This window comes from Phacochoerus africanus, chromosome 3 (genome assembly GCF_016906955.1).
Source record: "Phacochoerus africanus isolate WHEZ1 chromosome 3, ROS_Pafr_v1, whole genome shotgun sequence".
Classification (NCBI taxonomy): domain Eukaryota; kingdom Metazoa; phylum Chordata; class Mammalia; order Artiodactyla; family Suidae; genus Phacochoerus; species Phacochoerus africanus.
In genome coordinates this window covers 143,579,538-143,723,716 of record NC_062546.1, presented here as the reverse complement: position 1 = coordinate 143,723,716, position 144,179 = coordinate 143,579,538, and the positions used below count along the sequence as shown (strand labels likewise).

Below are 144,179 nucleotides of genomic sequence, written 5' to 3'. Positions count from 1 at the left end.
AACACAGCGTTGAACCTCTCTTGTGTCTGCCCTGATACACACCTTCCCTGGCCACAAGGACTCGCACCCCTGCCCACCATTTGCCACACTCTTACATATTGGCTGAGTACCCATTCCTAGCTATAAGTTCTGGTTCCTGCCATAATTCCTACCAAATTTGGCGACCAGCCTCTGGACCAGCTCCTTAGGTCACATCCATGTTCAGTTAAAGGCTGACCCCGTGGATTTGGTGACCTAGACATTGGCCTCACCCAGGCACAAATCTGGCCTCCAAACACTAGTCCTGGTGTTACTCATAGATCACTACCTCCCAGGTAAGATGCACCTCTCACCAAAAGGGCACACACTTCACATGATCTCTACCCTATCTGAGCCAAGAAGGAAAACAGACTAATATTTAGGCTTTTTTTTTTTTTTTTGGTCTTTTTACCATTTCTTGGGCTGCCCCCGTGGCACATGGGGGTTCGCAGGCTAGGGGTCGAATCGGAGCTGTAGCCGCTGGCCTACACCAGAGCCACAGCAACGCAGGATCCGAGCCTCGTCTGCAACCTACACTGCAGCTCACAGCAACGCCAGATCCTTAACCCACTGAGCAAGGCCAGGGATCGAACCCGCAACCTCATGGTTCCTAGTCAGATTCGTTAACTACTGAGCCATGACGGGAACTCCATAGCCTCATTAATAAAGACGCACAAGTCAAAAATGTGGTATTAGCTAAGAAATCAGGATGGACTGTGAAGTCGCATACTGTGAAACCAGCTGAATGGGCAAAAGAAGATGCTCTCTCTCCTGTACTTAAAGCATTCACTCCTTGCTTCCTTCCTGTAAATCTCCCCTCTATTTAACCCCTCTCCTCACCCCTCATTCTCTTATCTCCTGTTGTGCTCGACCTCTCTCCTCTTTCAATATGTCTCTCATTGTCTTCCACGCTTCTTCCTTCTACCTTTTATCTAATCATATACAATATAAAACTGATTACAGGAGATCCCGTTGTGACTCAGGAGAAACGAATCTGACTAGTATCTATGAGGACACAGGTTCAATCCCTGGCCTTGCTTAGTGGGTTAAGGATCTGGCATTGCCATGAGCTGTGGTGTAGATTGCAGACACAGCTTGGATTTGGTGACCTAGCATTGCTATGGTGTAGGCCAGTGGCTACAGCTCTGATTGGACCCCTAGCCTGGGAATCTTCATAAGCAGCGGATACAGCCCTAAAAAGACAAAAAAAAAAAAAAAAACTTATTACAACAAATACTATAAATATTTCTTATATGTTGTATGTTTTCACTCGATTTGGAGTCCTAAGAAGAGCAGCTATAAGAATTTTCAGGAGTAATTGTCCATGAAATTGATGTTTTCATACTCCAGCTAAACAGTTCTTTTTAAAAATTTTTTAATTATAGTTGATTTTAAATACTTTCTTGAATGTTTAACTCCTGGTTATGGTGTCTATTATGAGTTGGATCGTATCCCCAAAAAAGATCCACTGAAGTCCTAATGTGGATTATTAAGTCACTGTGAAAGTGACCTAATTTGGTAATAGAGTCTCTGCAGGTATCACCAAGTTTTAAGAAGAGGTTACACTAGAGGAGAGCAGGTCTTTAATCCAATATGACTGATATTTTTATAAGAAAGAAGAGTTACGACAGCCATGTGACAGTGGAGGCAGAGATTGGAGTGATGTGTTTAGAAAGAAGCCAAAGAACATCAAAGATTTTGAACACCAAAAGCTAGAAGAAGCAGGCAGATTCTCCACTGCAGGTTTCAGAGGGCCCTGCCAACACCTTGATTTCAGACTCCTAGCCTCCAGAGCTGTAAGGCAATAAATTGATGTTATTTTAAGCCACTCAGTTGTGGTATTTTGTTACAGCATCCATAGGAAACTAAAATAGTTTCCCTCAAATACAGGGTACTCGAAGGTTTTTTTGCTTTTCAAAGGTTTTTTTAATGCTTAGGACTTCATCAAGACTTCTTATTACTGATCCTGGTCATTCATTCCTAATTTATCCAATTTCATTACCAGGGAAGTGAACTATTAATATAGCTCAGAAAATATATAACTAAAATTTGTCATAAGTTGATTTTATTTTAATGTGAATGTGCAATGGGCTTGGTGCTTGGGTCATGGCTTAAATGTCATTCTCCATAATAATCCTTTGATAAAATCCTGATTCCATAGGGAAAATAGAAGTGAGCCTGGGATATTTTGTTGAACCAGAAAGGAAGGAAGTGCTCAAAGACTAACCAGGACATGTCAAAAGCTTATAGATTACAAGAGGAAGCTTGAACAACCTTGTAAATCAACTGTACTTCAATAAAACTTAAAAAAATAAAATATAATAAAAAATAAAAATCAGAGGACAAAAAAAAGAGGCAGTTTGAAAGGATTCTTACTACCCAAATTTGGAGCAACTTGAACAGCAAATGGAAAAATGAAATAATGATAATAATGGATTATAACACAGTGAATTGTTTGTAAATAATAATAATAATAAACCTTGCTTCATGGAGATACTCAAAGAGAGAAAGAGAAAGAGAGATTTTCCTTATAGAAGAATGTCAACTAATAAATACAGAAGGAATTATAGGTTTAGAAAATGACCATTTTGTAATCTGTGATACTTACCAATTCAAAGTACAAAAAATATAGGGGAATATATTCTCATGGACTCAAAGTATCACTGCACAGAGGACTTAGTAAATATAAAGGGGGAAAGGTAGGAATATGAGGGACACCCCACTAATTAGTAGATCACTAACTGAATGACCACACTTAGCAACATGTTTATGTAACTTATGGTGTAATAAAAAAAGAGACACACAGAGTTCCCACTTTGGCTCAGCAGAAGCATATCTGACTAGCATCCATGAGGATGCAGGTTCTATCCCTGGCCTTGCTCAGTGGGTTAAGGATCCGGTATTGCCATGAGCTGTGGTGAAGGTCGCAGACGCAGTTTGGATTTGGCATTGCTGTGGCTGTGTTGTAGGCCAGTGGCTACAGCTCCAGCTCAACCCCTAGCCTGGGAACCTCCATGTGCCGCAGTTGCCGCCCTAGGAAAAAAAAGAAAGACACACACACACACACACACACACACACACACACACACACAAGCTCACCTATGTGATATTTTTGCCAAAAAATATTTCCCTAAAAGGAATCAAGAGAAAACAACCGGACCAGTGCAGAATGTAGTACATTCTACAAGGCACAGGTTTGCTCTCCTCAAAGAAAGAGAGTCATCCAAAAGAGGAGGGCAGTTATTCTATACTGAGTGAGACATCAGAACTAAACACAATTCATGAATCTTGACTGGATCCCAAATTGAAAAAATATTCATAAAAAGACATTTGGGGAGAAACTGAATACAAATTATATATCAGAATTATTCCTAATTCTCTCAGTGATCCTAGTATTATAGTTACATAGGGGAAATGTCATTATTCTCAAAAGATGCATGCTAAAGTAAAGTATCACAATATCGGCAACTTTCAAATGTTAACAATTGGTAAATCTAGGTGAAGGATGTATAGATGTTAATTCTATTATCCTTTCAACTTTACCGTGGATTTGAAATTTTTCAACTGAAATGTAGGGGTGGAGACTTGAACATGGTCTCAATGGTATGTGGTGTTTTTTTATTCTTTATGATCCTGAATGATAAAGCATTCCCCGTGTCTTTATAAATTATCTTTTGCTTCAAATGCCTTCAACTCTGACCCTCCTGAAACACTTGAAGCTGAACTCACACCTGTTCCAAGCAAAGCATAGTTCCTGCTGCCTGAAAGGGTGCAGGGTTTCCCTCTTCACGGCTGTATCAATGGGAGCATTTTTCGGCTTCAGCACCTCATATGTTTGTCATTTTCTCATGGATGTATGCAGCTTGGGGAATCTGTCATTGTCTCTTGTGACTTAAAGATGAATCCTTCTCCCAGTCTCTAGAAGAAAAGATACTATATACCTTCCTTGCGGCTATGTAGCAAGAGGGGGCCATGCCACAGTCTTCAGCTCAGGTCACTAGCGGATTCCAAAGTGGCTTCCAAAGTTTACAACAGATGCCAAGGTGTGCTGGGAACACAAATAGACTAAAAATTGGGAATCTCCTTAGGAAATCATTTCACCCCTCGGGGTCTCCGTTTCTTCATTAATTTAAGGGAATGACTGGAATGAATGTTTTTCAAGTTCTCCTCAAGCTCTCACAGTTTATCATTCAAATCCCTTCTTCCTGGAAAAGACAAATCTATCTTCTTGGCCCAGAAGGCAAAGATAAGGCTAAGTCCCCTCCTCGAGACCACTCTTCGAATTCCTGGATGCTGCCATGATGAAGTAGCTAGCACCTTCAGCTCTTCTCCAAATGGATAAAAAACATTTTTTAAAAAAAACCTAACCCACCTCCGCACCTGGACTATACTTACCTTCCTTCTGGAAATAAATGTGTCAGTTAGCAACTTGTAAGGCTTCAGAAAGAAATTAATTCCATATGTACTTAGCATACTAAATAAAGAGAGCATCAAAGGAAGACACTCTGTGCAGAATATGGTTACCCATTTCCTTTCTTCTCTGAAGCTGAACGTTGTCTGTTAGCTATAGGACCCCTTGGAAAATTCTGACAGGGCCAAAGGATAGAAGATGATGGAAGATCTGGGCAGAAATTGCAAAGGAAATCAGTAAACTTTCATCCAGGGCGCGACCAGGGTAGATTAAAGAAGATGAAAAGTATAAGAAATCCGTAATAAATGGAGAAGAAAAAAAGTTAGAAAATTCTGTTAGCAAGAGACTTTTTCCACGTTCAGTTCACTGCCCCGTGCTTCAGGGGAATTTTCTATCTTTCTCACTTTCATAAAAAATAATGATGTGAAAATATTTAAACAACATCCTTCCCTGGTTAACCATTTAAGCCGAGCTGCAGTGACAGTCTCCAGAGCAGAGAAGAAGCCACTCACTACACTTATATGATTAGCTAACTGAGTTCAGATTTGGCTACCATGAAACTCAGAAGTGGGCCTGCATGACCTCTTGAGGATACAGGCCAAATCAAGCCCTCCTTTCACATGACAATATGCAAGAATGCATTTAAGTGAAGTAAAAGGAAAAAGATTTCCTTTTAAAGGAAAGAACCCAGTACTCAGGAAGCTCTGGCCACCACAACTGAAAGCTGAGGTGATTAATGGTTCCCCTGTCTGCGTATTTTCTTAGTTAAATTAGATTTATCATTTGCTGTTTATTCATTAAATTTGCTATATTCAGTGACTTGCGGTTTTTTAAAAAAAAGTTTGGGGAGTTCCCGTCGTGGCGCAGTGGTTAACGAATCCAACTAGGAACCATGAGGTTGCGGGTTTGGTCCCTGCCCTTGCTCAGTGGGTTAACGATCCGGCGTTGCCGTGAGCTGTGGTGTAGGTTGCAGACGCGGCTCAGATCCCATGTTGCTGTGGCTCTGGCGTAGGCCGGTGGCTACAGCTCCGATTGGACCCCTAGCCTGGGAACTACCATATGCCGCGGGAGCAGCCCAAGAAATAGCAAAAAGACCAAAAAAAAAAAAAAAAGTTTGGATACTACAGCTTGCTAATAGGGGCTCTCACAGAAATCAAAGAGAAAGCCATGTCTCTCATCTCTCCTTATTGTGAGCTGTATTCATGTAAATCATGTTTTGTTTATTCTTTCATCAGCATCTCTTCCTTTCATATGTAAGTTCCATAAATGTATCTATTTTTCACCACTGTAGCCCCACCCCACAGCATACAGTGAAATGCAATAGAGAAGATATAAATGTAACATTTGTTATTAGGAAAAAATAGCTCTTATTCATATCATTCTTTATAATTCTCAGATTTTTTTTAGTTGCTATTTGTTTTGTTAGAAAATTCCACTTGAACACTTTTTTTATGATTTTTATTTTTTCCATTATAGTTGGTTTACAGTGTACTATCAATTCTCCACTGTACAGCAAGGTGACCCAGTCACACATACATGTATACATTCTTTTTTCTCACATTATCATGCTCCATCATAAGTGACTAGACATAGTCCCAGTGCTATACAGCAGGATCTCATTGCTGATCCTTTCCAAAGGCAATAGTTTGCATCTATTAACCCCAAATTCCCAGTCCATCCCACTCCCTCCCCCTCCCCCTTGGCAACCACAAGTCTGTTCTCCATGATTTTCTTTTCTGTGGAAAGGTTCATTTGTGCCATATATGAGTTTCCAGATATAAGTGATATCATATGGTATTTGTCTTTCTCTTTCTGACTTACTTCACTTAATATGAAAGTTTCTAGTTCTATCCATGTTGCTGTGAATGGCATTATTTTGTTTTCTTTTACGACTGAGTAGTATTCCATTGTATGTACACACACACACACACACACACACACACACACACACATCTTCTTAATCCAATCATTTGTTGATGGACGTGTTTGTTGTTGTTTCCAGCTCTTGGCTATTGTGAATAGAGCTGCAATGAACACGCAGGTGCATGTGTCCTTTCCAAGGAAAGTTTTGTCCGGATATATGCCCAAGAATGGGATTGCTGGGTCATATGGTAGTTCTGTGTATAGTTTTCTAAGATACCTCCATACTATTCTCCATAGTGGTTGTACCAATTTACATTCCCACCAACAGTGCAGGAGGGTTCCCTTTTTTCCACACCCTCTCCAGCATTTGTTATTTGTGGACTTATAAATGATGGCCATCCTGACTGGTGTGAGGTGGTATCTGTGGTAGGTTTGAGTTGCATTTTCTCTAATAATCAGTGATGTTGAGCATTTTTTCATGTACTTGTTGGCCATCTTTAGGTCTTCTTTGGAGAAATGTCTATTCAGGTCTTTTGCCCATTTTTCAATTGGGTTGTTGGCTTTTTTGCTGTTGAGTTGTATAACTTTGTAAATATACAAAGTTGTATAAATTTGTGTATTTTAGAGATTAAGCCCTTATCATTTACATCCTTTGAAACTATTTTCTCCCATTCTATAAGTTGTCTTTTTGTGTTTTTTTATGGTTTCCTTTGCTGTGCAAAAGCTTGTCAGTTTGATTAGGTCCCATTGGTTTATTTTTGCTTTTATTTCTGTTGCTTTGGGAGACTGACCTGAGAAAATATTTGTAAGGTAGATGTCAGAGAATATTTTGCCTATGTTCTCTTCTAGGAATTTGATGGTGTCTTGTCTTACATTTATGTGCTCAAGCCATTTTGAGTTTATTTTTGTGCATGGTGTGAGGGTGTGTTCCAGTTTCATTGATTTACATGCAGCTGTCCAGGTTTCCCAGCACCACTTACTGAAAAAACTGTCTTTTTCCCATTTTATGTTCTTGCCTCCTTTGTCAAAGATTAATTGACCATAGGTGTCTGGGTTTATTTCTGGGTTCTCTCTTCTGTTCCATTGGTCTATATGTCGGTTTTGATACCAGTACCACACTGTCTTAATGACTGTGGCTTTGTAATATTGCCTGAAGTCTGGGAGAGTTATGCCTCCTGTTTGGTTTTTGTTCCTCAGGATTGCTTTGGCAATTCTGGGTCTTTTGTGGTTCCACATAAATTTTTGGATTATTTGTTCTAGTTCTGTGTCTTTTTTTGTTTTTTGGTTTTTTGTCCGCCCCCATGGGCATGTGTAAGTTCCCAGGCCAGGGACTGAACCCAAGCCACAGCAGTGACAACACTGAATCCTTAACTGCTGGGCCACCAGGGAACTCCTTTAGTTTCCTTTATAAAGACCCCAGGACATATTTCTCATTAAACATATTCCTGGGTATTTTGTGATTTTGATTCGTTTTCAAAAGTGAGATCTCTGTCACTTTCTCTCATTATATTTTATTTTATTTTATTATTTTTTGTGTGTGTGTCTTTTTGCTATTTATTGGGCCGCTCCCTCAGCATATGGAGGTTCCCAGGCTAGGGGTCGAATCGGAGCTGTAGCTGCCGGCCTACACCAGAGCCACAGCAACACTGGATCCAAGCCGTGTCTGCAACCTACCCCACAGCTCACGGCAACACTGGATCGTTAACCCACTGAGCAAGGGCAGGGACCAAACCCGCAACCTCATGGTTCCTAGTCGGATTCATTAACCACTGCACCACAACAGGAACTCTTTTTTTTTTTTTTTTTTCATTATATTTTAAAGCTCTTCAACACAGGCATGTGGGAAAACTTTTGATTTGAGTATATCTATCCTGCTTGCAGCCAGCACACTAAACCCTCTTATTAAATCCAATAGCTGAGAGTACATTTTCCTTGATTCTCTTAGGTAGGTATAAAATCATATCATCTGCAAATAATAAAATTTTGTCTCTTCCTTTCCAATGACCTAAATCATGTTTCTGTTTCATCTTTAATTGCACTAGCTACAAACTGGGAAAGACATCAAATGATAATGGTAATGGTGAGTGTTCTATAATCCATTCATGGTTCTAATGAGAAGGCCTCTGGTGTTTCCTCATTCTGATTTTCACAACTGGAGCCCAGCAACCTCTCATCTGCTCACTTCCTTTCACTTTACTCTTATTACAGGCCACTTAAAGTAATTCTAATGTAATAATGTAAGTCTTAATAACACCGGAGTGGTTAGCTCTCAAAGAAGTTTCTTTTCTGTTCCTAAACCACAGAGAGCATCGTTTTGCTTCTGTTAAATACACATACACATACACACACACACACACACACACAGCAGATGTGACATGTCCAAGCTATGCCACCCCTGGGATTCTGCGGCTGTGGTGGGTGGTAGAGCAACACTGATGCCTCAAGGGCTCATCCACAGCACTTGTGGCTAAGGCAGTTCCTGCAGCTCTGAGAACATCAAGAGCTAGCACCTTTGGCATAAAAACACACATTCCCATGGTGAGTCCTGGCAGTGCCATCTGTATAAACAAAGAGCAACTGTATGTTTGTCCTAATCAGCACAAAAAGTGAAGAGCATATTGAAACAATATAAAAAGAATATTTCTGCTCCTGCCCCAAACAATAACTCTGGTGGACTCTGGCTCTTTTCCTTGGTCCACCACCCATCCGTGCTTGAACAAATTCAAAGCGGGTTGGAACCGGAAACCATTTTGGAGCTCATGGAGAGACTCTCCACCTTTCTATGGTCTCAAACATTCTCCTTCTCCTGTACACCTCTCCTCCTTTTAGCTGCCTCCAGGTGATAAAGACATAGTCACAAATACAGGGGAATACACTGTCAGGTACCATGGCATCAGGACCTAACTATATGGACTGGATGCATCACCTAGGCAGGGAGGTCTTCTCCAGGGAATCCCATCCTCCCCAGCCCACTATCCAAGCTTTGCTGCTTTTGGAGCAGCCACAGGTGAAGCTTGATGTCATCTCCACTGTCCTGGGCACTCAAGACTACTCCCAAGATTTCTCTTGGATTTTCCTAACTGTGGCAGCAAGAGAGACATTATGGGGAGGAGACCTGGGAGGCAGATGACAACAGCAGTTATATTTCCCCCTCAGCCAGCATTTGGCACTGGCTCTACTACCACCACCACTCTCAAGCTATGTTCAAAGAACTCAGGACCTTCCTTCCCCCATATTAACCTCCTGCAGGGCTACAGGCACCCTGGTCCAGTAGGGGAGGTAAGAGTATATAGGAGCGTCCATAGCAATGTTCATGGATTGAGGGTGGAAAGGAGGCTGCCTTTGTCCCCCACCCCCAGCTTCCTCCCTGCTCCTCTTACCCCTCAATGAAAGTCTACAGCAAATGTGCTGGACCAAGCTACATTCCAGAGCCAACCCTAATCCCAACTTTTCTAATATTTTCCCCCAGTGCTATGTTTCATTCCCTGGTTTAGCTTCATACCAATCCCCAGCCCTGACTAGTGCTCACCCCTAATGCCCAACCTAGCAATCCAAACCCTGGTATTATACTAATAATTAATAACTGGAACTAACACAAGCTAGCGCATACACACACACACACACACGCACACATATGTATATATTTAATCTTTACAGCAATCCTCTGAAGTAGATACTGTTATAACCCCCTTTTATAGATGAGAAAACTGAGACCCCAGGAGATTAGGCAACTTGCCCAAGATCACAGAGCTGATAAACAGCAGAGCTGAGATCTGAACCCAAGATCTGCAATCCAGCCTCTGAGTTCATGCCAACACTGAAAGTTTTACCCCCTGTTCCCAATCAACCTCAACCCTACCCTCAGATTCCCAACTGCCCTCCCTCTTGGAAAAAAGTGATCTCTCCCCCCCAGTGGCACCTTACAGGAACTGGGGGCACCAGGAACTCGGTGACACCAGCTTGGCCGCCCACCTTAGCAACACTTCCCTTCATTCCTGGGCCTCTGCCTAGTCCCTCAGATGGCAGTCTGAGCTCCTTGATAATGCAGCTGAGCCCCTCAGCCTGCCACCCAAAGTCAGATGACAGAATCTGCCCACCCTGCCCCATTGGGTGCTCTTTTGACATACCCTTTCCCCTCCCACGGACAACAGCAGAGCCCGAGGCAGTGAGAGGTCAATGCTGAGCCAAACCAAGGTGGCCAGCTCATGGAAGCCTTAGGGAGCTTCCCAGCTACTGATTAAAATGAGCTCCAGACATCCAGGATGCAGCCATGGCACCTCAGGCCTGCCTTCCAAGGCTGTGGAGGATGTTGCCCCATCAAAAGGATTCCTATGTCTGGAAATTGCTGTGAAATCCAAGCAGTGGGCAGCAGAAGAAGGCAGCTGTGGGAAGAACAGAAGGTCTGAGGGTGAAAGAATCCAGAGGAAAGAGGCCTGGACAGAGACCTTCACTTCCCCTACATGAAACAGCAATGGAAACCACACATTGCCATTCAAGTGGAATCCTGGGCATTGACTTCTTCTCTGAGCTGTATGCCAGCAACTCCAGGCTGCTGTTCTGCAACTCTCTGGACCAAATTGTGCCCTCCCACTTTTATGTGGCTTTCCCAGAAAACATGCCTAGATTTTTCTCAAATTGACTCAGCATCTCTCAGCTGCATCTGTCCCCATTCCCTTATCCTCACACTTCAAGCATTTCCTAAGGCATTCATCACTGTGAATTATTATTAATAATCAAGTATATAATTTTTTCAGAATTTACATGAACCAGGCTAATTCATTTGGTTTTTACATTCATCAGTCGTTTAGTGCTTTGAGATAGGTATTATGTCCATGTTACAGTTGGGGAAACTAAATCCCAAACTCAATTGTGTCATGACAAGCAATTGACTTAACACTTAAAGAGGGTCAGAATAAGACGAAAAATTGCACAATGCTTTCACTGAAATCAAGATAACACCTTGTATGAGATCAAAATAACTTTGCTTTGTTTTGCAGGCAAAACAAAACTTACCCACTGGTTTTTCTGGTCTTTGAGCCACCTGTTCAAGATCTCTGATTTAACTAACTCCAATCAGTCTGCCTTTGGAGACCCACACTCTTAACACCTAGGCTAACCCACTGCTCTATTATTCCCTTTGATCCCAGTCAGTCCACCAGACCTAAACAGAATTGTGTGAGAAAGGAGGCAGACAATCAGTATTGAAGAATCCCCACTATGGCTCAGAGGGGAATTCCTACCAACCTATATCACAATATAAATAACTCAGATATAAGACAAAACCTTATAATGCTAAATTTATGCATGGGGTAGGGGAAGAATTCTACCTAATTCTTTAAATACCAATATAGCATGTTTCCAAAGAGAAGCAAAACTTGCTTTAAAAACAAGAGAAAAAAGTAAAAGATGCCGTCAGTCATTTTGTCTATTTCATTAATCTCATTAAAATCAGTGGACAGGTCGGGAAGATGGGAGTACAACAGCAAAGAACAAATATTGAACATGATCTAGAGAAGTGAGCTCTAACCTGGGACTATGGAATCCTTAGCAGCCTACTGGGGGTCCAGAGACACCTTGGAAGCTCCTTCAAAAATTGGTGCATATGTGCCTTTTTCTGGAAAGAAAATTCACAGCTCTTATCAAGAGGCCCATTACTGGAGGGAAAAAAGCACTAAGTACCACTAACTTATAATAGAAATAAATATCTTCTATAACCCAGAAGTATTTTCTAAAACCCAACTGCCCTCCCTCTTGGAAAAAAGTGATCTCTCCCCCCTGCAGTGGCACCTTACAGGAACTGGGGGCACCAGGAACTCGGTGACACCAGCTTAGCCACCCACCTTAGCAACACTTCCCTTCATTCCTGGGCCTCTGCCTAGTCCCCTCTGCAACAGAAGACCAAGTGTGATCCCACAGCGCCCTAATTAAGCCAACCTGGGAACATTCAATAGAGTAAAAGGGACATAGCATGGAGAATAAACATCCAGTCCCCAAGAAAACACAGCTCAAGTAGCCTGCAGAATCACTTAGGGAAGCCTGGAAGACTGGAATCAGTCAGGGAAGCAGATGAGGTTTCTGAAGGTTAGGGAGGAAAAGCATATTACATAGGTTGGGCTTTCAGGTGTAACAAGCACAGATCAGAGGCAAGCACAGATTAAAGCAACAGAGATGCTAGGAAGGAACAGATGGTCTGGTCCAGGGCCAGGGAGAAAATGAAAGGCAAGATGAAGGCCATATCATTAAGCATCACTGAGAGATGAGGCTTGAACTTTTATACAGAAGATGTCAAAGACTGGGCAGATTTCAGTGGAGAAAGAGACTATGTGACTGTGCTCTAAAGAGGAAAAGACTGAGAAGTGGGGTTTAAATGAAGAGAAGAAAGAAGAAAAATGATTGCTGAGAAGATAAATCAGCCAGCACATGGAGTGTCAGGTATTAGTTTTGAAGGCACATGGTAAATGAATGGACAAGGAGGCAAGAGGCATATAAGACCAGATGCAGCTGTGGATAAATGGGGTGACTTAGGTCAAAGGAAATGGAGGGATCCTCCCTTCCACATGCCTGTAGCCCACCTTCATGGAGTTCTGCCCTCGGCTCTATTAACTATTAATACAGAATTATTGTAAGTACCTGTGATGGCCCTAACATCCATCTCTGCCCATACTTCATCTAAGCAATCTTCTTCCCAACTGAGTAACAAGAATTAAAGAAAAATATAAATTTCATCACAAGAAAGTCAGAAAATGACCAACAGCTTCCTAGTCAATTCTACAACCAGTCCCATGCCCTGAACCTGGTGTGCATTATTTTCCTTGACTTGTTATTGAAGGAAATTGTGACATTATCAACATCTTAATGACCATCAGTAAATGACTGGTTAAATAGATCAGGGTTTATCTATACTCTGGAATACCATGCAGCTACTTTAAAGAACAAATTGCACAGTTCCCACTGAGGCTCAGCAGGTGAAGAACCCAACTAGCATCCATCAGGATGTGGGTTTGATCCCTAGCCTCGCTCACTGGGTTAAGGCACTGTCGCAAGCATTAAGTCGCAGATGTGGCTCAGATTCAGTGTTACCATGGCTGTGGTGTAGGCCTCAGGTGCAGCTCCAATTCGACCCCTGCCTGGGAACTTCCATATGCCGCAGGTGTGGCCCTGAAAAGAAAAAAAGAAAACACAAAACAAATTGAATCAGATATACTAACACGGAAAAATATCCAAAATTCCTCGCTGGGTGAAAAAAATTCAAGTTAGAGGTTATATGTACAATATGATCCCACCCATTTAAAAATTATGCAAATAAATCTATACTATATAACTGTGCCTGATATTCATCTATTCGTTCATTCAGGAAATATTTATTAAGCATCTTCTCTATCAGACACCACACAACAATCTTTGCCTACATAGCATTTACATTCCCAGTGGGGAAGATGGATAACAAAATAAGAGAAATAAGCAAAAGGTATACGTGCCATGTACAAAGTGCTAAGGATAAAAATAAATCAGGAAAGGAGGACAGAAGTGTGGGGTAGTTGATACTACCACTGCCTGGTCTAGACCTCTAGGAGCTGTATCTGAGTAAAGAAGGGAAGCAAGTGAGGCAGGGAGTCAGGCAGCTGTTCCAAGGAAGAGTCTGGGAAACACTAAATGCAAAGGCTCTAAGGAAGGAACATGCCTGGAGGTTCCAGCCAGTGGAAAAGGAGGGACCAAGCAGGCAGGAGTAAATTAAGGGGAAATAGGGCCTGTAGACATTGTGAGAACACTGTGAGATGGATATACTTGCAAAGAAAAGCATCCAATTTAGGAAAAAATGTTAATAGTGGTTAATTCAGAAACTGGATTAGGAATAGGTGTAGAAAATCTTTTCAATTTTCATGCCATAGACTTTTTTTATGGAAGCATCCCCCCGTGGCATATGGAAGTTTCTGGGCCAGGGATTCAATCCTAGCCAGATCGTTTAACCCACTGCGCTAGGTCAGGGATAGAACCCAAGGCTCGGCAGCAATCCTAGCAAATGCAGCCAGATACTTAACCCACTATGCCACAGCAGATTGTATACTTTCATACAGGTTTTAAATTTCATTGAGTTTCTATGCTTTTTATTAATTTTATAACTAATTTAAACTCAAGATTTCTATTTTTAATGGTAAAATTCATTATTCTATTAAATACATAAATTCAATTAACTTGCTACTTTATAGGGGTCTGTGTTTTTTTGTTTGTTTGTTTTTTCTCTTTTTGCCTTTTCCAGGGCCGCTTCCCACAGCATATGGAGGTTCACAGGCTAGGGGTCTAATCGGAGCTGCAGCCACTGGCCTATACCACAGCTATAGCAACGTGGCATCTGAGCCGCGTCTGCAACCTACACCACAGCTCACAGCAATGCCGGGTCCTTAATAACCCACTGAGCAAGGCCAGGGATTGAACCTGCAACCTCATGTTTCCTAGTCAGATTCGTTAATCACTGTGCCACAACAGGAACTCCTAAGGGTCTGTGTTTTCTTGACTTCATATGTGTCTAGATGGCATCCATTCATCACAGAGCCAATTAAGTTAAGGATGTTTTTCTTTTCTTTCTTTTTTTTTTTTTAGGGCCACACCCAGGGCATATGGAGGTTCCCAGACTAGGGGTCAAATCGGAGCTACAGCTGCTGGCCTACACCACAGCCACAGCAACACAGGATCCAAGCCACATCTGCAACCTACACCACAGCTCACGGCAACACCAGATCCTTAACCCACAGAGCAAAGCCAGGGATCAAACCCGCAGCCTCACGGTTCCTACAGATTGGTTTCCACTGCACCATGACGGGAACTCCAAGGATATTTTTCTTACTTTCTGTATTCTTGAATGCTCTGGGGCCCTAACAGACCCAAAGAGAGACTGCCCCTCCCAGGGTCTGCTAACTCCTAAAGGAAATAACAGCTTGCCAAGGGCACACTTTTCATATGGAAACCAATCAATCTCCCAGTCTATACCCCCAACTATCTTTTTATCTAACTCTCACACAAACAAGCCAATATTTCCCCCAACCTTAATCAACCCCAGGGCCAGGTACCTGGCAACTAGGGATAGCTCCTATGCCCCAAGGCCCAATGCAATTATTCAAGCTAGCCAATTCTAAACTGGTCACTCTGCCCTATTTTCCTTTCCCCAATAAAGGCTCTGCTCTAATGATTCCTGCCCCTCCCCTACTTCTGCTTCCTGACCATCCTTCCCCTGGGGCCCTGTGTGATGCTGCAAAATCTTTATTCAACAGCACTGACATCTCCATCTCAATTACACCTCTATAAAATAAAATCCTGGGAATAATTTTAGAACATGTAGACATGTGTCTAAAAATTCCAAGGATATCCACGTAAAGAGGAAGAGCTGCCATTTTGTTTTGTTTCTCACTGCAACTATTGAATGAGTTTTTCCAGCTCTTTCAGGCCTCAGCCTATGTCCTCCAGATACAAGAAAAGATCACTGAGGGAGTTTCCATCCTAGCTCAACAGTAATGAACCCGACTAGTAACTGTGAGGTTGCAGGTTTGATCCCTGGCCTCACTCAGTGTGTTAAGGATCCAGCATTTCCGTGAGCTGTGGTGTAGGTCATAGATTTGGCTTGGATCCAGCGTTGCTGTGGCTGTGGCGTAGGATGGCAGCTGCAGCTCAGATTCGACCCCTAGCCTGGGAACTTCCATGTGCCGCAGGTGTATCCCCCCCAAAAAAAAAAAAATCACATCTTCTGCCTGCCACTCTCAACAATTGCTATAGGTAAGGAGGCCTTGGAAGTAAGAAGCTAAAGGGTGTAGGTGATATTGAATTTGAGGCAGTCTGTAGTAAAAAGCCAGGATGGGGGTTTCCGCTAGACCTGAGAAGGGGTGGATCACAGAACACCTGCTTCAGCCCTAAAATTTTTCTAGAACAGGGATTGAGATGGTTAACTAAAGGTGTCAGAGTGGTTTTTATATAAAAGATTTGAAGCAGAAGTCATTAGCAACCTAAGAGAATCTAAAAGTTGAACCAAATGTAAGAGAAGGCATGTGAATGGCGGATTTAGAAGGGTTTGTTGACTATGGTCAGCCTTTGAAAGAACAGCTATAAAATGCAAATTATAGGTTTGCATTAGGGCAGGGGTCTGAAAAATTCTGGAAAGGGCCAGATAGTAAACATTTGCAAGCCATACTATGTCACATCACCCCAATGCTGTCATTATAGTGCAGAAGCAGCCATAAACCACATAAATGAGTGAGTGTGACTCTGTCCAATAAAACTTAATGATGGGCGTTGAACTTTGAATTTTACATAATTTTCATGCGTCACAAAATAATATTCATCTTTTGATTTTTCAACCATTTGAAAGTGTAAAAACTATCCTCAATTTCCAGGCTATAATTTACTGATGCTTTCCTTAGGGAACAGAGTTTAGAAGCTTATAAAGATTTTAGGAGAAAAAAAATATTGGGCTTTGGTTCTTTTTCTGAGGTTACTGGTCGGTGTGGGAAATCTTGCAAAACTCCTTAACAAGGGACTCCTATACTTCATTACTCTTCCATTCTGAGTTTGTCGTGGTGTATTCAATCCTTGTTCTCCCTCTGACTCACCAAAAAGGGTCTTAGTACTCTTTTCTCAGGTTGCTGTGGGTTCTTCTGTTACATCCCCCAGCTAAAGGAAACACTGGATGGACTTATTTGTAAGCCAGAAGGGAATCTCTTAGATTTGGGACCCAGAAAAGGTCTTAGAATTATCTGATCTAACTCCTACATTTTATAGCTAAAGAAACAGAGGGTAAGCAAAAAAAAAAAAAAAATCAGGAATTCCCCTTGTGGCTCAGTGGTAACAAACCTGGCTAGTATCCATGAGGATGCAGGTTCCATCCCTGGCCTCGCTCCTTGGGTTAAGGATCCAGCATTGCCCATTGCCGTTAGCTGTGGTCGAGGTTGCAGACACAGCTTGGATCTTGCATTGCTGTGGCAATGGTGTAGGCTGGCAGGTGTGGCTCTGATTTGGCCCTTAGCCTGGGAACTTCCATATGCTGCAGGTGTGGCCCTAAAAAGCAAAAACAAATACAAAAAAATAAAATAAAGTAGGGAAACTCTATTGGACAAATGATGTCCAATTTAATGGCAAGAAAAGAAAGAGGGCAAGGAAAATAGAGAATGAGAGACTTAGAAGATATAGCAACCAAGTGCCATGTGTCTATCTCATTAGACCCTAATTCTAGCAAAGCAACCATAACAAAGCACTATGAGACAACTGGGGAAATTTGGATCCTGAGAAGATATTTGATGATATTAAAGAATTGCTACTTTTATTTAAGTGTAATAATGGTATTATGGCTGTGTTTTTAAAAAGAATACTTACCTTTTAGGGATACATGCTGAAGTATTTATGGATAATATCATTTGATGTGTTGGATTTCCTTCCAAATAATCCAGTGGGAAAAGAAGTCTGAGAGATGTAAACAAGATTGGTCATAAATTGATAACTGTCAAAGTTTGGAGGTAGATATATGAGATACTATTCTTTATACTTTCGTGTATGTTTAGAAAAGTCCACAATAATAAAAAAAAAAAATTTTAGTAGGTGTCATGCTAAAAAAAAAAAATGAGAAGCTACTTCCCTCATTCTTGACTTAGCCATTTGCAAATCAACAAAGCCATATAATTTGGGACAGGGAATTTAAATGAGGCCCTCCCTTGTAGTCCAAATATCAGGAGGTAAGAAAATACACTTAGAGCAAAAAGCATATCTCAGGAGGAATTAAAACTCTACAGATGCAGGTATAGAAAAGCTGCCCCCAAAGGGAATCTTGCTTTTGGTGAAACACAAGACCTATGAAAAGAACCTTTAGATTTTGCCCTACCTACCTACTCCAAAGATACCCACTTGGGTATCTACCAGTATCTTACCAATCTGCAAGTATACTAGTCTCCTCTGGAGAGCACCATGTTATCAGGGGTAACCAGAAGCGCCTGGAACAGGAACATTCATGAAGGTGGACCACTTCACTTGAGCCTAAGCTCGTCTACACTAATCTCTTAGAGCAGACCTTTTTCATTAACAAAATTTAACAGATGCTTACTGAAGAATGATTTATATTACCTTGTACTTTTCTATATTGACTGCATTTAAAAAAAAAATACATTGCACAGGGGAGTTCCCTGGTGGTTTAGGGGTTAGGATTCAGTGCTTTCATTGCTATGGCCTAGATTCAACCCCTGGTTTGGGAACTGAGATCCCACATCTCAGCCACTACATGCCATAGCCAAAAAAAAAAAAAAAAAGTTGCACAAATGCACACTACAACAACTCTGAAAAGTAGTTTGGAAATATTTACTAAAGTATAAAGTACACACACTCTATGATCCTTCTATCCACTTCTTGGTACTTAGCCAACAGACATACATACATACTTGCACCAAGAGACAAGTACAAGAGTATTCTTAACAGCAATGAAGTCACTCCAATATCCATCAACAATAGAATGGATAACAACCCAAATGTCCATCAACAGATGATTAGATTCAGAAGATGTGGTATATATACACAATGGAATACTACTCAGCCATCAAAAAGAATGACATAATGCCATTTGCAGCAACACGGATGGAACTAGAGAATCTCATACTGAGTGAAATGAGCCAGAAAGACAAAGACAATATACCATATGATATCACTTATAACTGGAATCTAATATCCAGCACAAATGAACATCTCCTCAGAAAAGAAAATCATGGACTTGGAGAAAAGACTTGCAGCTGCCTGATGGGAGGGGGAGGGAGAGGGAGAGATTGGGAGCTTGGGCTTATCAGACACAACTTAGAATAGATTTACAAGGAGATCCTACTGAGTAGCATTGGGAACTTTGTCTAAATATTCATGTTGCAACAGAACAAAGGGTGGGGAAAAAAATGTAATTGTAACGTACACATGTAAGTATAACTTGATCCCCTTGCTGTACAGTGGGAAAATTAAAAAAAAAAATAAAAAAAACAATAGAATGGATAAATTATATATTTACATACTGGAATGTTACATAGCAGTGAACAAGAGCGAACACCATCTATACCTACAACATGAATGAATCTTATAAAGTTGAGCAAAAAGGACATACAAAAGAAAACATTACGTAGCATTAAGAAAAAAGAGTAATTTAATCTATTGGTATTTTAATATCAAACACTGACTATTGACTAGAAAAAAGAGTCCTGTCAAACTGAAGAACCTGGGAGTTCTCTCACAGTGCATCAGGTTAAGGATCCAACATTGCCACTGCAGTGACTTGGGTTACTGCTGTGGCATGGGTTTGATCCCTGGCCCAGGAACTTTCATATGCCATGGGCACAACCAGAAAAAACAAAAACAAAAACAAAACACTGAGGAACCTAATCTAGCCCAGAGTCTAGGCTCTGGGAGATGAAAATGGGGGAAGAAGAAATTAGGTGGATTCATTTTAAGTCGAAAAGACTGAGACCTCTCTCAGACTAACAGTAGGAAAACAAAGCCTCATAGTGTTTCTAATTAGCTGTGGGGACTGTGCTTCCCAGCCAGGGTCACACAGATGTGGGCAGACTAGGTAGCTGAGTCAGTGTTTGTTAGTATTATTCCATCTGTGTATAGAGGTCAAAGCAGGCATAACTTTAAAGAAGCAAGAAAGCGGCCATAAAAGTCAGGACAGGAGTTCCTGATGTGGCATGGCAGGTTAAGGATCTGGTGCTGTCTCTGTGGTGGTTCAATCTCCAGGCCATCACAGTGGGTGAAGGGTCCAGGATTGTCAGAGCTGTGGTGTTGGTTGCAGCTGCAGCCCAGATTCAATCCCTGGCCCAGGAACTTCCATATGCCATGGGTGTAGCCAAAAAAAAGTCAGGATAACAGTTACCCTGGGGAAGGGAAGGTTGAGAAACAGGTGATCAGGATAGGACACATGGGAAGGGGTTCTGAGGGCGAGGACAATATTCTATTTCTTGATCTGGGTGATGTTTTTATGTTTTTTTCTACTTATTTTATAATTATTCATCATACTCTATGTTTCATGTACCTCTCTCTGTGCATTATCTCTCACAATAAAGGTTTGAAATGAACATATCAACTTCACTTTATTTATTTATTTTTTTTGGTCTTTTTTCCTTTTCTAGGGCTGCTCCCATGGCATATGGAGGTTCCCAGGCCAGGGGTCCAATTGGAGCTGCAGCTGCCGGCCATAGCCACAGCCACAGCAACTAGCGGGGTCTGAGCCACATCTGCAACCTACACCACAGCTCACAGCAACACCAGATCCCTAACCCACTGAGCAAGGCCAGGGATCGAACCCGCAACCTCATCGTTCCTAGTTGGATTCCTTAACCACTGAGCCACGACGGGAACTCCAACTTCACTTTATATAACTACAGAATTTCTGAAATTGTCAGACTTGTAATAACTGTATTAAGAGTTTCATTTTTGCCTGAAGATATCAACAGAAAATGAAGCCATCTATTTCTGACCTGATAAATTCTCATATGCTATTTTAAGTTCTCATACCTGTTGATTTAAATACTGATGAGCTATAGAGTATATCTAAAACATTATTCAAAAATATGACATTTGGGTTCTAAAAAAATCCCAAGGACATTCTAAAAATGACTTGGAAAAGTATTTTACTATAACTAATATAATAATTTAATTTGAAGCTTCTCCATTTTACTAACTTTTGTACCTACTGAGCTAACATTTCCAGGCCTTGAAAAATAATTTAAAAGAATTGCCACACTTGGAGTTCCCATTGTGGCTCAATGGTAATGAACCCAACTAGTATCCATGAGGATGCAGGTTCAATCCCTGGTCTCGCTCAGTGGGTTAAGGATCCAGAGTTGCCATGAGCTGTAGTATAGGTAGCAGATGCAGCTTGGATCCCTCGTTGTTGTGGCTGTGGCACAGGCTGGCAGCTACAGCTCCAATCCAACCCCTAGCCTGGGAACTTCCATATGCCACAGGTACAGCCCTAAAAAGACAAAAAAAAAGAAAAGAATTGTCACACACTCAGAACACTAGACTACCAGTGCTCTAGAGATCATACTCTATAAGTTGCTCAAGTAAATTTCAATATGCAAATATATGCTTTTAAATTAAGCTTCATTAACATGCACTTACCAGTTTAAGTGGAGGCTGATTTTATAACCACATTTGGAATTTAGATTCTTACTACTTTAAAACAAATGCTATGTAAACATGAAAATTAGATAATCAAATGATTCTTTGCCCTCCCTCTACAACTCTTTTCACTTAAACTGATGTACTTTAAAATACAAATCCTCAAAACACCCCAGGGAGGAAATGAAGTCCCTAGGCTTTGAAAATACACTTAAACCAAGTCGAAGGCAAACGGTCCTAACATCATGAAAACCACTGGTGCAGGGAGATCTTAGACAGGCCATCTGCAGCTCATCCCAGAAAGCCTTCCCAGAGCCAAACGAGTCCTTTGCATTCTCCTGTCCTTGCCTGCCAACTGCATTCTGAGACCTGCATTCCCAGAGCTGGCCTCCACTCCTCCTAACCCTTGAGGTCCACTCTCCCCAAGTTTGGCTACCAAAGGGCCCATGGTCTCCCTGACACCCCCTTCATTACTTCTTCCCTTTGGGAAAAGGAAAGAGTGTGGTAATAACACAGAACACAGAGACCTACAGCACTCATCTACCGTGTAATGCAATACACACCCCCTCAAAAATCTGCAATAAAACAAAAGCAAGTACAAGGCAAGATTGGTGGGCAAAAGTCACAGTTTGTCCTCCTCTGGAATAAAAGATTGGGGTAAATGAAACTGTTTGCTTACAAAAAAAAAATTTTTTTTCTTTTGTCTTTTTAGGGCTGTACCCATGGCATATGGAGGTTCCCAGGTTACGGATCAAAACAGAGCTGCAGCTGCCAGCCTACACCAGAGCCATAGCAATGCCAGATCTGAGCTGCATCTGCAACCTACACCACAGCTCATGGCAATGCCAAATCCTTAACCCACTGAGTAAGGCCAGGGATCAAACCTGCATACTCATGGATGCTAGTCAGATTCATTTCCACTGAACCACGATGGGAACTCCTGCTTACAAAATTTTTATATTTAACATTAAATGGAAAACCATAACCCTAAGTAGCCTCTACAAATTTAAGGATGTACATTGTAATCCCTAGAGCAACCATTCAAAACAAAAATGCAAAGAAAAATAACTAAAAAGCCAATACAGGAAACAAAATGGAATTCTAAAAATACCAAATTGACTTAAAATAGTGAAGGAGGAACCAAGAAACAACAACAACAACAAAAATAGAACCAATAGAAAATAAATAACGTAGTCCCCACTGTGGCACAGTGGGTTAAGAATCTGACTTTAGCGGCTCAGGTCACTGTGGAGGCATGGATTCAATCCCCAGCCCAGCACAGTGGGTTAAGGGATCTGGTTGCTGCTGCTGCAGCAGATGTTGCAGCTGCGGCTCAGATTCAATCCTTGGCCCAAGTATTTTATACCACAAATGCAGCCATAAAATTTTTTTTAAAAAAGAAAGAACAAAAAGAAATAGTAAAATGAGTTCACGTTGTGGTTCAGTGGAAACGAACCCGACTGGTATCCATGAGGATGCAAGTTCTATCCCTGGCCTCACTCAGTAGGTTAACAATCCATTGTTGCCATGAGCCACAGTGTGGGTCACAGACATGGCTAGAATCTGGCATTGCTGTTGCTTGGATGTAAGCCCACAGCTGTACCCCAATTCAACCCCTAGCCTGGAAACTTCCACATGCCACACGTATGGCCCTTAAAAAAAAAAAAAAAAAAAAAACTAAATCCAAATCTATCAATCAACGATTTATAGTAAATAAATAACCAAACACTCCAATTATAAGGCAGAGATTACAAGACTCAATAGAAGAGGAAAACCTGGAGTTCCTTGGTGGCTCAGCAGGTTAAGGATCTGGAACTGTCACTTCTGTGGTGCAGATTTGGTCTTTGACCCGGGAACTTCCACATGCTGCAGGTGCCAATTATCAGTTGCCTCTCAGCCCCAAATTCACCTTTCATTGAAAGCTCTGTAAAAATGGAGCTAGGCATTTTTCCCCTTGCCACCTGGCACAATAATTAAGTTCTGTCAGTGGTGAGCACTGGAGAAACATTGCAGGAAGAAAAGATTCCCTTGGCTGGTTTCAGAGAGCTCACCTGACACCTAGAGCTTCTCTAGTGCCCAGATCCTACAGTGCACAGTGGTCAGCAGCATCCACAACCAGCAGCTTCTTCAGAACTCCTTGGGCAGCTTCACTGCAGAAACTGCCTCTGAGTAAACAACTTTCCCCAACACCCTAGAGGCAAGTTTCTGGCAAGTTTTAGATGAGGATTTCTAGCAAAATCTGTTGATAAGGCACCATAGTGACTTCTCTGTCTTACTGTGAGCCACAGTACCACTGTTTCCAACAAGGTGGAGTTTTGCCTTAGCTTTGGCAAGAGGGAGGGGAGGGAGAGACTCTTCCTTGGGCACCCTTTCTCAGCCTTAGAAATGGTGGCTGCTACTTATATCTGCTCTTATTATATTCTTGAGAATTCTTTTTGCTTTTTGCTAAGCAATCCCTTATTATTCCAATTCCCTCTTTTACTCAATTCTTCATATTAAACTTTTCTGATTCAAATTACTATGTAGTTTCCATCCCTTGGTTAGACTCTAATATGGCACTTTTTTTTTTCTTGTCTTTTTAGGGCTGCACCCATGGCATATGGAGGTTCTCAGGCTAGGGGATGAATTGGAGCTGTAGCTGCCAGCCTACCCCACAGCCAAAGCAACGTGGGGTCCGAGCCACATCTGCAACCTACACCACAGCTCACAGCAATGCCGGATCATTAACCAGATGAGCAATGCCAGGGATTGAACCTGTGTCTTCATGGATACTAGTCGGGTTCATTAACCACTGAGCCACGATGGGAACTCCATAAAATGGCACTTTAAATATAAAGACGGGTAAGTTAAAAAGATGTCTTTTTAAAACCTGCAAGCAGTAAGCATTTAAAAAAAATGTGGATTAGCCATAGTATTATTAAATAAAGTAGTCTTAAAGATGCAGTATTAGGATTAAGAGGATGTGGTATATACACACAATGGAATACTACTCAGCCATAAAAAGAACAAAATAACGCCATTTGCAGCAACATGGATGGAACTAGAGACTCATACTAAGTGAAGTCAGAAAGAGAAAGACAAATACCATATGATATCACTTATATCTGGAATCTTATATACGGCACGAATGAACATTTCCACAGAAAAGAAAATCATGAACTTGGAGAACAGACTTGTGGTTGCCGAGGGGGGGCGGGGAGGGAGGGAGATGGACTGGGAGTTTGGGGTTAGTAGATGAAAACTATTGCATTTGGAGTGGATAAGCAACGAGATCCTGCTGTATAGCACAGGAAACTATATCTAGTCACTTGTGATGGAGCATCTTGGAGGATAATGTGAGAAAAATAACGTATATATATGTATGTGTGACTGGGTCACTTTGCTGTACAGTAGAAAATTGACAGAACACTGTAAACCAACTATAATGGAAAAAATAAAAATCATTTAAAAAAAAAGATGCAGTATTACCAGGGAAACAGTGGGACATTTCATGATTATAACATATCTAATCAGGAAGACATAAATCATAAATATGCATTTGCCTAATAATAAAATTTCAAGATACAGAAAGACAAAGTTGGTAGAATTAAAGGGGAAACCATCATTGAAGATTTTAATACCCCTCTCTTGGCAACCTCTAAAAGGAAACAAATTTTTTAAAAACCCAGTGAAAACAGAAATTCTCAATACTATCAACCACCTTGACTTAATTGACATTTTAGAATGTTATACCCAACGGCTATAGAATACACATTGTTTTCAAGAACATGTATTACAGTCACTGAAACAGACCCTATATGGGCCATAAAACAAGTCTCCATTACATTTCAAAAGATTACACAATCCGACAAAGTATGTTCTCTAACCATAATGAAATTAAAGTAGAAATGCATGTTGATTATATTTCAAACTTTTCTGGATACTCAAGCTTCATTATTCTAAATATTAATAATTTACCAGGTCCATCAGAACCTAATCAATGTATGTCAAGATATCCCCTCTATGCTAATTAGCCTCAAATTGCTGTATTTGGGGACTTTTAGTAGATTTGCTATCTCCATTCCTAACCATCAATTTCCTTTTATCTTGCTTTCCTTTTATCTCAAGAAACAATACTTTAAGCTCCTATTTCCATTTGCAAAATGGAAACAAATATTTTTTTTTTTTAGTAATTTGTGAGGATTAAAACTAAGTAGCTTTATGGCATCTGTCATTCAACTGCTCAATAAATATCAGATAATCACACACATACACACCCCAAATTTATCTCCAGACCAGACCTCGCTTATAAAAGTCCAATGTTACCTGACACCTCTGCTCAGAAACCTCGTAGGAATTATAGTAGACAATGCAAAAAAAAAAAAAGTCCTAATTCTTCATCCCTGTCTATAACTATGCTTTTGCAGTGTGACTCTATAGCTCTTCCCACAAAGAGGTAGAATCTGCTTAGAGTGACCAGCCATCCAAATTGCCTCAGGACTGGGACATAGGACTTAAAGGGCTTAAACCAGGAAAACATTGAGAAAACCAAGATGAGTTGGTCATCCTAAGCCTACTTCCCCTTTGATTCTGGGCTGGCCTTCTGATTTGCTTTGGACAATAGAATGCAGGGGACGCGACAGTGCAAAAAGTCTAAGCTTAGATCTCAAGAGACGTCATGCATGTTTCCTCTTTCTCAGAACCCTGCAAATGCCACGTGAACAACACAGTCTGCTAGATGATGAGAGATACCTGGCCTAGTCACCCTTGTTGCCCCAGCTGCCAGCCAACCAACTGCCAGCCATGTGAGTCAGGCCATTCCAAACAAGCTAGCTTCCAACTGACCACTCAGCCCACCATGGATGGACACATGAGCAAGCTTAGGCAAGATCAGCTGAGTCTGGCCCCAATTAGCTGACCCCAAAGACTTATAAACAATAATAAATGCTTATTTTTGAAGCTACTGAGTTTTAACACAGCAATAGCTAACTGATAGATATACCTCAAATTCAGTATGTCTAAAACTAAACTCAGAACTGATAATTATGTGATGTGAACAATGCTAACTATCACTACAATGGAATTATTTACAATATATAATGTATCAAATCAACATGTCGTACACCTTAATGTTATACAATGTTATATGTTAAATACATTCCAGTTTTTTAAAATGAGCAGGACTATAATCCAATAAAACTTTTAAAAAAACTAAACTCATAGTGTTTTCCCCAAGTCGGACCTCCTCCCATATCCTCTGTCTTGATAAAGAGCAATACCATCCACCCAGTTCTTCAGGTAAAAGACCGAGAAGTCAACCTTGATGTCTCCTCTTCTTTTCATTCACCAAATTCTATTCATTCTACTTTCTAAATATTTCCAGAATTCACTTCACTCACTTCTCAACGTTATTTTTTTTCTCTCTCTACCTAGTTGAAGCCACAATTACATAGCACCTAAACAACAGGGAAAAAAAAAACCACTTAATCGTTCTCCCCACATCCATTCCTGCCCCTTCTACAGTCCATTCTTCAGACACTAAAGTATTATTTAAAAATGAAAGAAAGAGGGAGTTCCCGTTGTGGTACAGCAGAAACGAATCTGACTAGGAACCATGAGGTTGCAGGTTCGATCCCTGGCCTTGCTCAGTGGGTTAAGGATCCGGCATTGCCGTGAGCTGTGGTGTAGGTTGCAGATGTGGCTCAGATCCTGCATTGCTGTGGCTGTGGTATAGGTTGGCAGCTGTAGCTCCAATTAGACCCCTAGCCTGGGAACCTCCATACGTCACAGGTGTGGCCCTAAAATGAAAAAAGCAAAAAGCAAAAAAAATTTTAAATTAAAAATAAAAATGAAAGAAAGAAAAGACAAGAAAATCTCTCCAACAGAGCCTTTTAAGAGGATGATAAGACAAGTTACAAGGTGGGAGAAAATATTTGCAAATAACATATCCAACAAAGACTGCAATACATAAACAACTCTCAAAACTCAGGAGTAAAAATGTAAACAATCCAATTGGGCACATCTTAAGAGCAAAAAACATGAAGAGATTTCATCAAAAAAGATATACATAAGCATATAAGCAAATGAAAAGATGCCTAGCATTATCAACTCTTAGAGGAATGGAAATTAAAACCACAAGAAGGAGTTCCCTGGTAGCCTAGCAGTTAAGGATCTGGTGTTGTCACTGCTGTGGTGTAAGTTTGATCCCTCGCCCAGGAACTTCTATATGCCATGGGTGTGGCCAATAAATTAATTAAATAAAACCGCAATGAGATACCACCTCACACCTTTCAGAATGGCTAAAATAAAAAAATAATGGCAGAGTTTCCAGAGTTTCCATCCTGACTCAATGGTTAACAAACCTGACTAGTATCCATGAGGACATGGGTTCTATCCCTGGCCTTGCTTAGTGGGTTAAGGATCCAGCGTTGCCGTGAGCTGTGGTATATGTCACAGATGCAGTTCAGATCCTGTGTTGCTGTGGCTATGGCGTAGGCCAGCAGCTACACCTCCAATTCAACCCCTAGCCTGGGAACCTCCACATGCCGCAGGTATGGTCCTAAAAAGACAAATAATAATAATAGTAATAATAATAATGGCAGAGTTCCTGCTGTGGTTCAATGGGATCAGTGGTGTCTTGGGAGCCCCAGGGCTCGGGATTAAGCCCTGGCGCTGCACAGTCAGTTGAGGATCCTGTGTTCCTGTACTGGCGGCTTAGGTGGAGACAGTGGCTTGGATCTGATGCCTGGCCAGGGAACTCCATATGCTTTGGGGCAGCCGAAAAGAGAAAAAAATAAATAAATAATGGCAACACCAAACACTGGTGAGGATATGGAGAGACTGGAGTCACACATTGCTGGTGAGAAAATGAAATAGTAAGGCCACTCTGGTAAACAACTTGGCAGTGTATTAATTTGCAAGGGCTGCCATCACAAGTACCACAGACTGGGTGGCTTAAACAAGTATTTATTTTCTTACAGTTCCAGAGGCTAGAGTCTGAAATCAAGGTATCAGTGGGATGGGTTGCTTCTTTCTTCCCCAAGTTTATTGAGATATATTTGACATATGACATCATGTAAGTTTAAGGCACTTAATGTGTTGGTTTGATATACTTGAATATTGTAAAATGATTACCACCATTGCTTTAGCTAATGTCTCCATCACAGGATTCGTTTCTTCTGAGGGCCATCATCTCCCTGTGTCTTCACATGGTCTTCCGTCTCTGTGTGTGTCTGTGTCCTAATTGCTTCTTTTTATAAGGACACAGTCATACTGGATTGGATTAGGGCCCATCTCGATTCCCTTATTTTAACTTAATTACCATTTTAAATACCCTATCTCCAAATATATTCACATTATCAGGTACTAGGGGTTAGGACTGCAACATATAAATGGCGGGGGGAGGAGAGATAGAATTCAGCCCATAACAGTTACTTTAAAAATTGAACATATAAGAATAGCCAAAGACATCCTGAAAAAGAAACATGGAGCTGGAGGAATCAGGCTCCCTGACTTCAGATGATACTACAAAGCAACAATCATCAAAACCGTATGGTACTGGCACAAAGACAGAAATATAGATCAGTGGAACAGGATAGAAAGCCCAGAATTAAACCCACACACCTACAGCCAACTCATCTATGACAAAGAAGGAAAGAATACACAATGGAGAAAAGACAGCTCCTTCAGTAAGTGGTGCTGGGAAAACTGCACAGCCACATGGAAAAGAATGAAATTAGAACACTCCCTAACACCAGACACAAAAATAAACTCCAAATGGATTAAAGACCTAGATCTAAGACCAGACACTATAAAACTCTTAGAGGAAAACATAGGCCAAACACTCTCCAACATAAACGACAGCAACATCTTCTCAGATCCACCTCTGAGAGGAATGACAGTAAAAACAAAAATAAACCAATGGGACCTAATCAAACTTCAAAGTTTCTGCACAGCAAAGGAAACCCTAAACAAAACAAAAAGACAACCCACAGAATGGGAGAACATCTTTGCAAGTGAATCAACTGACAAGGGATTCAGCTCCAAAATTTATAAACACCTTCTGGCAGCTCCATACCAAAACAACAAACAATCCCATCAAAAAATGGCAGAAGATCTAAACAGACAGTTCTCCAAAGAAGACATATAAATGGCCAAAAAACACATGAAAAGATGTTCAACATCACTCATCATTAGAGAAATGCAAATCAAAACCACTCTGAGGTACCACCTTACACCAGCCAGAATGGCCATCATCAAAAAGTCTACAAACAAGAAGTGCTGGAGAGGGGGTGGAGAAAAAGGAACCCTAGTACACTACTGGTGGAATTGTAAATTGGTGCAATCCCTGTGGAAAACAGCATGGAGATTCCTCAGAAAACTACAAATAGAACTACCATTTGACCCAGCAATCCCACCCCTAGGCATCTATCCAGAGAAAACCATGACTTGCAAAGACACATGTACTCCGATGTTCATTGCAGCACTCTTTTCAATAGCCAAAACATGGAAACAACCTAAATGGCCATTGACAGAGGAGTGGATCAAGAAGATATGGTACATATACACAATGGAATATTACTCAGCCATTAAAAGGAACAAAATACCAGCAGTTTTAGCAACATGAATGGACCTAGAAATTATCATGCTGAGTGAAGTCAGCCATACAATGAGACACCAACATCAAATGCTTTCACTGACATGTGGAATCTGAAAAAAGGACAGACTAACTTCTTTGCAGAACAGATGCTGACTCACAGACATTGAAAAACTTATGGTCTCCAGAGGAGACAGTTTGAGGGGTGGGGGGATGTGCTTGGGTTGTGGGATGGAAATCCTGTGAAACTGGATTGTGATGATCATTATACAACTACAGGTGTGATAAATTCATTTGAGTAATAAAAAAATTAAAAAAATAAAAATTGCTGCTTACAAAAAATAAAAAAATAGAAATAAAAACTAAACGTATAACTACCATATGACCCATCAATAGTAGTCCTGAGAAACAAAGGGACTTATGCAGAAACATATGCAGAAATACTCATAGCAGCTTCACTCATAATAACCAAAATCTGAAAACTCTGGTGTCCTTCAGGGGGCAAATGGTTAAATGGCAAAACTGTGGTACATACATACCATGGACTACCATCAATAGTAGTCCTGAGAAACAAAGGGACTTATGCAAAAACATATGCAGAAATACTCATAGCAGCTTCACTCATAATAACCAAAATCTGAAAACTCTGGTGTCCTTCAGGGGGCAAATGGTTAAATGGCAAAACTGTGGTACATACATACCATGGACTAGTACTAAACAATAAAAGAAGATAGACTTGATACACACAGCAATCTGGATGAATCTCTAGAGAATTATGCTGAGCAAAAAAAAAAAAAAAAAAAGCCGAATCCAAGAAGTTTCATACCATGTGACTCCATTTATATAACAGTATCGAAATGACAAAAATTACGGGAATGGAGAAGAGATTAGTCATTGCTGGGGTCAAGGAGCAGGTGGGGGAAGGATGGAAGTGGATGTGGCTTTAAAAGGGCAAAATGGTGATGGAAACGTTCTGCATCCTGACTACACCAATGTCAACCTCCTGGGCGCGTTTTACACTATGACTTTGTAAGACGCTGCCATTGGAAAACTGAGTAGAAAATACAAAAGACGTCTCTTCATTATTTCTTACAACTGCATAGAGAATCTATAATGATCAAAGTAAGGTGTTTAATTTTTCAAATGTTCTGAACCTTCAGATTTTTTCCATCAGTTCTTAGACCAAATACCTACTAGGTCCTACGTGACCCAGCTTCAGCCTACCTTTCCAGCCCCATCGTGTACACTCTTCTCACTCAGCTGACCTCCCAGGTCCTCGAATGTCCCTTTCAGACTCCCATAAAGTTATATTACACAAGCAAGTAGAACACTGCTGAGGACAGGAAAACAAGCAAAAATAAAGTCTTGAAATTGTCCAAAATGACATGTCAAAATCCTTCCACTCAAGTTTCTATACTCTCCTCAAAGGAAAGCCTTTTGGACTCTTTTAGTAGAAAGATTCCTGTTTTAAGTTATTTCACTATCAGTACTTCTTGCCATTGTATGTCTTTGCCTTGGCTCATCACATTAGCTTAGTACTGTGGATCCAAAAAAGACTGTGGTGAGAAGTGGCTTATCACCTCATGACAACAACTAAGGGTAATAAGCATGTGCTCAAGGCAAGAATGACAATGACATGAAGGGAAAGGCCACAGGTAGCAGGGTGACAAAACCTCTGCAACGTGTCACCTTTAAAAAGAAATCCATATGATTTTGGCTTGGACCTGCCAAAACCTCACTAATGATCATCTTAAGACTTATGCTCCTAATGAGAACAACCAGCTATGCTATTTCTATTCCTGGACTAAATGCACCTAGGAATCAAATGGCTTGAGTTCGACACTTGGCTCCCAACTCAATCTCTGGTTTTCACAGACAAAAGATGTTCTGGATTTTTTTTTTTTCGTGTAATTTACTGACAAAGTCATCACACTCTGACTCCAAGTCATATTAGTTATAGTTGCTAAGATGCTATGTATTTTATTTTAAATCCCAGAAGTCAGCAGCTTAAAATATGAGAAGTATATTTCTTGCTCAGGTAACCATTCAAGGCAAGTGTTGAAGATTCCTTTAGGAGTGATTCCCCTGGGTGATTCCCTGAGGGTCGTATAATCTGCATAGTTAACTCTGATTCCAGCCAGTGGAAGAACAGGGAGGAGACTCAACTGTCTTAAGTGTCCCATCCTAGGGGTGGCACACATGACTCCCATTCTGTTCCTTTCAATGCCTAGACTTTTTTTTTTTTTTTTTGATCTTTTTAGGGCTGCACCTGAGGCACATGGAAGTTCCCAGGGTAGGTGTCTAATTGGAGCTGTTGCTGCCGGCCTACACCAGAGCCACAGCAACACCAGATCCGAGCCTCATCTTTGATCTACACCACAGCTCACAGCAATGCTGGATCCTTAACCCACTGAGCAAGGCCAGGGATCAAACCCACAACCTCATGACTCCTAGTCAGATTCATTCCCACTGCACCACGACAGGAAATCCTAGTGCCTAGAATTGAATCACATCATTAACCTAACTGCAAGGACTGCTAGGAAATGGCGGTCTAGTTGTGCTCCCCTAAAAGATCACATAGATGCTGGGAGACAGCACTTGATCTATTCCACAATTATCCTGTACTAATCCAAATAATGAAATTTTGTTCTTTTTTTTTCTTTTTTTTTTTTTTTCTTTTTAGGGCCGCACTCGTGGTATATGGAGGTTCCCAGGCTACGGGTTGCATCAGAGCTACAGCTGCCGGCCCACACCACAGCCACGGCAACACCAGATCCTCAAACCACTGAGAGAGGCCGGGGATCGAACCCGCAACCTCATGGTTCCTAGTCGGATTCATTCCTTCTGTGCCATGATGGGAACTCCTAAAATTTTATTCTAATTCAACATTACATTGAGGCACAGAGAAATTAAGTAATTTTCCCAGGGTCACACAGCTAACAAATGGCCAAATTAGGAATTGAGCACAGTGTCTATACATTTAACCACTCCAATATATTTCTAATACTATCTGATTCTCTGCAATCACTTTGTAATTTTTTAAACAATGTTTCCATAATGACAATCACTTTCCTATGAATAATTTGCAGGGCTCCTCCCTATTCCCCTCTCTCTAGTTTCAGAGAGGTGCAGAAAGACCTGCGTATGCCGCGCAGGGAAACTACCTAAGGCTCCACACAGTGGGATTCTGCCCAGGAGACTGAATGAGAGTAGTGCCATGCCACATGGGTTAGGAGCAGCCTAAGAGCCTTTCCTAAATCCAGCACTGCAGGCAGCCCTGCACTGCCCGAATCCCAGCGCCTGACCTCCTTCTAACATACCTGGGCCTTGCACTGCCACCTGAGAGGCTGATGCTCATATTTGAAGCCTGCTCTGGTCCACTGAAGTTAGCAAAAGGCAGGCGGCAGGCCTCTTCTGCCCTCAGCTCCCCACCAAGAGAAGGCTTGATTCTGCACTGGAGAAGAAAGTGGGGCCACACCCTCTCCTTGGCCTCCTAGAACCTGCAGAGTCTAGGTCAGAGAATGCCCTGTTCTCCAGATAAACAGGGCAGCAGTCAAGAAATCATGTGATGATATGTTCCCAGGCAATAATCCCAGGAGGAAGATATTAGTTTTTGTTTGTTTGCTTGTTTTTGTTTTTTATTTAAGTATAGCTAGCCTAAAATACTACATTAGTTTCAGGTGTACAACATAGTGATTCCACGTTTTTGTAGATTATACTCCACATAAAGTTATAAAATTTGGCTCTATTCCCTGTGCTGTACATTACAACCTTGTGAATTATTTTATACCTAGTAGTTCATACCTCTTAATCCTCTTCACCTATTTTGTCCCTCGCCCCTGGAAGGTAGTACTTTTACTCACATTCCACAGATGCAAACAATGAAGCACAGAAAAATAAGGCTTTTCCCAAGGCCACACAGTGAGCAGTGATTCAACCCAGCAAAGTCTGGCTCCCAAGCCCAGGTGTCAGCAAATCCTCTTTGCATCCACAGCAAGTGGCACTCTTTAGCGTGTCTTGAGGAAGGAGTAGGGGTGGAGAGAAAGGAATCCGTGGTACCTGACAGGATACTCTGAGTTTCAAACATTCCTTCCAAGTTCTTTTCCCATTTGGTGCTGGGAAAGGGTTGAGGGAAGGGGGAAAGACAGGGCGGGGGTGGGGGGGGTGCTTTAACCATTAAATAATCTACAAAGTGAAATGCACCTGACTTGAGTCTAAGACCTGGAAGGCAGAAGGCAAACCTGACTCTGAAAATTCCAGAAAGTATGCTGTAACAGACAAAGCAGCACCGTGAGCTACAGGAGGTAACCACCGAGTTTGGGTGGCCAGCACAGAAGTTCACCTCTGCCCCTCTTATGAGAGGTGTCCTTTTAATCTGACAAGCAGCAGTCAGCCAATGCTGGGCACACAGAAGGTTCTAGAATGAAAACAGCTCTCCCAATCTGGCCCTGCACGCAGCGCTCCCTCCACTCAGTGGACGCAGCTGAGCTGGCCCTCCCTAAGTTCCCTGGTGTGTGTGTGTCCGGGTGGGGTGCGGGGCACGTCAAAGATTGTTTTCTTTCAGGTTCTGGGCATAAACTTTGAGCCTTTTGTTTGCACACTTCCTATCACACCACGTGGGTGCAGCTCCATAGTGCAAGGCGAAGGTGCCAGTGTTCTGAGCTGGGGGCGCGGGGAGTGGGGGGTAACTTACTCCACCAGCGTTCACGGCCAACTTGACCCGACTCTGAGATCTGAAGCCGCAGAAGCAGGAGGCATCCCTCTAGTCCACAGACGCTTGTCCGCCCCGCCTGAGCTCCGAGGGACGGTGAGGCCCCGACAGCACCTCAGAGCCTGGGGGACCCTTCACCCCGGACTGGGCGCCCTCGAGGGTCAGGAAACCTCGCTTTTGCTTTCTTTGCTTTGGCCGCTGAATAGGCAATAAAGCAAAATAGGCCTGGCTTGGGTCAGGAAGACCCAGAAGGTATTGGGGAAATGATCTCTCAAGGTTCTGGGAACAAGGTGAACTGACCACCCAGCGCCACGACCTTCCCGGGCTGTAAACGCCGAGGGTCCGCTCGCTGTCGCCAAGCCCTTGGGTTTACTCACTAGAGCAGGGAGCGGTGGCAACCTCGGCAGGAACTCACGGGGAACAGAACCCCGGCGCGGCGCTGAGGTGCGCGTGTGGCCGGGGAGAGGCGCGCCCGCCTCCCTCCTGCTACAACAGCGCCCCTCGAGTCTGTTGCTGGATCTTCCGGTCGCCGAGCCCCTCCGGGCTGTGCCTGCGCGGGCAGCTCGCTAGTCTCCCGCGGAAACCGCTCCTCCCAGTCCGATCATGGGGCTGCAGGGCGCCCTCGAAGCTCGAATTCGGGGCCGTCAGCGCCCCTTCCTAGCGGTCCTGCTGCGTCGGAGCCCCTGGCCCAGGAAAGGTGGGTGGGTCGCGGCCTTCCGGCGCATCCTCAGGCACCAGCGGCTTTGCCTCTGTGGCCCGGACCTGCGTTCAAGTCCTGACGCTGCTGCGTGTCCTTAAGCAAAACATTCAGTTTCTCTAAGCCTTGGTTTTCTCAATGTGGATAACTGTGTACCCATCACGTAGGATGGTTCCCGGGGGGTCAGTGCTCGGCAGAACTCCTGGTGTTCAAGGAACGCTCAAAAAATAAATGCTGGCCATTATCACAACAATGTAAACCAACTAAAATTGATTGTAATTTAATTGTAATCAGTTTAAAAATGAAAATAAAATCTGGCCATCACGATTGGTTATCTCAGTATATCAGCTTTTCCCCCGACACTGTAAGGTCCTGGAGGACAGAAACTCCCAGCACCTGACACAGTATCTGGCAAGGTGGGGGAGACTGCCTGACTGAAACCCTCAAGCTCATGAGGAAGGTGGGGGAGGGAACGCCAAGGTGCAAACATCCCAGACAGTCTCTGAGCTGAAGGCAAAAAGAGAGGTGAGGATATGCTGGCAGCTGCGGGGCAGCAGAGGGCAGAGGACCCAAAGGCCATTTACTCTCTGCACGAACCCTGGGCCCGACTCCCAGTCCCGGAAGAGTTTTCTGGAGGGTTTTTTCCCTTCCAGTGGATGTGTTTCCATTAGGTCTTTTCCTCGAGTCTGTGCAAGAAAGGGGAAAAAAAAAAAAGAGTAGACTTCAAGAACACTGACCCCATAGTCAGGGATCCTGTCTGCCTATGGGGCAGAGGGGCTGGGAGGACCTGTCCACAGCATGAGTTCCTCAAGGCCTCATTAGGGGCTGGTGGGGAAAACCAGGTTAAGGACTCTAGCAACTCGGAGTTCCTGTCCTGGAGCAGCAGAAACGAATCTGGAAACGAATCCGACTAGGAACCATGAGGTTGTGGGTTCGATCCCTGGCCTGGCTCAGTGGGTTAAGGATCTGGCAATGTGGTGAGCTGTGGTGTAGGTCGCAGATGCGGCTCGGATCCTGCATTGCTGTGGCTGTGGTGTAGGCCATCGGCTACAGCTCCGATCAGACCCCAAGTCTGGGAACCTCCATATGCCACAAGTGGGAAAAAAAAAAAAAAAAAAAGACTCTAGCAATGCGAAAGGATTGGGCTTGGATTATACCCAAGAAGATGCAATGGCCAGTGAAGAAGGGATGAGAGCACGGCTGGCCTGGTCCTGGAAAGGTGGAGACGGAAGACTCCCATAACCCAAACCCCTACCCTCTCCAACGTCTGTGATTTCTAGGACCAAGCCCCCAAAAGTTCAAAAGCGCAGGGGACGAAAACACGAAAGAATGCCACTCAGACCCATGGCCCAGAAACCTGTGTCCCTGGGACCCTGGACGACAGAGTGCAGAGTGGGGACAGGGGGCAGTCTAGCAGCAGCGTGTGTGACCCTGAATAGGGTAGGGGAGTGAGAATCAGCCTGTCCCCACTGTGCGCAAATGGCACTCTGGCCCTCAGCCTATGCTCCCTGCCGGCAGGGGGCATCTTCTCTCCCACCGCACCCCCTCCCCAGGCGGCTTTCTGTGAGGTGGGGGGCTCCAACCGTCCAGCAGAGGCTCTCTCCATGGAGCCAAGGAAAGTCTCCCAGATGGCAGGGGCCTGAAAGGAAGACACAGCAGACCTGTTCTCCAGACTTGCTTGCTGTCTGCAGGAGACTGGCAGCTGCTCAACCAAGGCTTGCAGTAAATACCTTGTGGTTTGCACTATATCAACAGAGATAGGAAGGGTACCTAACTCAAAGGAAGCCATTTCTACCCTGGAGCCTCAGTGTCCATCTTTACAATGGGAACAATAATTCCGTCCTTGCCTGCAAGGGTTCTCACAAGGTTCCCAAGGGAGGCAGGCGATGGTAAGATTCCTTGACCAAAGTGCCTTCCCGACAACCTGGTGGGCATGGGATCCAAAGTGGAAAGGTCTCAGCGATAGTGTTGGATCATATATGATTAGAGCAGAGACACTGAGCCCCTCCCTCTTCTCCCATCCTTCTTCAGGTCGCTTATTTATTTGTTAAATAAACAAATAATAAGCAAGCCAGCCCAGGCAGAGAGAGAAAACCCAAAAGGAGAGCAGAAAAGGAGAGTGCCCTGAGGCGGAACAGGAATTTTGGCTGCAGGGATCCATCTCCATTCCCCCAAACGCTGTCTGAGCCCCGCTAAACCCCTCTCTGATCACTATGGAGAGAAGCATAACTGCTCTGAACTGCGGACAAGAGTGTAGATTCTCTACTGCTGTCTCCCTGACTTTAGACCAAAGTGAAGAAATCATGTGAATATTGTGATGCAATGATCAGATAATTTAGGCAAACCCAGATTTGTGTCCAGATTATCAGAATTAATGTCTCAAGACTTTTCTTGATTCTTCAAGAGCAGTTGTAAATTCTGCCTCTCTCTCTCTTTGCTCATTGCCTCTGGTCTTTTCTCCCACATGCACACAGTTCCTTGTTGTCCAGTTAGTGGGGGCCTGAGGTCATAGTTCCTTCAAGGAAGGGGCTATTTTCCAGATCTCCGCTGACCTGGACTTTAGGCTATTAATGCAGGTTGTCATAGATAATAAAACAACACACTTGCCACCATGAATAGATCTGGAAGGCATGTCTGGGGTGGGAAGAGAGGAACAGAGGAAAGAGAGAAGACAAGACTACAGAAATTAGATCTTTTATATTTCACTTTCACGGGGAAAACAAGTTTCAAACTCAGGTCAAAACAGCTACCACTGTGGTGACAGAAAAACTTGGAATTTGGTGTCAAGACACCAAAAGGCAATCCTGATTAAATATCAAGAGGTTAACTTTGTGACAGGAGCCCAAAAGCAGCAGGCTATATGTCCCATGGCGGTGAGCCCCATCTCCCAAAGCTTTCTATCTAGCTCAGCCCTCTTCATCCAGGGGCATTTTGAAACCAAAAGGAAGGCTAAGAACTAAATCTGGAAGATTTGAAGGTGGATTACCACCTCACTATTCTGCAGAGAGTGTTCTGTGTGGATGCTGGAGTTTTAATTACACACTTGCTTTTTCTGGGGAAGAAAACCAAAGATGATATTTTTCAAAGTATCAACTTGTTTTCCATTAGGCAGTTGTTGTAACAAGTTCTTTCAGCAAAATGTTATGTCTTTAGAAAGGGGTGCTTCAGATGGTGCGCACTAGCACAATTTTGTGGCTTTTAATTACTATTTTGTTCTTTTGGGGTGTTTCAAAGACTGGCGCCTAGGCGTGATTAAACCGTCTACTGGTCCCGCCGCAACCACAAACACCTCCACCAGGTGGCGCCACAAGGCAGGAACTGCGGAGTTCAGTAAAGTCAAGAGTTCTTCCACTCTGGGCCATGATTCCCAATCACCAGGTAATAGAGATAGAGAGGAGGTCGACACTTGAGACTTAAAAGAAGAAATTGCGATGATAGGGCAAAACATGGTCCTAAAGTGAAAAAATTGTAAAAATAGGGTTAAGTGCGAGAGATAAAACTTTTCTATTTGTTTCTGTAAACGTATCAAGTTTTGTAGCATCAAGATGACTCTCTCACTGAAAAATTATCCCATTTCCTTTTTCGTAAAAACGTGGAATTATAAAGTTAGAATGTACTTTGAAGGCCATCTGGTCAGTTTAGTCTAGCTTTCCTATAGAGGAAATCCTCAGGATCGTTTTTTCAGTTGTCAATTAGCCACCAGATACACGTAATTACTCCGAGTCTCTGCATGTCAGAAAAGTACAAGGGAAAACGGTTTCAAATATATCATTAGCAATAACCTTAATAATAAGAGCAACCTTTGAATTTATATAGCTTTTCTCTCAAACGACAAGGAAAATAGTTTAAATAGTATCGAATTAATTGTCCTAATATCTCTGTGGGTCGGTTGGGAAGCAGGTATTATCCGTAGTTTATGGATAATTTAAATCAAATCAATTGGCTGGAGTGCAGAGTGGCTGAAAATAGTAAACACCAGACCCTTTGAGGAAAAGCGGAGTTAGAGCTGGCTGGGCTTTCGACACTGCTTTCCTTTAATTAATGTTGGAAAGCTGACCTCGGACATGAAGGTACGAATCACTGGAATTGGTTGGCACTTGTACACAGAATGGAATGGGAGACCCCCATTTCCTCTTCCTCTGAGGCGAAATGCCGGTCTCCATCTTCACGCCTTATGACCTCCTGAAGCTGGCCACCCTGACTCCCCACCGCCCCCACTCCACTCCTCGCCCAGTAAGTCATATTCAGCAGCCGCCAGTCTGCACCCAAGACCAAGGCAGCAGCAGCGCCCGCACAGTGACACTGCCCCCCCGTCGGGTGTTCCTGGGCGCCCTTAGATTCGCGGCCCGGCGCTTTCGATTGGCTGTTGCTAGGTGACGTCGCCTGAGCTCACGTGACGAGTGTTAAATGCCCACCCTGCAGGAGCCCGCCCCGCAGACAATCGTAAAGCAGCTCCCGGCAGCTCACCTGCTCCCACCTCCCGGAGCCCTGGCCAGGCCCCGCCACCCCTGCCCCCTCCACTGCCCGCCCCCTGCCCGAGCCCGCGCGGGGCAAAGAGCCGAGCGGCCCGAGAGGCGGAGAGAGGATGCGGCCCGCGGCAGCTGTCCAGAGCAGTGCACGGTGATCGCCTCCCCCGGAGGAGGAGTTGCCTAGACCATTGCTACATTTCTTGTTTTCCTCCCCCCTCCCCCACTGTAATTACATTGGCTGCTGGGGGGGACCGCGAGAGACGGAGGAGGCGCCTCACTACCCCCCTCGCGCCCGCCACCCCGGCTCTTTCCCGTCCCGGGCCAGGATGACTGGAGTCTTTGACAGTCTAGTGGCTGATATGCACTCGACCCAGATCACGGCCTCCAGCACGTACCACCAGCACCAGCAGCCCCCGAGCGGCGGCGGCGCTGGCCCCGGCGGCAGCAACGGCAGCAGCCTCCACAAGCCCCAGGAGTCGCCCACCCTCCCGGTGTCCACAGCTACCGACAGCAGCTATTACACCAACCAGCAACACCCAGCGGGCGGCGGAGGCGGCGGTGGGGGCTCACCCTACGCGCACATGGGTTCCTACCAGTACCACGCCAGCGGCCTCAACAACGTCCCTTATTCAGCCAAGAGCGGCTACGACCTGGGCTACACCGCCGCCTACACCTCCTACGCGCCCTACGGGACCAGTTCGTCCCCGGCCAACAACGAACCTGGTATGAGTGGTTGACGTCTAGGGTGCAAAGTCGGTCTGGTTACTGGGATGGGTGGGATAAAAATGATTGGGGCAGGGGTCCATCCGGAGCCCTCGCCTTTCACTCTGCCGGCTCCCCGCTCGCCCCTCGCCCTTTACCTCCTCAACTTCCAGTCGGCCGAGGATCACTGGGTATGTCCCTCGGTACTCAGTTTGTGGGACCAGGTCGCCTCGGCGGCCGAATGGGTGCACTGTGCATGCCTCGGTAACCTCATTTCCTTACCACCTGCTGCTCTTTCCTCCCGCTTTTGCTTCCGTCCTCCCCTTCCCTGGAGGAGCTAGCTCCCTGGTTTGGTGGCGGCATGGGTCCGCCCGTGGCGAAGTTGTGCCTGAGCGCCGCAGAGCGTCCCCAAGAACCCGCCTCCCAGCTTAGGCCAGGTTCCACGCTCCCCTCCCGGCGGGCGGGAACTCCTGGGCTCCCCTGATCGCGCGGTTCTCATGATTCCGCTTCACTGCAGAGAAAGAGGACCTCGAGCCTGAAATCCGGATAGTAAACGGGAAGCCAAAGAAAGTCCGGAAACCTCGAACCATCTACTCCAGTTTCCAGCTGGCAGCTCTTCAGCGGCGTTTCCAAAAGACTCAATACCTGGCACTGCCCGAGCGAGCCGAGCTGGCGGCGTCTCTGGGCCTCACCCAGACTCAGGTGAGGGCTCGCGGCCTGGGAGGCACGAGGAGGGCGCTGACCGGGGATGGCCGAGAAGCAGGCGGGTTCAAGACTATGTCTTTAAAATATTTTTAGAAGTGATTTTAAGGATTTCGAGGCCGCGCGTGCCTTGGGCGGCCTAAACTTCTACACCGGAAGCTGAAATCCCCCAGGGGGCCACTTCGTGTGAGAAAAGGAAAGAACGAGGGTGGGCAGAAATCTCGCACCAAGCTGTCTTTCAGCGCACTACTGATTAAGCGGGTAAAACAATTGGCTCTACTGACCCTCTCCCGCTGTCACCACCCCCTCAGGGCGCACACATCAGCCGTCTCGGGTTGTTTTTTTGTTTTGTTTTGTTTTTTGGAGTAGGAACCAACAGAGCCTCCGAGACGACGGCACGTGATCGGCTTACCTGCCTACAGTGGCCCCTCTCACCGGCCGTCTTCCCACGCCTTCTCCCCACCCCTGCCCTAGGCCGAAGTTCTCCCACTAATGCTCAGGTCCCTTTTCCACAAAGGTCAAAATCTGGTTCCAGAACCGCCGATCCAAGTTCAAGAAGATGTGGAAGAGCGGTGAGATCCCTTCGGAGCAGCACCCGGGGGCCAGCGCCTCGCCACCTTGTGCTTCGCCACCGGCCTCGGCACCCGCCTCCTGGGACTTCGGTGCGCCGCAGCGGATGGGAGGCGGCGGCGGCCCGGGCAGCGGTGGCAGCGGCGCGGGTAGCTCCGGCTCCAGCCCGAGCAGCGCGGCCTCGGCTTTCCTGGGCAACTACCCGTGGTACCACCAGGCCTCGAGCTCCGCCACGCACCTGCAGGCCGCGGCGCCGCTGCTGCACCCGACGCAGACCCCGCAGCCGCATCACCACCACCACCACCACCACCACGGCGGCGGGGGCGCCCCCGTGAGCGCGGGGACGATTTTCTAACCCCCAGAGACCGCGCCAGAGACTGAGAGAGCAGAGACCAGTTATTCTCAAAGCTCGCCCCCAGAGCCAGAGGGTCCCTCCGGCTGGCCTGATGATGCCGGAGGTGGCAGCCCGGGCAGGCCGACCCCAGACCCTGCTCCCTGGCGGGGCCACTGCGCAACCAGGGACTGGAAGGCGTCCTCTCGCCCCCATGGGCTCCTCTAGGAGAAACCTGGCATCCGCGTGGCGAAGGCTGCCTGTCACGGCTGCCTTTCCAACCTGAGCCCCGCCTCAGACTTGCCTCCCCGCCCCCCTCCACTCCCCGCCCGGCGAGGCAGTCCGGCGCCTTTTTCGCCGCGGGCCGCGAGCTGAGTCCCAGAGAGGGACACCTCCCCCGCCCGCGAGGCTGCCCGGGCCCTCTGAGGCTCCTTTCTCCTCGCCCGCCCCCGGGCTCAGCTCCTGTCCTCTAGGGTTATTGACCTCCCGGCTCCTGCCAGCCCGCCCTACCCCCCCCCACGCCCCCTTGACCTGGGCGGCCCGCCGCTTTTTTTCTGCCCTATGGTTTCCAGTCCTTGGAGCCCCCGTCCCTCCCCGCCTTAGGTCTTCTCCCAGGAACGCTTCCTTAACTTTCTCCTCATCCTTCACCGGTGGAGTTTTTTTATTTTTATTTTTTTAAAAGTTTAGGTGCCTTTGCGGATGACCTCATTTTGATGTCGGGGAAAAAATGATTTTTTAATATGTGGACACTGCAAAAAAATGTGTTTAAATTATCTTTTTTAAACTTATTCAGGATTATTAACCTGGACTTCGACATAGCGTTTGTAAATAAAGGTGTCTGTGCAGATTTTCCCACTGATTTATTTGTATAAAAACACCCATCTTTTCAGGCTTTTTTGTAAATCCCCACTTGTGAAAACTGCGGTTTAGCAGTGACCTCAGCAACCCCTCCGTTTTATTTTTCCCTTTGAAAAATTTTCTCAGTTTAACTAAGCTACTGATTTGGATTTGTTTTATCTTATCCTAAAGTCTTTGTTCTTGAAATGAAAGGTATTTTGGGGTTATTTATTATGAAAACAACATGCTCTTAATGTTGATTTTACAATATGAAGAGATTATTTAAATAAATTATTGTTTTCATTGGATGTGTGCCCTTTTTCCTTGGTGTCACGACCTGGAGGCTCAAGCCGCTGCCCAGGCAGGGAACTAGGTCAGCCAAGAGTGACATTTTACATCTTTTCGGAGGCTGCGAATTGCGGTGAAATGCGGCGAGGCGAGGACAGGTGCACTCAGGGCAGGGCCGCCGCGAGGGTTCACGCTCTGCCACATCCGAGTCCCGGCGCGAGGTTCGCCAGCTCTCAGCGCGGTGAGTCACTCAGCGCCGGGCGGCTCCAGCCTCCGCCTGCCTAGCCCCTCCGGCGCCGGCGCCAAAGCCCCGCGCCTGGGCGGTCTCAGCCGCCCCCGCGCCTGCGGTCCTGGCCCGGCAGTCCATTCAAGCCGCCGCGGGGAACCTGCCGAAGCCAGGGTCAGACCCCTTCTTTGGACCCTCCCCTCCGTTTTCCCTGAGGCCCTTGCGGGGAAGGCTGAGCTGAGAACTCAGTAAATCCTACGGGCCCTCGGGAGACTGGAATGCAGGGCCACCCCGAGCACACTGGGCTGCGCTAGCACATACACTGTGACTCTCACAGTCACATCCATACCATCACATACTGAATCACTCACATGCCTAACACTGATACAAATTCCTGCACATTCGCCTGGAGACCGATGTACATTGCTGTGGAAATGGCATTGTTCCACCTCACAGTCTTGATGGGGGGGAATATCCACCAATGATTCAACTCTGCTTTCCACCTTGGGTTCCACCCAGCTAGCTTCCATCTTTGGAGGTGACTCTAATTTCTGGTATATCCTGCAAAGGCCAGGGGTAGGTAGGTAATGCAGTCCTGAACCAAAAGTCCTTTCTTGAGAGCATTGGGGCCTACAATTGGAAGCTTCTTGGCCGTCAATGACAAACTGTGTGGCTTTAGGCTACGCACATAACCTTTCTGTGCTGCAATTTGCAGATCTATAAGACGACAGGGTAAATAACAGCTATCTCAGAGATCTGAGTATTTAACAAGGCAATGATGTAACACAGTGTGTGGCGCATAGTAAGCACTCAATAAATTTTGGCTTAGCAGTGTATAGTTTTCTCCCAGTGTCTCTAAATAGTGAGGCTTTACTTTTGCCTGCAATTGTGAGGCCCGGAGTTACCTAGAAGTGTTTCCAACTTCACCTCACGTGGAAAAGCATCATTCTAGGGGTGGAAGAGCTCTTGTCCCTTCCTTTATGAGAGCCAGAACCTTAGCCATCCCTTCTGAATCAACAAGCCTCTACCGAAGAGAAGGTTGGGGGCAAGCCAAAGAGCCCTACTTGCCAGATTTAGGCCTCCTCTCTTCTAGGATGGTTATTCAGTCCATCCTTGTTGTGCGTCTTCAACTAATCTCTGCCAAAAAAAAAAAAAAACCGTCGTAAGACAAGGGTGACTTTCTAGGCGTTACTGGGAGGAATCCTCACTTTTCTGGACAGATTGTTTTGGGGACTTCATGGAATTTGGCTTACAACAGAGGACGGTTCATGGAGTTGGGGCTCTGGGGAAGGGAGGGAGGTTACTCTGTCCAGTGTCCATTTGCATCCCTGCATTGCTTTCCCAGGCTAGGAAAGCCTGGGATGAAACTCATTGACTTGCTGATTCTGACTTCCCTAAGCAATTACTGCCTAACAGACCCCATTCCTGCCACCCGCTCTCCCCAGCTCCAAATTCTGTGGTTTTCTCTGAGTGCCAATAGCTGGTGCCAGCCTTCTTCCCGCGGTTGACTGTACCCTCCCCTCCTTTGCGCTCACTCCCCTCCCCCTCTTGAAACCAGCGAGGAGAGACGGGGCAGTAAATTGGCTGGTGTCGAGGATCTGCAGCAGACAAGATGATTAAGAGGCCTATGCCGGGAGCGCCCGGGGCAGGGAATGTCAGCCCAAGTTGGAATCACGCAACAGGCCTTGGCATGAGCGAGCCTGGGAGCCGGGAGGGCGGGCGGCCCAGGCTCGGGGGTGGGCTGAGGCCCCACAGACTCGCCGGAGTCACCGAACCTGGCACCCAGCGGCGGCGGGGTCGGGCCGGGCCTTGGCGCGCCTTTTCCCGGGAAGCCCTTGAAGCAGAGAGCAAAAGGGTGCAGGGGCCAGAGGAAGGGGGCGTTTCCGCAGACCTGGAGAAGGGCAAAGAGAGGGGAAAGCAAGGATGAACCCGGGTACCAGAAGTGAGAGGAGGGCGGGAGGAGGAGGGGTGAGCTAGGGGAGAAACAAAGCCAGGCTGGGGGAGGCGGGGGACGGCTCCAGCCCTGCCGGGGGCAACGCGCTGGCCAGCCATTCTCACAGTCTCGGGGCCCGTCGGGAGACTCGGAGCCCTGTGATCAGCCCGCCGCCTTGCAGACACTCTCCCCCCCGCGCTCGACAGCGCTCCCCAAAGCGCGAATGAAAAATGGAAATGGGAAGCAGCGATCTCGGCTCCCTACACTGGGAAACCAGCCGCTCTCAGAACACACATAAATCTTCTTTGTAATCCGCTTCCATTTGCTCGTGTGAAATATCAGGCCAGAGACAGGATATGACAAGCGCTGGGAAGCAGGGGGAGGGAAGCCGAAGAGTGAGGGGTGCCGGGTCCCCTCCGCTCCACCCCCTGGCAGGGTGGCTCGGAACTCCGGCGGAGCGCGGGCACTGAGTTCCAACTCCTGTTGCAGGCAGTTCGGGTGCACCCTCATCCCCTGCTCCTCGCAGTACCCCTTCAATACCCACCCCAGACCAGCCCCGCCTGGCGCGAGCTCTGCTGCAGACCACCCCGCCCCTAATGCTCCGCGGGTGTAGATTCATCCCCCTCCTGCTGCCCCGAATTCCCGCCGCCAGCCCCGCCGCTCCCGGGCTGGGGAGGGCAGGAAAGAAAGGGAATGGATCCCGGGCCTAATCAGCGCAGCTGCAATGTGGGACCGTTTAGGAGGCTTTCCCTCCGCCTTCTTTCAGGATTATTTGTGAAAATTTGTGAATATCCGTCCTGTGTGAGGATTTCCGAGACTGGTGGGGCGAGTTTGCGGGAAGTATCAGGTTTGATGGGGGCGGAGAGAGCGCTGGAAGACTGGAGCTTTGTTTACAAACAGTTCTTTGGCAAAAGGGGGGGAGGCGGGGAAGAGGGGTAAAGAGAGCAGTGCAGAAGTGCGCCAGTGGTCCCCTCCACTGTTAAAAAGCCCCGCGAATGAGAATGACGTCGGGGAGCAGAAAGTCCCCCGGCCTTTCAAACAAAGTCGTCCTCATCGACAGTAAACCCAGAAGCAACTCCAGCTCTCCCCAAAACACTACCCCCCCCCCCAAGCCCTTTCTCAAAAGTCACAAACCCGGCCTTTTCCCGCTAGGGAAGAGCGGCCACCAGTGCCTTAAACCTGTTTAGGGTCAGAGACCTCTTTGAAAATGAAACTACAGAGTCTGTCTTTCTCCTAAAATACTGGTCCCTTTGCCTTTGACTTCGGGGTCCCGGGAAGCGGGTAGGTGAGATGCGATCCTGCAGTCTTGATCACACGGGCCTCTAGTCGGCTCCCGGGGGACTGGCGAGCTCTCCCAGGCTTGTGATACAAAAAGCCGCCAGGAGGAAGCCTCCCCCCGCCGGGTTCTCCCTCTCCACCTGGGAGCTGCCCCTCAACTCTAACCTCCTGACCGGTTCCCCCCCCCCCCCGCCCAAACACAGTGGGGCTGGCGGATGCGGAGGCCCCACCACCCTTGGAGGCTCCCCTGGCGGGAGTGCCCCTCGCGGGGACGGGTTTGGCAGTGATTGCCACATTACAAGATGTTACATTCCGCCCTGGGGCCTGGGACCGGGCGGGGCGGGGGAGACGGTGTGTTTGACTAAAAGAGAGAGCAGGCAGGTTCTGATGGAGCAGCCACTCGGCCTCCACGTGAGATCCCTAGCAGTCTCTAGACAGACATTTTTTCCCTCCTGGCCGCCTCTGCTCCTCTCCGACCTCCGGCTACGGCCAGACCACAAACACTGCAGTGTCTTAGTAATTTGCGGGCTGCGCGGCGCTCCCAGGATTCGCCCAAGGCCCGTTTGGGGATTCTCAGGAGCACTGATGCCACCCGCTACGCCCCGGGTCGGGTCCAGCCAGCGCTAGGAGCAGGAGGGCGGAGGCAAGAGCCAGGGTTGGGCGCGGAGCCGGGGAAGGTGGAGAAAGGCTCCCTGTGGCGGGCCGGGGCTATGGGCCAGAGAATTAGAACTCCGGGGAAGGAGAAAAGGCGACGTGGAGGAAGGGACTGGACTTGGAGCGCTCCGGGGTAGTACCAGGGGGCCGTTTTGGGCCCGCACGAAACAAACATGGCGGGCTTTCCCCACGCCAGCTCCTGCCCTCCTTTTTGTGGTCCAGGAGGTTCAGAGATCCTATAGATGAAGTCATCGCTCACGGAACAATGGCAACTTCTGGCCCTGGAACCCGACAGAGCCCGGGCTGCTCCGAGCGGTGGCCGGGCTCCTGGTGGCTTCTCCCGCAATGATCCGCCGCAAGCCTCCCTTCCGGGGCAGCCCCCGCCCCGCCCCGTGTCTCTACTGCCCTAGCCTTGGCTTCTTAAAGTCGCAGGCTGTCTCAGTGCCGAGAGAAGCACCGCCCAAGTGGGGACTGAGTGTTTCTGGGGGGCGCTATCTCTTGGCAGAGGAGATCAAAGAAGAGCCTAGGAGGTCGCAGGACCCGCCCCGAGGATCCTCAGCTCCTGGCCTCCTTGTCCCGAAGCCCCCTAGAAAGCAGAATCTTATCCGCCGGCCCTGGGACATCACTCTGTCTTGGGGTGATGACCGCTTCACACCAACTCCTCAGCCAGCTACCCTTGAACCCCTCCTGCCTCCCCCTGGACCCGGCCGGCAGATTCCAAGGCCCTACTCGGCTGCACTTTGAAGGGTGTTTTTGAGAATCCGGGAAAGGGGCCGAAGGAAGGAGAGAACAAGAAAAAGAAAGCATAAAAGAGGTGTTGGAAGGGAGGGGGATCTGGCTCCAGCACTTTATGCTCAGTTGCTGCATTGAGGGTCGGGGCCAGGACCTCCTGGGCATCTAAGTTGGAGCCAGCAGACACTCTGGAAAACGGATTCTCTTCCCAATATGTTCAGGGGAGAACAGTGAAAATTTGCCTTGGGTGGCCAATTTTCTCATTTGCCCCTATTAAAAGGAAAAGCCCAAGAAATTCAATTAAAGCCACCCTGGCCAAGGCGCTATTTGAGGCATGAATGTCTCCCCTAAAGCTGCAGCAATCATGTGGCATTAGACACTTCCGGAATCCTATAGCCAACCTGAAAAATCCCAGACCCCCTTTTTCCCTAATTTTTGCTCTGATCTGTAATTTTATCCACATTTGCACTAGTTTGAGCATTCTGGCTCTCCCATCTGAAAGCCTGCAATTACTATATAATTCTTCGCAATTTCAGATGTCCTAATATGGACTGTAATTTTTGCGCAAGACAATTTCCTGCTATTTCAAGCATCAACATTGTCAAAGTTGTATGTACATAATAAATGGGAATATCAATGCATAGTTTTTAGCATAACATCTTGACTCCTCGATAATTATATCCGTTCGGAGCCTACGCAGAATTAGCCTGAATTGCATGGTAACTGCTGCTGCTTTAAAATTTTTAAAAATTACTCATAATTTTCCCAAAGATTACCAAGATCTCGAGTGCACAATGTCATCAGCGTAATGAAGAGTAAACATTTATGCTAATAATCTGCAATTTTTTTCATCAGCTATAAAGACAGAGGCTATATAGCCGAAATTTTCAGTCCTATTCTGCGAGCGCAGCGCTGCAAAAAGCCTGCGGCGCTGGGAAGCGCCTGGTCCTGGGGACCTCTTTCCACTCTTTACCTCAGGATAGGAGGATGGGGCTGGGGGATTCTTTTTGGTTTTCAGGTTTTGTTTTGCTCTGGTTTGATCGGTTTTGTATTTCCTATTTTTCCTTTTTTTTTTCTTTTTTGCCTTTTCTTTCCTGTCATGCTCCCAGCCAAAAGCTGCCTTCGACCCTTTTGATTTGATGTAGCAAAGATTGTGTCCAGAGTATCTGAAATTGACACTGAAGAAGGTAAGGGTGGAAACCGGTTTCATTTTTCAGAGGGTTGGAAGGCTGTACTGCGCTCGCCGCCGCAGCGGCTCCCGCTCCGGGAGTAGGAGGGTGGGGGAGTGATTATGTATGCACCAGCTAATTCTTCCATCAAAACTTCTTGTCAGCGATGTCAGGATTATTTTTTTTCCTTTTTATAAAAACACTTGATGTTTCAGGAAGTGTTAATCCCTGAAGGTTGGGGGATAAGGGCGGGGGTGTAGGAAAAGAGTGGGTGGGGGTGACAGTTTCTTGAGCCTGGGGAAGGCACCCTTTAGAGCCTTTTGCCAGTCTACACTGAAGTGGGGTTTGTTGTGGAGCTAGGACGGAAGGAGGGTTTCTTTGAGTCGTGAGAGGGAGAGACACTTACCCTCTGTACTGCATTTGATGGAGTTTCCTATGGCCATGAGGATTGAGAAGCAGAAAATTCGCTTTAGCCTTTGATTTTGGGACGTTTGACTCGGGGGGTGGGATTTTGAAATCGGTTTCTTAAAGATACATAATGGAAGACATGGGTAGCAGGATAAAAATATATCGCTGGTGGCCTGGCTTGCTTCTTTCCTCCCACCTTTTCTTGAGACCAAGTCTCTCAGGTTCTATATCTAGCACCCAGACCTACCTCCGCTCAGACGACAGAAATTGACAATTTCTTCAAGAGGAGAGATTTAGTTAATTTTTCATGAGATGACTCTAAGAATAAATTCATACCTCTGTGCATATGGCAGGGCAAATTCTGAAACTTTTTGTGGCTCTTAAAACTCGTGCAGAATAGGGAAGGCTGAAGAGCCATCTGACCAAGCCCGGTGAAGATATCAAAAAGAAAGAAAAATAAAGCATAATAATCAATGAAGGAAAGTTGTGTATTGTGAACATTTCCAATTTTATATTTAAAAATATTGCCTGGGTTTAGGAGTTTGAGTCTTCCACAATTAGACCACTGCTTGCAGGGCCACTCAGCCCCAGGGTTAAGAAACCCAAGACCAGTGAAGAGGGGGCTGGGGATTGTTGCTTCTGCCCTTCCACCCCCACCCCTACCCCTTTTAGAGCGAGTGTGCGAGAGAAGATATTAAAGAGGTATCTGTTGTTTGGCAATTTTGCTAAGTCTGTCTTCATTACTTCGACGCTGTGCATTTGCTAATTTGGAGGCTCGGCCATTGACAAGCTTGCTCCATACACCTGCAAGCAATTTGCCGGCTCCGGTACCGGAGAATTGCAGAGATGGCAGCTCGCACCTATTTGATTTTTTTTTTTTCCTTTTCTCAATGCACAGCAAATTTGGCTTTCAGTGCGTTATCTCTTTTGTTAATGCAAAAAGATTCCCTGGGCGAAAAAATTGCTCATAATTACCAGAGAGATGGGGAAACTGCATTAGAATAAATAAACCTGAAATTACTGTAATTATGTTGTGTTTGATGGGCCCGGCTTGTAATCAAGAAGAGAATACAGTGAAATGATGCTGACCCTCTTGGGTTTGCAGCTGTACGCGCACTTTGGGGTCTTTTTTTGCAGAAAAGAGTCATTTTGATAATCATTAAGCTGTGTGTAACCTATTTCAGAAGTGTTTTAAAATGAGGTTCACATTTTTTGAACAAGGGGAAAAAAATCCTAAAATTGCATTTTGCCATTACAGACTCATACATAAGGAAAGGTTGTGTTTTCTAAGTGACAATTGTTAAGACATAATATTCAAAATCAGTATTTAATCATTATAATGAGGTATTGTTTAAATATAACCACCTTTAGATTATTCATAGTTTAATTAATATACTCATTATGAAAATCTTTGAATCAGATATTTGATGAACTACTTGTCAGTAACAAGGAAGCATTAATTAGGTCTATATTGAGATTAACATTTTAAAAAAGTACAACCGCTTATAATTATAATAGAGCCTAACTAAAGACCGCCTTCGTTGAGCTAAAACTAATAATTTCTCTATTTGAACTGTTAGCAAGAGATTATTAAATTAGTATAAGCTAATACCTCAAAGTATTAAAATTCGCTTGACCAAACCGATTTTGCCTGTGGCTTTAGGCATTGGGCCCTGTCTGCCGTCTGAGGTCCCAGAGTTGGATGCGTGAGAGTAATCTGCCAAAACCTACCCACTAGCAAAGTCACATCTTGCGGGGGAAACCAAATCCAGGAAGGTCTCTGCCCTGGCGCCTGATGGAACCCAGCCCAGGAAAAGAGTTTGCTGTTTTTAGCTTCCACACCCTTCTGCCCCGCCGGCCTCCCCATCTCCGAGGTCTGCTCCCCCGCATTAGTTCTCCAGGTTCTGGGGGGGCTGTAGGAGAAGAAAAGCCCCAACCGTGGCTCGAGGTCCCCGTCTCCATTCCCCACTATCTCTCCTGCTCCCTCCATCACTCCCCTCCCCACCTCCCCTCCCTTCCCTAAAGGGCGTCGGAAAAGCCTGGCGTCTCTGATCTTTCACCAGCACCAATTGAAAAATGGGTGCTTGTCACAACACAGATCACTGCCTTCCCGGCTCTGCTCCCCGCCGCGCACTGCAAAGGGCCCCCCAAAGGCGGAGGGCTAGTCCCCGCGGGAAACAGTGTCAGAAGGCGAGTTCGAGGGATGCGGGAATCGCTCAAAGCAGCCTGTCGGGGCCCGCAGTTTTCCCAAGTTCCCGGCGCTCTGCTTTGGTGTCTGGGGTTGAGGTTGGGCTGAAGTGCGGGTGGAGAGAGTGAGGCAGATACTGGCAGGTCAGAGCCTACTAGTTTTTCTGGAGCGAAATGGTCAAATGTATCCACTGGAGTTGTCTCTTGATAGACTGGCCTTGGGAGTTTTGGACTAGGGAGGTGACAAGCTCTCAGGTTCCAGCGAGTCAGTGGAGCCCACCTGCCCCTCTCTGGGCACCTCTGTTTCTCGTAGCCGCTGAGAAAGCCTGGGGTCTTTAGGCGGGTATGGGCCTCTCCTTATGGAAGGGCTAGGTGGGTGGGAGGGGCTGTGGAGGGGGGCCTGGTGGCGCCTTGGGACTGTCCCCTGGAGCTCACTGATTGATTGGGGGTAGCATGACAGACGTGTCCTTCCGGGCCCTTTCCGGGCATCTGGCCCCGTCTTTTCCACATTGAGATCTAGCGCCCTGCGGGCAAGCAAGAGCCAAGAGGCCAGATCCTGGTGGAGGCAAGGGGCAAAGCCAGCTGTCTCTGCTTTCAGGCTTCCAGGCCTCCCGCGAGGTGACTGGGTGCAGGGGGCACTCATGTCTCACCGAGTGGCTGCTTGTGAGCTCTGCTTTCACCCCATCTCAGACGGCCTTCACTGTCCCTTTGATTCCTGAGCCCTGGCTCTGCCAGGCCACACCTGTTCCAGAACCCCCTTGCCCAGGGACCCTTGCCACCATTCCCTACTCCAGGCAGAGATCACACCCTTTGAGGAGCAGGAGTTAAGCTTGAGGATGGTCCCAGCAGGGGTTTCTCAGGCCTCCAGCCGTTGGAGTTGCTGTCCCTGACTTTTCTGTCCCCCAAGGTGGAAGCCTGATGCCCAGGCCCCAATACCCACTCACACAGCACACCAGACAGCAACTCTTTCTCGAAACCATAATTTTACTGTCTCAAAGAAACTTTATAACTTATTTACAAAGTTCTTTCCCCCCCAAGATACAAAGCAATAAGTTAACATTCTCAATATAAAACTAAACTTTGACATAGAGAACACAAAACACGGTTGATTTCAGTTGATCACATTTTCCAAATTTCACAAGTAAAATGTCAAGATTCTCATTTCACAAAGCATCAGGTTTTACAGCCACAGACAACAGAACGGAAAAAAAGCTAAGCTTGTGCAACATGTTTACAGAACAATAATCATAACAATAATAATTAATAACAATAATATGTACAGCAATTAGATCCTGCACTGAAGACTGTGCATTGGGTGATGACTGGCATTATTCTGTGGTCAAGCCTCTGGGGATTGATGTAAAGCTGCTTTCATCTAAATTTAAAGCCCCCTGGCATTAGGGCACTGGCACATGCCTGCCTGTTTTCTCTCTCTGGTCATTGGTTCTTTCTCTCCACAAGGAAAGAATTAGGATTTTCCTTCTTAGCCAGGCAGAGATCAAGCGTTCTTCCCGAGATGAGAAAATTGTGTTGGGTTCATTTCTTTCTCTTTTTCTTTTTTAAATAATATGGGACATGAAAAAACTGCAAATCATTCGGCTCCAACCTCTCCATACTAGCGAAGTACAAAAGTTACTGTATAAGTTAAAAAGCTCCAGATCCTCCCTATTCGTTTTTCTGGGTGCGTTTAAAGTAAGGGGTCCGTTTGGACCCTGCGCTCCTCCTCGCACGCCCCGCAGAACTGCTAATTGGCCGAACACTCAGCCTCAGGCAAGTCCATTTTTCAATAAATAAAACTCCCTCCCTCCAATTTTCCCCTATACCCAAAAGAGCCACACAGATGGTTAGGCAGGCCCAGGAAAAGATCCGAACGGACAAAATGTTCCAGTATCCGGAACTGGGCGGCCCAGTGGACCAAGCCTCCTTGAAGCCGGTGACTGTTTTTCAGAGGCGGAAGAACGAGGACAGCGGACGCGGACGGACGACGACCTCGACTTCGTCAGCGCACAGATACAGAGCGAAAGGAGACGAGAGATGGACAGGACAGAAAGAGCTTTTGCTTTGTCTACATTTTTTCTTTGTTTTTTTTTCCTGATAGTCCCATACAGCTGAGAGTTGACGGTCGGGTCCGGCGGGCTTGTCCTGCGCTCCGGCTGTCTTGCGCCGCTATGCCTGTCACCGCGGGGCCGAGGCCGGGGGTCTGGCAAAGGCGTGGGCACTAGGGAAGTCGCCCGGACAGACTGCGCGGGACTCCGAGGAGGCGACGGGCGTCCTGCCTTCACTGTTCTTTCTTCTTTCCCTCTGGGCCCTTCTCCTCTGGACCCAGGGCACGCGAACGGGGTGGATGTACCGGGAGGCGGGAGGGGCCCGAGCCGGGGGAGATGGGAAGGAGGCGGGCGGGTGCGGGCGAGCCTCACATGAGCTGGGGTTGCTGCATAGCTTCTTGGTGCGCCGAGGGGTACCATGACGTATAGCTGGGGATGTAGGAGCCCGCGCTGCCTCCCGAGCCCTTCGCGGAAGACGAGTTGGGGTTCCAACCCGGAGGCACCGGCGGAGAGCCGGCAGACAGAGCCCGGCCGTTGGCCAGCGCGCTACCCTCCAGGGCCGCCCCACCCTGCTTCATCAGCTTCTTGAACTTGGAGCGCTTGTTCTGGAACCAGATCTTGACCTGCAAGAGGGGACAACGACTTGACTCGGTTTAGATCCATTGTGCCTACCTTGGTCGTGGGGAGATAAGGGAGCCTTGAAATAGAGAGGATAACCCCCAGCCCGGCGTTACCCAGCAGCTCCCAGCTGGAGAAGCAGTACCCGCCCCCCTCCTCCCCTTTAGAACCAAAGGCTGGGAGGCCCCACTGCCCGCCGCCAGTGGCAGGTAGGGGCAGCTCTCTGAGAGCCAGGGGGCGTGGTGGTGAGCAGTGAGCCGGGATCTTGGCCTTTGCCTGCCCGGAACTTAGCCCGGGCCTGGCAACTGGGGAAGACGCAGCGCCTGCCTAATACTGAGCCTTCAGTTCTGATATGAACGTCAATAAAAATAATCCAGTGAAGAAAAGAACTGGAGGAAATTTATTTGCAATGCAACCCGTCTTTTTTTCCCCCTCTCAGGCATCATTTCTGGACTTGAGTGGGTTGCGGCCTGAGGAGGCCACAGGTTTTTGCTAAACTTTTCATTTGCACTTAAATCAACCTTTCCTTAGTTAGCCTGTTTGCTCTCCCATCTCTGCTCCAAATCATCCCCCCCCCCCACCTCAAGTTGGAAGCCTATGCCAGTCATGATCAGAACCCCTAGGGGTCCTGGGAATCTTAGAGAAACCAGGGAAGGAAGGTCCCATTTCTCCCCCAGGGTCTGGGATCTGGGATGTGAGAGGGCCGAGGAAAGGATTCCCCGCCCCGCCCCCCCAACCCCAGCCCAACACAGTGAGAAGGTGGAGGAGGAGAGAGACAGAGGCTACGGCCCAGGCCGCTAGTGCTTAGCCACACACTTTAAAGGCAAAGAAGGGATTAAGCCCCGAGTCTATTGTTCCAGTTGTTCGGGCACGTGTGACCTCAGAGTCCCCAAACAAAATGTCCAGGGAAATCCTTCCTGCGCCCTAATCAGATTGCTCAGGGCCGGGCTGCCGGCAGCACGGAGTAGAGTGCAGTGACTGAGCCAAGGCAGAGAGAACTATTGAGGAAGCAAAGGCGACGGGAGAGCCAGGGGTGGGACACACACACAGACACACACACACGGACACACACGCACGCACGCACGCACGCACACGGACCCCTGAGGCACATAGAGCAAGAAATGGAACTCTGGGCGCCGGTGGGCCAAGGGAAGCCTGCTTGGCGCCACGGTGGGGCAGCGGCGAGGTACCTGCGTCTGCGTGAGTCCCAGGGAGGCCGCGAGCTCCGCCCTCTCGGGCAGAGCTAGGTACTGAGTTTGCTGGAACCTCCGGTTCAAAGCCTGCAACTGCAAACTGGAATAAATCGTCCTGGGTTTACGGATCTTTTTCCCCTTGCCATTGAAGCGCACTTCACCGCCTTCCACCACAGTGCTCTTCTCGGAGTCAGCCCCTGAAGGAACAGCAGATGTGAGGGCCCGTTGTTAATGCAAAGGAGCAACTTTAGTGCGTGGAGCTGATAGCAAGTGACAGCAGAGGGATGGCAGAGGCTGGGCCAGAAGTGAGAACGCTCAAGAAACTCTGAAAGTCAGGGAAGGGTTCCGCCAAGTCCAAAGGGCAGGCCCCTGGCCGCTGCAAGCGAACTGGGGCAGTTCACAGGCGCGCAGCTCTCGCCTTTGCAGGAAAAGTTTGCAATTTTTGCAGGCGGTAGTTGAGGTTTAATTACCCTTAATTGCATACATTGTTTATAGCGCTACGCAATAAATAATTACCGAGACTAATACGTGCACATGTGGGTTTCTGTTTTCCAGCGGGGCATTGTGTTTTCCACGCATGGAGCCGCCCAGAGGCCCAGCCAGTGTCAGGGGACGCTCTCGGATTTATCCTTTGCTGGATAGTTGCAAGTTGGGTGGACATATTACATATTTTTAAAGTATCTTTGCTACGACAGGGATTGATACCCGAAACCTCCCTCTACTGCCTGTTGCCCTCCCCACCCCCATCCCATTTCTCTCTCTCCCCCTCTCTCTCTCTTTCTCTCTCTCTCTCTTCTCTCCCTCTTCCTCTCCCTCCCTCCCTTCCTGTCTCTTCCTCTCCCTGGCAGGCTCACGTACCTGGGTCCTCCAGGCGGCTCTGGGCGAGGCTGGCGCTGCCCGGGTAGGACTGCACCGAACTGATGTAGGGGCTGGACGCGTGGCTGCTGACCGAGTTGACGTAGGGGTAGCCCAGCGGTCGGGAGAAGGACGAGGCCGAGCTGTAGGCGCCGTCGGGCTGCGAATGGCCCGCCGAGTGTAAACAGTGCATGGAGTAGTGCCCGTGGGACATGGGAGAAGGAGACATTTGCTGGTTGGGCGGCCCAAACTCCATAAACACCGCCTTGCCCGACACGGGGCTGTTGAGACTTTCTGGCATGGTGGTCATGGTCATCTCTTCTCGCGGGGTCTAGGTGTGGGTCTCTCTCTCTCCTCTGCTTCCCTTTTTGGGGTCTCTGTGTTTCTCAGGACAGGAAGGAACCCAATTTAAGCGGAACAGGGGTTTTCACTTTCCATTCATAAGAAAATGGAGTTTGCCTCTTTGAAAAGTCTAAGCATGATGCTGCCGAGCTCCCCAAACTCGCTTCAAAGCTTTGACTCAGCCAAGGTCATAAATATTCATGAGCTGGCGGAGCTGATTGGTCCGCTGTCTTGCATAATCACCGGGGATTGGTCCGAGGCGCTCCGGCTCCGCTGGACTAGAGCGGGCGAGGCGGCTCGGCCTCGGGAGAGACGCATCCACACTTCCCGGCCGGGGCTCCTCTGCAACAGAGCGCGCCGCGTGGGGCGCACAATGGGCTGCTGCGCTCGCTCCGGGACCTACGCGGCCCGCGGCTCTTCAGCCTCCCACCTCCCCGGCGCCCCTTACTTCCCAGAAACCAAGCAGCGGCTCCGCTCTGCTGCCCTCCCCCTCCTACTGTCCCCACCCTTTGCCCGCCCCCACAACACCGGGGACCAGCGCACCGCTTCTCCTAGCCGCAGCTACCCGGTCCGGTGCTGAGCTAGGGCGGCTCTCGAGCCTTACTGCGGCCTCTGGAGCCCAGAGTCGCGCAATGGTTGCGCCGGAGGCGGTCAATAGAGCGCTGTCCTCCAGAGAGTCCTGTGCCTCGAGCAGCGCTCTCCTGGCGGCGCCTCCCCGACCTGGGTCCACTCTGCCACATCCCTGGGGGCGTGTTTGGGGCCCTCCGGGCGAACTCACTCACTCGGCCGCCGCGCCGCCGCCGCTCCCTGGGGCCCGCTCGCATTGCTCCAGGCCAAGCTGGCCACTCCAGCTCCAGGCTACACCGGTCTGATTAAAGCAGTGCGCGCGGAGCCAGGAACCCGCGCTTCTCCTCCCAGGAAAGACGGCCGTACCGCCCCCTCCCCCCAACCCACACCCCCCTCTTTCCCTCCCAACCTTCCTCCGCCTCCCCCTCCCTTCTCCACTCCCTCTGCGCCAAGCGCCCGGCTCACTCGCCCCAAAGGCGCGGCGCAGAGTAGAGCCCAGGAGTTGGCGGGCTCAATTCTGCTTGGGCTGAGGACGCCAGGTGGTCATTTTCCGGCCTCCTGGGGTCTGGCGAGAGCACCCCGGGAGTAGGAGTCCTGGGGGACACCGAAACCCGCGGCAAAACCAGGCCAGTTTTAAGATCGAGTATCTGTGTGTAGACACGTCTCTCATTGTCGCCCAGGATCCTCCTCATCTCCAGGGGTCAAAGCGGGCGCCACTGGGCCTGGGGCAGGGCTGGTGAAGGCAAAAGCTGCCGCGGCGCCTTCTGTCTTCTGGGGCGCTAGGTACAGAAAAGCACACAAAAGCCCCCGCAGCCACCACCACACAACCACCCCCGTGAGGCGTGGCGCGCACCACGCTGGCTGTGAGGGGCTGTTGGTTCCCCATCCCGCCAGCCCCGCGGTGAATCCCAAATTACTTTGTTAGGTAATTAGAAAGTGTTGATAATTATTTCTTTCATAATTTAGCGTGTGACGAGAACGGGGAAATGATCTTGTGAAAGTTCACACGTGCAGATGTATTAGTTACTGATTCATTTGATTAAATGGTAGTCTCAAGTGCTCAGATCCGCAGCTGAAGGCGCCCCATTAGCATAACACTGATGTTTAATTTTCATACGCATAATTAGCCATATATTTAACACTAATAGCAACATGCAGCCTTTCAGCGTTAAACAGCCCCGGATTTGATCTGGCCTGAGCTGAACCTTCGCCGAGGCACCTTCCCCTGTCTAGAGTGCGCAGTGATCACAGGACAAACCTCTGTAATCAAGCACATTTTGGCAGAGGGAACACCAATAAAAATGAACATTCAAAACAAATTACATCCGTGCTGTCGTTACAGATATCAACGGAAGGGGCTTCTCTTTTTTAACTTCTGTAGCAGCAGCTGCTGCCCGCGGAATTCCTCTCCTTTGGTTTAAGTGTACGATGTTGGGGGGTAGAAGTATTTCAGGCAGCAGTGGTTGGAGCAAAAAGAAAAACAAAAGCAAAGCAAATCAAAACAACCAATCCTCCAAACCAATAACGGGTTTGCCAACGTTTAAAAAGATTTTTCTTTCTTTTTCTTTCTTTCTTTCTTTTTTTTTTTTTTTTCCCTTAATCACCGAACCACACGGTGAGGCTTTGTAGCAACAACCAGCTAATGACTCCGCCACCAGACAACTCCCGGAGCCGTTCCACTCCTCTTGATTGCCGTGTTGCACTTGTGGTTTTAATTGCTCTTTCCTAGCGCCTGTTTTGGGGTACGGAGTGCGGTGCGCCCTGCACAGCAGCAGATGCCGCCGGGGCCCCTGGTCTCCTCGCGGGCCCTGCCCACGTAAGTGATCGCTGCGACTGGCGCGGGGTCGGGGTTGGGACGGATGGAAGTAGGGCTGGCGATTCTGGGTGCTCATGGCAACGCGTGAGGAAACCCGACGGCTAGGCTGTCCAGGGCCAGTTTATTCCAGAGAACTGCAGAGTGGGGAAAAGGGGAGAGGCGGCCTCGGGTCGCGACGGTCTCCAGGGCTCTCGGCCATCCACATCTGGAAGGGGGAATCCAAGTCTTTCTCAGAGCAGGGGACAGGGCTGGCTTCAGGGAACAAAGGACCTGCAAGGGAAAAGGTTTCAGAGCTTATTTTACAAATTAATTATATCTGGGCGAGGGGGTGTCTACTGCTGGAATTATTTCTTAGCCCCAGAGAAACAAGTCCGGGGAGGAGTGGCTGAGCCGCGGCCCTCAGGCGCCAAGATGCCCGCCCTTGACTATCTTCTCAATGTGTGATCTTATCTCTAAGAGCCCCGGGTGGATCCCTCCCTACTCCCATCGCTAAGGCGACACCTGTTCTGAAATGCCGGTTTGCTTAGATCCTCTCCTGTTCCAACTCTGAGAGGAAACAAAACTCTTCCATTTATCCTGAGAGCCCGGGATTCCAAGTAGAACCTGTTGGAGACATTACAGGACCGGTGCCTGCTGGTGGTAGCAGTAGCCGTGAGTGGCTGGAATCCCTGCAACCCAGGGTGAGGTCTGGGGCTAGTTCAGTTGGCAGGGTGGAGGTGGGGGCAGGGACAAAGTATTTTAAAATCTGCTTCCTAATTTCAACTTCAAAGCATGTTAAACCGAGTTTATTCTAATTCGAGTTTGTTTCCTGTGGAGCTGCTGACTCTTGGCTGGTGCTGGTGTATATACATACCTCTATATGTAAAAAATTTTAAACTTGATTAGTCATTTTAATAAAGAGAATTATAAACCTATACCATAAAATATCTCTACCTTGGAAAACGTTCTGCACAAGCAGCATGTTATCCCAGTGGTTGGTAAAATTCTGTGGTCCTAATGAAATTATTCTTGGGGAATCTCAGGGTAAATGGATCTGTAGACAAGAAACTGGCTAATCACTGCAATCTGACTGATCTAGGACAGAAATGAAGTTATTCTAAGGCCATCTGGACCTTATTCCTCTATAGAAAATCTGGGTTGTTCTGGGGCAGAAGCCTCAGTCTCTAGGCCTCTGCTTGGCCAACTGTCCAGCACCTGTAAAGTTTTTCTGTGGACTTTATAAACCTTCAACCCCTTCTTTTCTAGCTCTCAGATTCACTAGAATCAGAATCACCTCTGTCCAAATTTTGCATCCCTAGAGGTAGAGAAAAGAAGCTGGAAGGGTTAGAGGATGCCCAAAAGAATCCCAAGTTGAGGGAAAAAGCTCCAACTAGCCACTTTTCCAGGCGCGATCATTGGCCTCAGTTTCCCATGACTTTTCCCACCACTGAGTGTCACAAAAATGAGCTGGCTCTCCAGTCCTATCACGGCAATGGGCAATGACAGGTGCCCACATTTTCCTGGTGCTCTGGAGCTGAGCCCAATCTATGTTTAGCGAATGACAGCCTTGTAAAACCCGCTTCAGTAGAAACAAGAGTTAGTGCAACCACTGACTGGTGGGACACCCTAAAACCAGGCCCAAGGGGAGACTACTTTCTACATGGCCTGCTAGAAGCCCAGTCCCTCTCCACCTCTGAGCCCAGGTATGAACAGGTCCTGAGGAGCTCGCAAGGAAAGATTGGCTTCTCCCAGTGGGAATGAGCCTTGAGAGTCGAAGAATGTGGATCCTTGTATGTCTTACTTCCTAACCAGGTGGAACTGCAGGCCAGCTGAACCAGAGTTAAATCTGCCAGCTCCAATCCCATGCAACCTGGCCCGGGGCCCTCAAAGTTCCCGTGGTTCTTCTTGTAGGGATGCCCTGGTTGCCAGTGCACAAGGGTGGGTCTGAAGAGGGCCAGGATAGGGAGAGGTGAGTTTAGGGGCTAGATCAGCCAGACTCTGCTCACATCTGGGCAGGTGGGGTGATGTACCTATTCCTAGGGCTACAGATGGTCTAGCTTGTTGTGTCCCGGCAGCTGAGAGTCTCCAAAGGTAACCTTCAGGAAGGCGTGTGGGGCAGATTGAAAGCTGGGGAGAGCCCCAGAGGACCAGGAAAGACATGTTTTTGGATTGATGACCCCTGCAGAATTGCCAGGCCCAGGGTCCAGAGGCTAAGATATGTTTGTAACTAACCCCTCCATTCTCCAGCTAATCTTTTCATCAAAAAGCAGTTATGAAGGGGAAAGAAGTGGAAGGGCCGAGGGGGCAGTTGGCCCTGGTGGTGGTGAGTGCCCTCTGGGCCGGCCAATGTGGGATCCATAAGGGGGGAAAAAAGAGACTTTAAAAAAAATTTCTCACAGCTAGGATCGGGTTTTCCTTTCCATCCGCGCCTGTGAAAAAAGTTCAGAGACTTAAAAATGAACCACCTACCCTCTCCCCCTAGTAATCGTCAGAGAGGCAAGGAACACAAGACACAAGGGTTTTAAGAGGTGAAGGCTTTTTACTTGGGCAGGGTCAACGCAAGGCAAAGAGAAAACCATGCATTTCTAGGAATCCCTCGTCTTACAAGTGAGGGCATCCCCACTCCCTTCCAGACGCCTTTCCCGAGTTGGGAAGCCGAGCCGGGCGCCAGCATCTGTCTTTCCGAGGCCGCAGGGCCACATCGGGGCTTCAGATCCGAGTTCCCAACTGCTCCCACCCCCACCCTGTCCCCACCGCCTTTTCTCAAGGCGCTACTAGGTGCTAAGTAGGTTATTATTAGACCCGCCGTTAGCCGGTTTCCTCTCAAAGTTCTCCAGCTGGATTTCAGCAATCTAGGGGAAAAGGCGCCGGGCCTCTGCGACCTTCGGGCCGCTCCTCAGGCCTCGTGGGGCAGTTTGGTCAGTATCCGCACGCCCCTGGACGTAATGAGAACTGTGTGCTCGAACTGGGCAGACCTGAAAACACACACGCAGCGGTCAGCAAGCGCGCCACGGGCGGGGAGCAGCAGCTCGCCCGCGTCGACGGACGAGCCTTCCCTTCCCAAACCATTTAAATGCAACCGGGCAGAACGCGAGCACCTTTGATTGTCCAAGGAGACCACGGTCCATGCATCCTCCAGCACTTTAAATTCAGGGGATCCCTCGGTTATAATTGGCTCTGTAAGAGGGAAAATATTTACTGCAGTGATCTAATCAGATTCTTGTCAAACATTGTTTCCGCTGATTATCAAAAAAGAGAATAAGAAGGTTCTCCCCCCCCCTCCCTCCAGTGCTTCCCCCCACAGGCTCGTGTTGTCATCTCGCAAGGGCTGATAATTGACGTTGCTTACATAGTATACTACAAACTAAACAGTAGGAAGAGGAAACACGGTGGCATTCAAAAATGTATGAAGTTGCCTAGTTCGTCATTTTTTTAAAGAAAAAAGGGCATTTTAATCAAGCCTTAATTAGGACCCCGTGGATAATAACCACCCAAACACCAGTCCCTCTTATAAATACCAGTCAGTTTTTTAAAATATTTGAATTTTAAAAACATGCTCAAAATGTTCATTAATCAGCAAATAACAATTTTCTTATTTCACTCTAATTGCTTCTCCATTAAGTCCCACAGTCAGAAATATGATGCCTTCGGGGGTCTTAGGTGATTGGAATTTGGTGGCGACACTAATCACATGATCAGCCAGGAATGGGCCGCCAGAGAGAACAGGCCACTTGCTGACAGGGAGCAAGGGACATAATCGCCTTTAGTTACTGGGTGTTAATGAAAAAAACAAAAAACAAAAAACACCCCACAAAAACAAAACAAAAAACCAAACACCACATTATGCTGGTAACAGAATTAGAGGTTGGACGGCTGCCGTCTCCTAAATGTGTCGGTAAGTATCTGATTTAGGAAGATGGGGCTCGAGGATATTATTTAATCAGATTTACTATGCATCTGAATTATTTCATTATGCTGATTGGCTTTATTAGTCCTTCACAGGACTGCCTGGCCTAGGCCAGCGCCGCTGCTTCGTCCCTGTCCCCCGCCTGGGAGCCACTGCTCTCTGAAGAGGAGCACTGACCTATGGTGAACGCCATACCCTCCTCCATGAGCAGATCGCTGTCATTCGCTGTAAAACAAACACATAAACTATGGGTGGGGGACTGGGAATGAGAAATAGAAAGACAGAAACAAAATTAGATGGGTTAGGCTGCTCAAAATATGTACTTTTTTTTTAGGGTAGAAGTGGAGGTTTCTAAAATCCTACCACCCCAGAGGTTAGGCACAAGACTCCTGAGACTCAGCCTTTGCATTTTCTGAGCTTGAGGTCAAGGGTCCTGAGAAGGGTGCACCAAGGCTGAGCAGGGGCAGACTGGGTGCTTGGGAAAATTTGGGGCACCTCCCTCCCCAACTCCACTGTCCCTTGGCCACTTGATGTGACGTCTCCTGGCTTTACTGGGTGCTGGACCTGACCCGCCACCCTCCTCCTCTCCCAACCCAAAGAGAAAGACATTTTGAGAACCGACGCCAAAGGAAGGCAGATTGGTAGGAGGCAATATCAGGGGTGACTTGAAATATTTCCAAGTGTTGGCACTGGGTGGGACACATGCCTTTTTGCTCCAAACTGGACCTCTTATGAGCTTTGAGTGAGGCTACTTGGGCCAAAGGGCATTCTGACCGGCTGAGTCCCCTGGGACTATGCAGGGGATGGATTCCAGTCAGTAATTCCTGCAGGGGCTGCTCCCACCCTGTACACACAGGTCAAAGCTCCAGGATCAACTTTCTTTGGTCCCTGTCCAACCGTGCATGCCCTTTGGGGACACTCCATAGAACTGCTTCCTACTCTAACCCTCCACTCCTTCTAGCCAACCCTTGCCTTCTCACTGTAGGGTGCACGACCAGGCAGCAAAAAACAGGAGGTTCTGGGGGAAGGAACACAGGGTGGGTATAATCTAGAAATCACTAAAGAGTACATGCTGCTAAATACATCAGCTGTCAACACTGTGTAGGATGTAATGAAGTTTAACCACAACAGTCAGCGGTTAGAGAAGGGGGTAGAAAAAGAAAACAGAAAACAGTCATATGTGCATTCTCCTGGGACATCGATGCAGTGGTGTTTCGTTTTCAGTAACTTTTGCTAGACAAATATCCATTGTGCCTTCCAGCCACCACCCTTCAGGAGGAGACAAAAAGCAAAATAAACCTTATTTGCGGATTGAAACTGCTAGGCTCTAATCCAGTAACATGGTTAAGTAATATGCTGGATATGATTAGGTAGGAACACCTCCCCCCGCCCCACCATTCCCACCCACACACTCACACAAAAGGATGACAATGTGGACTCAAAGTTAGAGGAAGATATTCAGGAGCAAAACTGCTTTATCCTGATGCCATTTAATAGACAGCTCCCAAACTAACTTTCTTACCATGATGCCAGATTTCTGGATGTCCATGAAAGTAAGAGCCTATTCCATGTCCCACAAAATGTGGACAGACTTGCAAACCATTCTGGTGACTTATCTGGCTTTAAAAGTGACCATACAAAAATTATCTAATTAAATTAGATAGTGAAATGCAAACACAAAGTCATCTCAATATATTCTCTGAAAAAGAAAAAAATCAGTTATATTTGGATTCCAATGACAACAGTAATGTTTTCATTATTCTGGAACAATTTAAAATTTTGCTATTGCTTATAACAACTCCCTTTGGATAGATGAAGGAAAAAGATATGTATATAAATAACACAGCAGTTAGCTTCATTCACTTTAGTACAATATTCAAACAAGGCCACTTTTAGATGAAGCACATGTATGCACACGTATATAGATCAATATAACCAAGATACATGTGCAGGTAATTTAGGCCATAAAAACCTGCCTGATTTGTATGGGATTTCACAAAAAGATTGCAAATTACTACCGATTTGGGAACCAAACAGAAAAAAAATTATAATCTGAAATATGACTTCCAGCTTCCATAGTTCCCTTATTCTAATCTCAGAACATTAAACATTTTACCGACTCACTCACACAAAAGGTCACATCGGCTTTGTCAGTATTCTTGAAACACTCCAAAACTTTGTGACAATTTGGGATTTCTACTTAAGACACACTAGTATTGTGATTCTTAATTCTTTGTAAATTAAAAAAAAATTTTTTTGGCTTTAGTGTGCAGTGGCTTGATGTGGGATCTCAGTTCCCAGACCAGGGATTGAACCCAGCCTACAGCAGTGAAAGCGCCAAATCCTAACCACTAGACCACCAGGGAACTCCCATGTGATTCCTAATTCTTAATGCTCATTTGTTACTCTTATTACATGTAAATCTTTTGGGTCCCATCTATTCCATATAAGTGAAATCTGGCACGTAAAATCCAACCCCTAAAATCTTCACCTACATTGGTTTAGTTTAATATGAACCCAAGGCATTTAGCCATCCTCTTTATAAACATCCATTTCAATATACTTTTTTTTTTTTTTTTGCTTTTTAGGGCTGCACCCACAGCATATGGTGGTTCCCAGGCTAGGGTTCCAATTGGAGCTATAGCTGCCGGCCTACACCACAGCCACAGCAACGCCAGATCCTTAACCCACTGATCAAGGCTGGGGATCAAACCCACAACCTCATGGTTCTTAGTCAGATTCGTTTCCATTGTGCCATGACAGGAACTCCAGTATACTTCTCTCTAGACATTTTAAAAAATGTCTTCATTTAGGCCAGTATGTCACTATAAATAGTAGATGGGCAGTCTCTCATTCAGATTTAATTTCACTGTAACACTGCAGAAACAGGTGAGCTATGCATGTGTTGAGAAGAGGAATGATAAGCGAATGTTTTTAATCTCTTAAGTTGTTCTTTATGGTTATAGTTATTTCTGTGTGTCTTTTGCACTTTGGACAGGAGGTGTAACAACTTTTCCAAGATGTTTCTCTTTGTACCACACTATTTCTGAATAGAAACTGAGGATGGAGAGAGGACAGAGGGTGAAAGAGACATTATTTAATAAGATATACTGATCTAGATTTTTTAAAATGAGTTCTATCCAAACCTGTAAATTATGTTATTATGTCCCAACAAACCTCAATAATTCTTAGAGTATTCATTATAAACCGTTATTCTATTTTTTCTTAAAAAAAAAAAAAACCCAAACTAGGTTGTTTTTTTTTTTTTTTTTTAAGGCTCTAACTGATTGGCAGACATCACAGCTACATCGTAAATGTGTTACGATGGCAATCTTCATTTTAATTTCCGATGAGAGGAGAGGAAGAAAGCCCACTCTGAAAAAACACTTGGGGTCCCTCCCCCCTCATACCTCTCATTCCTCTTCATAAAAGAAGCTGTGCAATTACTAGGTGGCTAAAGATGTCTGAGTGCATTCTACAACAATTTACTGCCTGGATCCCGCTGGAACTTCTGGTTATAGGAGAATCATAGAATGTATGTGTCATGGATACAAAGGTCAGAGGATTCCACAGCCATGTGGAAAGAGGAAAAAGAACAGGACAAATTTCCCTTAGTTCCTCGGCTGAGCATCCATCTCAATGCTTGCTTCTTAGGAACTAAGTAAACACTCCTGCTTGCTTTTTAGGGTATTTTCCTTTGGGATTGGTAGTTAGCTTTTCAACACGTACTTCCTGGGAATGAATGGACTAAATAAAAATCTCATTAATGTTTCTAATTACTATGGAAAAGCATGCCCCTTCTACTATTTTACTATGGTTCTTCTATTTTGGAATACCCGGGAAGCACAAGATTATTCACCTGATTCTAGGGTTTAAATCCAACTTCGAAGAGACAGTCCAAGGGATTTGTAGTTGCAAATTTCACTCCAACACGAAATGGAGTACTAGGAACCCTAGTTGTGGCGGGGTAGGTGGAGCCCGCGTGCTTCTCCTGACTGGCGTGTTGGGGAAAATGGAAACAGCTGGGTGGCAGGGGTGCCCAAGAGGTGTGCAGCTGCTCCCCAACACCAGCCATTGAGGGCCGTGACCCATTTCTGAGCATGAGGATCTTCCTGCCTTGGCCATCTCACAGATGAAATCTGCCTTCTTTCTGTTGAAATCTACTGAAAATAACTCTCCTGGTATTAGCTCTTTCGTCCTGATTTCCTCTAAAAATCATCTAAGGCAGCAGGTCACTTACATGAGACTGAGCACATTTATGATTTGAAGCCCTTCATAGGGAATATCGGGGAGGAGAAGAGGGGAGGGGAGGAAGGTGTATAAAAGTAGTTTACAAACTTACTTTAAAATTATACTATATTGTTACAGGTCCTGCATCAGTTTATAGTTGAAAGAGAATTCTCTCTTGAGGAATTTATCTTGTGAGTGTTTTCTTAGTTTAATTCCCGTTCATGAGACGGTTTTCCTCAACTGAAGCTTTATCTAGATTAATTAAAATTCTTCATCCATAAAAACTGTATTTTACGACTAAGACTACATTCCCCAAGAGGGCAGAGGAGTATTATGTTTAAGTAATACTCTTCTAAAGAAATAAAAATGCATGTGGATATTGTTATTACCATTTTTACATGAATCCTAGACACAGTACTGATTTCCAAATGGCCACACCTCTAATTAAAGGCTCTCAAATGGCACCTGATTTTCTATGTTATGGAATTTTACTTTAATCTTCCCAGATTTTTATTTTAAGCAGTAGTCTCTGAATGCAGGAATGCATAGATTCGAGGATTCCCTCTAATGACAAGGAATGTTTAAGTACAATTAGTAATACTTTTGAAAGCCAACAACTGTTTTCCAAAAGAGTGGTACATTTTTTTGTTTCAGACTGGATCACAAATTACTGTATTTTTCTTACAATAGTGCTGAACTTTTATTTGAGGTTTTCTGTTACTGAAAAGCAGACATGATGGATTGAAATAAAAGATAATTTATTGCAATGCTTACTTTCTTGTGCAGAGAGAAGCAGTGTAATTGTAATTTACAGTAGCTGTCAAGAAAAATCCATCACAGATGACATTAAAATGACTTATTTTGCCTGAGCCACTTATTGTTTAAATGTGCATAATCTAATAGAAAGAGATTATTTTTTTAAAATCTGCTTTATATCTTCTAAATTAATATCAAAACATATACTTATGAATTAAACATTAAAAACCATTCATTGATACTTTCATCATGACATTTACAAGTTTAAATTATTTTTGCTTGAACTGTCACATATTTGTGATGCATGAATCTAGATCATATCTAGAGATATGACAAAAAGACAGACTTAGAAATATTTGAAAGCAAATGGAAGTACAGTGAGTTTAACACTGTAACCTAAAGATCCCTCGCGATCCCTCCTAAAGCAAAAGGGCACATAGATCTTGCTAAAAGGGCACAGGGAACTATACCCAATCACCTGTGTTAGAACATGATAGAAGATAATATGAGAAGAATGTTACGTGTGTGTGTGTACACACACACACACACACCTATGTATGTATAACTGGGGCACTTTTCCGTACAGCAGAAATGGACACAACACTGTAAATCAACTATAATACATTTTTCTTTTTTAAAAGGGCACACTGAGAGCTCTTTTCATTAAACTCTTTCAGGTACTACTTCTTCAGAGAGATCACCCTATTCTTCGGGTTTCAGAGAACTTCAAAATTTCCTGTAAAGATCACCACGTTCCTGGTGACATACTACTCCTAAAAGATGCCTGAATGCTCTGTTCATGGTGTATCAGGAGAGGGAGGCTAGATGGTGAATAGTTCAAAACAAACGAGGCTTGAGTTGGAAGATGTTTGTAAACCTTCGGTCTGTAATGCTTCCGAATACTTTGGGCTTTAAGGCGGAGACTGTTTGTTTATTTATTCCCTTGAGATTTTGCCTGAATAAGAAAAGGTGAAATAAAAGATGTCCAGAAACACTGCCTTTAACACATCAGAACAAACATTTGTTGGAATTGGGGCCAGTTTCCTCTCCGGTGGCAGACATAAACCATCTAAATAATGAAATGTATTAGAGTAAAGGAAAAAGTTCATTGTCTGCTATTTTCCACATAGTTTTGTAAGTGCAGTGGTTGGGACTGATCTGGTTTTCAAAGGAGCTTGTACATGCAAATTCATACCCTGCGAAAACTGACCTTTGCATCCAGATAGCTAAAATCCAATGTCACTTTCAATTTTACTCTTCTTCTTCCTTTTTTTTTTAATGTAGCTAGAATTAATGTAGTGAATATGTAATGAAATGCATTATCCTGCACGGAGATTTATCAGATTTTCCGACTGAATGCTATGCTTTGCTAGTACTAGCTGGAGTTCACCTGCATGTTGGTGTGGCGTGTGGCTCTTTTTTGTAAAGAGTTAAGTCGTACACAAAAAAAGGGAACAAAGGTCAGCACCCAGCCGCCACTTGAATGTGAGATTTTTCTTTTTATTCCCCTTGATGTATACTAGGCTCTGTGTTATTAGTCTTAATGATGGAAAATTGTAGTGTTGATACAAATCTTTTTTTCAAAGTAGTAGGCGGGAGCTCCATTTGTTAGTAAGTTTTTTTGTGACTAAAAGCCACGGACAGTACATTTATGTAGCAGTAAAAGGCCTAGATGCTCTTTCCATAGCAGAGCTAATTATTCCTACTGTGACCTTACTGATCCAGCCTGTTCCTAGTACATCTCATCTGCACGCCTGTTCCTCTGTGTAGATGGTGTCAGAGAATATGAAAAACCCTATAATGAAACCATTTTCATGATGGAGAAAGGCTACTGGAGTTGCACTTGCTACAAAGAGGCTCAATTATATGAGTAATTGTGATAATTTTCTACATTCATAGCCTTCAATGGGGAAAAAAGAATGAGAGCCACAAAGGAAAATTACTTTAACAAGAAAGTACAGAGAGTAAAAATGGAAGAAGAGACAAAAAGGGGAAAAAATAACCAGAAAAAAAGTTTAAAAAATAGATCTGGAGGGAGGAATAGCGAGACAGGGAGAACAACAGAAATGCTCAAAAGCCCATGTGCAGCTGTGTTGCACAATTAAATTGAATTTTTTTTTCCTGCAGTTGATGAATGTGACTACTGCAAATGTGCCTCTGTAGTTAGCTATCATTTGTTGTTCCGTGACAGGAAAAGGATAATTACCTCTCAGAGAGAATCAAAGGCTGACATGCCCTTTAGACACAGCCATGAATGCAGAGCTCGATAGAATGCTTGAATAAGAATCTAGTGTTCTCTGCCCCCTTCGACTGAAGAATAAATTTTGTTAAAATGCAAGAGCACCACCAGTAAATTTGTTGAACCCTAGGTGTTCAAAAATATGAGGTACATCTATCGACTCATCCCATTTGCAAAAATAAAACTGCATTTTGAATTCATTTCTATTATATTCATGGACAGTAAGATAGTGAGATATGCATTAAATTTCTTTTCCCAGTAGGGGTCTGATTCAACATTTCCTATGAAAGAACAGAGAGACACTATCCTTTTTTCCCAGGCTAGTTAGCCTATAATTTAAAACTGTCAAAAACACAATTTTGTTCAAAGTCTTCAATAAAAGCTTCTCAGATATAACCCAAAGAGATTTTACTAAAGTTTGATTCAGACACTGTTACAATATTTTTAAAGCCATAAATACATTTAACTGATATTTTACTGCCTTTTTTCTTAAAGTATTTGAAGGCTTAGGAAGAAAAAAGGCAGCATCTTTTCAAGGTGACTAAGCCTTCCATCCTTTAGACAAACGGGAAGTATTCAATGGTTCATATTAATGAGAGCAGTACTTTAAAAGGTATTGATGTGATCATCTTTAACAAAATATGTTACTTTTTAAATGAAAACACATATTCTGCATGTCTACTCCAAAACAGTTATGGGGGGAAAAAAGAGACCTAAAGTAGGTAACAGATTACAAAGAAAAGTCTTGCATTCGGACAATACACATACTTTCCAAAAGCGAGTATAGAACGCTGTGTGGAAAGTAAACAATGGTTTACAGGAAAAAAAATGAACCAGACCAAAAAAGGACAGAAGATCCAAAAAAGGACCCTTTCAGGCTGTCTTCTAACCCACTCATTTGAAAGGTAAGGCTTGCCTGAGCTAATGCTTTTTATCTATCATGGGAATACGTTTCACTTCATGCCCTGACGAAAACTAGCTTTGCTTCTGCCTCATTATCCAAGAGTTGGGAGACTTATCCCCTTCTTAGGCACTCTTCCATACAGGCCAGTATGTCAAGCTACAACTAAAGAAGTCATATAAATATTGCTCGCTGCTTCTGTAAGTTTCTTGATTGACCTGGTATAATTCACTTTTGAAAAAAACAAACTTTTTTTTTTAAACTTGGGGAACAACACTGCAGCGCAGCAGTTCACATACTGATATCAGACTGAAATGATGGTTCTGAATCATAAAACATGTCATCAACTTTCTACCAAGCTACCAACAACCTTTGTACCATATGCCAACCCTCCCTTTACTTGTCAGTGCAAGGCTTACCTGATTGTGTTTCCAATTACAGAGAAGGGAGCCCCTGCTCTGCAAGCAGCAATTGCTTCATCTCTACACCTCCTGGCAACCTCCACTAACTTTTTACCGCCTTCATCCACACTGCCCACCAAAAATGTTTCAGAGGTGTCTCCATGGTAGCCATTGTAGTAAACCTAAGCACAGGCAGAAATTTAAAAATGTGTCCTTGTTTAAAAATCTACTCCCCTAACATCTACACTGTATTCATTTCTAATTTCTTAGATTCATGTGTTTCCCCCTTCTGGCATTACTGTCAAGTTTACCTATGAAAAAAAAAAAAAAAGAAAGAAAAAAAAAAGGAGAACAAACAGGCTCATAGAAATTAAGAAGATGAAGACATGCAATGATATGGCAAAATTTCAAAACAGATACGTGACTAGTATGGCTAGGATAGCATTAGATTAGCAATGTTCTTGTAACATTTTGGGGACTCATTTTATTTCTGAAACAAAATTATATATGCTAAAATAGTGACCAAAGACAAGGACCCACAATTACTACCGTAGGTTTAGAGAATCCAGAGGTATTTAACATGGTGAAGTTTCTTCAGTGTCATAAAGGTACTTATCTTTTATTTACCAGTCTCACACTTGGAAGTGATAGATAATGGCAAGAAGAAATAAGATAGACATGTCAGTATTCTAACAGACAGAAGGAGAATTCAGTTCCAAGAACTGAAGTGGCTCAATATCAGAATGAAATATGTTATAGAAAAACCCTGACTGGAAGTGAAATCTTAATCAAATGTTCCAGAGGGAATGTTAACAGAAAACACTATACATGGATTTTTAAAGAGTCAGAATCTAACAAAACAGGCTTAAGAATAAAATTACAGAAAATAGCATTTTATCCGTCTTCAATGACTCAGAAGGCCCTGTAGGATCTTGAAGGACACCAGATTCATTATAAAAATCAATAATTACCAAACACTATCATAAATATAGAAGGCAGAAGAGACTGGCTGAATATTGATCCTTTGATATAGCATGGAATTTGCTATTTTGTATAAATCTGTCCTGTGTAATTATTTTTCACATTTCTCTTTCTCATGAGGTAGAATGCAGAAACTATTATAAAAAAGATATTTATCTAAGCTTTCTATTGTAATATTGAGTTAATCTGTATACTATTCTACATTAAAAAAATACTCTGGTATACTCTGAGGGAGGCAAAAGAAGTGTATTTTATCTTCACTTTATAAGTCAGTAAACTGAGGCACAGACAAGTAACTTGCCTAAGGTTAATGGCAAAATATAGAGGTAGATCCAGATTAATATGATAGATTATTGGCTTGTAATCGAGTGTGTTCACTGCTACATCAAATTACCTTAATTACCTTGCAATAAAGCAGTGTTTCATGTGTTTATTCCCATTTGCAATCCAAGGAAGTATAAGTTATTATTTTATACACACATATATAACATTTACTAATACAAGAGTAATTATTTAAAACAAAATTATGACCATGAATGTCTGCTATTTAACTAAAAACATATTTTTCAAAATCTTTGTCTTTCATATTACTTTTTGCTAACCTGCGAAACAACTAATTGAAAGAGTCATATACTTGGGAGTAATAATACTTAAGAAAGTCTCTTACCCATAATTATTGCTTATACCCACAAACTATTCTTGTTTCATAATTCATTTATTTAACAAATATTTATTGAGCCACTAGTAGGAGGTGTTACATTATCTTTTTTTATAAAAATTCAACTTCCAAGAGGGAAAGAAGTCTATTTTCTTGTGATACATACTAGACGTAAACAATTAGAAACTGCAATGACTATTTTCTGATAAAAGTACAGAATCTAATAATGGCGTTTTTCACTTAATAAAATATTTCATAAGAAATATAATTTAAGATACTGACCTACACGTTTCCTTAATTCCTTTCACATTTCTAGACACTTGAAATTTCACTTTGATCATCCGAACATTAAAAATGGAATTGTTTATTGAAAGTCTTCAGGAAACTTAGAAAAGGCAAGGACTATTCTCTTTGGACACGCTGGAAACAGGAGGAAAGAGTCTGCTGATTTCATTCAAAGCAGCAGTTTTTTATTAAGGAGTGATTAGGTGAGATAATAAGTGGAAAGCCCCCAAATCAGGTATAATCCAAAAGAAAAGTGCATCATGAAAAATACTTCATTTCAGGTACACTTTATAAAATACCTCCTTCCACATATTCTGAGTTGGAAAGATATCAACAGAATAAATGTGGAGCAAATGTTCAAGTACTCTAAGTAGGACAAAATGATATAGGAAAGAGTATTAGCAATAAAAGAATCTTTGGCTATATCCTCAAACAAATTTATATGCAGAAAAAAGGCTGAATTAATTTAAACAATGAAAAATCAGACTGCACTAAGCTGGTAGATGCCAATCTCCACCTCATTCCTATTCCCACCTAAGTTTCATGTCCTGGATATGGAATAGCTATTATTAAGAATATTTCCTCATTAATAGAAACTGTAATCCTTGAGTGCTGCTTGTCTATCTCACCTGGTTCTCAACAGATATTTCATTTGTATTTATTTAAAATGTATGTATTAATCATCAGATGTACAGAATTTATTTATAATCTCCCTGATCCAAAGGTACCTTACAAAGTTTTTTAGCAAAATGGGTGACCAAAGCACAAATCATCCAAGTCTGAGAATAGTGAGGGGCTAAGAAAATTAGAAAAGGTTAGAGCTTGTACGGTTTGAAGTTCCTGTGTTAAATTGGGGTTGTTATTTAAAAGAAAGGCTGTTAACCATTTGGTGGAAACTGAAGTTCTGAGAAAAAAGCACGCTGCTTGTACGTTTGGAGTTCAAGGCTCTCTACATCAGAAATGGAACACAATGTTACCTTCAGGGATTTTAATAAATCTAAGGAACACTGCTAGCAAAAGAGTTGCTGTCCAAATAGACTGACACACACAGGCCAATGTAGCCCCTAATGACAGAGTAAGATAATGACAGGCCCCACTCAAAATCAGCAGGAAGAGGAAGATCAATCTTGGCAGAGTGAAGGAAAAATGCTGGCTTTCTTCGCGTTAGCTCATCTCATACATATAGCTTCAGCAGCTGCCCAGTGCTGCGGTGCTCTGCATTAACTACACAGTGGATCAATAACAATTACACCTTCTCAAAAACATGACACATAGCAGGATTGGGTTGACATTTCACTTAGGCCAACATTGATCTCAGTGCATCTGATTCCAGCCCTAAATTCAAGTCAGGCCCGGGTTTACTTGGAATAAACACAGAGTTAAAGACAAAAAAGGAAACCAGCTGCTTGCGTCTGAGTCTAGAAGTAAACAGCACTTCCATCGGTGCAGTTCACATTTTCAATCCACTCTTCTTCCTGTTGCTACTGGCAATGCTGAAGTTGATCAAAGACTATTTTTTATATGATTTACTCACCGTGACATCAATGTTGATAATATCTCCATCCTGAAGAGGTCGACTGAAACATAAACAGGAAAAAAAAATGGTGACAGAGAGATCTCAATAAAAGGATATAAAAATAAATACCTAATGATTACTATCATAAACCCAATGAGTTGTGATGACAATCTAGAGTGGAGGAGGAATGAATGGAACAACTATATCTCATCTTTAACTTCTGTTAATCACATCAATTTTTACAAGAAATACATAATATGAACATGTATTGCCACTGTTTAAAATTCCATTCTTTTGTTCTTCTCTTTTCTGGCCGTGCCCACAGCATGTGGAAGTTCCCAGGCAAGGGTTTGAACCCAGGCCACATCAGCAACCCAAGCTGCTGCAGTGACAATGCCAGATCCTTAACCCACTGCACTACAGGAGAACTCCTAAAAGTCTACTATTCTTAACAAGATGTACTTATTAGTTACCCTAATTTTGCAAAAGGTGAAAACGATATTTGCCTCCATTTGGGTTTTGACCATTTAAATGGTTAAAATCGAAGACAGTAAAAGAAATACCTAATGTACCACTACTTTTTTTGGATCATATACTGATTTGGCAAATATTAAATGGTGGTGTTATGCCTGTGTAGAAGCAAAATACTTTAAAATTGTTGGTTTACCATAATCAGCTTCAAAAGTTGGGTTTGAATCAAACTGTAGTGTCTTTTGACATACATTATAGATCTTAGTTTCATGTTTTAGTTTCCAAAGGTACAATATGTTATTAAGCAATGAATACCTGTCAGGAATACCATGACAAAGCACATTGTTTACAGAGGTACAAACAGATTTTGGAAAACCTCCATAGCCTAGAGGTGAAGGATAGGCATCATGACTGATGATCTCCTGATGAACAAGAGCATCTATCTCTTCTGTTGTCATGCCAACCTAAAATATCAAACAAAGAAATTGTGAAGTGACAGCTGAAGACATTTCCTGTATTTATTTACTATGCCTATAACTACAGCACTTCCCCATGAGGTTGTATAAATGTATTGTAATAAATCTGTGGTACATTTTAATTAGTGATGATTGACATTAAAATCCTAAGTTGTGCCTCACTGAGAATCATCTGGGCATATGATGGTGTTATGGACTACTAGGGAATGGACACTTTAAACTCTAAGATCCTTTCAATCACTTGTGAGTGATTAAATGATGTGACTCCTTTTTAACTTGAAGATTTAAAAGAAGGTGTTCAGGAGTTCCCGTCGTGGCACAGTGGTTAACGAATCAGACTAGGAACCATGAGGTTGCGGGTTCGGTCCCTGCCCTTGCTCAGTGGGTTAACGATCCGGCGTTGCTGAGAGCTGTGGTGTAGGTTGCAGACGTGGCTCGGATCCCGCGTTGCTGTGGCTCTGGCGTAGGCCGGTGGCTACAGCTCCTATTCAGCCCCTAGCCTGGGAACCTCCATATGCCGCAGGAGAGGCCCAAGAAATAGCAACAACAACAACAAAGACAAAAGACAAAAAAAAAAAAAAAAAGGTGTTCTAAGGCAGTTCCTTCCTCTTCCGCAATGGTCAGTGCCCTGGGCTAACTGAAGGATATAAATTCTCAAAAGGCTCTTCAGTTTAGACGACAAAGCCTGAAATGTAGGTCAATCCATGCCTTTTTTTTTTTTTTGTCTTTTTGTTGTTGCTATTTCTTGGGCCGCTCCCGCGGCATATGGAGGTTCCCAGGCTAGGGGTTGAATCGGAGCTGGAGCCACCGGCCTACGCCAGAGCTGCAGCAACGCGGGATCCGAGCCGCGTCTGCAACCTACACCACAGCTCTCAGCAACGCCGGATCGTTAACCCACTGAGCAAGGGCAGGGACCGAACCTGCAACCTCATGGTTCCTAGTCGGATTCGTTAACCACTGCGCCACGACGGGAACTCCAATCCATGCCTTTTAATCTCAGCAAAACACTACATGGGTTTTGCAGTAACAGCATGGAGAGTATGGATTGTCATTTAAAAAAGTATCTGATACATTTTGTAGAGACTCAGTTTCACTAATCTTGATTTCCTTCATGCCTAAATAAACCAATGTGTTTAAAATAAAAAAAAACTTTTCCCTTATTAAAAGGTATCCAATTGCTCCCAAACTATAAGAAAACTAAGTTTTGTGAATACATGAAGACTATCTCTATAAATTCATAAAGCATCAGTAGAGGTTTTTAGTTGTTGCTTTTTAGCTGCACTCATGGCATGTGGAAGTTCCCAGGCCAGGGCTCGAACTCAGACCACAGCAGCAACTCAAGCTGCTGCAGTGACAATGCTGGATCCTTAACCCCCTGCACCACAAGGAACTCCCGTGAGTACAATTTTAAAACAAAATCTTTTATGAAAGATCAACTATCTTTTCAATAGTTTTTTTTTTTTATGCTATTTCACATTCACATTATGGTTAGTTGTACTGCTCAAACAAGTCTATTACACAGATGATATACTAAGTAATTTCATCTTTGAGTCTCACTTCCTAAATTCTGCCCACCTTTTGGAAACAACAGGCCTGTATTTTCTTCTATGATCCTTACATAGCAGGATTCAGATTTGGTCGCAGATTTTTTTGTTGCTATTGTTGTCTTTTTAGGGCTGCACCCGCAGCATATGGAGGTTCCCTGGCTAGGGGTACAATCGGAGCTACAGCTGCCAGTCACAGCTACAGCAACACCAGATCCGAGCCACGTCTGAGACCTACACCGCAGCTCACCACAATGCCAGATCCTTTAACCCACTGAGCGAGGCCAGGGATAGAACCCGCATCCTCATGGATACTAGCTGGGCTCTTTACCGCTGAGCCACAATGGGAACTTCCTCAGTTGCAGGTTATTCTGAAAGACCTAAATCTTGTAGTAAGATAGCTGTATATAATTACATAGCAGAATTACCTCTGGGTTAGGGTATCTGGTCTGATCTTTTTTTGAAGAGCTAATGCAAGAAAACAGGACACAAAGGATGAGGCAGAGCAACTCTTCAGGCACACGAAAATAAGGTGGGGAATAAAAGCAGAAACTATAGGCAGGAGTAAGGGGGCAAGTCAAAGCTGTCTGCCACGGATCAACTTAAATAGGCTGATTGAGCCCAAGGTAACGCCAGAATTCTGCTACTTAAAATCAAACTTGGATTTTAAATGATCTCTTGAATAAGCATAGAAAATAATACAATCCCTTTCCCCTCTTCCAGGAGGAAATTTTTAACAAATCAGATGAGTATGAAAGAAGAGTTGAAGGAAAAGGAGAAAAGGGGGAGGGTTTGTTGCCCTCATGTAAGTCTTCCGAGGCTTGGTGAGACGCCACCTTTAAACTCTTCCCGGCCAGGAGGAGGACATGACGGGCCAGCTGACAAGCCTGATGAAGCCCTTGAATCTGATCTTCAGTCTTAACTTCTATGCTGTCTCCCCAGTCGGGTACAATGCCTGTCGTCACATAGTCTGGCTTCTTTATGTGCTTGAGGAAAAAGGATTGAAAACGAAGATCAGAACCCAGCACATGACAATGGGATCATTTTTTGGGACACAGCCTCCTGCTTCATGGAGCTCTGCCCTTCCTGCCGGAGCACCGACCTCCGAAGCCAGCACAACAGACCCTCCAGGCTGCCCCCAGTTCCTTCCCCTGCCCTTTTGAACTTAACATTGCCTGTTAGTGCTGCCTCTGGATGGTCTATTAACCTTACTGTGCTTTGAGTCAAACTGGACTGAAGTAGACTTCTGGTCAAAACAAACAGGAGTTTTCTTTTCTTCCTCCCCCAACCCCGTTACAAGCCTATTGCCATTGATGATAAATAGCACCGAGCTTCCCAATTGCCAAATGGTTAATTAAGAGCACTTTCATCTCCTTGACACAAAGATAAAATTTATGCAAAGGATAGCTCACAACACCCTCGGTGAATGAATATATGTAAAAGGCTGACTGTCAAGTCCCCAGATGCCTGTTACATGTACACGTCTCTTATACTTTGCAACTGTACCCAAACTGAGAAGGAACCAGAGGACAAAACAAAACAGCTCTCTTTCCTTTTTTCTTTCTTTTCTGTCAAGTACATAAAAAATACTCTGAACACGTCCATCATTTGTCAAAAACAAACCACCCCCCCTTCCCCCCTTGAAGCCCCTCAAATGTTCAACTCTGATTGCCCTTGAAGAACATTCTCCACCACTAACCTAAATCCATGGGCAGTATTCAGAAAATAAATACTATCTTACACACAGAGCTTCTTTCAGTCCCAAGGTTTTACAGAGCTCTTGACAAACTATTTCTGGAAACTGCTACATAAGCTTTGTTGAAGAGTACCCAGTAAGGCTACACAGCAGTTGGGGACAGGAAGCTGAGGGAGATAACACTCTGCAATTGACATCACAGCACCTCTGGAAGGGCTGAGGCTAGGGCTCTGCTCTTGGTAAAGTGCCTCACACAGGATTTAAGGACCTTCACTGGTTCTTGCCTTCAGCTGGGCCTTTCTGGCTCAGGTACCGCCATGGCTTGGGCTGCTGCAGCCGAGCTCGGGGTGGGCACCTTCTCTCCACAGCTTTGCCTCCAGCACCCACAAAGCACACCGGGTCTCCCACAGCCCGGCCTCCTCTCTGCTTTGTGATCTGGCCAGGTTACAAAGGTTACAAAGGTTACCACAGGCAAAAGGGCTGTTGGCTTGTCACTGGAATTCTAAAACAATACATTCACCTCTCTGGAGACTTTTCTTTTCTAAGGAAATACCAGGAACATACTCTGTACTCTGGTGGCCTGTCTTGTCAGCCCTTGTCACAAAAATAAGCCACTCACTTTCAGGGAGTATGATATAGTAAATGTGAGTTTACTGCAAAAAAAAACAAAAAACAAAAAAAACAAAAAACGCATGTAAAGAGGGAAAGCAGGTGATTTTTTGTGACAAACCTTTCTTTCTTCCTATATGATTCCCCACAGAATTAAAAATCTCTGAAAAAAAATATCAAGAATGCCCTGAGACAAGATGTTTTATTTAATTTACTCTAAAGGACGGTTCAAAGAAAGCAGAATTAATAACATGAAAGCATAAAAGCAAAAGCTTTAGGAAAAAAACATCTAGAGTATTAGTTTTAAGGAATCTCTCTTGAAAGATTCCAATTGAATAGCCTATTTCTTTTTCTTTAAAAAAGTTAGGAAATTACACACATATAATTTTATCTTCATGATAGAAATTTAATATGGAAAATTTCATGATAGAAATTTAAATTCTAGATGAGTTAAGCAGTTATAAGCTCAGCACTTTATTTTTTAAAATGAACATTATAGAACCGCAGGATGTTAAAACTTCTCAAATCACAACTTTAAATCACAGACTAAGTTTAAAAATTATGATTCGAATGGCTCAGAAATCAAAGGTGCAAAGACATTTGATTGCTTCTGCAGTTAACCTTTATCTTGGCTGGAAAGAGCAGCAGATAATAGGCAATACAGTACCTTAGGGACTGGATGAGCTGAAGAAACTGCAGCCGGCAAAACTATACTGTGTGAAATCTCTCTTTGTCTCCGGAAAAAGAAATTTCTTCTTTGTTGACTGCTGGACTGCTTGTGTAAGTAGATATGATTGAGTGGTGAAGAGAAAATCCTATGACAACCTAGGAGCAGAAATAAACACATCTTAAAAAAGCCTACTTAGTGCTACATTTTAAGCGGTTGTGCTGTTGTCTACTAAATCATTATTATTGGCTCAAAAAGAAAGGTATTCTGCGTTCTAGTACAATAGTAGCACGGCGTATTTATTACCCAATACTATATTTACATAAATGTTTGACAAAGGAAAACTCTTTTAATGGGAAATAAACATATAGAAACATCTGCTAAACACTAGGTCTATAAAAAGAACAATTTCGGATGGGGTACCTTAAATGTAGCAATGTCCAGGATGACCCTAGATTCAGGGCACTGTTTGGGTGGCTTTATATTCCTTAAAGCCGTTTTCCTTTCATGAATGCTGGACAAATTGCCAGCTGCACTTTTTGCCCTCGATAGGATTACTACTCTGTGTTAAGTTCATGTGCAGCGAAGCATTATACTGTAATGAATGCTCAAGTCAGATAAAGACCAAATAACAAAAATGTAGGGTGTAACCCTGAAAGAAAACGAATGTAGGGACCTAAAGTACCCACAACAGGAATTTAGAAATATCTATTAAAATTTTAAATGCCCACATCCTTAGACTCAGCAATTCGTATAGGACTTGCCTGTATGCAATGATGGATGTGTGAAGATGAACTGCAGCACTGTTTGTGGTAGGAAAAAATGAGAAATAATCCAAATGCCCATCTGTAGGGCACTGGTGAAATATGTTATGTTAAATCCACACAACAAAAAAAAACTATAGAGGTATTAAAAAAGAGAAAAAGCTAAATCATTTCTACGTATTGATAGGGAAAGAGGTCATACTATATCGTTAGGAAAACAGCAAATGCTGAGCAATATATCTAAAAAGCTCAGGAATGTAAACACAGCTTATACATTTAACATAAGCTTGTATACGCCTATAAAATTTCTGAACACTGATATTTATCAACAATGATTATTTCTGGGGCATGTGATTGGGGTTGGGGGCAGGGAGGAAGACTTCCTGATACATTTTATTTTCTTTTATATGGATTTTTTTTGTTTTATTTTGGCTTCATCCATGACATGTGGAAGTTCCCAGGCCAGGGACTGAACCCATAGCAAGCAGTAACCAGAGCCACAGTAGTGACAATGCTGGATCCTTAACCCACTGAGCCACCAGGGAACTCCCCTGATAGACTTTTTAAAACATTCACTTGCATTACTTTTATAATTAAAACACCAGGTTAACAAATCCCCAACTTGCCATAATTACATGGCAGGTATTAGCAAACCACAGCCCAAAGGGCAAATCCGGCCTGCTGCCTATTTTTACATAGCCCACGAGCTAAAAATGATTTTTACATTTATAAATGGTTGAAAAAAACAGAAGAAAATAACATTTTGTAACATGTGAAATTTATACGAAATTTAAATTTCAGTGCCTATAAAAGGTTTATTAGAGCATAGCTGCTCTCATTCATCCATGGCTGCTTTTGAGCGACGGTGGCAGAGTTGAGTAGTTATGACAGAGAACATATGGCCCACAAAGCCTAAAACATTTACTATCTGCCCTTATAAAGATGTTTGTCAACTCCTGGTCCAAAGCACTGGTTTTCAAAATGTAGTACCCAGACCAGCATATTAGCATCACATGGGGAAGAGATGCAAATTCTTGGCCCCTCCTCAATTTACTGACTCAAACTCTGGGATGAAGCCAACAATCTGCCATATTCTTTCCTTTTTCTTTGTTACGGCATATGGAAGTTCCCCGGCTAGGGGTCGAATCAGAGCTGCAGCTGACAGCCTACACCACAGCCACAGCAATGCAAGATCTGAGCCGCATCTGTGACCTATGCCTCCAGTTTGTGGCAATGCCAGATCCTTAACCAACTGAGAGAGGCCAGGAATTGAACCTGTATCTTCATGGACCCTATGTTGGGTTCTTAACTCACTAAACCACAGCAGGAACTCCAGCAATCTGTGTTTTAATAACCCTCACCCCAAGTGACTCTAAAGTTTGAGAATTATCAGACTAGAGTCATCTTTCAGCTGTGAAATACAAATTGCCAGTGAGTATTGGCTCCAAACTCAAGAGCTGGTGTTGGGAACTAGAGGATGCAAACAAACAAACCCCAATGGTCATTGATGCAGTGTTTTAAGTTTTACTCAATGAGGTTCTTCCATAAAGTTGAATGCAATATTGTTGAATCAACCTTACAGAGGTGTTTCAGGTATTATTTTAAACAAGTCCAAATATCAGACAAAATGCTGCCAGTAATGTTACTTTTTTTTTTTTAAAGTTGCTTGATAAGAGGCAGGTACATATTCCCTAAAGCCTAGTACAATCTTTCCCTAAGGACAACACCCCAGCCCTAGGATTATTAACTGGTCTATGAGGGGCAGGGTGGTTTCTTAGTGAAAGCAGATGGCCAGAAAGTGGACGCCTGGGCTGTCATCTCAGTTCTACCACTTGTTAGCTGTGTGGCCCTGAGCAAGTGAGTCCCAGGTGAGAATTCATTAGAGTTGAGTATGTAAAAGTGCCTTGCATTTAGTAGATGCTCATAGAAATGGTAGTTCCTTCAAGAATACCTAAAAAAGTCAAACGAGAAAGAAAATGCGCTTCTCATACTGAGAATTTATTATGTGGCACTTACTATACGAGGCACTTTACATATATTAGTTCGTTAATCTTCATGAGAACCTGTGAGTTGCGGAACTGTTACCACTCCATTCCACAGTTAAAGATGCGGAGGCAAACACAGGTAAGTAACTCCTTCAGAGTGCCAGAGCTGAGGGAAAGCAGGTTAAGGTGCCTTCATAAAGTGTATGACCCACGTTCGCATGAGAAAAACACACACAGGGAAACACTCCCCAGATGTAAAAGACATCATAAAACTATTAAAAATTACAACTACTGGAGTTCCCGTCGTGGCTCAGCAGAAACGAATCTGACTAGCAACCATGAGGACGCAAGGTTCAATCCCTGGCCTCGATCAGTGGGTTAAGGATCTGGCATTGCTGTGAGCTGTGGTGTAAATGGAAGACGCAGCTCAGATCTGGTGTTGCTGTGGCTGTGGTGTAGGCCAGCAGCTGTAGCCTGATTTCACCCCTAGCCTGGGAACCTCCATATTCCGTGTGTACGGCCCTAAAAAAGACAAAATAAAATAAAATAAAAACTACTACTACTATTATCATTTTTCCAAAAGTAGTGAAGGGTCATCCATCTTCTTTCTCAAGCCGAACTCCCTTTGCTGACCAAATACATGCTTCAGTGAGGTGGCTCACAGAGGTTTTGGCTGGGGATTCTATGGGTATAGAATGGAAAATCTGGGTCCCAGGCAAAGCCAAGGAAAGGATCAGGTGGAATCAGGCTCCCTAACTGCATCCCTAGATAGGACCAAAGATAACTCCTACGTGTTTCCCTTCTGAAAAAATTCATGTATTATGATGACTATTAACAATGATAACACTAATAGAAATGGTAACAACAGTGGTTAACACGTAATGGTCACTTTCTTTAATCAAGCACAGTGCTAGATGCTCTACAGACAATTAACTCTTACCAGTTCTGTCAGGGAGGTAGGCAGCTGTGGATGTCATCATTTTATGGATGAGGAACTAATAAGGCTCAGATCTCTGGTGGCCCCAGTTGGAGTTCTTCAAGTCCAAAGTCCATGCCACTCTAAGCCGCTTTGCAGCAGTATGCATGGGCTCTAGTAGCTGACATGCTTTGCTAGAGAATGCATTTTTTCAGGGATGTGATTTAAAAGAAAGTTGTTGTTGTTTTTTTATCATGAAAAAAATAACTATCATGGGACCAGCCAACATTCAGAATGAAGGCACTTTTCATGAAAAGTCTTAGAACTGATCTAACTGGGAGGCATCGTGGTAGTGAATATAACACAAGCTCCAAGTCGTGACATGGATATGAGTTACCAACATTTCTGAGCTCTGCTTTCTTTGCCATGACAGGATCTCCTCTCCCCCTCACTGTCCTCCCCCTTTCACCACTAGGCTGGTGAGAACACTGGCTAAGATAACATGTATTTGTAAAGATCCTTAAAAAGCAGGTGCTCCATAAATGCTCGTCTTTTCCTTTCCCTTCTCAGCACTCAATATGTCTACCTGTGGGCCTTGAAATTTACTCATTCTTTTATTTGTCAGGCACTTACTGAGCTCCTTCTATATGCCATGCTTTGAACACGGGGTGAACTAAGTGACAAAGTCCCTGCCTCATGGAGCTTATATTCCGTGGTGAGACGCACACAAGAAGCAAACCAAAAAATACATTCTATTACATCAGATGGTGATAATCCTGATGACAAATGAACCAGAGTGACAGAGCACTGGGGCTAGAGGTTCTGCTCCTGGTCCTGTCAAGGGCTGTGTGACCTCAAGCAGTAATGACAGCAGTGAACCCTGGCTGAGAGTTTACTGCAGCCAGGCTGAGCACTTCACAGACACTACCTACTGCTACGGAAGGCTCAGTACAATGAGGGAGCCGAACTACCTAATCTTGGAGGTCTCTTTCAGCTCTGACATTGGTGCCTTTATTCAGCACTTCTGATTGTCCTTCTATGTCCCAGACAGTGCGATGATGTAGATTTTAGGACTCATGAAGAATTTTTTCAATGTGACTGCTAATATGAAAGGGAGATCATCTTTATCAGCATTATCAAGTTCAAGTACACAATCATTATGGGCGAATCTTTCCTATGTACTTAAATTCCAGGCCTGGACTAGGGTATCTGAACAAGGCTTTTGAGACATTCCCTTCTAAGATGAACACCGTTGCCAACATACCTGTCCTGCCAAATGATGGGCTTGCTGCCAAAAAGAGGCAGGCACCCCCACACATGACTTAAATAACCGGAACACAAGCTGAACATATCCAATCTGTTGACAATTACGGCTTTGCAGTGTACTCAGCAATTCCACTTTCATAAGATGTTTTTTTTTTTTTATAGGAAGCAAAATCTTTCCTTTCAATCTGGTAAAAGATACCCTACGAATGTTGTCACAAAGTAACAGGATAATAAGATACCATACCGTGTTTATTCCACTAACTATTCATTACAAACCAGAAAAAAAAAATTTAGTGTTTTCACAGGTAAAATAAATAAGTGCCTTTTTAGAAGATAATGGTCCTCCAATTAACATGACCGAAAAAATGAGGGGGAGAGGAGATCCTCAACTTTGTTTATCATAGTGTAATTAATAAATAGTAATTACAAAAAAGATTTTTGGTTGTGCCCATAGCATGTGGAAGTTCCAAGAATCGAACCTGAGCCACAACAGTGACCCAAGCCACAGCAGTGACAATGCTGAGTCCTTAACCTGCTGAGTCACCAGGGAACTCCAGCAAAATTTCTAAGGGCAGAGTGAGCAAAATTAAAACCCCACCATCACAATTACATTCATGATCACAAACTAAGGTATCTACTATAGATCATTCTAGAAAAGGTTTGCTGAATTTCCTATATATTTCCTTTCTTTATAAAAGGTCTGCTTTGTGCATCCAAAATGAATACAGTGTTACACATCAGTTCTATCTCAATTTGAAAAAAGTAAATAGAACTGCTGATACCTTCTTATAACCACATCCAACTTCCAACTTGCCACCGTCAACGCTACAGCTAACTTGATGCACGTTGTCCATCATCAGAGTCAGGGACACCAGCCAGGTTTCCATCAGTCACAGGACTGGTCTCTCAGTCTTCTGGCACCATCATTCACCCAGGACCCACAGCGAACCCTCTTTTGTTAAAGCTCTTTTCAGGAAGCAAGGGACAAGTTGACTAATCTGAAGTTTAGGAGTTGCCAGTAGGAAATCATCAGAAACCTCAGGAGAGGAGAGCCCCAGACCAGCAAGGAGCTGCTTTGGACTAATTTGATCTTACAAGACAGGATCGCCATGAGTGTTGTTACTGTCAATTATGTAACAGAAACTCATTATAGGGTTTCCTTAGGCAGTAAATCTATACATTATTTGCTACTAATACTGGAATATTTACTGTTCTCACAGGTAATAATAAGAATTTATTTTCAGTGTCATAAAAATTCTATCAGCTCCTGGTTTGAGCTGAACGTTGAAAATTATAGACAACTGCTTCTCTCCCTCCATGGAGGAGCACCCTGTGCGGTCTGAATGTCTCTTGAAATTGCTATATGTCCTTTGGGTCCTGCAGCCCATGTTTCATATTCTAAATGTGTATTTGCAATGTAAATCTAGGTTATGGTTTTACATATTTTCATATCCGGTAATAACATCGATCTCTAAAAGCTGTATTTTATTTCCCTTTACAGATTAAGTCTGAAAGGTGGGACTAGAGAATTCAAGTATGATGGGGTAGGAATGCATTTAAAATAACGAATGTTGCTGCACGCGGCATGCCATATATTCATTGGCCTCTTACTCAGGGTCCATTTTAATTGTTATCTGTGCGTGCCTGGTACACCACATAATGAAATGCTTCCATTTCACCCATCGAGCCCTGGGTTTTTATGTGCACCTTTACTAATGACCCTTAATTAAGTCGATTTTACCCTTGGAAATGCAAGTTTTCTTTTGGTCAACAAGTATTTTTAAGGGAGAGGTCTGAATGAACTTTCAAAGAGACATTTAAAATGCTTATTATCTTAAGCGGTTGTAAAACTGAACAAAGTACATTTGTACTCAAGCGTGGACTACCAACACCTCTCTGTTTCACCGTGTGTTTCCAGGGAGGCACTCTCACCCTGCAAGAGTGCCGTCAGTCCTCAGCTATGTTATCTTTCAGAGGCTTCATGTATCCGCTAGGAAAAAACCCAATAAAGTGGCCTGTATTACTTTATATTAGCCAACAATGTCAACCAGAGATAATGTGTAATTTAAAGACACCCTGTAAAATGTCTCGCTAAACGTATTTTTTCATAATGATCAGCAAATGCCAAAGTCAAGTAACTAAACTATTATTTATAGCATATCAACATCTAATTGATTTTACAAATGGAGGCAATTATTTTGGATAAAGGGAGGAATGCTTGCCAGATTTAAATGATTTATGATTACTAAGAGAGAAAACAACAATGTTTTGCTAATTCATTTTCAAATATGGCTCTTACACTCATTGATGATTTTAATTTTAAACCAAATGATTTGCTAAAATAATACAGTAGTGCTTTTTTAAAGCGACTTGGTGACAGCAATCGGAGATATTTTTAACCGTCTAGAAATATTGCTTCCTACAATAGGCTCAGGAGGGACCGTACCATAGAAATACATTTTCAAGGTGCTGATTTAGAACCACAAGAAAGATCACACTTCATGAACTCCAACCAATTACCCAGGGTAGAAGCGCAGGCTCTTATAACACTGTGTGCTTCAAATCCAAAAGAGAGCACCGTGAATGCAGCCATGTCTTACATTTCCTGACCTAAAACACTGACTGCCCGATTGATGGGTTTGATAACTTGCACAAACGTTGCAGGAGGAAAATTAAATAGTCTGCATTACTCGATGTGACTCCCATTGATTTTTTTATAATCTAGTACCATGGAGTACATGTTTCAAAAGTAAATGAGAAAGGCTGAAAGTTCCTTCCCATTTCAAGGAGACCGCAAAGCAGAAGAGAAGCTCGCATTTCACAAGAAATAACCTGTGCATCTGTTGAAGAAGAAGGGGAAAAAGAAAAAGAAAAAACCAGCTAGGGGAATGCCCCAGGCTGAAGCAGATACTGATTGGGCAAAGCTAAAGGACAAGAGCCCTTGGAACTAAACAAAAGCAAATTCATTCTGTTGACAGATGTTGATTACATCAAAGCAAAAAGGAACTTCCCCAACTCTCAATTTTTCTAAACAATTAATACTTCTCTACAACCTATACAATAAGGACAAAGCAAATTTTTAAACCAATTGTGATCAACATTATTAAACTTGTTTTTAAAAAGTTTCAGTTGAGTTCTGGTATGTTTTTAGCTATGGGCTCCTCCAAACAGTGCCTTATTCATTCCCATGGACACGTCTGGGGAACTAAGTTGGCCATGCCATCAGCCCCTTCCTTCCAGGGGTTAACTGCTCTGGCTGCCAAATAAAATACAGAGCAAGCCATGTAATTATGGAGACAGTCAAAGGGCAGGCTCTATTTTGAAATCTATTTGCACAGACAAGGTCTTCCAATTGAGCTTACAGGAAACAAGCTGGTAAAGAGCCTCCTTTTCCCCAGATGCTTTCCACACTTTTTCTCCAATTCAGGAAATCATGGATATGGACACCATACACCATTGCTTCCTGGATCTTCAGCTAAGATGCTATTACAGGGAGAAGAGTGGATCTGTTTCACCAACCTGTAAAAAAAAGCCCTTTTTTCTTTTTTCTTAATTAACAGCATTTGGCACCAGCCCTTGGATGATAAAGCTACAGTGTTTATTAAACAACATTTCTCAAGAGAATGCAGGCCCAGTTGTTATGCAGGTGTTGGAAAACAGATCATGTTCTTTAATGCTCAAAATAAAGCACACAGTCAAGTCTAAAGTATACAGGCATAAATGCTTGTCTGAAATAAAGATTCTACTTGACATCCAACAGTATCCTTGAAGTTATTTACAGCTAAGACTGCTAAAACAGTAACAAAGATTCCACAGAAATAAAAAAGAAATGAGTAAAGTATTTTAAGGAACCAAAAAAATCACAAGTCACTTTCATGCTGAAACATAAAAATTTGTCTTGGCTACGTAAAGCTCTAAGCGCGCAATTTCTATGAGACATCATAGAAATCATTCTCCTATTCAAATAAAATTGGGCCACTACTCCTAATAAAAGAAAGTAGTCAAATGAAGGTGAGATAGTAGAGTCTTCCCCACACATACCAGGCTATGGATGTCAGAACTCATCATCAAGCTCATAAACCAAAGCCTGAGAGTCATGGTTCTACAGACGATGAGCTGGAAAGCCAGCCACGGAGCACTTCTGGGAAGAGGAGGGTGGCAGCCTGAGGGGACCCTCTACCAATAATAACAACATTCAAGAATGATGCCCAGGTCGCGGCAAAACATGACCTTCCCCAAGGCTCCATCGGGAAGTTGGCTCCATGCTACATCCCTCTTCCTTTAAAAAAAAAAAAAAAAGTATCAATAGCAACTGATAGAGAATAATGTCAATGACAAGTTCAGACATGGGTTTAGGAAAAATACTTAATTTTGCTTCTTTACAAAAGCTAATTGGATAATTTATGTGATTATTCATTAATTTACACCACCAGCACCCAGGGAGCTGTGACTTAAACAAAAAGCATTCCCTTTTTCCTGAGAGACAAAACACCCCAAGCTATCCTTGGAAGACAGATCGATAAATACACCAATTTAATAAAGTAGACTCATGCTTGTGGGCCTAGAAAAAAGTTTCCTTTAGCCTGGCCCAACCACAGCTATGGGAGGGGTATCAAAAATTATAGTAAAGGGTAATAAGAACTCAAAATCTAAAACTAAAAGCAGATCATTTGATGGGTAAGTGGAAGTTATACAGAAATGATTAATCTGGAAAAGGAACTAGGGCTATTGTATGAAATTTCTCCATTTAAGATGAAACATGTTTAGTTCAAAATCTGAATTTAAATTCATCTTCATAATCGTAAAATACTGAGTCACACTGAAATAGTATATGCTTAGAAAATCCCACTGTCTCTCAGCTAAAGTTTAGAGAAAAGCAGCTTTTTAGCACTTCAACAATACATACAGTCAGGCAACTTCTTGGACAAAGAAATATTGTACCCTTCCATGGGAAATAAAGGAGCTATTTACTAGGGCTTTGGTTAAAATGTAATAATTCATTCTGGTTGAGCCCTGTGAAAAATGTCATCAAAATATCATTTTCTGTGCCAGATTTTCTGGATGCCGTAATATCACTGAAATACAGAATAAAAGACAAGCTGTGATCAGAGTAGAAGTACGACACCAAAATGAACCAAAAGCAAACATTCGTTCTGTCAAAGTACAGGAAAGCATTTCACACAGTCCTGATAGCCAGAGAATGCACACTTCCAGTTTAGCACAGAACATCTGGCAAACTTCAACTTTCCAAAGTCTCTCAAAAAAAAACATTCCTGTTACTTCACATAATTGGGTTAAAGAAGAAGAAAAAATAGGGAAAAAATGATATTAATGCACACAAATAAGCATCAGAGAGAGCAATTTCACAGAAATAACACATGGGATCCAATCTTAGAGAAAGTCCATCTAAAATTATCATGAGTTTTAAAAAAAAAACTGACATAGTAAGAAAGTCCTTCCTTGATTCTTCTAAAAAGACTGCTCTTAAATACTACTGTCATGTAAAATACCCCTCAAAATATTAGTTATCTGGATTAAAATATCCAGTAATAGAAGATGCTGGGTCTTATAATTTATGATCAAAGGCACAGCTTTTGTATGAATATTTTTCAACTGTATTAAAGCATTTGAAAAGAGTGCAATTTTAGTCTTCTTCTCACAACAGTGTTGAATGAATTCTATATGTAACATGCTGTAGTTATATTTTTGGATGTATTTCTTTTTCTCTCTTTCTCTTTTTGTCTGTCTTTTCAGCATATGGAGTTACCTAGGCTAGGGGTCAAATCGAAGCTGTAGCCTCTAGCCTACACCACAACCACAGCAATTGGGATCTGAGCCACACCTGTGACCTACACCGAAGCTCACATCAATGTCAGATCCTTAACCCAACCGAGCAAGGCCAGGGATCCAACCTGTATCTTCATGGATACTAGTCAGATTCATTTCCACTGACCCATGACAGGAACTCCCTTTCTTTCTTTTTATTAGAACTTTAAAGTTATTTATGCAAACAATTGGTATAAAATAGCTTGGAGCTTTGACTCAAACTGCAGTTTCATTATCAAAAAACCCCTCAAACCACATCTTAGTATCTTCCTGAGAATGTTTTCGCTGTACAACTCCAAGTGAAAGGCATGAAATAGAAAGAAACCATTTGAATATAAATCCTACAGTGGTATTTTAACAATTATAGGAGTTTTGCCTCTGCCCTATAACCAGGCAATAGAAGCGGTAGGCAGGCAAGTCGGTCAATAAGCACAACCTAAAATGAGAAAGCTAAACTCCAGGAAAACAACACATTTTCAAGCTTCTGCAGTTGAAATTACACAGATTCAAGACAATAGAAGCCAAGATCACTCATCAAGGAGTGATTTTCATAAAAAAACAAAGAGAAAACACACAGTAGCCTCTTCAACAGAAGAAAGAGTTCCAAATTACCTGAAGGCAGCTTTTGGAAGTGATGTAGTTATGTTGCCACAAATAACTTTACATTCAATTCAACTGTGTAGACTTAGTTAACCACGTGAATAAATAACTACTCCATAGCTTTAAGAATTAATGCAAAAGGTACACTGTATTAAAATGGTACAGGCTTAAAAGGGGAGTTCCATAGAAGGCTGCTTACAAACTGGCTTTTTTTTTTTTTTTCCCAGATGTGGATGCTCAGCTCTAAAACCATTCTTTTGTGCACTGAAGATTAAAAAAGAAAACCACCATCACTACCAAAATGTATACTCTATCTGTATAAAGCAGACTGCCTCTCATATCTGAAAACACAATATTACTTGAAAACCTCAGCTGACCGAGATCATTTACACTCAGTGGAATGACAAATTCGTCATCTCATTTTCAGACTGAAGTCTTCAATATAACCACAGTCCTGAAATATTTGATGTGTCCAATATTTGAAGCATGCTGTTGTCTAGTGTGAATGTTTTTTGAACTATACTTCTACCAGAGTGTTACAAAAAGAAAACCAATCCCCAAAGGCCTAAATAAAACCACTAATTTGGAGGTAAAAAGAAACAGTGCAATTTAAAACACTTTATATTTTGCTTATGAGTGCGCCATGAGATTTTTCTCCAAAAGATGTGCCTTCCCAATTACATTTTCTTGAGTGTTTAAATTGGTTTCCCTTCTGCAAAAATTAGTTGGTTTACTTGGACAAGTTGATTAAACTCACAAAGCCTCCATTTCCGCATCTGTTAGAAGTAATAATAATACCTTCCTCATAGGGTTGCTAGGATAACTGTATGACATAAGGTATGGAAAGTGGTACAAGATAAGCACTTGATAACTGGTAATTATGCTCACTGGTTGCCTGACTGTGGGAGAAGGTCACTCTAAAATGGACTAATCAGTAGGTAGGAGTTCCTGTTGTGGCGCAGCAGAAACGAATCTGACTAGGCACTGTGAGGTTTCGGGTTCGATCCCTGGCCTCACTCACTGGGTTAAGGATCCGGCATTGCCATGACCTATGGTGTAGGTCCCAGATAGGGCCCGAATCCAGGGTTGCTGTGGCTGTGGGGGAGGCCGGCAGCTGTAGCTCTGATTGGACCCCTAGCCTGGGAACTTCCATAAACCGAGGGTGCGGCCCTAAAAAGTAAAAATAAATAAATAAATAAAATGGACTAATCAGTAGCAGAAACCTGCCAGAACTCTAAAATGCATTTTGGATCATTCACAAGGTAAGTAATTCACAAAATATCCCTGAGATCCTAGGTTGGATCCTGGAACTGCTACTTAAAAACCATGCTATCCAAAGCACTGGTCCTCTCCTGCTTTATCACAGGACCGCCCTGGCCATCAAATGAGTTTGCAGAAGTATAAATACTTTACAAACTGGACAGCATCTCATGATTGTAGTGTACTGAGAGGAAGCTGAATTACGCACAAGCTAATTCTGACATTTTTCTGACAGTTCTTGGTAGGGCCTTGCTAGAAAGCTGATGGCTAATGGTAAAGTCTAATGAAAGTCTCTTCTTCCATTTAGAAGCATAAGAGATCCCAGCTTTTTTCAAGACTAACAGCTTTCCAAGCACTTTAGTATATAGAAAAGTTTTTTATATTTGTTCAAAGAGTGGGAGGAGAAAAATCACATTCTAGAAAGATTCCACTTGGCAGAGAAGACATTCCCTGTGAAGCTCACTATCAAAAATACTTTTGAGAGAGCAGAATGTTGCTATTTTTACTCTGTTACTAAAAGGTATTCCGTCAATGTTATGCTTATCCATAAACCACTATGTTGTCCTTGGTAACCCCAGTCATTTAAAGTTTGTAAGAATTTAAACATATTTGTTTCTGTGTGCAATTATTTAAGAGAAATATTCAAAAGCTCACCAAACTTTAATGTTTAAATGTACCAAGAAGTCTTCTCTGCGTAAAAATTCCTGTTTATTAAACAGTGATACGAGAAGAACTTATTTACATTTCAAGCATTGCCAACATACATCATTTATGACAAAAAAGGCAAGCACTCCATAAGAAATGCTCAATCACTGTCAATCACAAACACTAAAATATACATAAACCAAAGCAAGCCATGTGAACTGTATTAAACTCAGCTAAACACAGAATTACCAACAGAACAAACAAAAAAACAAATAATTATCAGTGAATCGGAGACCTATTTACACGATACACAAAATAACTTGGAAAGGTGTAACCATGGTTACCCAATAGCCTAAATTCAGTGCTTTTTAAATTTGCATTTATTTAAACATGTGCAAACGATGTCCTTACAAAATTTAAATGTCTCAAAAGTTGTCAAAGCTTATCTTTGTTATCTGATCATTGATCAAAACAGTTTCAACTATAAATTAGCTGTCTTTAAAATTATACAGGGACAAACTTAATGAAACCATGATAAAAATGTCAAACAATTTTTTCCGATTTTTCAGCAAACTGTTATTTTTCACCACCACTGATTAACAATTGAAAAAACTCAACTATACACAATAAATCCCATAACAGTTAAATAATATTAAAACATGCTTTGACATAAAGACTTTTCTTTGACTCACTCTGTTGCATGGAACTACCCTCACTTCTTCAAATTAGCTCCTAAAGCAGAAATGCTAAGAGCTATTTCAGTTTATAGGTGATTTTCACTGACAATTACCATTTGAATAGTTTAATTTTTAATGGTACAGTTAGTCCTAATATCTTCTATTTTGTTTCATGAGCTACAGGAATAAAACATTATTTTGTAGTTCACTGGCTCCCACACTTAAGATGTAATGTTCAGTGTGTATTTCATTATGTAGATGAGCAATGGATGTTGTTTGACATGATTTAAATGGGTCAACAGTATTTTCCTAGTCACATTAATCATTCAGACAGCTAGAATTTTTTTAAAAGGCCTCGAGAACTAAAACTAGAGAATCTATTCACACAAATGACACTCACCACTGGTGGGTTATCTAGGATGTGGTTAAGGAGAAGGAAGAGTTACAGACTTTGAACACATGTTTCATTATTTATTTGGAAACCACTTCAAGACCCTAGCTCTATTTTCAGAATCCAAGTGAACACCCACAGGGACAGATTTCTGAGATACCAAACTGTAATTTAAAAAAAAGAGAGAGAGAGAAAGCACTAGATGGAAATCTATGAAAACTTTTTCATTCGAGAATAAAGAATAAAATTTGGAGAGCCCAGTTGCAAATGAGAAGGGGCCCCAACAATATGACCAGGCACATAGTGTCTATAAAACAACAATACAACAATGGGAGAGGGAGGAATGGATTGGGAGTTGGGACTGGCACACACACACTCTTAGATGTGAAATGGATGGTCAATGAGGACCTGCTATACAGCACAGAGAACTCCACTCAATATTCTGTGATAACCTATGTGTGAAAAGAATCTGGAAAAGAATGGGTATGTGTATAAATAGATATCACTTTGCTGTACAGCAGAAATTAACATTGTTAAAAAGCTATACTCAATAAAATGTTTTAAAAATGTATTATGTAGGAACATACATGAGGGCATGGCACTCACTCTGGACAACCACCATGTCCTCACCTGCTGATGCTCCAAAGAAGTGAAGATGAGAAGGAGAAAAAGCAAAAGCGGACCAGGCCTTTAGAAACAGCTGCAAATCACCTCGCTCTAGCTCTGACTCAAAAGGAAGAATTTGATAAGGAACATGGAAAGTGACAGACATGAAGTGATGAAGAGCGTTTCCACAGGTTCCTCTTTTCACCATCATGACCTCTCCACGAAGTGTGATACGAGATGATTTGGTCTACATGGCCAGGCGATGTGCCTGGAGACTACCCTGGACAACCGTCCTACCACTTTGTTCCATAGATGGTTATGATGCTTTCTAGTAAAAATTAGATGCTTTCTAGTAAAAGTATGCAAGCAACATGCAGTCACTTCCCTCCCACTGGAAGCTCTTCAGTGGCTCTTTGACAGCTGTGAAGAAGACAGTGTCCAGCATTAACTTTTTCTTTCTGAACCCACTTCTCAAGGGTCATCCTCCCAAATGGATGTGCTCTGTCCTCTCCTGAAACCACACAGAATGAGTCACAGTTCATGGGACACCATGTTTCGTTTTGTTTTTTTCCTGATTATGAAACTGGTACATGGCTGGCATATAATATTTTTGTAACAACACTGAGAAAGCATAAACAGTATGAAGTAAAAAACAGTAAAAAGCTTCCTCAAATGATTGCTGTTAATACTCAGCAAACACACTTTTAGACATTTCTCTATGTACCCATTAATATATTGTCATTATAGTGTTTTTGTTTGTTTGTTTTTTGTTTTGTTTTGTTGTCTTTTAGGGCCACGCCCTTGGCATATGGAAGTTCCCAGACTAGGGGTCAAACTGGAGCTGTAGCCACAGCAATGTGGGATTGGAACTGCATCTGCGACCTAAACCACAGTTCACAGCAACGCCAGATCTTTAACTCCCTGAGCCAAGCAAAGGATCAAACTCGCATCCTCATGGATACTAGTCAGACTCATTACTGCTGAGCCACAACGGGAACACCATGTTTTTATAGTATATTAATCTATCACATTTTATAAATATCCTGTTTGTACATGTAGTTTTTTTTTTTTTTTTTTTTTTTGGCTACACCCTTGACATGTGGAAGTTCCCGGGCCAGGGATTGAACATGCACCATAGCTGTAACCAGAGCCACAGCAGTGACAATGATAGATCCTTAACCCACTGAGCCACCAGGGACCTCCTGTACATGTAGTTTTATTAACTATTATTTTGAAAGCAATTAATCTTGCTCCACATTATATGTGGAAGATACCTGTGTTTAACAAAAAATATAGATCTATATAGTATTTTTAACCTCCTGAGTTTTATTACTGGTTTCATTTTTTTTTTTTTTGGCCACACCCACAGTATGTGGAAGTTCCCAGGGATCAAACCCATACGACAGCAGTGACAATGCCAGATCCTTAACCTGCTGAGCCACCAAGGAACTCCCTGGATTTACTTTTTAAGATTGCTATTGTGAATTAAAAACAATTATACAGTTGTGTGCTACCTTGTTTCAATTTTTTCAGTTTTCCATTTGCATTTCAACCTTGTTTAAAGTGTTTTCTGCCATTCGGTTGGTCTTACATTGAATTTATGGATTAGTCTAGGGAGACTATGACTCTCTAAACTATTTAATTGTCTTATTTAAGAGGTCTTACATTCACTGAAGTCTTCTTTAATATATATTAGTAGACATCTAATATATTCACAGAGGTCCACATATTTATTGTGTATACTTGTATATTTTATATTCTGGTTGCTATTATAAATGGAATGTTTTCCATTACATTTTCTACCTAAATATAGGACAGTAATTTATTTTTGCATATTAAACTCGTTTCTCTTTAAAGAAACTTAAGTTTAAAAAGCTGAAGTATAATACTCCCATGTTGTATTTTTATGCTTCTTAATACATCAAAAAAAAAATCAAACATACATACAGACTCATAAACTTTTTCCATTGGAAAGAAGTGAGTTGGAACTAACTAGGATTACCTAGACTTTCCGTCCCTTTTTTTTTTTTCTTTTTTCTTTTGTCTTTTTAGAGCTGCACTGGCATGTGGAGGTTCCCAGGTCAGGAGTCTAATCGGAGCTGTTATTGCCGGCCACAGCCACAGCCACAGCCACACGGGATCCTTACCCCATTGAGCAAGGCCAGGGATCGACCTGCATCCTCATGGATGCTAGTCAGATTCCTCGTGGATACTAGTCAGATTCGTTTCTGCTGAGCCACAATGGGGAACTTAGACTTTCCTTTCTATCACTGCCAATTCACCCTGCTCTTACCTCATCTCTCTCCCCAGTGTTATCCTCCCTCTTTCCAAATGTGAAAGTCTGAACTAGGTGGCTAACAGGTGCTAGAAGTGCCAGCAAATTAAAGGCACCAAATAAGAAGTGCAGATTTTTTGGGAAAGGTTTGATATATAAAACACTTCCCCTCAAAGCAACCACCTAATCATGAGGGGTGTGGGGAGAGAATTAAAACTTTTAAACTTATAATTCTACATTTATTTATCTAATTTTACAGCTTGGTCTTGTCTTTGTATTGAGTTATGTGTCTGAGTTGGGCTGGGGCAACCATAACCTTTACAGTGCTGGGGTTCCCGTCTCAATTCAGCCCTTATGCAACTGTAACTATGCCTGCAGGCACAAGGCCTGAATGCACTGAGCAAACAGCACAATTATGAAACTCCCCCTCATCTCCTAACAGTGAAAGAGACCAAGAACTTTAAATAAATATAAATTTAAAAACGAATCTGCCACCTTTCTAAACAGGGTCTCTGTATAGCTCTAGGGTCCTCTCATATTCAGTGTGACTTCCCCCTGGGAAGAAAAAAATGTCTTAAAGTTATAGAAGGGGGGCCAGGGTGTGTGGGCGAAATCCTCTCTTTATTGTTTCCTTAGAGCAAATGCTCTTCTGATGTCTTTTCTTTCATGGGTTTTAGAATACTACTTCCAACTTCACCTGAAAGTGTGGAAAATCCCCTATGACATACAGTTGGCAGAAAAAAATGACTGATTTTTTTCCCATTAAAAATATCTGATTCACAGCTAATAGCATGGTGGATTATAAACCCTCTTCTCTACTTTTACCTACATTTGAAAATTTCAATAACAGAAAGTTTAAAGAGAATTTGATCTGGCACCAAAAAAAAAAAAAAAAAAAGGCTTTCCTAAAGAATTCTAAGATGTGTGGGAAATGGATGCTCTTGATACATGAAAAAGCAAAGCATTTAAAAAGAGCATTGACCTATAGTTCTTTATTTTTATTTATTTTTTTTATGGCCACACCTGTGCCATATGGAGGTCCCTGGGCCAGGGGCTAAATTGGAACTACAGCTGCGACCTATACCACAGCTGCAGCACTGCCAGATCCTTAACCCACAGAGCAGGCCAGGGATCGAACCCAGAACCTTACAGTTCCTAGTCAGATTCATTAACCACTGCGCCACGATGGGAACTCCTATTCACATATTTCTTTTTATTTATTTATTTATTTATTTATTTATTTTTGTCCTTTTGCTATTTCTTGGGCCACTCCCGCAGCATATGGAGGTTCCCGGGCTAGGGGTCGAATCGGAGCTGTAGCCACACGCCTACGCCAGAGCCACAACAATGCAGGATCCGAGCCTCGTCTGCAACCTACACCACAGCTCACGGCAACGCTGGATCATTAACCCATTGAGCAAGGGCAGGGACCGAACCCGCAACCTCATGGTTCCTAGTTGGATTCATTAACCACTGTGCCACGATGGAAACTCCCCTATTCACATATTTCTAATTTGCAATTCACAGCCTTGCATGCTTCTTGGCAGTAATGTTGGGGTTGAGTTTTAGCTGCTCATATACTATGCAAGTAAAACTCCTAAAGAACATTATAGCGACACAAGCAGGCACCAGTTTGCAGCTTGTTACTGAGTACAGTGTGATGTAAGGTGCTAGCTTGGATCTGGAAATTGTCTGAGGCCAGGCCATCATGATGAGGTACAGAGAGGCAAGAAGTCTTCATAGAAGTTGAACACTGGAAGTGTTGGAAATACCCTACAGTGAGGGAAGTTCCATTTCTACCTTTGTGTCATAGACCCTCAGGCAGCAAGATTTTTTGCACAATGGTTTGGGGCCTTTCAGGTATATTTCAGGGATAATATCAAATAGGAAGGCTATAAAGACTGTAAAGGAGCAGGGGACTGACTTGGACAGAGTTTATACTTACAACTAATGTTTCATCATTACCAAATCTGCTCTGCTCTCAACTCCATTGCCATGACTAGATGACGCTGACCTCACTGGATAATCTGAGAGACTGGCAATCTTTGGGTTTGGTGATTGCTCACTTCAGAGCTCATAAATATTATGTAACTCTAGTCTTTTTGCCTCTAGCCAACCATCCTGACTGCAATTTTCGGCCAAAAGTGGCAAACTGACATTGAGAATTTATGAGCTCTGCCATATTAGTAATGCACGTTTCCTTTTGAATTATTCTAGCCTGTAGCCTGCAGCAGATTATAATTATCATTCCTTTTGCCACACAAAGATCTACAAGTGGTTCAGGTAGCTACATCAATGTTTCAATGTTTTATGTAGGCAGGTAGATAAAAGCCCATATACCACAAATGAAAAGCAGATGGATTTTTATATTGCTAGAATGTTTAAATAGCTAATTAAAGCTTGGTCCCTGTTACAGTGTGTCTACAGAAAAAAATTCCTTATGAGAGATGCTTTTCATTTTATTCTCGGACAAATGCATGTTGTGGTTTGCTTGAAGCAGAGTATTCAAGTAGTCAGTGATCCATACCATGGATAAAGTTAGTTCTACACCAAGACAAATATGTGGTCTTAGCTATTTGGAATGCATTTTCCTACATAAACTATGTGGCTAAGTTCTACGCTAGTCCATTTGCCCATAACATAACTGAAACACTACACATTTTCAATGAAAACAAAAAGCTATGGAACATTTCTGCTGCAAACATCTAATATTTTAGCTACATTATGGGTTTTCTGAGCTAGCCTGGAAATGTTGCTGTCATTTATACTGTGGCTTCTGGTGGGAAACATGTTCCACATGGAAATGAGGAAAAGTGAAAAGTCCACTCTAGAGTCTCCTACCTGTCATTCTCAGCCTCTTCCTCTCCAGCTCTCAGTAGAAAGCAGGTGGAGGCCAATTGGCCTTGAAAGTGAGAGAGAGGCCAAGTCTCATTCCTTCTATAAAAGCTGTACCAGCACCCACGTTTGGATCCTCAGTCTGCTTCAGCTTCTTCCAACTTCTAGAGCAAGCGAAAGGAAGCAAATCTGTTTTGAAGTTCAAGAGACCCCCCTTCCCTGACCCTTAGCACCAGAATGAACATCTCAAGCCCCAATACAGCCTCCCTGAAAGGAAATATGGTGGTTCTGCAAGACTACTGTCACTATCTGGCGCTTACCAATATGGGCTGGAGGGCTGGTTAATAATTGTTCATAACTCGGAGTTCCTGTCGTGGCTCAGCAGAAACGAATCTGACTGGCATCCATGAGGATGCAGGTTTGATCCCTGGTCTTGCTCAGTGGGTTAAGGATCCAGTGCTGTTGTGAGCTGTGGTGTTGGTTGCAGACGCGGCTCGGATCTGGCCTTGCTGTGGCTATGGTGTGGGCCGGCAGCTATAGCTCCGATTCGACCCCTAGCCTGGGAACTTGCACATGCCATGGGTGCACCCCAAAACACACACACACACACACACACACACACAGAGTTCATAACTTAGATGGAGCCAGTGGAACTGGATGGTCTATCTCTAGTTACAGCTCTGAGATTTACTAGCTGCCAACCTTTAGCAAGTTATTTAATCATTCTGTGACTCAATTTCTTCATCTGTTGAAAAAAAAAAGGGGGAAATAAAAAAATTGTGATGATAAAATAAGTTCATATGTATTAAGTACTTATGTATGATGTATTAAGTACTTATCAGTACGGCACCTGGCACACAGCGATCAAGAAGTTGAGCTACCACTCATTATAGGTTTATATCAATATGAATGAAAAACATACATAAATGCTCTATTCTTTTTTAAAGCTATATTTTTTTTTTCTGGTCTCCAGAGAGTTGTGGTTAGGTAGGAAGGAAGAGGTAATTTAGCAAGTGGACATTAATGCTCAGAAACAGTTTCTATACCTCTAAAATGCTCCTACACTCAAAAGGATGGTTCAACATATGCAAATCAATCAAGGTGATACACCACATCAACAAAAGAAAAGACAAAAACCACGTGATCATCTCAATAGATGCAGAAAAAGCATTTGATAAAATTCAACATCCATTCATGATAAACACTCTCACCAAAGTGGGTATAGAAGGAATATCTCAACATGATAAAAGCTATTTACCACAAACCCACAGCTAGCATAACACTCAACAGTGAAAAACCAAAAGCCTTCCTGCTAAAATCTGGAACAAGACAAGGATGCCTACTCTCACTGCTTCTATTCAATATAGTATTGGAAGTCCTAGTCCTAACAATCAGATAAGAAAAAGAAATAAAAAGATATCCAAATTGAAAGGAAGAGGTAAACTGTCATTATATATAGATGATATGATACTCTATATAGAAAATCCTGAATACTCCACACAAAAACTATGAGAATTGATAAAAGAATTAAGCTAGGTAGCAAGATACAAGATTAACATACATACATTTGTTGCATTTCTTTATACTAACAATGAAATATCAGAAAGAGAATGTAAAAAAAAAAATCCTTTTTAAAATTGTGTCAGGGAGTTCCCTAGCAGTCTAGTGGTTAGGATTTGGCACTTTCATTTTTCCTAGCCTGGGAACTTCCATATGCCACAGATACGGCCCTAAAAAAAAAAAAAAAAAAAAAGATAAAATGAACTTAAAAAATAAAAAGATTATAAAATAAAATTGCATTAGAATAAAATACCTAGGCATAAACCTCACCAAGGAGGTGAATGACTTACATGCTAAGAACCATAAAATATTAATAAAGGAAATTAAAGAGGATGCAAAGAAATGAAAAGATGTAATTCCCATTGTTGCTCAGTAGTAACAAACCCAACTAGTATCCAGGGGGACTCAGGTTCAATCCCTGGCCCTGCTCAGTGAGTTAAGGATCCAGTGTTGCTGTGACTGTGGTGTAGTTTGAAGATACGGCTTAGATCTGGCATTGCTGTGGCTGTGGTGTAGGCCAGCAGCTGCAGCTCTTATTTGACCCCTAGTCTGAGAACTTCCATAGCCATGGGTGGAGTCCTAAAAAGACAAAAAAAAAAAAAAAGATAAAAGAAAGATATCCATGCACTTGGATTGGAAGAATATTGTTAAAATGGCAATACTACCCAAAGCAATGTACAGATTTAATGTGATCCCTATCAAATTATTCATGACATTTGACACAGAACTAGAACAAATAATCCTAAAATTGACATGGAACCAAAAGACCCTAGAATTGCCAAAGCAATCCTGAGGGAAAAGAACAAAGCTGGAGTTATAACCCTCCCAGACTTCAGATAATACTACAAAGATACAGTAATCAGAACAGTGTGGTATTGGCACAAAACTAGATATACAGATCAACAGAACAGAAGGGAGAGTCCAGAAATAAATCCACACACCTACAGTCAATTAATCTTGACAAAGGGGGGTAAGAATATACAATGGAGAAAAGACAGTCTCTTCAATAACTGGTGATGGGAAAGCTAGACTCACAGCACACACAAAAATAAACTCAAAATGGCTTAAAAATTTAAATATAAGACACCATAAAACTCCTAGAAGAGAACACAAGTAAAACATCATCTAACATAAATCACAGCAATACTTTCTTAGATCAGTCTCTCCTAAGGCAAAAGAAATAAATGTAAAATACTCCTACACACACACACCCCTCAAATAAAATCCAGATTTTGAAATTACAAGTACATATGAGTAACAGAAAACAGTAAACCTATTGATCCATGTTGTTTTATTAATAATACTTTAAAGAAAGCACTTTAAGATTTAATACAAGTATAGGTGAGGACGTGTGGCAACAAAAACACTCATATCCGGAGTGCCTGTCATGGCTCAGTGGTTAATGAATCTGACTACGAACCATGAGGTTTTGGGTTCGATTCCCCACCTTGCTCTGTGGGTTAAGGATCCGGTGTTTTCGTGAGCTGTGGTGTAGGTCACAGACCCAGCTGGGATCCCAAGTTGCTGTGGTGCTGGTATAGGCCATTGGCTACAGCTCCAATTAGACCCCTAGCCTGAGAACCTCCATATGCCATGGTGCAGCCCTAGAAAAGACAAAAAGCCAAGAACCACCCCCCAGCCCCCCCCAAAAAAACCCATTCATATCCTATTGGAGAGAGTGTCAACTGGTACAACCACACTGAAAAACTCTCAGTATGAAGTCACTAGTTCACTCCTAGGTATACACACAATAAAAGCGCATACAGAGGTACAGAGGTGCACCAAAAGACATATGCAAAAATGTCTGTAATAGAACAAGTGGAACTAACACGAATGCCCATCACCAATAGTATGGATAAAATATGATAAATTCATAAAATGAAAGACTATACAGCAACCAAAATAAATGAACTATAGCTATAGACAACGATATGGATGGCTCTTTAAAGCATAAAACCAAGTCAAAGAAGCCAGACACACAGAAAAAGAGAATCTATGATTCTATTTATATAAAGTTCAAAAGCAGGCAAAATTAAATCACACTCTCGAAGGAGTCTATGCATGGGGGTAAAACTATGAACAAAGGCATGAGAATGAATACTACGGAAGTCAGAATTGTGATTACATGGCAAATGGAAGAGATTTGGATTTGGAAAGGCTATCAGAGTTTTCCTGAGGTACAGGCAATGGTCTGATTTTGTTTTAAAACTGGCACAGTAATAATATAGCTATTTGCTTTATGATCACTCATTAAATTGCCCATTTATTTTACATATGTTTCTCTCTATATATTATACTTCACAATAAAGTGCTAGAAAGGAGGGAAGAAAGAAGGCAGGAAAAGAAAAAAGGAAGGAAGGTGGAAAGGAAAAAAAGAGGACAAGAGGAAAGGAGAGAGTGGCAGAACCAGGAAATAAACCCCCAAAAGATAAGAAAGCATTCTATCAGATTTCTGTATCCTTTTTTTTTTTTTCCCTTTTTACAGCTGCACCTGCGCCATGTGAAAGTTCCCGGGCTACGGCTGAATCTGAGCTGCCACTGCTGGCCTATGCCACAGCAACAACGGATCTGAGCCACATGTGCGACTACTCCACAGCTTGTGGCAATGCCAGATCCTTAACTCACTGAGCAAGGCCAGAGATTGAACCCACATCCTCACAGACACTAGATGGGTTCTTAACCCACTGGGCCACAATGGGAACTTTGGTTTCTGTACTGTATGAATTGCTTGTTGAATTCAAGCAATTTTTGGGGGGGGGTCTTTTTAGGGCCACACCTGAGTATATGGAAGTTCCCAGGCTAGGGGTTGAATCGGAGCTGCTTTCAGTCTATGCCATAACTACAGCAACAACGGATCCCAGCTGCATCTGCAACCTACACCACAGCTCAGGGCAAAACCAGATCCTTAACCCACTAAGCAAGGCCAAGGATCAAACCTGCATCTTCAAGGATACTAGTTGGGTTCGTTACCACTGAGCCACGACAGGAACTACTAAGCAATTTTTTAAAATCATGGAAAATAGAAAAACAGAAATAATTCACAATTCTTACTATACAGTGGAAATTAATAGCTGTCTATATTGTATTTAATTGACTAGGTTATGAGAAACTTATATTTGAAAAAATTTAAATGAAGTCCTGTAATTACTATATTATTACATACTACTTAATAAATATTCTAGATAGCCACGTAACTTTATTCTTATTCCAGAGCTTTTTAATTGATATATGGGACAACTAAACAGCTTGCTGAAGGAGAAAAAGCTACCAAATTTTCTTAGCAAGAAAACTGTATCCTTTCAGAAGCTTTATAAGAACAATACTAAAACAGCTGACATGTTTGTAGTAACTTACAAATAAGTTCATACATGTTACTTAATTTGGTCCAACAACCTGTGTAAGGTGAAGTGGGAAAATATTCCTGTATATTTTACAGGCAAAAAACCCTTGAGATCCAAGGAGGTTAAGGGATTCGCCCAAGATCATAAAAGTTCCAAGTGGCAGATCTGGGTTTCAAACCTAAGTTTTTTCTTTTTAATTAATAGAAAATTAGAAACATGCAAAGGTAGACAGATTACTATAACAAACTCCTATGTATCTCTCATTTAGCTTTAACAATTATCCATTTATGCTGATCTTGTTTAATCTCCAACCATCCTCCCTTCCCACTGAATTATTTGGAAGTCAATCCCAGATACCATATCATCTATAAATATTTCAGTATATATATATATATATAATAACTACTTTTAATGATTTAATCACATAATCTTATCACATCTAAAAAATGAATAGTAATTCCTTGATATCATTAAATATTTGTAGTCTTCAAATAATCTCCTTTTGTTATATATGACATATATATACAATTACACATGATTTAATTTTTTATTAAATACATGGTTTATTAAAATAATATCCAAATAAGGTCTACACATCGCATTTGACTGATATGTCTCTTATGCCTGTTTAACCAATTCCTCTTTTTTATTTTTTCTTCCATGTAATTTATTTGGTAAAGAAATGAATTTCTTTGTTCTTGGCATCTCCCTTCTTCTGGAATTCACGAGTTATATCTCAGTGGTGTCATTTAACCTATTTCTCTGTTCCTTATGTTTCCTATAGACTAATATTAAACCTAGGGACTTGTTTTGATTTAAATTCAGTTGTTTTTTTTCTTTTTCTTTTTCAGCTACACCCACACCATATGGAAGTTCCCGGGCCCAGGGACTGAATTTAAGCACTTACAGTCAGATCCTTAACCCAGTGCACCACAGCAGGAACTCCTCGTTTAGGGTTTTTTGTTTTTTGTTTTTTCTTTTTTTGGCAAGAATATTTAAGGAGTAGTGGTGCCCTGACAGCTGTCTCTCTTTTTGTGATGTAACAGCTACTGATGGTCAGTGCCAAGATCCGTTAATTCATTAGGGATTTACCAATGGTAATATTCACCAGTTCTTCTTCATTCATTAACAGGAATATTTCTATAAAGAAAATCTTTCTTTTTATAAACTATGTATTTGGTCAACCTGAGGTTCAGTTCATAGAGGGAATTCTTTCCCTCTACTTAACCAGTTTTCAGAATAGCTAGTTAAAAACCTAGAGCTTTGAACAACAAATTCAGTGGGTTTTTTTTTATCAGAAATTAGATAAAATTTCTATCTAAAAGATTCTAATCTAGAAATGCCACCTATTTCTATGTAAATTATTTCTACATGAAAGATTGTGAGACAGTGAAACTTAATTGCACTTTGCAGTAAAAATAGTGATCAAAGTCCAGTAAAATAGAAACCTTTTTATTAATTTTTATCATAAAGTAAAAATATTATTCACCCAGACTTAATAAATCACATATCTTCTCCATTCTTTTCTTCTCACGCTTTCATTTTGGGGGTGGAGTGGGGCTGGAAGATTAGAAGTAACAAGACTGCAATTTAAAGGGAGGGGACCCAACTCCAAATGGATTTTCCTTTAAGAAAGAAACCCAAAACCAAAAGAAAACAGGTAAAATTAGCTATTGGAAATTATGGCCATGTGAATCAACCCTTGCTCCCCACATCTGGCAGCACTTAGCTCCCCGAGGGCACACTTGGTGCCCTAGGGCACCGTTACACATGTTTGACCAGCCGGGCAACAACAAAGGACACAGAGGCTATAAAAAGAGGCAGCAGGTAACCATCAGGCCCGCCAAATGGCTGAGGCACTTTGACAAAACATACAATGAAGCAACTGGTTATTCCCATGGCTGAAAAGTCAGCGAGGGAGGGCTGTATTTTAGGATTCAAATTCCACAACGCGCCTCTTTAAGTCACTGGGTTACTTCCTTGTTTTAATCAGGTCCACAAATCCTCCCTTTTCTTTCAGGCACTCTGTGAAAAACATTGGAGAAAAGCTGTATAAAGCGACCTTGTGTGCCTGCCAAAAACCCATCTAAGAATTCAACTACACTGCTTTCTGGACTCAACCCCCAGACGGCGGAGGAAGTGAAGGTGCCAAGTTATTCTGCACACCCTGTGGCATTATGTCTCGAAAAGAGACAGGAGTGTTCATGAACGACATGGTCCATCTTATTATACCCATTCTACAACTTAGATGAGTGTAGTACAGTTGGTGTTAAATACGGCTCCCACCTCAGCAGTCATTCATAATTAGGTAGAAGGGGCTTTGCCTTTCCCACAGCTTAAACCCCTCTTCTGGGGCCCTGGATACTGCAGGGTCTCTCTTCTCTCCCACCAAGAGTGCCCCCCCCCTCGCTTCACTAAAACTATTAAAAATATACCAACTCATTCCTTCTGATCCAGCCTTAGCAAAACACAGGAAAGATAACTCCTATTAAGCAAAGGATTTATGTGGATAGTCCCTTAACCCAAAGGAATGATTCTAACAGTTGGGAATTTTAGGTTCAAACAGGCTTTAGAGTGGAGATATTTGGGGACCAGCACACACTGCCAACGTTTTAAGTTATGCCCTTGTTCATAACCTGTTTCATTAATATGAAGATCTAGGAGGAAAAACTATAAATGTCTTTAGTCTCCCCTTCCAGTGCAATATTTCTCAATTATGAATTTTTGAAAATGATAAGCACTTATAAAAATATTTCTAAATTATCTTTCAGTATTTACTCTTAAAAACAATTTCTTACAACTAAGCAACAGGAAGAATTCTTGATATATCATACAAGTATACTTACATGTGGGTGCATGTCTGTGGAATTAAGATACATTTTAACAAATGCATCACAATTACATTATTTGGAGATGTCAAATATATTTCCATTTGTAAGTAAGAATAAAGTTACATGAAAGATTTTTTTTTTTGGCCACGTCCAAAACATGCAGAAGTACTACAGCAGCAACCCGAGCCCTGGCAATGGCAATGATGGGTCCTTCATCCACTGAGCTGCCAGGAAGCTCCAAAAATGTTATTAAGAAACTGAATATTTTTCACTAACTGATGTTGCCCCAGCATCTCCAATTTACCATAAAAGGCAGAAAGGTAACTGACGGATGCATTAATATTGTTCATGACTTTATTAAAAATTAAAACAAACAAACAAACAAACAAACAAAACCAGAAGCACATCAAGGGTTTGAATTTGAAAGATACTTTTAACTGCTGAAGGCTGAGACCAGGGTTCATGGGTTAAGAAGGCAGGCAGGGGTTTTGTCTGGACTATCCCTCCTGTAATGTGATAGCAATGTTGTGTCACGGTTCCTCAGAGCCTCTTACTTCTTGCCTGCTTTAGTTCATTTCCACCTTTGCAATATGCTTTGGGTTTTTTAATGCATGCTTAAAAACTATCTGAGTCAGGGTGCATGAGTTTGAGGCAGTTATTTTTGTAGACTATATGGTCTTTTCAGTCACCTGCTATTTTGGAGAATGTCTGGCATAAGGCCCATACTAGGGGGCTCTGAGACCGGAAAACATAATCCCTATCTTTGCTTTACTGGGGTATAAACAATTTCTCCTATTCAGGCTTTTGCTTAGCTTTTACAAATAAACAAGAACTAAAAGATTCTGGAGATTTTACAGTTTAAAGGTTTTTAGGTCTATTTTTCACAAAAATTAATTATATTTTAAAAGCGAATAAATAAGTACCCTTATAACTACTGACAATAGTAAACTGTACTTAGACTAAACCTGGCCTATAAAGTTGCTTTAACAGTAAATACATGATTAAACTAACATACTGATCATGATGAGTTTAGGAGAAAATCAAGAATCAAGTTAGAATATGTTTTTAATGTTCTTAAATGACTGTAGTGACTTTATACCTATAGTGGACACTAAAAATAAGCACTGTCCTTCATTTTTTACCCCCTAAGAAACTGATTTTCAGCCATAGCTTCAAATTCTTTCATATCTATATCTATTATCAGGGAGTTCACAGCAAATCAAACTTACTTTTTTTTTTGTCTTTTTGCCATTTCTAGGGCTGCTTCCCACAGCATATGGAGGTTCCCAGGCTAGGGGTCCAATAGGAGCTGTAGCCACTGGCCTATGCCAGAGCCACAGCAATGTGGGATCCGAGCCTCATCTGCAACCTACACTAGAGCTCATGGCAACGCCAGATCCTTAACCCACTGAGCAAGGGCAGGGATCGAACCCGCCACCTCATGGTTCCTAGTCAGATTCGTTAACCACGGAGCCATGACGAGAACTCCAAACTTACATTTCTTTATACATCTTCACTCCATACCCATGATGTTACTGGTAAATGAAAAACCAAGTTGCAGATCATGTATTCCATGCTTCCTTTAAAAACACACATACATAGTGTTTTTGCACATGTGTAGAAAAAAAGCCTAGGTGAAGATAATTAGTAAGCTTTCCTGCTTAAAATTCTTCAGTGTTGATGTCAACAGCTTTTAGAATATAACTTAGCTTCTCAGAGTCAGTGAGGTCCTCTTGGCTCCTGCCCACCTCTCGTATCTCATACCCCACTCTCCTCCCTGCCACTCATGGCCAGCCAGCCCCAGGGCCCCCTTTCTGTTCCTCAGACACACTGAGTCCTTTCTGTCTCTGCATTTGCTCTTTCACCAGCTCCTCACGTCACTGGCTCATTCACATCCTACAGGCTCAAATGTCACTTCATCAGAGAGGCCTTCTGGGACCACTCTCTCTAAAGTGCGCCCCCCCCCTCCAGTTACTCACTCCCTCTTAACTTCATTTCCTTCCAAACACTTTCCCACTCCGGAGTTTACTGCATTTGTCTGACTATGTCTCCCCTCCCAGGATGCCAGCTCCACGAGGCCCATCCCCCAGCACCTACCACAGCCGCTGGGTCTGTCCTCTCCTGTTGGACGTCTCTTCGGCCTGAAAAAAATCTCTAGGATTTGCAGCTAGATTTTTTTCTCGGAGTCTAATTTTCACAATTCAGATTTCACTTTCTTGTCAAAAGAACTATGCACATGAGCAAACATCATAGTGGGTAAGAAGTAGAGCTAATTCACCTGCTACCTGAAAAACTGGAGCTGAGAAAACTTCATGCAAACATCAGTGCAGATACATTTGTAGATAAATTTCAAATGAAGAAAATGATTTTTGAAATTATAATGTAAGTCGGGGAGGAATCAAATAACACAAACATGTGCCTATACATATATATAAAATTGAATACACACATATATGTGCCTATGTATGAAATCATATACACATATATAATCAAATACAGACACACACATATATAAATGTACATATTTGATTACCTATAAGTACAGGATGCCACTCGATGGCTAATCGTAGACACAGAAGTATATGGTTTTATGTGTTAGGTTAGGAGTCCTCTAGTATTTATCATCTACCCCAGTGGGCTCAGTGTCTGGCATATACTCAACCATCTGTACATGTTTTGCTGAATGAAGGAGTGAGCCCATTCACTGCCAGTTCTTGGAATGATCTTGGCATATCCAATCTTATTCTTCTAGACCCCTTCGCGTTACTCTGAAAGAGCAAACTGGGGTATAGGGAACCAATGTGGTTACTGGTATAAGTAATAATTGAGTGACTTTGATTGAGAAACCTCACTCTTTCTTTTGGGACAAAATAAAGACATATAGATATTAAAAACGCATTACCTTCCTCTCAGGATGGGATGATGGTACAGAACTGGAGGCACTGAGTCACTTGTACTTATACCAGGTCACCTTGCCTGCAACTGTGGTTTCATTATAAGGCCCCCACATTTCTGTCCAATTGTGTGGTCATCCATTCATCTTAAGATACCTCAGAAACTAAAATAAACGTTGAGGGCACTAAGACAAATTTTAAAAGATTACTATATTGTGAAAATGAGACTAAGATGGGAAAGCAGGAAAGCCTTCTGCTTTCTGTAGCAAACACAGTGTCTAAATATGCAGCTATGGGTTAACTGTGAAAGCTTTAAAAGCCTAACTCAGAAAAGGAAAAAAATCCATGATCAGAGGGAGAAGGTTCTTCCATGAACTACTTACTAAGTCAAAATATAGGGCTCTCACTAGGTAAGAACAGATCTCAGGAACGATCATCAGTGGCTGCTAACACAACATAAAGAGAGATAACCAGACGTGTGCCTCTTGATGGGAGTACATGACACTACTGATGATGAATTTCAGTCCCCCAACTGAACTTTAATCTGATCAAACTTCAGGATGGACGGGACAGAATTTGCAGGAAAAACAGGGGAAAGAAAAATGATAAATGACATCACGGGGATCCAATCAGAAAATCTAGACTGAGAAAAATCTACAGAACAAATGACCTCGTTTCTTTTACAAATAAATCAAGAGGAAAGAAAGAAAAAAGGAAAGGGGACTCTCTAGATTAAAAGATGAAAGAGACATAAAGCAAATGCAACGTGTAGACTATTTCTGGTTCCTAATTCTAACAAATCAACTGTGGAAAAACAAGAAAGAGACAATCAAGGAAATCTAGACTTGGACATATTTGATACTAAGGATTTCTTCTCAAATTTCATAAGGTTTAATATGGCATTTTTTTTAGACCACTATCCGTTGGTATCTTTGAGTTGCCTACTAAAATACTTATGAATGTGGAGTTCCCATCGTGGCTCAGTGGTTAACGAATCCGACTAGGAACAATGAGGTTGGGGGTTCGATCCCTGACCTTGCTCAGTGGGTTAAGCATCCGGCGATGCCATGAGCTGTGGTGTAGGTTGCAGATGCCGCTCAGGTCTGACATTGCTGTGGCTGTGGTGTAGGCTGGCAGCTACAGCTCCGATTCGACCCCTAGCCTGGGAACCTCCATATGCCACGGGAGCAGCCCAAGAAATGGCAAAAAGACAATAAACAAACAAATAAATAAAATAAAATAAAATACTTATGAATGTAATGATACGTCCAAGATTTGTTTCCACAAATGGTCTGTGGAGGAGGGATCCAGGGAGTAGATGAGTACAGAAGGGAACCAAGGTTGCTAAAGCTGGGTGATGGTTCACTGCACTATTCTCTTTACTTTAGTGTATGTTTAAAATTTTCCCTAAGGAAAAGCTAAAATAATATAAAATTCTGTCAGTTAACATAGTACTCATCAAAACAGGTCTATGCTGGTTCACATGTGGTCCAATAATTACATCAGTACCACACCAGTGTTTATTAAAATGCAGATTTTTTTTTTTTGGCAGAACCTGCGGCATATGGAAGTTCCCAGGCTAGGGGTCAAATCAGAGCTGCAGCTGCTGGCCTACACCACAGCTACAGCAACGCTAGATCCAAGCTATGTCTGCGACCTGCGCCACAGCTCAAGGCAATGCCGGATCCTTAACCCACTGAGTGAGGCCAGGGATTGAACCCGCATCTTCATAGTTACTAGTTGGATTCATTTCCACTGCGCCACAACAAGAACTCAAAATGCAGATTTTTGAGCTCTACCCTAGACCTGCTGATTCAGAAAACCCAGGTGTCAGAAGCTAGAATCTCTACTTCAACAAACTAAATGATTTTCACACACAGTAAAGTTTCTTACATATATGATTCTTACAAACACTAACATTTGAGAGCTACTGAGTGGGCATTTTGTGTCAGGTTTCATTTCTCACTTTCCAAGTGAGAAAATCAAAGAATGGAGATACATTCCCTGGCCAGAGTTCACTTTGAGACCCTGAAATAATTGAGATATTTGAGTCTCTGAAATCTTGACTTTCTAGTTTACTGTTCAAGCACCAACTGAGCAACATGGCCTCATTTAAAAATATATTATCATTAGCTTTTAAAAGTTTGGTTCAAATTCCACCAGAACCAATTTAACCTTTTGACCCTTCAAGATTAAAACACACACAACATAAGTATCACAGGGGTCCCCTATAAGAGATCTTTAAAAAGAGGCCTCTATCAGGGTGTAAAAAATAGCTTGGCATCCTGATAAAAGAAGAGGTGTTCATGGCCAAAATCCTGGGATTTGGATGAAAACTGAAAGTCCACTTTCATTTGATAGGGCCTTAGTATAAGGTTTGTATAATTATAAGCAGAGGGTTTACCTGCTCACCACTGATAAAGACTGTATGTCAAGAGGCCATGTCCTTTTCCATGGTTACGGTTCTGGAGGCCAATTTTTATCTGCCCAGAGGGAACACTGGTAGGGGGGCATGGTGTGGGTTTCTCAGAGCTCTTCTTATTTGTAAAGACACTCTTGGCTTCCATGCTTGGTAATGGCTTTTCAAAAGGTAACTAGAGTAGGAGGTGGGTACATTTTTCTATTTATCTAAATGGCTTATATTCACACTCCTCCCTCTTTTAGTATTAATCCAAGTGGTTTAAATTAAGGGGGGGAAGAATTAAAAATAGAGGTACATAGGAGTTCCCACTGTGGTGCAGTGGGTTAAGAATCCAACGGCAATAAACTCAAAACGGATTAAAGATCTAAATATAAGACTGGATACTATCAAACTGTGGTGCAGTGGGTTAAGAATCCAATGGCAATAAACTCAAAACGGATTAAAGATCTAAATATAAGACTGGATACTATCAAACTCGTAGAGGAAAACATAGGCAGAACACTCTCTGACATAAACCACAGCAGTATCTTCTCAGATCCACCTCCTAGAGTAATGAAAATTAAAAAAATGAACAAATGGGACCTAATTAAACTTAAAAGTTTTTGCACAACGAAGGAAACCATAAACAAAATGAAAAGACGACCCAAAGAGAAAATATTTGCAAATGATGCAACCGACAAGGGATTAATCTCCAAAATATATCAACACCTCAGCTCAATATAAAAAAAAAAATTTTTTAAATTGGCAGATCTTTTTTTTTTTGGTCTTTCGTCTTTTTAGGGGCACACTCACAGTATGTGGAGGTTCCCAGGCTAGGGGTCTAATTGGAACTGTAGCTGTCAGCCTACACCACAGTCACAGCAATGCCAGATCTGAGCCATGTCTACAGGCTATACCACAGCTCATGGCAATGCCAGATTCTTAACCCACTGAGCAAGGCCAGGCATCGAACCTGCAACCTCATAGTTCCTAGTCGGATTCATTTCTGCTGCGCCAGGATGGGAACTCCAAAAATGGGCAGATCTAAATAGACATTTCTCCAAAGAAGACATGGGGATGGCAAAAAAGAAAAACCCCGAAACAAACAAAAAAAAAAAACAAAGAAAACAAACCACAAAAAGATGCTCAACATCCCTAATTATTAGAGAAATGCAAATCAAAATTATGAGGTACCACCTTATACCAGTCAGAATGGTCATCATCAAAAAGTCCACAAATAATAAATGCTAGAGAGGGTGTGGAGAAAAGGGAAACCTCTTACACTGCTGGTGGGAATGTACATTGGTGCAACCACAACGGGAAACAGTATAGAGGTTCCTCAAAAAACTAAAAACGGGACTACCACATGATCTAGCAATCCCACTCCTGGGCATCTATGAAGAGAAAACCATAATGCGAAAAGATAACATGCACCCCAGTATTCACTGCAGCATGATTTACAACAGCCGAGACATGGAAGCAACCTAAATGTCCATCAACGGAAGAATGGATAAAGAAGGTACAGTACATGTATACAATGGAATATTACTCAGCCATAAAAAGAATGAAATAATGCCATTTATAGCAACGTGGATGGACCTAGAGATTATCATACTAAGTTAGACAGTGAAAGACAAACATCATATGAGATCAATGAAATGTGGAATCTTAAAAAAGGATACAAATGAACTTATTTGCAGAAGAAACAGATTCACAGACTTTGAAAACAAACTTACCAAAGAGGGCAGGTGGCAGGAGTTGGGGGGGAAGGCTGGAGGGGGGATAAATGGACGGGGGTTTTGGAATTGGCATATGCATACATGGTATATGGAATGACTGGCCAACAGGGACCCACACAGGGAACTCTACCCAATATTCTGTGATGTCCTAAGGGAAGAGAATCTGAAAAAGAATGGATATATGTACACATATAACTGAATCACTTTGTTGCAAAGTAGAAATTATCACAACATTGTAAATCAACTATATTTCAATAAAACTTTAAAAACTAAGACAACTCGGTGATTATTTTGAATATTAAAAAAAAAAAAAGAATCCAACTGTAGTGGCCTGGGTCACTGCGGAGGCAGGGGTTTGATCCCTGGCCCAGTGCAGACAGTTAAAGGATCTGGCATTGCTGTAGCTGTGGTGTAGGTTGCAGCTGTGCCTCAGATTCAATCTCTGGCCCAGGAACTTCCATAAACTACAAGTGCAGCCATAAAAAATATCAATTAAAAAAAAATGAAGGCACACAAACTCTTTAATGAGCAAAAACCAGTACCTTCATTTTTTTTCCTCCCACATTTTCATGAAAAATTTCAAACATAACAAAAGCATTCAAAGAATTTTATGGTTTATGGAAAACACTCATACTACTTAGATTCTACAGTTAACACTTCACTGTATTTGCTCTTTATCCCATTTCTAAACAGTCCAGTGCCTATCTGTTAGTTTTCTTTTGGAGGCATTTCAAGGTAATTTTCAAAGACAGTAACCCTCTCCTCCACATTTTAACATGCATAACATTAACCAAACTTCGATACGTGGTGAGTTCCTTTTTTTTTTTGTATTTTGAGGTAAAATATACATATTATGATGGACACAAATCTGAAGTACATCATTTGCTAAGTTCTGACAAATGCATATACCTGTGTAACCCAATATCTATCAAGAAATAGTCTATTTCCAATCCTCCAGAGGTTCCTTCCCAGCAAATCCTACTCTCATCCATGGAAATATGTGATCCAACCCTTCTACATCATCAGGGACTGAAATTATTGTAATGTTTCCTACATAAGATAACTTAGGCCAAAGAGAGATTAATTATTTTTCTTAGATCACATGGAATAAGAACAAAAACTCCAGATCCTAAAGAGTTTTATGCTTTTCCCACTTAATGAAATCCCCAAATTTCATTTTAGAAATTCTAAATTAGGAGTTCCCCTCTGGCACAATGGGTTAAGGATCTGGCGTAGTCATTGCAGGGGCTTGGGTCACTGCTGCGGCATGGATTTGATCCCTGGCCCAGGTACTTCTGCATGCTGCTGGCATAGCCAGAAAAAAACAAATAAAAATAACATTTAAAAAATTCTAAATTAAATTAAAATCAATTTAATTTTGATTCTGACTATTTCCAAGCATAGACAATTTCTCTATAACCTTTTATCAGGCCAAACCTACAGGAATAACCAGTATAAAGGAAAAGAACCATAAAAGCATTTTAAAAAGAGACTAAAAATAATTCATAAAGGAAATGCAATTAAGTTTAATTACATTGAACATTAATACTCTCCCTGCAGTCATAAAAACAAATGTTTGAAATATATTCTAATGAAAGGAAAAGCCCCTAGTACATTACACAGCTAAAAATAATACATTTGCTCATTCTACTATTTTCTACTAATGCAAGCAAAGGCAGTAATCTTACAAGGATATTCTTAGGCTATCTGCAAACTACCAGTAAACAGCAGCTTTTTTCTCATTTGTTTAATAACTGCTGTCATTCTTTTTGTAAGCAGCAATCACAAGATGTCAAACAAATTCTGCCTTGACTGTGGGTACTGATAGATGTCTCTACTTGTTTTTATTAGGAACAAAAAAAAAATTCCCTGCATTAATTACCAACACTGGCGAAGTTGGGGCACGGCTAGGATGTTCACCAGCCTCTGGGCAAGTAGAGATGCAGCACAGAAAAACCACAGAGCAAACTCGAATACTCAAATACCGGAACACATTTTTCTTTAAGTCCCTTGGGGATCCAGGGACTCAAAGTCTTAGATTCCCTTAAAGGGAAAAGGCAAGAGCACACATGGGGGCAGGGTGGGATCATGTTTATCAGTCACAGCAGTTCATCTGGGCCTGGATCCAGGTAGTCTGCACGTCTAAATTTGATGAAATATAGGCGCCACCAGGTAACAGCAGTGGTCAGGGAGCTTGCCAGAAACCTGTAACTCAAAACTAAAAAATGAAATTAAAAGACTACTTTGGTCAGGCAATTTCTTTCCTCAGGATGCAATAACTGCAAACTACAAAGTTGAAAGGACAGACAATTCTTTGTATGTTTTAAAAATTTCTTCTTCCTAATGTGACACAACATCTGGGCCAGAAAAATAGACACAAATATTTTCAAGCTTGTATTTCAATACTGAACTGTAATGTTTCGGCAGAACTTTGACTGTTCCTCCTCCTTTCTTCTTTCCCTTCCCACATTCTGCAGGGGGGTTGGTTCATGGCCCAGAGCCCAGACAGGCCGAGGTCCTGGGTGTATCCGGAGGGCAGGTACGAGGGGCGACGGTGGCAGAGCAGACGCCTGACCCTGTCCTGTCAATAAACCTTAACCTCGACCTGCCAGGCCCCTGAGCCAAGCATTCTGTCTAGCCTCATTTCTAATTGCTCTAAAAATGATTCTTCATTTAAAAGTACCTTTGTGTAAACACCCCACAGGAACTGACAGTCATCAGAATTTACACACAGTGCAGTTTTTAAGGAGTGCAAGAAAAGTCATTTTCTACCTCAGTGTGGAAGGACTTTGAAAACAATTTCAACTGCTGAGCGAAACAATACTCATCACTCCTTTAGCTGACTCTGCAGATGACACTGGTTTGACTTTTAAGACTGCTGACAGTTTGATCTTTTGATTAAGTTATTTGAAAGTAAAGATGTTTAAGTGACTTCCTCCTCAGAACTTGCCTACTTCTTTTTTTTTTTTTTGTCTTTTTGTCTTTTCCAGGGCCGTACCCGCGGCACCACAGCATATGGAGGTTCCCAGGCTAGGGGTCGAATCGGAGCTGTAGCCCCCGGCCTACGTCACAGCCACAACAACACCAAATCCGAGCCACGTCTGCAACCTATACCACAGCTCATGGCAACGCCGGATCCTTAACCCACTGAGCAAGGCCAGGGATTGAACCCACCACCTCATGGTTCCTAGTCGGATTCATTAACCACTGAGCCATGATGGGAACTCCAGAACTTGCCTTCTTCTGAGCACCCCAGAAAGGTAAAGCTCAAGTCCTGTGCATCCATTCGATGAGGCTTCCCCATAAATTCTAAAAAGACCCGTTCTTTTCAACCTAAGCATGAAACCCAAACAAAAAATTAAAAGGGGGGAGTAAAGAGATAAGAAAGAGGCTTTGGAATAAAGTGGATTTTAAAAAATAATAATAATAAAATTAAATCAGTCTTGCAGATTAGCATAAAACATGAACTTTGTGGCTTAATTCTTTTTTCCTTACTCTTTACAGTAGAAAAAAAATGTGTATCACACAATTCACTTTGGACTTCTCAGGAGCAATTCCTTAAATTACTTCTCTCCTAGCGACACGTAATGACATAATAGGAAAGACAGTTATTGCCGATTTTAGAAAAGGAAATCAGATTTGAATTTTGCAAATCCTTAGCTCTCTTCTGATTGGATGCAGGTAAATTCTGCCTTTTGAGGTATGGCTCATTTAAGCAGCTCAAATTAAATAAATTTATTATCTCTAGTAATTTATTACTAAGTCCTGACAAAGTAAAAAAAATTCCTCTCTCCCTGTTCCATCTTCTCCACAGTACTTATCACCTTCTAAAATATTTTGTGAGGGAGTTCCCCTCGTGGCTCAGTGGTTAACAAATCTGACTAGCATCTATGAGGATGCAGGTTCAATCCCTGGCCTTGCTCAGTGGGTTAAGGCTCCAGCGTTGCTGTGAGCTATGATGTAAGTCACAGATGCAAGCGGCTTGTATCTGGCATTGCTGTGGCTGTGGCTATGGCCGGCAGCTGTAGTTGCAATTAGACCCCTAGCCGGGGAACCTACATATGCCATGGGTGTGGCCCTAAAAAAGCAAAAAAAAAAAAAAAATTAATTTAAAAAATAAAATAAGGAATTTAAAGAAGCCCTACAGAGAAGGTGGTGCTTGAAATAGCTCTTGAGGGAGTTCCTGTCGTGGCGCAGTGGTTAACGAATCCGACTAGAAACCATGAGGTTGCAGGTTCGATCCCTGGCCTTGCTCAGTGGGTTAACGATCCAGCGTTGCCATGAGCTTAGATCTGGCGTGGCTGTGGCTGTGGCGTAGGCTGGCAGCTACAGCTCCAATTAGACCCCTAGCCTGGGAACCTCCATATGCCACAGGTTTGGCCCAAAAAAGAGCAAAAAAAAAAGTTCTATGTGTCATGAAGGAGACGCCTAGATGACAATGCGAGTATACTGGTGGGTGGGCAGATTGAAAAGGTGGTTGAGAGGGTCAGGAAACCCCTTTGATGAAGCTAAAAAACCTAAAGAACAAGCAGGAATTAGCCAGGTAAGAGCTGGGGAAGAGCAGTTCATTTGGAAAGGTACTGAGGAGGAAAGGCCTGAGGGAATGAGAGCGCCTGAAAAGCAGGCCAGTAGACAGGAATGGAGGAACTGGTGAGGTGGGATGGGCCTTGGAGGTCAGAACTTTCCTGGTTAGTGCAATGGGAAGCCAAAGAAAGGTTTTAAAGGGGAGTGAAATGATCCAATGTGCTATTTAAAAGGCCACCTCAGAGTAGTGTGGAGATGAATTGGAAAAAGTTTAATGACCTTATAACTGTCTTTTTAATCTTATGGATATATCATAATTTAATCAATCCTCCATTTTACTGGACATTTAGGGAATGTCCAGTTACTTGCTAATTAAAGTAACACTGTAATAGACATCTTCGAAACAAAATCTTTGCCAGCATCTCTGGTTATTTTCTGAATATAGACATCTAGAAATAGTATTAAATATAGAGTTAAAAGGTGTGAAATTTTCTGGCTATTTAAAAAAAGCTGTTTATCAATATCTTTTTTTGGCTGTGCTTGAGGCATATAGAAGTTCCTAGCGCAGGGATCGAACCCAAGTCACAGCTGTGATCCGAGCCACAGCAGTGATAATGCTGGATCCTCAACCTGATGTGCGACCAGGGGTTTCCTAAAAGTTAATATTATTATTATTATTATTATTTGGTCTTTTTGCCATTTCTTGGGCCACTCTCACGGCATACGGAGGTTCCCAGGCTAGGGGTCCAATCGGAGCTGTAGCCACCGGCCTACGCCAGAGCCACAGCAACGCGGGATCCGAGCCGCGTCTGCGACCTACACCACAGCTCACAGCAATGCCAGATCCTTAACCCACTGAGCAAGGGCAGGGATGGAACCTGCAACCTCATGGTTCCTAGTCGGATTCGTTAACCACTGAGCCACGATGGGAACTCCCCTAAAAGTTATTTTTATTTATTTATTTATTTATTTTGTCTTTTTGCTATTTCTCTTTTTGCTATTTCTTGGGCCGCTCCCTCGGCATATGGAGGTTCCCAGGCTAGGGGTCCAATCGGAGCTGTAGCCACCGGCCTACACCAGAGCCACAGCAACGCAGGATCCGAGCCGCGTCTGCAACCTACACCACAGCTCACGGCAACACCGGATCGTTAACCCACTGAGCAAGGGCAGGGACTGAACCCGCAACCTCATGGTTCCTAGTCGGATTCGTCAACCACTGTGCCACGAGGGGAACTCCCTAAAAGTTATTTTTAAAGGATAAATATTTTGATCCCTAGGAGTTCCCATTGTGGCTCAGTGGTTAATGAACCTGACTAGTATCCATGAGGACGAGGGTTCGATCCCTGGCCTCGCTCAGTGGGTTAAGGATCCGGCGTTGCCGAGAGCTATGGTGTAGGTTGCAGCCTTGGCTTGGATCCAGCATTGCTGTGGTTGTGGTGTAGGCCAGTAGCTACAGCTCCGATTTGACCCCTAGCCTGGGAACCTCCATGTGATGTGGGAGTGGCCCTAAAAAGACAAAAAGACACACACACACACAAAGATTTAAGATGAAAAACTTCTATTTGTACATAAAAACTACTCAATTATCTGTATTTTCAAAATGGTAATAAGCACTTAACGTCATCAAAATTGACACTGTCAGAGTTCCCATTGTGGCTCAGTGGTTAACGAATCCAACTAGGAACCATGAGGATGCAGGTTCGATCCCTGGCCTTGCTCAGTAGGTTAAGGATCCGGCGTTGCCGTGAGCTGTGGTGTAGGTTGCAGACTCGGCTCGGATCCCGCGTTGCTGTGGCTCTGGCGTAAGCCGGCAGGTACAGCTCCGATTGGACCCCTAGCCTGGGAACCTCCATATGCCGTGGGAGCGGCCCAAGAAAATGGCAAAAAGACAAAAAAAAAAAATTGATACTGTCTGACCTCTTGCTGGGGATGAGCCACTTTTAAAATAATCAACAGGCCAGCAAGCATTTGGAGCATTCTATTATAACCTCAATGTGATGTAATCTTCTAAGGGTCTATTTGTGGTTTAACTTTTTTACATCAATACTTCTTTTGTTATAAATATATTCATAAATCTGAAAAATTGCTTCGTCAGACTGTGCATCCCTGGTTATGTTCTACCCGCAGAGCCGTTTTACTCTCTCCATTTTCTCTCACACGTGGCCTCTTTCACACGCAAATTTACCTCTTTGTTCTTCCTCTCAATGGGCTGGCCTCGCCCTACAGCAGCTCTTTCACCTCTTTACCTACTTCCCACTCATTCTGTCTCTTTGTATACATCCTTCCTCAATCTCAAGGTCTCACGAGTATTTATTTTCTCTTCAACTGGTGGGATCCTTTCTCCCTCTCTCCCCAACACTCCGTCACTCTCGCTTTCATCTTCTCTCAGACTTCTCAGCCCCTCGCTTCTCTCTCACACTCCAACAGCTCCTGCTGTGGGTCCTGGTTCGGGGAAGGGCGGTTGGTTAGAAAATCTGCCAAGGTGGCTGAGGGGATAATTGGGGCAAGGGTGGGGGTGCAGACGTATGGATGCTGGGCTTGAGGAGACCAGGTGGCTGGCCAGGGTTTCCCAGGCCTCTGTGTCAGGAGGGGGTGGGCCTGTACTAAAGGCTGGGGCCGCCAAAGCGGCGGACAAAGGCCTAGTCCTGCTGCTTGACAGCCGGAGCGCACACACTTCAGCCACCCAGAAACTCTGTGGCCTCGATGGGGTCTGAGAGTTGCCAGTTGGACATACTGACCTAGACAATCAATTAAGGCACGTTCAAGGTCTGCTGAACAGAACAGTCTTTTAACTAGGCTAAATCCCCTGCTAAGAGTGGCTTAAATTTTCCAGATTGAAAATCCTAGAAGGCACTGGAAGACAAATCATATAAGGGTACTGAAAAATCGGACCTAAACCAAACATTTGAGGTAATATGCTTTTGGAAACAAACCAGGTATCTGGTGCACACTGAGGGATCTAGTACGTGTGCTTGATGAGAATCTGTGCTGGGAAGGAATTTAACATCAAGGTCAGGAATGATTAATATGCATGCAGGAAGTCATCAACATTTAAGGACAAGCAATATGAATCTCATTAAATCTTCAATCGCTTCCTATTGCCCGAAGGAACTAGTGGTAGGCTAATGATTAAAGCAATAACATTAAAGTAGAAAGGAGTATTAGAAAATTAATCTGACCCTTATAAAAGGAGCCAGCACAATGTACCAATCCACCCATGTAGACTTTGCAAGACTCTCCCTGGCAACGGTGATTTTTTTCACTATTGGTAAAAGAGACTTCAGGGGGCTTTCTTTTTTTTTTTAATCTAGGTAACTCATATAATCTTTCACACGCTTCCCAAAGAGCCATCATACTGCTATCCAGCTGTTTGTCGTGCCTCCAACTTACTCACGGTGTCACCAGAATGCACCTCCCTCTGCCCCAGCCTCCTGCTGTGTCGCTCACTCGCACTTCTGAAGGCAGCACCCCTGCGCTCACTCGGCAATGCCCTGAACAGCTGCTATTCACAGAGCATAAAGTAGGGGAGAAATGACAGAAGACGACAGAGAGGAGCTGTCTTTTGTAACATCAATTCCTAGAGGGGCTGGTTTTCAGCTGCACCAGCCAGTTGGCAGGGAGTCCGGCAAGCCTGTTCTTTTCATTTGTGACCTACTTCTATTTGATCTTATAAGAAAATCATAATCTTACTGATGACAGAGACAGGGTATGTGATGCCCCAAATTCAGAATTATAACAATGCTGAACAGAAGGATAAACATGAGTATACTTCCATGACTCCAAATGTGAGAAATAAAAGGATCTCAAAAGCTAATTTTCCTACGTTAATTTTACAGTAATTAACAAGCTTTCTCTTCTGGATGTGGAAGAAATCTTTAGAAATAATGGTCATATTTACTATTAGCCCTTCTTAAGGAAAAAAATAATTCTAGAAATGCCAATTTTAACTGAATGGTGAGATAATGAGTGACTTTTACTTTCTTCTTTATACATTTGCATGATATCTTAATACTTCCACTATGAATGCAGTTGCCCACTGAACAACAACGTGGCAGTTAAGGGTGCTGACAAATATCTGCCTCTCAGGCAAATATCTGCATCTAAATAGTTGGCCCTCAGTATCTGTGGACTGAGCAGCACTGTAGTATTTATTATGGAAAAAACATCCATGTGTAAGAGGACCTGTGCAGTTCAAATCTGTGTGATCCAAGAGTCGACTGGAGTTATTAAGGGCTCATTATGTGTCACACATTGTGCTAAGAACTGTGGTAGCCAAGATGGTCCACAGTGACTCCTGGTATTCACACCCTGGTCTGCCACACTATGCTCATCTGTGTGACTGACAGCAAATGGCAGGAGGGATGGGATGTCATGCTGAGACTAGGTTATAAAAGACTGGCCTCTGCCACTCTAGGCAAGCAGGTATCCTCCTTGGAGCACTAGTTCTGGAAGAAGCAGGCTGCCATGTTGTAGACAGTAAGATGGAGAGACACAGGTAGCAAGAAAGCAAAGTCTCCACAAGAAACGGAGGCCCACCAAGAGCCATGTGTGTGAACCTGGAAGTGGGTCCCCTGGTCCCAGTCAAGAGGTGGAGTGACTGCAGCTCTCCAGCCACCAGCTCAAGTGCAACCTCAGGAGAGCTCCTGAGCCAGAGGTACCTGGCTAAGCCACACAGGGATTCCTGGCCCTCAAAAACTGTGGCATAAATGTTTGTTGTTTGGGGTAATTTATTACACAGTAGTAGGTAACTAATACAGCTGCACCACAGGCCTTACTACTTTAATCCTCCTAATAGCTTAGTAAAGTGAGTACTTATCTCAACCCCATTTTAAAAATGAATAAACTGAAGGAAGCATGGGTAGGTTAACTAACATGCTCAAGCTGCCATAACTAGTAAGCAGCAGCAACAGGATTTGAACCTGAGAAGCCTGACCTGAGAACCCACATTCTTTTTTTTTTTTTTTTTTCCTGTCTTTTTAGGGCCATATTCTTGGCATATGGATGTTCCCTGGCTACGGGTCAAATTGGAGCTGTGGTCACCAGCCTACACCAGAGCCACAGAAACTCGGGATCTGAGCCGTGTCTGCAACCTACACCACAGCTCACAGCAATGCTGGATCCCTAACCAATGCTGGATCCCTAACCCACTGGGCAAGGCCAGGGATCAAACTCTTGTCCTCATAGATACTAGTCGGTTTGTTACCACTGAGCCAAGGCAGGAAATCCAGAGAACCCACATTCTTAGCCTGTTTTTACAACCTTCCTCGTATGACTTTTATTATCAGAAAACATTTTCAGGAGTTCCCTTTGTGGCTCAGGGGTTAACGAACCCGACTAGGATCCATGAGGAGTGGGTTTGATCCCTGGCCTTACTCAGTGGGTTAAGGACATGGCATTGCCGTGAGCTGTGGTGTAGGTTCCAGACGTGGCTTGGATCCCACGTTGCTGTAGCTGTGGCCATAGGTCAGCGGCTACAGTTCCGATTTGACCCCTAGCCTGGGAACCTCCATATGCCAAGGGTGTGGCCCTAAAATAGCAAAATATATATTTTTCAAAGTGTTTCCTTTCTAGAAAAAGAAATTCCCACTATTTTTCACTCCTGTTGTAGAGGTAGAGACACTCTCCCCACTTCCAGGGAAATTCTCTCCTTTCTCTATCTTTCATTCCTTTCCACTTCTTTTGGCTCTGCTTTCTCTCCAGGAAGGCCCCTGCTCTCCAGAATATACAAAGGTCCTTATTCCTTACCAGTTGCTTTCCTTCCCTCTGCTTCTAAACATAGTCAGGGCCTCTACTGTCAGAAACAAACATATATCCACACAAAACTTGTACACAAATGTCCACAGCAGCATTATCAAAAAAGTGGATATACCTCAAAAGTCCAACAATTGGCAAATGGATAAACCACATATGACATCCTATTCAGCAGAATGTTACTTGGCAGTAAAAAGAGACAGAGTACTAACAGTGCTAAGTGAAGGAAGCCAGTCACAGAAAACAATATATTATATGATTCCCCTTATTTGAACTGTCTAGGATAGGAAATCTATAGTGCCAGAAAGCCTAGTGGTTACCCAGGGCTGTGGGGACAGGTGGATTGGGGAGAGACTGCAGGTGGGTAAGAGATTTGTTTGGAGGGTGATGAAAATGTAAAATTGATGGCGATGATGACTGCAGAACTCTGGGTACCCTAAATACCACTGAGTTGTACACTTTAAGTAGGTGAATTGTATGGTCTGTGAATTACGTCTCAATAAAGTTGCTATTGAAAAAAGAACCATGAACCTCCACACTTCGTTCTGGCTACCACCATAACTTTTGCTTCTGGCCTCACCCATGGTATGCGGGTTCCCGGGCCAAGGATTCAACTCAAGCCATTGTAGTAACTGCAGCAGTGACAATGCCAGATCCTTAACCCACCGAGCCATCAGGGAACTCCAACCAACATCACGTTTCATTTTTCCTTTCACTGCTAAAATTTTCGTCTAAATCACTATGACTTCCAAGTGGCCAGTTTCACTGACCCATACTGAGTCATTCTGAAATTTCCTCCTGAGTCTCTTTTCCTGACCAGGTTCTCCATTTTCTGCGAACTCTTTCTCCTCTGCTTTGACAGTCCTTCTCCTTCTTCAGGTCCTGATTCCTCCTCCTATGTAGCATTTCTCTTGCGTCTATCTCTCCCTGATTCAAGCCCCTATGACCTTGTTTCTACCATAACCTCCCAACTGATACCATAGCTTTCTCTCTCCAATACACCCAGAGCACCCCTGACAGCAGATTAAAATAGAGACACCATTTCACTTATTTGTCAAAAACCTTCATCAGTCTCTGCGGCTGTTAAGATAAACCTTAAGCTGGCTTTCAAGGTCCTCCACCACCTGGCCCTAACTTGTATGATTAATTTTCCTCTCCTAAAACTCTCCTACGCAAACTCTCAGCTCCAGCCAAGCCCTCCATTCCAGAACTCTCTGAACATGTCTGGACTTTTCCTGTATTCACATGATTTCCCACTGCTGCCTTACTCACTTAGGAATGCCCCTCCTCCACCCCTCCACCTCACTCATCCTTCAAGGACCAATTCTGTGAAGTGACCACTCTAGCCCCAATCATCTTTCCTTCCTTTCAGCCCCAGAGCACTATCGTACTGTTTTGCATTGTTATATGTATTTGGTTTTTCTCCAGTCAAACCAAAAACCATCTGATCCAGTTCAGAAGTCACTTTCAGCTTGAAACTCGGGACTACTACCCCCTAATGTTCCCTCACTCTTCATTCCCATTGTACCTGTTCTACGTGCTCGCTGGAAATTCTCATCATAGGACGATGCCTTTTCCCTCCAAACTATCAGCTTCTTCTCTTTCGACTTTTATACTCTAGATTATTCACTGCAATAATAATGAGCCCAGAAACAAACAAAATAGACAAGGTCCATGTCCTCTGGAAACTTCCAGATAGGCTAGACTCTAGAATTCACTGATTCAACCCCCTCTTGCTAACACCTACTCCCCCCCTCCTCTTACTCCCTGGTAGTTCCAGGGATCCATCTGGAAAATTCCAAGCAGTCCAACTATCTACCTTCACACCCATATACACCCAGGATGATGCCCATTTGGGGAAAATCACACAGTGACAATGAAGGGGCCACTACAAATACATGGTCTCTCACTTGGATCTCAACACTGCTGGGCAATCCATCTATTATCCCTTATCATTATTTTCCCCTCCTATTTCCCAACCCCCTACCTCATTTCATCTCTAATCTCTGCAAAAAAGTACAGAAAGAAATAGAAGTAACTGGGGGACGAGGAGCTTCTTCAATTTTCTGTCCCCTCTCCCAGCTGAAAAACTGTCTGCAAGCACATCTATCATTTCCTCCAACCCTAAGGGAGCAGGAGTCTGCTATCTGTACCCCTTCTCACACACATGCCTTAGCTGTCCCATTCAAGTGGTCCCCAAATTCTGTATTTCTACTGCCAAAAGTAGCATCACCACCCTCCCCTCTGGCTACTCCCTAGCTCTCACCTCTCACCAGCAAAGCTCCCAGAAGGCTACATGGGCTCTCACTGATCTCTATGCCTTTGGACAAGAGGCCTTCATTGTTTCCATACTCCTTCATCTGAGCAGGCCCTCCTTGCACAGGACTCAGGAGAGTCCTCTCCTCCGTGAAGGTGAAGGCTCCTCAGTCTCTACTGGATGATCCCAGGGCATCACTTGCTTACCCCTATCTGTGCATCTTACTCTGCTGCAAAATTGATTTACATGTCTGATTCCACCAAAGGACTGTGAACTCATGGAGGATTAGAACTGTATATTCCAAGTCCAGGACAGTGTAAATGGCACATCCCGCACTAGCTAGGTTCCTTCTGTGCTTCCACAACACCTGGATCAAATCTCTTCTCTCGCCCCATTAATTTGTGTATTATTGCTTTGTGATCAGAGAATGCAGTTTACACAGTTTTCCTTTCTAGAACTTATTGAGGTTTTTAGTGGCATAACTTACCAACTTTTATCCTATTACACATTTATTTTTAAAAATTCCTTGATCTAAGCTATCAAATTTAATATTAAATCAAATTTGCTAATTATAACATTCTGAAATCCAGTAACCTTATTATGCCTACTTAAAGTGCCAAATTAGAGGCATGCTAAAGTTTCCTGTTATGATTGTGGTTTTACCCATTTTTCCTTTTACTTTTAACAGCTCTACCTATATGATTTTAACATGCTATTTGACTTATAAAGATTCATTATTAATAACTTTATCATATCACCATCAACTAGCCACCTTTTATTCATTCATTTAAAAAATCTTTTAGAATGCTTATTATGTGCCAGGAATCATTACAGATGCTTGAGATACATCAAGTAACAAAACAAAAGTTCCTCTCTTTGCCAAACTTACATTCTAGTTAGGGAGTAAGCAAGAGAAAATACAACAAAAATCATACAGCGTGTTAGAAAGTGTTAAGTGCTATAAGCAGGGCCTTATAGAACATTATAAGGACTTTGGCTTTTACCCTGAGTGAAAGAGGTTTGAGCAAAAGAATGACATACGACTTAGCATTTTTTAAGGTTCAGTCTGGCTGCTGTGTTGAGAATCCAGTATAAGAGGGCAAGAGTAGAAGCAGGGAGACTGTTGGGTGGGGTTACTGCAGTCATCTAGGTAAGATATGAAAGCGACTCAACTCAGGGTGGTAACACCAGGGAGACAAAAATGTATTCTGGGTATACCTTAAAGGTAGATTCAGTGGGATTTCTTGACACACTGGATACAAAGTAAGAGAAAGAAAGGAATTGGGGTGATTCAAAGGGTTATAGTCTGAGAAACTGACAGGATAAAATTGCCAACAACAAAGTTAGGGAAGTCTTTGGAGTGGAGGAAATTTTCGGGAAGAGATTAGAGGTACCAGTTTTGGAGTTTTGGACATGTTGATTTTGACATGTCTATGAGACATCCATTTGGAAATGTTATGGAAGCAGAGTCTGGAATTTAAGAGAAATGTCTTGGTTGGGGGCATAAATACGGGGAGTCAACAGCTTAATAAGTTATTAGAGTCAAAGGACTGACGAGATCATTAAGGGGAGAGTGACTGTAGACAGGAAAAAGGTCCATAAATCTCTTTGCTCTGTTTGATGCTTTTTGCCCTAAATTCTATTCTGCCCCATATTAATATTCTTACTTTGCTTTTCTCAATGGATATATCTCTATTGATACATTTGACCTTGGGTTAACCTACTAGCTCCATCCTCCTTGGAAACCTGGTGAATGTGGAGAGCCAGCCATGATTATGAGTAATATCAGTTATGATAAAAGTGACTCCAGACTGATAAACTTCATCTAGACTATGAATAAATTACAAGTATATGGTGATAAGCCACATTTGTTATATGTGGTGACTCCACACCTATGTCATAAAGTTCTATGGGAGACATTTTGTGACTACCTGACTGCATATACTCCCTACAAGTGGTTCTTTAGGTTTTCCTCTGAAAATGAATTATTGCTGGCTCTTAGATATCCTATATGGTTCTAGTTACTATTATTGTGTAAAAACTTACCCAAAACTTAGCAGTGTTTTTTAAAAAACTAATAATTTTATTATGCTCATGGATTATTTGGGTCAGGAATTTGGAAATGAAGTCTGAGGTGGCATGATGTCTGAGGCCCTTAGTCAAGAAGACTTGGCTGGCCTAAATGTAAGACAGGATACTATAAAATTCCTAGAGGAAAACATAGGCAGAACACTCTTTTGACATAAGTTGAGCAATATCTTTTTGGATCCAACTCCTAGAGTAATGAAAATAAAAACAAAAAATAAACAAATGAGATCTAATTAAATTTAAAAGCTTTTGCATAGCAAAGGAAATCATAAACAAAATGAAAAGACAACCCACAGAATGGGAGAAAATATTTGCAAAAGAAGAGACCAACAAGGGATTAATCTCCAAAATATACAAACATTTCATGCAGCTCTATACATTTAAAAAAAAAAAAATCAAATAATGGCCAGAAGATCTAAACAGACATTTCGCCAAGAATATACGTAGATGGCCAAAAAGCAGATGAAAAGACATTACTAATTATTAGAGATGCAAATCTAAATTACAATGAGGTATCACCTCACACTGGTTGGAAAGGTCATTGTCAAAAGGTCTACAAACAATAAAGGGTGTAGAGAAAAGGGAACCCTCCCACACTGTTGGCAGGAATATAAATTGGTCCAACCACTATGGAGAACAGTATGGTGGCTCCTTAAAAAAACCTGAAAATAGAGGTACCATATGATCCAGAAATCCCACTCCTAGGCATCTACCTAAATAAAACAATAATTTGAAAAGACACATGCACTCCCATGTTCACTGCAGCACTATTTACAATAGCTAACACATAGAAGGAAGCAACCTAAATGTCCTTCAACAGAGAAATGGATAAAGAAGAGGCAGTACATGTATACAATGGAAAATTACTAAGCCATGAAAAAAGAATGAAATAAGTCATTTGCCACAACATGAATGGACCCAGAGATTATCATATTAAGTGAAGTAAGTCAAACAGAAAAGGCAATTATATGATATCACTTACAAATGGAATTAAAAAAATGATACAAATGAACTTATTTATAAAACAGCAACAGACTCACAGACTTTGAAAACAAACAAGGTTACTAAAGGGAAAGCCTGGTGGGGGGGGGATAAATTAGGAGTTTGGGATATACACACTACGACATACAAAACAGATAATTCACAAGGACTTGCTACATAGCACAGGGAACTCTACTCAGTATTCTGTAATAACCTACATGGGAAAAGAATCTGAAAAAGAATGGATATATGTATAACCAAATCACTTTGCTGTACACCTGAAACCAACACAACATTGTAAATCAACTATACTCCAATATAAAATTAAATTTAAACACATTTTTAAAAAAGAATACTTGGCTGGGGATGACTCTATGGCTGAGGCCTGGAATAATCTGAAGGCTCATTCACTCACATGTCTGGTGTCTGCACTGGGATGACTCAAAGATTAGGTCTCCTGATCGGATAAACTTCAAGGAACTTCTCCAAGTGGCTTGGCTTCCTCACAACATGGCAAGCCCCAGGGTAGATGGGTTTCTTACAAGGCACCCCAGGCTCCCAGCATGACTATTCCAGTGAACAAAGCAGAAGCTGCCTCTCCTTTCATGACAATCTTGAAAGTCAAACAGCATCACCTCCCCAATTCTCTTTCAATTAAAGGAGTCACAAGACATCTAGACCTAAGGCAAAGGGACACAGACACCAACTCTCAATAGGAGGAATATCAAAGAATAGTGATATTCCAAGAGAGGTTTGCTTTTTGTTTTTTTTTTCAAGTCACATCTTATTTCAAGAACTTAATGAAAGCAACTCATGTTTTCCTTCAGGAAAGAGCTCATATAAACGAAATTTTACATATATAGAGTTCATCCTCTGTCTTCCCACTGTATTTGAAAAGAATCTGAGAGAGAATGGATATGTGTATATGTATGACTGCGTCCCTTTGTTGTACAGCAGAAATTATCACAGCTTTGTAAAGGAACTATACTTCAATAAAACTTAAAAAAAAAAAAAAAAGAAACCACCTTAGATTGTCTTGATTCATTGACACTTATCTCACGAAGAGGGACTCTTATGTCCCCTCCCTTTTATCCTGGCTTCCTTGTAATTGCTTTTGTGCTAGATGCTGTCACAAGTTCTCTCACTTAATTTCTTAATCTTCATTTGATTTAGATAATTTTATACCTTCTTTTTTAAAAAACAGATGAAGAAAGTGAAATTCAAAAAGGTTGTTTTTTTTTTTTTAATAGACTTACTTTTTAGAGCAGCTTTAGGTTCATAACAAAGTTGAGTGGAAAATTAAGTTACTTTTTTTTTCCTTTTTTTTAGGGCCATAACCTAAAGTTCCCATGGCAGAGGTCAAGCAGGAGCTGTAGATACCAGCCTACACCGCATATGGAAGTTCCCAGGGTAGAGGTCGAATTGGAGCTGTAGTCACCAGCCTATGCTGCAGCCACAGCAACATTAGATCCAAGCCGCATCTGCAAACTACACCACAGCTCACGGCAATGCCAGATCCTTAACCCACTGAGCGAGGCCAGAGGTCAAATCCACATCCTCGTGGATACTAGTTTCCACTGAGCCACAATGGGAAACCCAAGTTACTTCTTAAATTCATGTGACAGTAAGTTGTAGAGACAGGATCCAAAATCAGATCTTTACCCAACTGCCTTTTCTGATACACAATCACTCTTTAGATGTTAAGAAGCACATTATTCTAAGGACAAGATCTGACATTTCACTAGATAAAAAACTGAAGCTCTTGTTGTAATGTGAATGGGTAATATCGTAAGGCTCAACTTGCAACAAACACTGGAAGACATTCAATCCTTTATTACTCCATAATCTTCCACTTTAACATGTTATTGGAAAAATTCCCTAAATTTATTTTTTTAACGCTATTTCTGTCCATTGTTTTAGCTCTTCTTTCTTGACTCTTACAATCTTGCTTTAGGATTATATTTCTTTTTTTTATATAATGATTTTTATCTTTTCCATTATAGCTGGTTTACAGTGTTCTATTTTCTACTGTACAGCAAACTGACCCATTCACACACATATACATTCTTTTTCTCACATTATCCTCCATCATGCTCCATCACAAGTGACTAGATATAGTTCCCAGTGCTACACAGCAGGATCTCATTGCTTATCCATTACAAAGGCAGTAGTTTGCACCTATTAACCCCAAATTCCCAGTCCATCCCACTCCCCTGGCAACCACAAGTCTATTCTCCAAGTCCATGATTTTCTTTTTGTGGAAAGGTTCATTTGTGCCATATATTAGATTCCAGATATAAGTGATATCATATGGTATTTGTCTTTCTCTTTCTAACTAACTTCACTGAGTATGAGAGTCTCCAGTTACATCCAGGTTGGTGCGAATGGCATTATTTTCTTCTCTTTTATGGCTGACTAGTATTCCATTGTGTATATATACACCACATCTTCCTAATCCAATCATTGGTTGATGGACATGTTTGTTGTTGTTTCCATGTCTTGGCTACTGTGAATAGTGCTGCAATGAACAAGTGGGTGCAAGTGTCTTTTTCAAGGAAAGTTTTGTCCAGATATATGCCCAAGAGTGGGATTGCTGGATCATATGGTAGTTCTATATTTAGTTTTCTAAGGCACCTCCATACTGTTTTCCATAGTGGTCGTACCATCTTACATTCCCAACTAACAGTGCAGGAGGGCCCCCTTTTCTCCACACCCTCTCCAGCATTTGCTATTTGTGGATTTATTAATGACGGTCATTTTGACTGGTGGGAGGTGGAACTTCATAATAGTTTTGTTTTGTTTTTGTTTTTTTTTTGTCTTTTTGCTATTTCTTCGGGCCGCTCCCTCGGCACATGGAGGTTCCCAGGCTAGGGGTCGAATCGGAGCTGTAGCCACTGGCCTACGCCAGAGCCACAGCAACTCGGGATCTGAGCCGAGTCTGCAACCTACACCACAGCTCACGGCAACGCCTGATCCTTAACCCACTGAGCAAGGGCAGGGATCGAACCCGCAACCTCATGGTTCCTAGTCGGATTCGTTAACCACTGCGCCACGACGGGAACTCCCCCCCCCCTTTTTTTTTTCATAGTAGTTTTGATTTGCATTTCTCTAATAATCAGGGATGTTGAGCATTTTTTCATGTGCTTGTTGGCCATTTGTAGATCTTCTTTGGATAAATGTCTATTCAGGTCTTTTGCCCATTTTTCAGTTGGGTTGTTGGCTTTTTTGCTGTTGAGTTGTATAAGTTGTATATTTTAGAGATTAAGCCCTTGTCATTTGCATCATTTGAAACTATTTTCTCCCATTCTGTAAGTTGTCTTTTTGTGCTTTTTAATGCTTTCCTTTGCTGTACAAAAGCATGTCAGTTTGATTAGGTCCCATTGGTTTATTCATTTATTTATTTATCCCCCCCCAACCCACTCTCCCCCCCCCCCCCCCCCTTGGTTTATTTTTGCTTTGATTTCTGGTGCCTTGGGAGACTGACCTGAGAAAACATTTGTAAGATTGATGTCAGAGAATGTTTTGCCTATGTTCTCTTCTAGGAGTTTTAGGGTGTCTTGTCTTACATTTAACTGTTCAAGCCATTTTGAGTTTATTTTTGTGCATGGTGTGAGGGTGCGTTCCAGTTTCATTGATTTACATGCAGCTGTCCAATTTCCCAGCACCGCTTGTTGAAAAGACTGTCTTTTTCCCATTTTATATTTTTGCCTCCTTTGTTGAAGGTTAAGTGACCGTAGGTGTCTGGGTTTATTTCTGGGTTCTCTATTCTGTTCCATTGGTCTGTCTGTCTGTTTTGGTACCAGTACCACACTGTCTCGATGAGTGTGGCTTTGTAATATTGCCTGAAGTCTGGGAGAGAGAAGCCTCCTGCTTGGTTTTTGTTCTTCAGGATTACTTTGTGAATTCTGGGTCTTTTATGGTTCCACATAAATTTTTGGATTGTTTGTTCTAGTTCTGTGAAAAATGTCCTGGGTAATTTGATAGGGATGGCACTGAATCTGTAGATTGCTTTGGATAGTAATGGCCATTTTTACAACATTAATTTTTCCAACCCAGGAGCATGGAATATCTTTCCATTTCTTTGCATCCTCTTTAATTTCCTTGTTTAATGTTTTATAGTTCTCAGCATGTAAGTCTTTCACCTCCTTGGTCAGATTTATTCCCAGGTATTTAATTTTTTTGGGTGTGATTTTAAAAGGTATTGTATTTCTGTATTTCTTTTCTATTTCATTGTTAGTATACAGAAATGCGAAATGCGACTGATTTCTGAATGTTGATCTTATATCCTGCTACTTTGCCGAATTCGTTCATCATTTCAAGTAGTTTTTGTGTGTAGTCCTTAGGATTTTCTATATATATATATAATATCATGTCATCTGCATATAGTGACAATTTTACTTCTCTTCCAATCTGGATACCTTTTATTTCTTTTCTTTTTTTTTTTTGTCTTTTTGCTATTTCTTGGGCCGCCCCTGCGGCATATGGAGGTTCCCAGGCTAGGGGTCCAATCGGAGCTGTAGCCACCGGCCTACACCAGAGCCACAGCAACGCAGGATCCGAGCCGCGTCTGCAACCTACACCACAGCTCGCGGCAACGCCGGATCGTTAACCTACTGAGCAACGGCAGGGACTGAACCCACAACCTCATGGTTCCTAGTTGGATTCGTTAACCACTGCGCCACGCTGGGAACTCCCCCTTTTATTTCTTTTGCTTGTCTGATTGCTGTGGCTAGGACTTCCAGTACCATGTTGAATAACAGTGGTGAAAGTGGGCATCCTTGTCTTGTTTAGTAGGAAGGCTTTCAGCTTTTCTCCATTGAGTATTATATTTGCTGTGGGTTTGTCATAAATGGCTTTGATTATGTCAGGGTATGGTCCCTCTACACCCACTATGGTAAGAATTTTTATCATGAGTGAATGTTGGACTTTGTCAAATGCTTTTTCTGTGTCTATTGAGATGATCATGTGGTTTTTGACTATTCTTTTATTAATGTGGTGTATTACCTTGATTGATTTGTATGTGTTGAACCATCCTTGTGAACCTGGGATGAATAGGATTATATTTCGATACTGCACGATCCTTTCATATACTTTCAGAAAATTAAGGAAGTAGATGCACAATTAAAAATAAATCCAGGGAGTTCTCATCATGGCGCAGCAGAAACAAATCCAACTAGGAATCATGAGGTTGCAGGTTTGATCTCTGGCCTTGCTCAGTGGGTTAAGGATCTGGCGTTGCCATGAGCTGTGGTGTAGGTCACAGTCACAGCTCAGATCTGATGTGGCTGTGGCCAGCAGCAGCAGCTCCAACTCGACCCCCAGCCTTGGAACTTCCATACACCTCAGGTGTGGCCCTAAAAAGCAAAGAAAAAAAATATCCACACATTTCTAAACTCATTGGTCACTTTTGGAGGATAAACTTGTTATTTTAAAAACTGGTATATACATAGAACAAATCAAACACTTAACTTTGAGGATGAGGTCTATCAGGGTAATAAAATATCTGATGAAAAAGTTTCCTTCTTAGCTAATAAATGAAGAAGGAATGACTAAATTAAAATATTACCATTTTGCAAATTCTTAATAAGTCAGCAGAGCTAAGTAATGATCACCAGTGAACTTTGAGGGTAAATAAATACTCGAGTTGATCCCAGATTAGCCTGGGGAAATCATCTTAAATGTGGCATTGGGAGGTGGAACCCAAGCCAAGCACTGCACCTTGCTATTTAGTTAGGGAGGCAGAGAGCAGAATGTTGGCTGCTGAAATTTGAGTGGCAGGGTACTGAGGGTACTGGACATGAGAGAGGCACAAAGTCTACCAGGCAGTGGCCGCTACAAGGCTGAGAGCTGAATAGAGATTCCAGAAGTTGCAGGGCTGGGAGAGGGTGAAGTCCTAGCCTAAGCAGAGAAGACAAGCCTCACTGAGCCATGTTCAATGGGACCAGAAAGACCAATTGAGACTTCACCATACACTAACAGAGCAAGGATGGGCAAATTAAGACCTGTGGGCCAAATCTTCCTCAATGTCTTTTTTGTAAATAAAGTTTTATTGGAACATAGCTATGCTCATTTGTTTACATACTGTCATTGGTGCCTTTGTACTATATCAGCAGCTTTGAGTAGCTGCAACAGAGACCACAGAGCCCACAAAAAGTCTAAGATATTTACTATATGGCCCTTTACAGAAAAAGTTTGCTGAACTCTGCCCTAGAGTAAGGGCCATACTCTGGGACTAAGAACAAAACACACAGATCCACCCTGCCAAAGAATAAAATCAAGCCCAGCAAAATCAAAAGATCTGGCAGTAATTTAACTGCCTGTCAGAATAAAATTTGACATATTTTAAAGAAAAACAACATAATCTCTACAAGGTACTATCTATTATATCATATATAAATACATTATTAGATAACATATGAAGAAGCAGAAAACAGTGATCCACAATCAAGAAAAAAAAAGCAGTCAATAAAACAGAACCAGACCCTGAGATCACCCAGATGACAGATTAACAGATAAGAACTTTAAAACAGCTATTACAAATACATTTGTACAAGTACTTAAAGGAAAAGATGGACATAAGTAAACACCAGGGAAATTCAACAGATTAATGGAAACTGTAAGGAAAGAACCAAATGAAAATTCTAGAACTAAGAAGTACAATATATGAAGAAAATTAAAAATGCTCCTGGTTTTTAAAGCCATGCAATGAAAAGTCTACAGATGAAATTATGCATTGGAATGCACTTCAAAACAAACCAACCTGGGGGAGGGGAGGTGGCTGGGATAAAGATGAAACAAGACACCATAAGTTGATGACTACTGTAACTAGGTGATGGGTCCTACCCTCCCTACTTTTCTGTATATTTGAAATTCTCCACACATGGAGTTGATCCCAGCTAAGAAAGAAAATCCAATCTCTACAAGAAAAAAACTTTTTTTTTTTGGTCTTTTGAGGGCTTCATGCACAGCACATGGAAGTTCCCAGGCTAGGGGTCAAATCAGAGCTGCCCGCCTACACCACAGCCATAGCAACGCAGGATCTGAGCCACGTCTGCAACCTACACCACAGCTCACGGGAACGCCAGATCCTTAACCCACTGATCAAGGCGAGGGATTGAACCTGTGTCCTCATGGATCTTAGTTGGGTTCCTTACCTCTGAGCCTCGACAGGAACTCCAAGAAAAAACTGTTTTAACTGTAAAACAAGATGATGTTCAAATGATGCCATGCATGGGGTTCCCATTTTGGCTCAGTGGTAACAAACCCAACTTGTATCCATGAGGATGAGGGTTCAATCCCTGGCCTCACTCAGTGGGTTAAGGATCCAGCATTGCCATGAGCTGTGGTATAGGTTGCAGACGTGGCTTGGGTCTGGCATTCCTGTGGCTGTGGCCATCAGCTACAGCTCTGATTCAACCCCTAGCCTGGAAACCTCCATATGAGGCGGGTGTGGCCCTAAAAAGACAGGGAAAAAAAAAAGAAGCCCTGCATGTATATTATTCTCCTTCCATCTTTGCCAAATTCCCAAAGATATGTAGCATCCACTCTGCATTTTCAAAGATTCCCAAAGCTTGAGGAAAGTGAGTGTTTCATGCACTGCAAACATTCATTTAGGTGAATGTCATTCTCTCTCTCTCTCTTTCCTTCTCCCTCTATATGTATGTTATACACTTTGACACACATGGAGATATCAGTATTTGATTTAAAAAAAATGAAATTATATTAAATCACTCTATAACTTGCATTTTACAAATAATATGTTGTGAACATCATTTCACATCGACAAATACGGGTAAATATCTTTTTGTTGCACAGTGTCCATTATTGAGGGTCTAAATGCCCTGTACTGTGCACTAAAATTCATAATTTCAATGGGAGACAGGAACTATGTGTTACAGAAAGCTATTTCAAGTGGAATGAAAACATAAGAGCACACATGGCTCAAGGGACAAGTATGAATTTAGGGCCATCGTTTGATTGTTAAGTATGCTTTGATCTACATAGTAACAAGCCACAGTATAATAGCGTTGAAAGGTATTTGTTAAAAAAAAAAATCATATAGCAAAAATCCGTTTCCATCCTCTATCAACATGAGTAGAGTTTAAGTCACAGGAAGCTCTTTATTAACATTAGCACTTTCCAAATCACCAAGGGACTGCATCCCAAAACTTTAATTCTAAGCTGGTTTGATGAAACAGGATATATTTTCCTACAGAAGCTATACGAAATAGTAAGGATCTCAGGTAAGGTGACAAAGATTACTTAGTTTAAAATGTAAAATAGCCCTTCCTCTACATGGAGATTAAATTTTTGAAAAACCACGATGGTAAGACAGTTCTCAGTGAAAGAATCTAAGGGAGTTCCCGTAATGGCTCAGAGGAAACAATCTGATTAATCCATGAGGACGAAGGTTCGATCACTGGCCTCAGTCAGTGGGTTAGGGATATGGCATTGCCAAGAGCTATGTGGTAGGTTGCAGACGCGGCTTGGATCTGGCAACGCTGTGGCTGTGGTGTACGCCACCAGTTGCAGCTCTGATTTGATCCCTAGCCTGGGAACCTCCATATGCTACAGGTGCGGCCCTAAAAAGACAAAAAAAAAAAAAAAAAGAATCTATGGCCTCAGAGCAACAAATGAACAGAAGCACTTATCAATATTTTTTAATATTTGCTAAAAAAAGACTAAGAAAACATTAATAGCATTATATGCATCTTAAATTATAGTAATGAATATGTCTGAGTAATTTCCAGTTACCATTCTTTGATTATGGAAATCTTAAAGGTGTTCCTTTCCTATATTATAAATTACACAGACACTTTGCTTTGCTGTAGAGAGTATGCATAGTAAAAGACATTTTTCCCCTGGGTCTGGTCCCATTCAAACATTTGATATATTTTATATTTGTTTGCTTGTTTTTCTTTATACAGTTTTAAAAAACGGTTTTGGAAAATAAAAATGCTATTTTTTGATGTCTAAAATTTAAACACTTCAAGTATAAGAAAATAAAAATCAGTCCATTCTCACTATCTGGAAATGACATTTTGATGAACATCATTCTCAGTATATCTTTGGGCATATATACACATAAGGAAACAAAGGTAAAACTTTTTTATAAGTAGAATTTACTGTTCCATATCCAGCCTTTTCTCCTCCATATACATCCATGACTATTTAAGTCTACCTTACATCTACACCATCTTTTTTCATGGCTGCATAGTACCCCACTGCGTGAATGAACCACAATTTATTTAACCATTCTCTTACCAATGGACATTTCACATTCTGTCCAATTTTTCCCAAGTATTATTATTATAAAGTTACATTCTAATTCATATATCTTTACACTCATCCCATTGCTCTTTCAGGATAAATTCCTACCTGGCAATCAAATTTACCTATGACTGCAATGTACAACTAGCTATGGATGGTCCAAAAAGGGGCCCTTCCCCATCACTAAATCTCTTCCTTTTTTTTTTGTCTTTTTTTTGCCATTTCTTGGGCCGCTCCCGCGGCATATGGAGGTTCCCGGGCTAGGGGTCTAATCAGAGCTGTAGCTGCCAGCCTACGCCAGAGCCACAGCAACGCAGGATCCGAGCTGCGTCTGCGACCTACACCACAGCTCACGGCAACGCCGGAACCTTGACCCACTGAGCAAGGGCAGGGATTGAACCCGAAACCTCGTGGTTCCTAGTCGGATTCATTAACCACTGCGCCACAACGGGAACTCCAAATCTCTTCCTAATGACATACTTTCTCTCCTTCTTCTAATCAGAAGATGCCTCTCTTCTAGTCAAAAGATAACTGTCTTGTGGAGTATAGTGAGATGGATCGCTATAGCTATCTCTATAATAACTTTTTCCAAGATTGTCTGAACCACCATTTGTCAAAACTATAAGTGACCAAAAAGACTAATGTTATTTCAATAATCCACAAAGAGCTTATATACATATGCATACATATGTGTGTGCGTGTGTTGTGGCTCCTCCTCTACCTTGACTATCTGCCCAGATCCTTTTTTACCATTACCTGCAGTGCACAAAAAAAGAAGTCTAAATGCCATTATTTCGTGTCAAACAAGGAAACGGAAAAGTAACTTGATTAGTAAATAGAGCTTGGATTGGAGCCCAGATCTTAAGAGATGTAAATTGATGCTCTTTTCACAAGGCTGTACTCTCACGATTGGCCTCCACTCTTCCAACCAACCAGTCCAAAACAGAGCCTACACTATACTTCCTTTACACATTTCTCACCTCACATCTTTCTGTGACTCCGTACTCATCTCCACCAACACAGTATTACACTGAAAGACCGAAGTCTCTCCACCCACCAACCTCCTTCCTCTCTCAAAATATCTTCTTTACTTTTCACACATTCTCAACAAACTTATCCTGTCTCACCTGAACTTTGCACAATGATTTCTGTGAAGACAGGACAGGAGAATGAGGTCTTAAAACAAACAAACAAAAACAAATAAAACACCACACACTCATGTTGAAGTTCCCATTGTGGCTCAGTGGTTAACGAATCTGAGTAGTATCCATGAGGATGGGGGTTCAATACCTGGCCTGGCTCAGTGGATTAAGGATCCGGTGGCGGCACTGCCCTGAGCTGTGGTGTAGGTCCCAGTCGCTGCTCACATCCAGCGTTGCAGGGGCTGTGGCTTAGGCCAGCAGTAGACCCCTAGTCTGGGAACCTCCATATGCCTGGGGGTTTGGCCTTAAAAAAAAAAAAAAATCAGTCATGTTCAAATGCCCATTTTGCTTCTTACAATCTGTGCAATCTTAGTCTTGTTACTTAGCGTCTTGTCTCACTTTTCTTGTCAGAGAGAATAATGCCTAATTCATTGGGATTTAAAAGGTAGCTAGCATATACAAGGTGCTCAACACAATATCAGCTATTTAAAAGGCCCTTAGACGGTAGCTATTTACTGTGAAAATATTTGTCTCATAGGACTGTTGTTCTTAACATGTTTGACATCTATAAAGTCCTTCAAAACATTTTAATTCCTTTCTTCCCTCGTCCTTGAAACTACTTCTTAGTTCTTTGCCACAAAGTTTCAGAAACCAGTTCAAATACAATAAAGATTCACCTGCAAAAGTATTTGCACATTTACTAAAATCTCACCACTCACACAAGTATAACACCTACTGAGAGCCCGTACACAAATTCACCTCTTCCTAACTTCTAGGCAATGGAAGAGAATAATCACATTTTGTAAGTTCACCAAAAGACGTGTTGTCATGTCAACAGGCACAACAGATACAAGTTGCTTTCTCGGCGGCAACTGGGTGTGACCGTGCACTTCAGTTACCTAGGTTCATCGCTCCGTAGCTGGAATAAATAAATTTGTTATGCTAATTACAGATCTGATATGGGGGAAGAAAACTTCAGAAAATATCCCATAAATCTCAAGGAGGGACTGCGAATAGACGCCACACAGTGCCGTGGTCTAGGCGAGTGACAAATGAACACATGTGGGTTTGTTTCTGTGGCAAAGTGTCTTCGTGTGTGCCTACATGTGTCCGTAGAACGGAAAGCATATTCGTGTGCGCGGAGGTGTCTGATCGCGGACGTGTATCCCTTGTTCCCGACTGGGTAGCGAGTGAGCGACCGTAAACACCCCCACCCGGCTGTTCTTCAGGTGCTTACCTCTTCGGACGAGCAGGTGGACGCCGCTGGGCGCCGCCATGTTGGCGTCGGTCACGTGGCCGCGAGCTCTCGCTCCTAGCCCCGCCCCGCTGGTTGGAGCCTTCCAGAGGCGCAGCCCTGCCGAAGACCTGAGGCGACAAGGCCGCCTGAGGGGAGCGCGCGTGCGCGCCGGGGGCTGACTGCAGGCGTCCCGGCGGCAGAGCGGCTCTGGCACCGGGGCCAGTAGGGAAACCCGCGGCCGGCCGAGCCTGCTCCGGCCGCGAGAGGCGGGCTCCAGCCGCGGTTTGCGCGCTCGCTCTGAGCCCCCGCGCCCAGGTAGGATGGAAGAAGCCTGTCAGGTAAGCGTGGTACCCAATATTTGTAGCATCAACATTTGGGTGCATGGAAACATAAAGTTGGGAGGAAAAAAAATAAAGCACAATCTAGCGTTCAACCTAGCACTTTGCATCGTCTGCCACTTTGTTGCAAATTATTTCCCTGGATTTTAGGTGAAAGGTAAAATTTGGTTCAAAGTCACCAGCTGCCCCTTTGCTGTCCCAGAAACGTAGGTTACTCAGCGGAGACAACAGACAAGACAGGATCCGTGTGCAAATACAAAATCTATTCTGGGTACCACAGCGGGTATACAGGAGACTTTTCTTTCCCCAAGGACACCTCTCGTTCAGAGGTATTAGCTGGAGCCTTAATCCTAAATTTGACTTTTAAGAATGACAGGATGACGTCTGCCAATTGCGCTGCCAAAAGATGAAGCCTGCAGAAGGCCAGTTATGAATCAAGTGAGGGAGCTGATGTATTCCTAGTGATGATGGTGCCCATTTTTACCAAACTCACTGTTCCTTTTATATGAATTCCGGGGCAGATTTCCATCCTGTCATGGACCTGATATTATTCATCTTGGTAGCCTGGTACCCAGCAAAGAGCCTGATAGTCAAGGAATGTCTGGTGAATTGAACTCTCCATGGACCCAGTCAAACCGAGAATGTAAGAGTTTCCCAGACTGTTAAATGCAGTAAAGATTAATAAGGATTCTTGGTGAATGTGTATGATGTCTCCTAATTATTTTTTAAGAATTTAACTACACATTCAGTGAAAAACCCAGAGAGTTCAGAAATGAGTAAAGAAAAAAGTGTAAGACCCCTTTCTCACCCTCTCTACACACCACAAATCTCACTCTTGAGTCAAGCACTATGCTTTTTACAAATTCCATGCTTTTTACAAATATATGTAAATATTTTAAATGGAATCACATATACTTACTTTTACAACTTTTTCCATAAAATCTTAGCACACTATGCTGGAGCTCATTCTTTTTTATGAGTACAGAGTCCTGATATTTTTACTTTAAAAAAAAAAAGTTTTTGGCCACACCTGCAGCATATGGAAATTCCTGGCCTAGGGATCACACCCGTGCCACATCAGTGACAATGCTGGATCCTTAACCCACTGAGCCACCAGGGAACTCCCTGTGTTTCTTTTAAAGA

The 144,179-nt window shown here is 42.9% G+C and overlaps 3 protein-coding genes across 11 annotated transcripts; 1 reads left to right on the top strand and 2 right to left on the bottom strand.

Annotated features, from left to right (window-relative positions):
• Positions 1-39,833: 39,833 nt before the first annotated feature.
• On the top strand, positions 39,834-43,278 carry DLX2 (distal-less homeobox 2). The gene is made up of 3 exons (XM_047770450.1): positions 39,834-40,590; positions 41,087-41,271; positions 41,789-43,278. The coding sequence occupies exons 1-3, from the start codon at positions 40,194-40,196 to the stop codon at positions 42,194-42,196; spliced, it is 990 nt and encodes a 329-aa protein (XP_047626406.1). The 5' UTR covers positions 39,834-40,193; the 3' UTR covers positions 42,197-43,278.
• A 9,643-nt stretch (positions 43,279-52,921) lies between these two features.
• Positions 52,922-57,332, bottom strand: DLX1 (distal-less homeobox 1). 2 transcript variants are annotated; one of them, XM_047770448.1, is made up of 3 exons: positions 56,599-57,332; positions 55,738-55,937; positions 52,922-54,552 (listed from the first exon to the last, which is right to left on the bottom strand). In XM_047770448.1, exons 1-3 carry the CDS (start codon positions 56,909-56,911, stop codon positions 54,298-54,300), a joined length of 768 nt encoding a protein of 255 aa, XP_047626404.1. In that variant the 5' UTR covers positions 56,912-57,332; the 3' UTR covers positions 52,922-54,297. The 2 variants fall into 2 exon arrangements, with proteins under 2 accessions (XP_047626404.1, XP_047626405.1); XM_047770449.1 differs by lacking the exon at positions 55,738-55,937 and having other exon boundaries at positions 54,476-54,552.
• Positions 57,333-61,818: 4,486 nt separating this feature from the next.
• METAP1D (methionyl aminopeptidase type 1D, mitochondrial) lies at positions 61,819-143,132 on the bottom strand. 8 transcript variants are annotated; one of them, XM_047772884.1, is made up of 11 exons: positions 142,699-142,756; positions 83,955-84,067; positions 80,637-80,794; positions 78,501-78,650; positions 75,960-76,108; positions 75,192-75,234; positions 71,752-71,915; positions 64,729-64,826; positions 63,384-63,431; positions 62,398-62,476; positions 61,819-62,274 (listed from the first exon to the last, which is right to left on the bottom strand). In XM_047772884.1, exons 2-11 carry the CDS (start codon positions 83,980-83,982, stop codon positions 62,196-62,198), a joined length of 996 nt encoding a protein of 331 aa, XP_047628840.1. In that variant the 5' UTR covers positions 83,983-84,067; positions 142,699-142,756; the 3' UTR covers positions 61,819-62,195. The 8 variants fall into 8 exon arrangements, 7 of the variants coding, with proteins under 7 accessions (XP_047628840.1, XP_047628838.1, XP_047628843.1 ...); XM_047772882.1 differs by lacking the exon at positions 83,955-84,067 and having other exon boundaries at positions 142,699-143,132; XM_047772887.1 differs by lacking the exons at positions 83,955-84,067; positions 142,699-142,756 and adding an exon at positions 117,331-117,347.
• Positions 143,133-144,179: the final 1,047 nt, after the last annotated feature.

Bases quoted from the DNA above. Each gene is read 5' to 3' on its own strand.
- DLX2 (XM_047770450.1), top strand. From the start codon at position 40,194: ATGACTGGAGTCTTTGACAGTCTAGTGGCTGATATGCACTCGACCCAG. The intron at 40,591-41,086 runs GTATGAGTGGTT...GCTTCACTGCAG, and splicing joins CCCGGCCAACAACGAACCTG to AGAAAGAGGACCTCGAGCCT. The intron at 41,272-41,788 runs GTGAGGGCTCGC...TTTTCCACAAAG, and splicing joins TGGGCCTCACCCAGACTCAG to GTCAAAATCTGGTTCCAGAA.
- DLX1 (XM_047770448.1), bottom strand. From the start codon at position 56,911: ATGACCATGACCACCATGCCAGAAAGTCTCAACAGCCCCGTGTCGGGC. The intron at 55,938-56,598 runs GTACGTGAGCCT...CTGTTCCTTCAG, and splicing joins GAGCCGCCTGGAGGACCCAG to GGGCTGACTCCGAGAAGAGC. The intron at 54,553-55,737 runs GTACCTCGCCGC...CCCCTCTTGCAG, and splicing joins TGGGACTCACGCAGACGCAG to GTCAAGATCTGGTTCCAGAA.
- METAP1D (XM_047772882.1), bottom strand. From the start codon at position 142,738: ATGGCGGCGCCCAGCGGCGTCCACCTGCTCGTCCGAAGAG. The intron at 75,235-75,959 runs GTATTCATTGCT...TTTATGTTTCAG, and splicing joins TGTCATGGTATTCCTGACAG to TCGACCTCTTCAGGATGGAG. The intron at 71,916-75,191 runs GTGAGTAAATCA...GCCTGTGCTTAG, and splicing joins TTATCAACATTGATGTCACG to GTTTACTACAATGGCTACCA.